Genomic DNA, 140961 nt, shown 5'->3' with positions numbered 1-140961 from the left:
GCACCGCGGCTCCGCCAGGCCGAGGCCCGGGCCGCCGCCGCCCTCCCGCCCGCCCGCCCCGCAACCTGGATAAGTGCATGCCCCGCCCCTCCGGGAGCGGCACTGCTGGGGAAAAGGAGGGGGGAAGGAAGCCCAGGAGCCCGACGCGGAGCGCGGGTTCCGGGGAGAGGGGGAGGGGGCGAGGACTACGGGGAGGATGGAGGCGGAGGGAGCCCGGCCGCCTGCAGCCTCGAGAGCCGAGAGGCCGATTACACACGTTCCCGGGATGCGCTGGGAATCGAACCGCCCGGGAGAGCGGCTTCCAGTGTAGCGCGGCTGCCGGGTCGGGGACGAGTGAGCCTTCTCTGCCTCGAGGCACGGATACAAGATGGGTTAGCCCTCATTTAACGCTTCTAGAATAAAAGGGCCCTTATTGTGCCATATGCAAAACGGAAGCGTTGCCCAGTTTACTATAAGCAAAATAGAAAGGCCCTCAATGAACGCGCTTTAAAAAAAGAGAGCCCCTCCCATTTTCATGCTGGAGCTCTCTCCAAAATGCACACACCAAGTGGCAGGTCTCCCGCCACCTCCTCGCCCTACTATGCACTCGGGGCTGAGGAACCTCTGGCTTTCATGCCCTTCTGCAGAGAGTTGGGTCGTGTTTCTCTAGTCCGGGCATTGGGGCCACGGCGTGCTCCGCTAACGAGGCGGTGTTACAACGAAGCTGAAGCTGGATGGCTAACGGGGCCTGGAGGGAAGAGGCGGGCAAAAGCGCCCCCGCCCCTTCTTCCTCAGTTCTCTGCCTGCCGCTGCATGCAAAGCAGACCCTAATGTATGCATGCAGAGGGAGGGGGGCTCGCGAGCACGTTTCTGATTGAGAGAGGGGGAGGAGAAGAGCGTTGGGCATTATGATACACTGGGTGGAAGGGGCCCGCCGGCGGCGAGCTCTGGGCGCGGGGTTAGTAGGCTGAGGGGGGAGGGGGAAGGAAGGAGGAGGGTGAGGGCGGGGGATGAATATCCACCCGGTTTACTTTATTGCGGGAAGAGGGGAGGACTCCTCAAGCTAGGCGTTAGAAGCCTACAAGGCTGGGAAAGCAGAGAGGGGAGGGAGGGGTTTGTACCGGGAGAACTTGTGTTGGCTGAGGCTGGGGGGATCGATACACAGCCTGCAGGCCCCAGGGCAGCCTCAATCCCCCCAGCCGAGGTGGAGTTCGCTGGAAGGTCACGCAGCCTTCCTGGACTCCCGCACGGGTACAGAGCACGCTGCTTGTAATATTACAGCCTGGGGCGGCGAATTTGGGAAGGAGGGGGAGGGTCGTGGTGAGCAGGTTGCAATCAGCTCTGGCCCTCTGGAGGGTGCACTGCACGCCTCCAGAGAAGGTCCACGGCCTCCTGGTGCTGAAAACCTACGTCCCTCCGCCAGCGAAACGTTAGGGCAGAGTGAAAGATGGGGTGGGGGCTAGAGGGGAGCAGAGAAAGGGAGGAGACACAGGCAAGCTCCAACTCCCCCAACTCGTCCGGGATCGATCGTCGTTCCAACCGCGCAGGATGGAGCCCAGATGGTTTGCAAAGCGCACACTCACAGCGCACACACAGAAGCAGATTCCGTTGTTACATCGCGTGGTTTACTGGGTGCAAAAGGGGTGGGAGTAGCGGCAGAGTCTCTTAAGCGGCAGCCCAAAGACTCTGCTAAGGATATAGACACCCCATTGTGGACGGTTTCTCCGTTGCAATATATTTGGCGGTAGGAGCTGGGGGGTTTGCTTCAGTGTAGCTGCTCTGATCAGTTACAGATTGGCGACCACGTGGATTCCCTCATGCATCCTGATTTGTTCACTCTCTCACTCTTTCTCGCTTATTTTTCTTTTGTATTTGCCGCCCCCCCTTCTTTAATATGCATAACGGTCTTCAGAGGTAATAGGCAGGAGACTGAGTGACAGCTTTACATAACGGTGTCAACAGGATTTCTTCCCGTCCTCCACCCCTGAGAAAACATAAACTGGCTGGATTCTGAGTAACCTCGATTCAAGCACACGTCATTTGGCACAGGTGGGAGGTCTGCAGGTCTGGTCGGGGCAGCAGGAAGGAAGAATGTCAGTGGAGAATGTATGAAGCCCCCCAGACTCAAGCCCCTAGGTAGAGAAACTCCTTAAGAAATCTAGTTTGTCACTTTGCCTCCACACTAGTCCAAAAGGAGCCAGAGCAAATCAGAATTTGGTTTATTGTTGGAGCTTTTAAGGCAGAAATAATAATTTACATTTGCTGGGTGCTTTCTGTGACCTGGGTGTTTTATGTGAATTCAACGCTCCCCAACCCTCTGAGATAAGTCTGATTTTACAAATGGGGAAACTGAGGCCTAGGACAATATCAAAGGTCACACAGCTAGTAAGTAGCAGCACTCAAAGTCATGGGGGTCTAACATCAGTATCCACTAACCATACTACTGATCCCCAAAGACATACTATGCCACTTCACACCCATTAGGATGGCTACTATAAACAAACAAAAACCAGAAGACAAGTGCTGGTGAGGATGTAGAGAAATTGGAACCCTTGTCGTTGGGAATATAAAATGGTACCGCTGCTATGGAAAATAGTAACAAAACATTATGATGGTTCCTCAAAAAATTAAAATAGAATTACCATGTGACCCACCAATTCTACTTCTGGATATATACCCAAAAAGATTGAAAGCAGCGTCTCAAAGGTTTGCAGACCCTTGTTCATCGCAGCACTCTTCACAAGAGCAAAAACATGGAAGCAACTCATGTGTCCATCAACTGATGAATGGGTTACCGAAACGTTTTATATTCATTTACTGGAATATTATTCAGCCTTAAAAAAGAAGGGGGAAAAAAAAACAAAGGAAATTCTGCAATGTGCTACAATACGGATGAATTGTGGGCACAGCACGCTAAGTAAAATCAGCAAGTCACAAAAAGACAAATACTGTATGAGTCCACTTGTGTCAGTTACTTAGGGTAATCAAAATCAGAGAGACAGTATGGTGGTTGCCAGGGGCTAGGGTGAGGGGAGAGGGGGAGTTACTGTTTAATGGGTATAAAGTTTCAGATTTACAAGAGTTAAAGAGTTATGGGGATGGATAGTGGTGAGGACTGTAAAATGTGAATGTCTTAAAAATGCATGTGCTTTTTTTTAATCAGTTCCTTTTTCTTGAATACCTAATATATTCGTATGGTTAAAAGTTTAAAGGAATTAGGGGCAACGGGGTGGCTCAGTCAGTTAAGTGATGGGTAAGTGTCCCACTCTTGATTTCGTCTCAGGTCATGATCTCAGGGTTGTGGGATGAGCCCCATGACGAGTTCCATGCTGAATGTGGAGTCTGCTTAAGAGTCTTTCTCTTCCTCTCTCTCTCTGCCCCTCCCCCAGCTCATGCTCACACTCTCTCTCACCATATTCTTTTTTTTATTTTTTTAAAGATTTTATTTATTTATTTGACAGAGAGAGACAGACAGCGAGAGAGGGAACACAAGCAGGGGGAGTGGGAGAGAAAGAAGCAGGCTCCCAGCGGAGGAGCCTGATGTGGGGCTCAATCCCAGGACCCCGGATCATGACCTGAGCCCAAGGCAGACGCTTAACAACTGAGCCACCCAGACGCCCCCCCTTTAGAAAAAAAGTTTTAAAGAATTAAAGTCTTCACTCTTGTTCTGAACTCCCCTCGCCTGTCATAGCATACCTTTTCTTAGGTATGAAACTGTTATCTAATGTTATCAGTGTCTCAAATAGTCTTCCAGGGATAGTTTGTGCCTAGACAAGCAAGTGAGTATAGAAGTTGTCTCATAAATGAGAGAGTATTGACCACGCTTCCTGGATCTTGCTTGGAAATCTATATCTTGGAAATAATTCCTATTAGTCCATGGCACTTCCTCATTCCTAGGGCTGCATGGAGTAGATGTGTATTCGCATAGTTTGTTTCACCAGTTCTCCAGAGGTGGCCACTTAAGTTATTTCCAAACTTTTGTGATTTCAAACAATTTTGCCGTGCATTACTTTGACCATTTGTAATTTTGCAAATGTGCAAGTATCTCTGTAGTATAAATTTCTAGAAGTGGAATCACTGAGCCAAAAGGTACGTACATTTCAGGGAGCCTGTGTGGCACAGTTGGTTAAGCATCTGACACTTGACTTTCGCTCAGGTCATGATCTTAAGGTCGTGAGATGGAGACTGACATTGGGCTCTGCACTCAGTGCAGAGATTCTCTCTCTCCCTCTTCTTCAGTCTCTCCCTCCCACTCATGGGCTCTCTCCCTCTAAAAATAAATAAGCAAATTTTTTAATTATTTTTTTAAAGATTTTATTTATTTATTTGACAGAGATAGAGATAGCCAGCGAGAGAGGGAACACAAGCAGGGGGAGTGGGAGAGGAAGAAGCAGGCTCACAGCAGAGGAGCCTGATGTGGGGCTCGATCCCATAACGCCGGGATCACGCCCTGAGCCGAAGGCAGACGCTTAACCGCTGTGCCACCCAGGCGCCCCAATAAACAATTTTTTTTAAAAAAATTACCACATATTTGTAATTTTGCTAGATGTTGCCGAGTTGTCCCCCATAAAGATTATACTAATTCATAACTCCTACCACCAATGTTTAAGAGTGCCTCTTTCCCCCAACACTTCCAGAAGGGATTTTTAGCTTCTTGATCTTTGCCAACCTAATGGAAATGCACCTATTTGACCTTTTTTCCAAATGACAAAAGGGAAAATTTAAGACAGGAACCCCAAATTGTGCCCCCTTTTTTGCAAGCTTATGAATTACTTCTGGTTTGAATGGACCTCTAGATCTTCACTCCCTTCCCCCTCTCTAGAAAGACTTTTCACTGCAAGCCAGTATTGTGGTGGAACTAACGTGGACTCCGAGTCACCAATCTGGGCTTGAATTGCAGGTGCAGTAATTGTAGCTATGTGCTCTTAAACCAGGTGCCTATACTTATTACACCTGTTTTCTAATTTGCAAAAATAAGGATATTGATAGTGATGTCACAAGAGTATAATGAAGACTGAATGACATATTCTAAGTAAAGTGTCTTCTCTCTCATTCAGATAGACACATTTTACCCCCAGGGATTTCCTTAGGCATTGGTAAAGATGCCCTCTCTCAAATCAGCAACGTCCTTTCTCCAAACAGGCTGCCAATGGAAAACATTGCATTAGTAGTCCTAAAAGTCATCGGACTAAGAAAGGAACAGTGCCTGAGTCATTTAAGCTTGCCCATTGGACGGCTTGATCGTTACTGAACAGAAAACAGTTCAGAATCTTAATACTTTTTAAAAAGATTTTACTTATTTATTTTGAGAGAGAGAAAGCAGGGGGTGGGGGAGGTAAGGGGCAGAGGGAGACAAGTAGACTCCCTGCTGAGCGCAGAGGCGATGGAGGGGGCTCAATCCGATAACTCTGAGATCAGAACCTGAGCAAAAATCAAGAGCCAGGCGCTCGTCTGACTGAGCCATCCAGGCACCCTGACAGTTCTGAATCTTTACATGCTCCTGTCTTCTGGAAGGAAGGGGCCAAGTCCATTACTCTTCTCTACACAGGCACTGTTTTATTATAAAGGAAGCGATGGTTACATTTTGCTACTGCCCTGAATCCATGAGTTTCCATTTCTGAGCTCCAAAAAATTAGGTATAGCAACACGTATGACTAAAAGGACTTCAAATACTGATTGCAGTGTGGACAGCTGGCTTTCCGTAAAGGATTAGGTATGGTCCTGGCAAGGACTAGCTGATTTGGAAGCCATGAACTCTTTGAGAACAGTAATCATGTATTACTTATGGTCGTATCCCCTGTGCTAAGCAGTGTCTGTACCAGCCCAATTAACGTTTGCAGAATCAATGACCCTTCCCAGCTGAACTCTCAGACCTTGGGATTTATACCCAAAGGGTCTTGTTTTATCAGAAGATTTTGGCAGTAGCATGTGCTGGGCTATTTGTTTGTTTAAAAAAAAAACATTTTATGTAAAATTAGTTTGATTGTCTCCTTTGAAATTGTACCGATGATGGGATGCCTGGGGTCTCAGTCAGTTAAGCCTCTAACTCTTGATTTCGACTCAGGTCACGCTGTCAGGGTTGTGTGATCTTTTTTTTTTTTTTTTNCCTTTGGGATAAACACCCAGTAGTGCAATGGCTGGGTCATAGGGTAGCTCAATTTTTAACTTTTTTTATTTTTTTAAGATTTTTTATTTATTTATTTATTCAACAGAGATAGAGACAGCCAGCGAGAGAGGGAACACAAGCAGGGGGAGTGGGAGAGGAAGAAGCAGGCTCATAGCGGAGGAGCCTGATGTGGGGCTCGATCCCACAACGCCGGGATCACGCCCTGAGCCAAAGGCAGACGCTTAACCGCTGTGCCACCCAGGCGCCCCAGGGTTGTCTAAACCCATACCGGGCTCCATGCTGGGCTCGGAGCCTGCTTAAGAGTCTCTCTCTCCCTCTCCCTCTGTCCCTCCCCACCCCCTGTGCATGTGCTCTTTCAAAAGTAAAAAAAGTTTGTACTATTGACCAAAGTTTGTGTGGCTCAGTCAGTTAAGTGTCTGCCTTCGGCTTAGGTCATGATCCCCGGGTCCTGGGATCGAGTCCCACATCGGGCTCCTGCTCCACAGGGAATCTGCTTTTCCCTCTGCCCCTCCTCCCACTTGTTCTTTCAAACTCTCTCTCTCTTAAATAAATAAAATCTTTGGGGCGCCTGGGTGGCACAGCGGTTAAGCGTCTGCCTTCGGCTCAGGGCGTGATCCCGGCGTTATGGGATCGAGCCCCACGTCAGGCTCCTCTGCTATGAGCCTGCTTCTTCCTCTCCCACTCCCCCTGCTTGTGTTCCCTCTCTCGTTGGCTGTCTCTATCTCTGTCAAATAAATAAATAAAATCTTAAAAATAAATAAATAAATAAAATCTTTAAAAAAAAAAGGATTTAAAAAATCTTTTTAAAATTTTCAAAAAAAGATTTCTACTTATATGTCACCTTTTCAAAAAAAGATTTTATTTATTTATTTGAGAGAGAGCACAGATGGGGTAAAGGCAGAGGGAGAGAAAGAGAGAGAGAGTCCCAAATAGACTCCCCACTGAGTGCGGAACCCAGCAGGGGGCTCCACTTGGGCCTGGATCCCACGACCCTGAGATCATGACCTGAGCCAAAATCAAGAGTCTGCCGCTTAGCTGACTGAGCCACCCAGGTGCCCCTAAGGTGTATGCTTATAGTCTTCTGATAGGTGTCCTTACCCTCAACTTTCTGTCCCTTTACTTACTCACAGAGCCGTTATTGAACATCCGCTTTGTACCAGGTACTAGTTTAGACCCAGAGAAATGACGATGCCATGTGACAAAACTTTCACAGAAACATGCAAAGGAAAGAGGCCTTTGAAAAACAAAGAATATTTCAGTGTTGCTTGAATGTAAGGTACGTGTGGCAAAGTGTCAAAAGAGGACTGGGCAGATCATACCAAGGATTTTGGATTTCGTTCCAGAAAGGTTCGGAAAAGGAAAGATTTCAAGGAGGGGCTGACGTGATGGGAGTTTGTTCCACGTCACTGTGACAGCTGAGTGTAAGAAAGCAGGCTGATGGTGAGACCTGAGGCAGAATATGCCTCAGAGGATATCTCTGAGCTCTTCCTGGGACTTGAGACTCACATATCCATATGCAATAGTCCGGACTATGAGTGCCCGCCATGGCGGTGGGGATGTAGGAATGAGGACAGATTCCGAAGATATTTAGCAGATAGAATGACTTTTGGTGTCCATTTAGATATGGAGGGTGGGGGCATATGGGTGGCTCAGTCGTTAAGCCTCTGCCTTCGGCTCAGGTCATGATCCCAGGCTCCAGGGATCAAGCCCCACACTGAGCTCCCAGCTCGGCGGGAAGCCTGCTTCTCCCTCTCCCACTCCTCCTGCTTGTGTTCCCTCTCTCACTGTCTCTCTCTCTCTGTGTCAAATAAATAAAATCTTAATAGATATGGAGGGTGAAGAAGAGGGGTTTTTCTCAGGTTGCAGCTAGGGTCAATCAAGCAGATGCTGATACCACCAACCACGGTAAGGACAACAGGAAGAAGATGATCTTGTTTGGCAATGATGAGCTGGGTTCTGGAACAGTCATGTTTGACATGCCTGTGAGATCTGCAGGTGGAGCTGTTTAATAGGCATCTGGATATATGGGTCTAGAGCTCAGGAACAGGCTGGACATCTAGATCTGGGACTTGGCAGCATAGAGAGGGTCTCTGAAAGCGCGGAGCACACGGAAAAAGTGTGTGTAGCACAAGAGGCAAAGGAGTGAAGGATAGAACCAGAAGAAACCCAGGTCTATTGGGTGGGCTGATAAAAAGTAGCCAATGAAAGCAATCAGAGGAAGAAGGTTCCATGGGGTCAAAGTGGGCAAGTGGGAAGCCAAAGGAGAAAGCATTTCAGACAGAAGAGCTGTAAGCAACGTCAAACGTAGCCGAGAGACTGAGAAGCAAAAGGACTGCAGAGTGTCCCTGGGAGTCCTGGGCAAGGCACAGGCGAAGTCTGTGGGAGCAGTAGCAGGGCAAAGGCGAAGTCCGAGGTCAGACTGGACTTGGTTGAGGAGGAAACGAAAAGGACAAAGGAGAAGCGAGTGGAGGTCACTTGCGGTTGCTTTTTAAGCTAATTTTTGATTATTATAAAAGTAATGTATGCAAGGTGAAATTTTTCAAGTAGTGTAGAACAGTATAATGTCTCTTCCCTCCCTCAAAAGGTAATCACTGTTAAGTTTGTTATCTAATATTTCAGAATATACAGAAGCATATATATATATATATAAATTCTCTCTATATATGGATACACACACATTCTTTTACTCAATGTGATTATAACATACAAGCTAATATGCCTGATCCCTTCATTTATTTCAGTTATGTGAAATATTTCACTTCTATGTCCTGGAAACCTTCCCATATCTTTCTGAATTTATTGCCTGCCTCTCTCTCCCTAGTTCATGGTCCTCCCCCTGCACTGACCTCCTTGCAGTTCCTGGAACACACCGGGCACACTCACACCTTAAGGCTTCTGCACCTGCCGTACCCTCTGCCTGGAATGTCCTTCCTCCAGATATCCTCTTGGCTCCCTCTATCACTTCCTTCAGATCTCTACTTACATGTCTCCTCCTCAGAGAGGCAACCACCTATCATTCACAAAACCATACCCCACTTCATTTGTCTTCACAGCACTTATCGTCTGTTTTTATTTTATTTTTTAGAAGTACGCTCCACACCCAATGTGGGGCTTGAACTCATGACCCTGAGATCAAGAGTCGCGTGCTCCACCAATGAGCCAGCCAGGCCCCCCCAAGGACTTGTTGTCTGTCATGCATCCGCTGACTTGTCCAGTGGCAGTCTCCCCCACAAGGACATGAGCTCCATGAGGAGAGGGACCTTGTCTGCCTTCCTACTCTAACTCTACATCCAGGGCCTAGAATGCCTGACCCTTAGTAGGTGCTCAATAAAATAGGAAAGAAATAGAGAGGATCAGCCTACATAGGATGACAGATAACAACACGGTGATTAAGACTGCTGGGATTCTGATCTTTATTTCTTAGTAGGTGTGTGCCCTTGGGTGGGTGAATCTGTTTTCTCTGTAGGATAAGGGTCATATGTGTGAACATATGAAACATGCTTAGAACAGTAGCTGACACACAGTGAATTGTGAGGAATATTAGCGATATTAAGGCTCTAGGAGGGCTGACGTCCGTGGCTCATTCTTCCAGCTCTTCCTCGCGTCTTTGATTACTATTATTCCTTCTTGGCCTCCTTTCTCTGACCTTCACCCCTTAAACACGGGTGTCTCCTGAGTGCTTTTCATTTCTTACATTCTCTTTGGGTGAACTCATGGTTTTAACTACTACCCAGGCTGAAGAGTGCCCCAAACCGCACTGCTCCTCGGGGCCCAGACTCTCGCATCCAACCGCTTTGAGCATTTCCATTCTAATTACTTGGTAGGTTATATGACTCACTGAAGTGTGGGTTCCTCAAGGGCAGGGATAGTTTTCTTGGTTATCTTTATCTCCGCTTCTCCGGAGGACGTGCTCTTGGAAGGCGTCCTTTGTAGGTGTTCACAGTCTAGTGAAGGGAAACAGACAATAAATAAGTGACTATAATAGGTCAGGTGGTGACAAGTACTATTGAGCAGGACAAAGAGAAGCGAGAGCTGGGAGAGGCCGAGGTGCAATCGTTCATAAAGGACGGCCGGGGGAAGACCTTTGGGTGTTTGGACAGAGTGCTGGAGGACTGATGATGTCTGAGGAAGGAGTGTTCTGAGCACAAACCAGAAAATGCAGAAGGCCTGAGGTGGAGTGCGTACAGGGCACAACAAGAGGGCCGGTGTGGCCAAGGGGAATAGTGGTTGGAGATGAGGTGAGCAGAGTAATGGGGGAAGCGTTTCAGATTATACGGGGACTGGAAATGAGAGGACAGATCATTGGAGGGTTCTAAAGAGAGGACTGACAAAGTATGACTTAGCATTTGGGAGGATGACTGTGGCTGCTGGTATAAGAATAGACAAGAGGATGGGGCGCCTGGGTGGCACAGCGGTTAAGCGTCTGCCTTCGGCTCAGGGCGTGATCCCGGCGTTATGGGATCGAGCCCCACATCAGGCTCCTCTGGTGTGAGCCTGCTTCTTCCTCTCCCACTCCCCCTGCTTGTGTTCCCTCTCTCGCTGGCTGTCTCTGTCAAATAAATAAATAAATAAAAAGTCTTTAAAAAAAAAAAAAGAATAGACAAGAGGGAGGAGCACCTGGCTGGCTCAGCCAGTGGAACATGTGACTCTTGTTGGGGTTGTGTGTTCGAACCCCATGTTGGGTGTAGAGATTACTCAAAAATAAAATCTTTAAAAAAAAGAAGAAGAATAGACGAGGGAGGAAAGGGTGAAAGCAGGGAAATCTGTGCAAGGTTACTACACTGGTCGAGGCGACGAGATGAGGGAGTCTTGACCTTGGTTGGCAGTGTGGAGGTGATGAGAAATGGTTAGGTTCAGGGTCTGTTATGAAGATGGAGTGAGAATTTGCTGGTGTATTAAGTGTAGGGCTTGAGAGAAAGAGAAGTGAGGATGAGCAGATAAGTAAATGAATAAGTGAATTGGATGGATATATATATACATATTCATTTATTATAGCATGATGGATTACAAGGGCTGCCTAGGTCGGAAAATAAGTAAATCGAAAATATTGCCTGATGATGATGCAGCCAAGTTTCTGAAAAGAATACCTACATTCACAGCCCCGGGTTCCTTACCATCACCCCCATATGCTTCAAACCACCGTCATCTGCCTGCCACCCCCATCGAAACTGCTGACACAAAAGAAACCCAGTGACTTTCAGGTGCTAAAACTAGTGGAGACTTTTATGTTGAACTTCTGGAAGTTCTCCCGCCTCGGTGTCTGTGACCCCACTCTTTCCTTCCTGCTTTTCCTCCTACCTCTCTCGACGTTCTATCTCAAACCCCTGCACTGGCTTCTTGTCACGTGTCCATCCCTCAATGTTGGTGTCTCTCAGAGTTATGTTCTTAGCCCTCTTTTCTTTTCAGTATTTCATTCATTTATTTAAATACTTACTGTATGCCGCTTGAAGCTAATGTCACACTGTATGTCAACTATACTTAAAAAAAAAAAAGAAAAGAAACTTACTGATTGTTTACTCAATTCCAGGTACAGTTCTAGGTGCTGGGGAATTAGGAATAAACAATGGAAAAATGCCTGCCTTTCTCCCATGGAGGTACCCACAAGCAGCCTCACCTCTACTCAAGTCCCCAACCACCCTCCATGTGCCTGTGACTCCCAAATGTCCATCTCCGGCAGGACCCACTTTTAATTTGTATTTATTTACTTATTTTTAAGTTTTTTTTTAAACTCCACTTAACATGCAGTGTAATATTAGTGTAATTTTTAAATTTCAGACACATCTTCATTTGTATTATCACTCAATCTTCACAATATCTCCTGAATCTAACCATTTCTCATCACCTCCACACTACCCACCTTATTTCTTAAATGTTCTTTTTTAAAGATTTTTATTTATTTATTTGACAGAGAGAGAGAGAGAGAGCACAAGCAGGAGGAGTGGCAGGCAGAGGGAGAGGGAGTAGCAGGCCCCCTGTGGAGCAGAGAGCTGACGTGGGGCTCGAACCCACACAACCCAACCGACTGAGCCACCCAGGCGCCCCGCACTTGTATGTCCTTAAACCGAATTCCTCTTTACAGTGAAGTTTGCCTCTTTCCCTATCAGATCTTCTAATGGCCCCACCATGCAGCCCCAATTGCTCATCTCTCTTCAGGATTCCTGTAATAGCTCCCAGTCTGATCAGCCTCTGCTGCAAGACTGAACTTCCTAAAATGCAAATTAGACCATACTTTAATAAATACGTAAAATACTTTAATAATTCCTTATCGTCTTCAACGTCCTTTATTATTTGGTCCGACTCTCCCTCACCTCTTACCTCCAAACACACCCTCTGATTCCTGTGTCCTTGCCTTACCGAACTTGAATTTTCTTGTATGGTCGTACTTTGGGGCATGTTATTCCCTCTGCTTAAAATGGCTTTCCTTCCCCGCTTGTCCGGTTGGCTAAGACCCACCTCATGTGTCCCGCCGTCCACCCCAGCCTTCTTCCACCTCTTCTGCGTGTACTGCTGTAGCACAGTAGGCGGACTTCCGTTGTGCGTATTTACGTGCTGTATCGTCATTGTGCGGTTTGTGATCGTTTATCCTGCTACCTCTTCCACTAGACTATGAGTCCTGCAAAGGTAGGAAAGATGTCTATATGACCTATAACAGAGTATGATAAATGTGTGTTGAACCAATAAATGAACACATGCAAATGGAGAATGGATAGGGAGAGATGACTGAAGAGTAGAAAGGAAGAGAATCAAGAGCGGATATAGAAGGACAGTTTGGGAAAGAATGTCCTAAATGTCTCTGTCTAGACAAGAGAAAGGAAGGAAAGAGATAGTTAGAAGCCGATCAGTTTGAGGTGAAGGGAAAGAAATTGAAGGAGTCCATGCTGGACAATTTCTACTTTCTCCTTAATGTAGTAGGTAAGGTGAAGCTAGCTCTTTTCTGGAAGACTTGCGCATGTGTGAAGCTTCGCAACAGCTTCTTTGAATCTCACCTTTCACACCTGCAAAGCACTTGATTCTATTCTGTATTCTGTAAACGTTCTCTCTTGCAAAGTTCTAAGAACCGAGGAGCTCATACAGGATTGGGCTTTGAGCTCTTTAGATCAGTAGCAATGGACCTACTGATGATCATTACTTTTTTTTTTTCTTTTTTTAAAAGATTTATTTATATATTTGACAGAGAGAGCACAAGCCGAGAGAACAGCAGGCAGAGGGAGAGCGAGGAGCCCGATGCAGGGCTTGATCCCAGGACCCTGGTAGCTGACTTGAGCTGAAGGCAGAGGCTTAACTGACTGAGCCACCCAGGCGCCCCTGATGATCACTACTTAAATATGACTTTAAATCCATGCGGGTGAAACCTGCTAAATTCCAAAGCCCCTCCCATTTTATCACCCCTTTTCATTCTTTCTATGTATTGTCAATGCTGCAGTTCCTAGAATTGGAGACATTGCTTGCCTTCAAATTACTCTGAAATAATTCACTAGACCTAACACACCAAGTGATTTCTTTTCCTTCCTTCCTTTCTTTCTTTTCCTTTCTTCTTTCTTTTCTTTCCCTCCCTCTCTCTCTCTTTCTTCCTTTCTCTCTTTCCTAAATGGAGAAAAAGGGTAATATTGTCCTCTCACTGAGATGTCTAGGAATTTTTTGAGCCATGCTTAAAGCCTAACTAAATGGTCTAAAATTGGTTTAGGATTCCTTTTAGCCACCAACACCAACTTATCTTAGGCTAACAGGACTAGAGTTCAGTTGATCTAATTTAGAACAAATTTTTATCCATAGACAGGATGGAAAATCTAGGTGAGGATTAAGGTCATGGCCAAGGTACAAAAAGAGGAGGAAGTCTGAGTTAATTATAACCTAGGTTCTGCAGTCTTAATTCCAGGAAGCTGTCCCTTAGCTAAGTGGACAACTTGTTGATTGAAGAATATTCTCAGAGGAACTAGATGCTACCCGCTCCTGCATTCTGAGATGAATTTCCACAAGTGAAGGTGTTAGTATTGAAAGACTAGAACTTCTTGTCAGTTGAAGAAGCCCTTTGAGCCATGAGTATTTGGTTATTTTCTCTACAGCAATCATGACTGGCCTGGAAGATTTCCCAAAGGTTATATTTTCCAAGGCCAGTTGGGTAAGGTTTCTTTGCCATGTTTTAGAATCTACATTACAATGCATGCATTGTGTTTACTTGTTTATTCCTAGACTCTTTTGGTAGATAACTAAAGTAAAACAACAAAATCCCCAAAACCCATGAGAATATGACCATCATTGCACAAGGCAAAGATCTTATAATCTCTGATGCAAAATGCAAGTCTAAATTAAAAGCTACATTTATTTATTTATTTAAAGATTTATTATTTTTTAAAGATTTTATTTATGGGGTGCCTGGGTGGCTCAGTCAGTTGGGCGTCTGCCTTCTGCTGGGGTCATGATCTCAGTGTCCTGGGATGGAGCCGGGCGTTGGGCTCCCTGCTCCATGGTGAGTCTGCTTCTCCCTTTCCCTCTGCTAACCCCGCCCCCAGCTGTGCTCGCTCTCTCTCACTCGCTTTCTCTCAAATAAATAAATAAAGTCTTAAAAAAAAAAAAGAGTGCGCTGAGCTTTCACACTATGAGGTGGGGGAGGGGCAGAGAGAGAGGGAGAGGAATCTCAAGCTGACCCCTCCCTGAAGGTGGAGGCTTACACGGGACTGGATCCCATGACCCAGCTGAAATCAAGAGTCAGATGCCCAACCGACTGAGCCACCCAGGCGCCCCTAAAAGCTATGTTTATTAAATCTCTTCTATGTGAAGTCATCTGAGCTTCTGATATCAAGTTTAAAAACTGAGAACTTATTTTGAAACATGGGTAGGGGTAGAGACTGGGTGATTAATTATGATCGCTGGTTAACTTAACTTTTAAGATGTTTAGGATTAGGTTTTAGGCTCTCCTCTTTGGTCTTATTCTCTTCTCTATTTTGAGCCTTATTCACACCTCACCAATTCTGTTGCTTAAGACCCAGGAAAAATGGTTGTGTCCGAGGCTCCGACGCAAATTATACATTAGGAATCATCACTGACTCCTGCTAGGGTTTAACTGGCGTGTCTTACATGTGGGTTAGAGGTCAGATGTCAGTAAATTTCTAAATAAAAACATAAAAATCAAACCATCCCCTTCCCTACCCCTGTCCCTCACAGTGCAAAAAGCAACTTAAATATCCCAGCGTAGGGAGGATGTGGTTAGGGTCAGGAAACCAGGAATCAAGTCCTGCATTCCAGTCTTCTGCTCCTGACTCACCCACCTCAGGCAAATAGTTCCACTTCATCTCATTTTTGCGGGTGGAAAGTGAGGAGAGTAACATTTTGTCTCCAATCTTCTAGGACGGGTGGCTTCTGTTGTTAACCTGCAAGAGGTCTTTGCTGTCATAGAGATGGACAAATAAGGAAAACATGCAGCATGCAGCGACAGATACCGTCTTAAGAGAGATAAGAGATGGGTTTTGTCACCTATTTGTGTTCTCTGCACTGATAACTTTGCGAGGTTATTACTGAGTCTTTATCGGCAGATTTCTTCTGGGATGAAGAGTCAGATGGTGATGGGAGAGCAAACCAAGTCAAGGGTCTGGAATCAAGGGCCGTTTGGCTTTGGTATTTAGCCTCAGTGCAGTGGGGGTAAGATCTGGAGCCTTGGGTGTAGTGGACGATAGTTTCCCCATGTCCTAGTAACGTGAGCATCACATAATAAGGCATACTTCTTTCCACCAGCAGAGTCAAGGCAGGTGAAACGCTCACAGGGTCCCAGGTCAAGCAGTGATGATCAAAACACCACTTCTGACTTAATTTTTATTTGGCTGATATCACTTGTTTGTTTGTTTAACCAATCCTGGGCTTACGTGGCTCTCATTCTACTCCACCTGAGGGTCACTAAAGTTGGTGACTAATTTCCTATCATCACCTTAGAATCCACTGTTACCTCAGAACTATATGTATTCATTAGTTCTAGTAAGTCCCATACCCCCTTGAGGCCCAGAGTGAGATGACATCAAGGTAGAAATGCAGGCTGTTTTAGGAGAAACAATAGCTATTTTAACAAGGAGGCTATGATTCAAAACCACACAACAGTGTTTTCATTGCTTTTGGATTTGACGACACTGGAATGCATTAAAACTCAGAGCCCCTGAAGATAACCTTTCCTACTTTGCGTAAGTATCCAACAGATGATTCTTATAAAAACCATCCATAGGTCGCATGTGTAAATCCAAGGAGGAAAAGCGTGGGTTATAAACCTGCCTATGATGTGCTTCCTTCAGTTCTACTAAGGATATAAATCCAGACATGCAGGCTTGGCAAGGAAAGGAGTTAAGATGGTCAGTTCTTAAGGAATTTCTGGGGTTTTCAGATTTCAAGCTAGGTCTTCTATAAAAGATCTTCTGCCGCCCACCGGCTCACTCTTCCCTCCCAGGCCTTACGCAACGGCAGTCCTGCACTCTCACCTTGCCCAGGAAGGGGCTGTTAATCAGGGCTCCCGATCTGTGTTTCCGAGTTAGAGGCTGAGATGCGGGAGTGACTCAGCTGCTATCAGCTCTAGAGCAGTCCCAGCCTGCAGGCCTCCAGGAAACGAGTCCCCCAGGCCTGCATCTCCCTCTGTGGCAAACTGCCACCAAACTCTGCTGTTTATCAACCCCGCACCAAACACAGTAAGGACAGTTTGCTGTTTCATTGTTTGAAAACCTACTATACACAAGCCAGATAGATAATGCGATAGGCTAGGATTACAAAGGTGAGTTAGATATTGTGCCTTCCTTAAAAAGCTTACAGTTTAGTAAGGGAAATAAATGAATGTAAATGTATCATTAGAGTACAATGACAGGTGTTAAAAGAGGGCCAACAGGAGGGCAAAAGAAAGCAATTTGGGAAAATCGGAAGAGACTTCTCCAAGTAGAACAGGGGTGTGCCAGGTAGATAGAGCCAGGATGAAGGCAGAGGGAGCAGCGGTTTATAAAGGGACGGAATCATTAAAGGGCAGGGTATTCAGCCCATCTGTACTGAGTGACTTCTATGGGCTTGGAGCTTGGAATAGATCAGTGAACAAAACAGATTTTTTAAAAAAGGATTTTATTTATTTGTCAGAGAGCGCGCACAAGCAGGGGGCACGGCAGGCAGAGGGAGAGGAAGAAGCAGACTCTTTGATGAGCAGGGAGCCCAATGTGGGACTCAATCCCAGGACCCTGGGATCATGACCTGAGCCGAAGGCAGACGCTTCACCGACTGAGCCACCCAGGCATCCCAAAAAACAGATTTTTAAAACATTTCTGCCTTTGGGGGCCTTGCATTTATTTTAGTAAGGTAAAACAATTAAACTATAAGCATAGTAAATTAGTAAATCATATAGAATGTTAGAAGTTGATTTTCGGAAATTTGGGGGGAAAAGCAGAAAAAGAAGTATTTGAAGAGAGGTTTCTCGAAATCGCAATTAGGGTGTTTGGGAAAGCCCACAATGAAAACCCTGAATGAAGGGCAGGACCATCCCTTGGGGATACGTCAGGGAGGAGCATTTCAGGCCTAGGGAGCAGCCAGTGCTGAGGAAGGCGGGTTTGAAGAGCATGGAGACCCGTGAAGCGTGAGGAGAAAGGGAGGGGAAGAGCGCGGGAAGGTGAGGTTAGACACAGATTAGAAAGCCAGATCTTGGCAGGCCTTGTAGTCTACTGTAAGGATTTTTAGCTTTGAATTTGAGTAAGGTGAGAGCCACTGAAGGGTTCTGAGCAGAGGACTGACATGGTCTGACTTAACATTTTGATGGGATCGCTCTGGCATGAAGAATAGACTGTAGACAGGCAAGCTTGGAAGCAGAAGGCCCTTTAAGAGATCATTCTAGCAATCCTGGTGAGAGATGGTAGTGCCTTGGTGTTAGCAGGGGAGGTGGTAAAAAAAAAAAAAAGGTCAGATTCTGGATATATTTTGAAGGTAGAACCAACAAGACTTCTTGATGGATTGATAGAGAATATGAGAACAGGAGTCAAGGATGACTCCAAAGGTTTTTAGCTTGAGCAACTGGAAGGATGGAGTTGCCAACAGCTGAGAGGGAGAAAACTGTGGAACGGGTTTCTGGTGGGAGTGGGGAAGAAAATCAACAGCTCGATTTTGGACATGTTGAGTCTGAGATGTCTATTAAAGAAGTGCGGGGGGGGTGCCCAGGGGGCTCAGTTGGTGAAGCGTCTGCCTTCGGCTCAGATCGCGCTCCCAGAGTCCTGGGATCCAGTCCCCATCGGGCTCCCTGCTCAGTGGGGAGTCTGCTTCTCCCTCTGCCCTTCCCCCCTGCTCATGCTCTCTCACTCTCAAATAAATCAATAACATCTTAAAAAGAAAAAAGAAGCAGCGCAGGTTGTGGAGATATCAAAGGGGCAGTTGCATATATGTTTAGAGTTCAGGGGAGAGGTAGGAACTAGAGATAAATAAACTGGAGTCACCAGCGCATAGATGTTATTTAAAACCACGAGGCTGGATGAGATCACCCGTAGAACGAATACAGATAGAGGAAGGACTGAGCCTTATCTCCGATATTCCAAAGATACGAAGCCAGAGAAAGGAGGAACCAGAACAGGCGTCTGAGAAGAGCAAAATGTAAGGAAGAAGGAAGGCCACAGGAAAACTCTGGAAGTCGAGTGTGTCATAGAGCGCATCCAGCAGGAAGAGATATTCAGGGGAGTCAAATACCGCTGAAAAGTTCACATGAAATGAGGATTGAGAATGGACTCCTGCATTCCATGTGTCAGGGGAGCGGGGCCAGTGAAGTGGTGGGAATAAGGACCTGACAGCAGGGGGTTCAAGAGAGAATGGGAATTGGAGACAGTGAGTGAGTATGGGTAACTTTTTAAATTTTATTTTATTTTTATTAGTTTTTAAAGAGATTTTATTTATTTATTTGAGAGAGAGAGAATCCCAAATAGACGGTGCTGAGTGAGGGGCCTGACTTGGGGCTCCATCTCACAACCCTGGGATCACAACCTGAGCCAAACGAGTTGGACACTTAACCAACCAGCAGCCAGGTACCCCGAGTCTTGGTAAATTTTGAGGTGTTTTGCTGCAAAAGGGAGCTGGTTTAATAAAAGATGGGCTAGATAATAGCATGTGTATACACATAGAAACGATAGAGTAGGGAAGAAAATTAATGATGTAGGAAAGGGGGAAATCATGGCACAAAGACATTGAGTGGAGGGAATGTCTTTAAAAAGGAGAATGAAGGGAGACTGGCTGGCTCAGTCCGTGGAGCATGCGACTCGTGATCTTGGAGTTGTGAGTTCAAGCCCCACATGGGGTGTAGAGATTACTTGAAAATAAAATCTTTAAATAAATAAATTAATTTTTTAAAAAGGAGCATGAACAACCCAGTATAGGCAAGATGGAGTATACGCATGAGTGCGGATAGTGGTGAGGAGATGATGTTGTGGGAGTCAACGGGAGTTCTCCAATTGCTTCAATTTTCTTAGTAAAGTAGGAGGAAAGGTCATCTGTTGACAGAAATAATTATGGCTCAAAGAAATAAAGTATGCTTGTCAGGTAGTATGAAATGCTTTCTTAAGGCTCTGAAAAGGAATTTATATTATTGCAGTGAGACTAGCCAACTTACTGTTCTCTAGCTACACAGGTGCAAGTGCAGAGCACGCACTTAGCCGATGTGTGGCTTTTGGCAAATGAGCACAACAAAGTGAGTGAGAGGCAAGGATGCCGAGGGTATATTCATGAGAGTGATCGTGACTGACCATGGAATATAGTAAGTTGGGTAAGGAAAGAAAGGAAGACATCAGGATGGTGAGGGAGATGGTAGCATCCATTTATTGATGGTCACAGTGACTCCAAACTATGTTAGAGCAAACGGGCTGGCAAGATATAGGCAGGCAGAGAGGGATGCATGAAATTCAAACTGTGGAGTGGTTGAAAAGACTGGTAATGACTTGGGAATGAGTGCCCAAGGAAGGTGAAAGATCTAATCAATGGACTTTAACGGGAACCGAGAGGCTAGTTTGTTGGATCATTTGTGTCAGTGGTTTTCAAATTTTAGCATGTGTCAGAATCACATGGAAAACCAGTTAAAACACAGATTGCTAGATCCTACCCCGGAGTTTCTAGGTCTGAGTCTGAGAATTTTCATTTCTAAGTTTCCTGGTGATATTGCTGCTGCTGTGGTCCAGGGACCACACTTTGAAAACTACTGATCCACGTGAATGTTGAAATTGCCAATTATTAAGATGTAAGTAGTTTTGTAGAGTGACAGTGAGCCAGGAGAAAAAAAATTGTCAAGAAATAAAGAATGAGGGCGCCTGGGTGGCTCAGTCAGTTAAGCGTCTGCCTTTGGCTCAGGCCATGGTCCCGGGTTCTAGGATCGCGTCCCACATCGGGCTCCCTGCTCAGTGTGGAGCCTGCTTCTCCCTCTGCCTACTGCTCCCCCTGCTTGTGCTCTCCCTCTCTCTCTGACAAATAAATAAAATCTTAAGAAAGGGAGGGAAGGAGGGAGGGAGGGAAGGAGGAAAGGAAGAATGGCTGGGGGCGCCTGGGTGGCTCAGTTGGTTTAGTGTCGAACACTTGGTTTTGGCTTAGGTCATGATCTCTTGGGTCATGGGATGGAGCCTCAAGTCAAGCTCCGTGCTCAGTGGGGAGTCTGCTAGAAGATTCTCTCCCTCTGCCACAACCCCTACCCACTGCTTATGCACGCTCTCTCAAATAAATAAATAAAATCTTAAAAAAAAAAAAAGAATGGTTTGGTGACTGATGAACTGCAACAATCAGGGATAGCGGGTATGTAATATGATCAGATATAAATAGCTGGCTTTTATGGGGACTGTTTGCAAATTGTGCGGCTGAAGCAAAGGCTGGTAGCAGCATGAGATTAAGGCAAGGCTGCAGGCAGATCGTCAAGGATCTTCCATGGGAATATTTTCGTAGTAGGAGGTAGGCAGGTCAGTGTGAGTTCCCTGCTAAGGGAACATCTGGAGGAACTACTACTGTAGTTATCTTGGGTGATCACAACTGGACCAATGCATTTCTGGTGGGAATAAAAACTACACTACTTGGGAAATAATTCTCACAAAGTTAGGTATCACTTAAGATTAGGTAGGATGACATTGGATGGGACACTAAAGCTGAAGTAGCTCGGTCGTAGGGCCAAACAGGCCTGAGAAGAGACGGAACATTAACATAGAAGGGGACTCTGAAAGTGCAACACAGGGTCCGCCAGGTGGTCAGGCCTAAAGTCAGGGGATAGACTACAACATGGGGTCATTCATCACCTGGGCCCAATTTGGGGTGCCACTTATTACTCTTGGGATCCTAGCCAAATCATTTAATGTTTCTGCTGCTTAATTCCTGTTAGATGGGTCTGTCATTTAAGCTACGTACCTCAGGGGAAAGTCAAGGGCGAAGTGAGATAATCAGTGCAAGTGCTTTGAAGATGTGAAGTGCTGTACAAATATGAAATATGGAGAAAGTAAATTGCTTTGAGCTATCCTGAGAAATCGGGGTAGAAGAAACTTAGGTATATAAGAAAGGAGTGGAAAAGAAAGGAGAAACTGTTATCCAAGGAGAGTGTGTAGCGTATAGAACAAAGAATTAAGTTGCAATATGGGACAGTTGCACATTCAATGTGATCTTAAAATGAAAGCCTCATCAAAGGCTCTAATATTTATTTATTTTTAAAAGATTTTATGGGGGCGCCTGGGTGGCACAGCGGTTAAGCGTCTGCCTTCGGCTCAGGGCGTGATCCCGGCGTTATGGGATCGAGCCCCACATCAGGCTCCTCCGCTATGAGCCTGCTTCTTCCTCTCCCACTCCCCCTGCTTGTGTTCCCGCTCTCGCTGGCTGTCTCTTATCTCTGTCAAATATATAAAAAATAAAATCTTAAAAAAAAAAAGATTTTATGTATTTGAGAGAGAAAGAGCCAGCTCAAGCAGGGGGATCGGCAGAGGGAGAAGCAGGCTCCCTGCTAAGCAGGGAGCCCTATGTGGGGCTCGATCCCAGGACCCTGGGATCGTGACCTGAAGGCTCTGATATTGACATGCGGAAAAATGTTTTTACAGAGTGGTTTCCTGAGAAATCCTACCTTCAGACCATAGTCACTGACGTACACGTGTAATTGGCTTGAACCTGAGCAGCTGTCATCTCCCCTCTTCTCTGATGCCTTGTGCTAAGAATGTCTGGGCTCCTACCTACTGAGCGAAGTGGATGGCCACCTGTGCTCTTACATACACCCCATGCAGGTTTCTGTCCTGGCTTCTGTTACCTGGAATTGATAACGCCTGCTGCTGTGAGACCGGACAAATGGAGTGCAGAAATTGTGCCTTGTCAAAATCCTTCGATGGTTTTCCATGCACTGGCCTTAAGATAGCCTGATCCTTGGTATGGCATAAAAGGCACTTCATGATCTGGTCCCCATTCTCTGATCTTACATCGCTACTTCTACCTGGAGATTCAGTCACGTGTACGTTTTTTCACAACCTCCAATGTGCGGGATTTTTTCTGACTTAACAGCTTTTTTTTTTTTTTTATTAAAGATTTTATTTATTTGAGAGCAAGAGAGCACAAGCAGGGCTGTATCGTGACCTGAGCCAAAGGCAGGCGCTTCACCGACTGAGCCACCCAGGCGCCCCTGACCTAATAGCCTCCACACAGGCTATTCTACCTGCCCAGTACACCATGTCCCATTCTTGGCTGCCTCTTACTCTTCTGGTTTACTTTTGATACTGGTTCCTCTGACAGCCTCCCTTGAACCCCCTTCTCAAGTCTGGGTTAGACTCTTTCAAGCATACCTTCCACGTCCCTCATTATAGCACTTCTCACGTTGTTGTAACTGCATGCTTAATTACGTGTCTCACCAGACCAGACACCGAAACAGGTAACACTGCGTCTTCACGAATGTCTCTACTATTAGCATAGTGCCTGGACTTAGGAGGCACGCAGTGAATATCTGAGGGATGCTCAAGTGGCCACTGGCAGACACCTGGCACCCACAAATTCAGTGAAAGCCAGCCTCAACAGTTCTTTACTAGGAGACAAGACATTTGGGGTTCAGGAGGGCAAAAGGTAGCCGGCTAGTGAGGTGAAGGTGCCACTTCAAGGAGCCCACTGCTATTTTAGCCTACGAAAATTCTGTATGTGCACTATTAGCCACCACACACGGGAGGTGTGCTGGATGGCAGAGGAGGAAGTTGTAGTGAAGTGAGCAGTAAATGTTTATTTTGAGGACCTTCTGGGGGTGACCAGATGGTTACAAAAAAAAATACGTGTTATGAATCAACGAGGCCTTGTAGGTCATTAGTGCTAGCTGATCTCATACCTTTAAATTTTTTTGTTAATTTTAATACTCACTGTATGAAATGGAAAAACTCCTAAAGATTACCATGACTGTAGCAGTTAGTAATTTTCTGTCTTTTGCTGTGCATACTTGACGTGACCAAATGCCTTTTGAAGGGGTAGTTTCAGTTTTGACCACCTGTGATTACTGCGAGCCGCAGTAAGCAAGCAGTAAGGCACGACTGCATCTCAGGAGAGCAGCAGCCTCTGTGGAGACTTTCCTGCTGATCACTCAGGAAAACTGCCCTGGACTAAGCTAGCGGTTTCCCAAGTGCAGTGGGTAAATTTGGGACTGACTGGATAAATGTTCAATACCGCTAAAGGATTAATACCGCACTGTGAGCCATGATGCTTTTCCAATATGCAGTTAGCTTTTGGCTCTCATTAGCTGGTAATCACGTTTTGCAATGGCTGCAGGAGTTACGATGGATTTAGAAACGTACCAATAAACCATTCAAAGATGGTAAAATCCCCAGAAAAGCCAATGAGTAAGTCTCTCCTATATCCTCAATAAAACAGCTCAAGAAGACTGACAGCAAGCATTTCTATTATTTCAGGACATAATGTACTATTTAGAACCATGGAGGATGCTAAATTTGTAACTATTTAAATATCCATAGGATATTTTATTTTTGTAAAGATAGGTTCTAAAAATCATAACTGAATAGATTAATGACATGACACACATCAAAATTATATTTAAAAAGGAGGTGGTGGCTCTCAGTAGCAGCTGTGTCCTTGTGTTAAAGATGGTATAAAGATACTTAGAATACCACCACCAAATATTCCGCACTTGTAAATGCAGGTGTTATCAAAAAGGTCTATCTCCGATTCTAGCAAAGAGAAACCATCCAAATTTTATTCTTTGTGTTACGGACATGACTTAACTATTGGACTTTGGCATGTGGTATTACTGTTTTTCCTACTGTACCAAGTCCTCGTTTTCCCAAGACCTTTCCCCCGACTATTCTGGAAATAAAAGAAATTTATCATATATTTCAAACCTTCAAATTAGAATGTTATCCTCATAAATGTATTTACCAGGTTGGTATATTCACATATATCCTTTCCAATTTTAGGCTAAGCAAAAGACATGCCCTTAGAGCAAGACAATCCATCTTATCATCAAAAGAAACTGTGATCCTTCCATGTTGTGTCTGATAGAGAAAACACTGATTTTGATACATAAGCTTCTTTTATTCAAATACCAGTCTGATCACACATGGTCCAAGAACACTCAAATAATAAGCCACATATAAACAGATGTTAAAGATTGGTCTTCAAACATTATAGCCAATGAGGCCACGCTTGCCTATGATCTCGCCGACATAAAACCACATCCACACCTCGGTGGCCACCAAACCATTCAGCAGAGCTTCCTGAAAAAAGCAGCACAAATTTTAATGTACATTTTTTTCCCCTTATGTATTTAAAAGTATTCTTCTCCAGGATTGAGTAACAGAGAATATAAGGATGCTATTCATTTAGAGAGCAGTGTTAGCCAAAGTCAAGATTTACTGATGTTAACTTTGTTCAACTGCTGAGAACACTTGAACTTTCAATCATGTAAGGTAAGTAGTCCAGAGCTTATAAATTCTTTCAAAGCATTCTTTAAAGACCTGAACTGACTTAACCCTTTCATTATTAGTTTATGAGACACTTTATGAGCCCTAAAACAACCCACATCCTGGAAATAGCTGACACATTTAGACAGGGCAATATGAAAGGGTGGCTATAGGAAGGTAAGTCTCTGAATAGACATTTCTGTCTGGCCAAAGAGAATTTGTTGAGAGATGAAGAGCTCTGTCTTCCCCTTTATTCATGTATTACTTGGTTTAACTCTTTCAGAGTATTCAGTAATGACTCAGCTTCACAGATCCATGTTTTATTGCCCTGAGAGAAAAAGCAACGTCGCATCCAAGTGCAGCTACAGATCTGGAAACTCTAGCTGAAAAGTACTCCCCCACAACAAAACTGGGCCTTTCCTTTTAGCACCTGGATGTGAATTTTAATTTTCCCCTTCAAACTAGACCAGAAATACTGGAAGTCCGAAAAATAACTATATTTTCCAGGATGTAGATTCTCAAGTCAGCAGTAATTTAGTTATTTAGGCTTTTTGTATCCTCTGTTTGGCTCAAGCAAGCAAACATAAAATCTAAATTCCAATTCTTACAATCTTTAGATTTTATCTTAATGCGATTCAATAACCCTTCATATTACATGATATGCTTGCTAGGTTTTGGTATTTTTATTTTCATGTAAGTGTTAGCCTCCTGATAGTCTAAGAGATCTTTTGGCTAAACTGGAAGTATTTCCAGCCTACAGATGAAAAAAAGTATAGAATCAGCAAAGTAAGCCATCCTATTTTGGTACACTTACCAAAATAGGAGGAAAAAAAAGTTGCCCAGTAAAAATGCTCCTTTCTTTAAGACTAATAGGAAATGAAGACACAAAATAGTTGAATTATGACAAAATTAGAAAGGTAAATATCTTTCTCAGCAGTCAAGACAAAATTAGAAAGGTAAATATCTTTCTCAGCAGTCGAGAAAGAGATTATCTCTCATTATGTAGATTTCAGCCTCACTGGAAAATACATATATTAATCAAAACAATCAGAAAAATCCCAAGGGAAGACATTTTCTGTTATGCACATACGTTTCCATTTAGCCCATAGTTACCTTAACTGTGAGCTGTTTGAAGCTACCAGTTTGAGCACTCTTGACTATTTTTTTCAAGCTCTGAATAGCTGTAGGGATCTCAGCAGGGGTTGGAGGAACCAGCTCAACCTTGGCATAGTGCCAAAATGTGGCCAATCGAGGCTTCGAGTAAGTCACAGCAGCTGGAAAACAAAACAAAACAAAACAAAAAACCAGGATGAACTCACTAGAGACCGAAAGAAGCAGATGTGTGGGCTGGACACAAATATTTATTCATGCATCACATTCATTCACTGCTTGTACCAAATGTGCACCCAGTGTGAAAAGTCAAAGCTGCTCCCTGGTAACAAGAGGCTTTTAAAGATGCAGAACACCTGTGTCACAGGGAAGTTCAATCAGGCAGGAAGCTATACGCACATTCAATTATGTCAGGACTTCACTAGTGGCCAGCTAGTACTGTTACTTCACTTATGAATGGCAAATCTAGTTAACTGTAAAGTTACAAGAAGTTGGATTCAGAAGCAAGAGAAAAGACTCAATGTAACCATATTTTCTTGGTAGAAAGGGCAGAAAATTTGGAGGGAAAAAGTGCATAAGGGGAGGGAAGGAGCTACACGGAACGGCATCCTTAAGAATAAGATTAAAACTTGTCACAATGTTGGCTACAAATCCAGATGGAATTACACCAATTAGGGCCCATTTCTGGTATCCTCATCAATATGGAATTAAATCTTTCTTTAACAAAAGCCCAGCTGCTGCTCCTTCAAAACAACACAAATAATAAAAATAAAACCTACATGTATTGTTCAGAGCAGCCAAACTCTATTACTATGAAATTCCTCAAGGTAGTTACTATTTCAGAGAAAAAAAACCTTAATAACCAGGGAAGATGTAAGATTATGGCAGTGATTTCAGCAAGAGAAAGGAATTTTATTATTATTATTTTTAATTTTTAAAGATATATTTATTTGACAGCAAGAGAGCACAAGCAGGGAGAGCAGCAGAGGGAGAAACAGGCTCCCTGCTGAGCAAGGAGCCAGATGTGGGACTTGATCCCAGGACTCATGACCTAAGCCAAAGGCAGATGCTTAACCGATTGAGCCACCCAGTATCCCAAGAAAGGCATTTTATAAAAAAAGTTACATGACAAACGTAATAAAAACAGCACACTTGCATGAACATCCATGAACTGTCTACTGTTCAAAGATGGGGAGGGCACCTGGGTGGCTTATGAGGCTAAGTGTCTGCCTTCAGCTCAGGTTATGATCCCAAGGTTCTGGGATCCCGCACTGGGCTCCCTGCTCAGTAGGCAGTCTGCTTCTCCCTCTGCACACTCCCCCCCCCCATGCTTGTGTGCGCACTCTCTCTCTCTGAAGTAAATAAATAAAATCTTACCCCCCCCCCAAAACACAACAAAGATGGATTATCCAAGGTTCTTGGTACTTTTCCTATTATTAGCTTCCTGGATTTGGGTATTTCACTACTCTTAGAATTACTATCTGCACCATCCTTTGTGCTTAAGGCCACGGTTAAATCCAAGCAGACACAAGGCTCTCACGGATAGTTATCTATATAGAACTGACAGTGCCTGTAAGCTGGGGCTATCAGAGAGTACAAAATCTTGTGTGATTGTCTGTAAAATTATCTTCAACACTTTCACCCTTTAAAAAAAAATCAGTAAACTGTACACAAACACTGTACTTTAGTTGGTAAATTTGTTTTTCAGGGAGTACATGTTAAAAAGTTTGAAACTGCTTTACATATATACAAGGGATGAATAAAACATAAGTAAATGAATGGTGGATGACGGGAGCCAGGTTTCTCACTGTAGGAGAGGAAAGTTACAAATAGGCAAGAAAAGAAGAAAGAATAAATCCCATGGTACTGGATTAGAGTTGGAGACATTCTATGAACTCATGTGTAGCTTAATATATCTACAGATGGACAGATACAGAAACAACCATGTATATGCATATATTACACATGGGTTACTATACACACGCACCCGTAAGAGGGCCTAGAAGCAATGATATTCTAGCAGTCTAGTAGCAAGAAAGACACTCAGTGCCTAGATCTTGGTTTCAAAGTACCATTGTCCAACAAAAGAAACTAGGGCTCCTTGGAGAAATGGCTGATTCTAAGGCTGGGGCAGGGAAAATGTAACATGAGTCTGAAGGATTTTGTAGTACAAGAAAGGGGGTAAGTCAATGGGACAGAGGTGCCAACCTCAAAGAGTTCTCAATGGTCAAGGCTGCAACAATTTGAAAAAAGTAACATGCTACTGGAGGTAAGAAGTAGGAAATAAATGTATGTGAGTCCATACAATACATGACTGAATAAACAAACAGGGAAGAACAAATCTTTCTCACAGAATTCCATTTAATTATATGTAAATACTCCTTCCTACAGGAGATGGAATCCCTGCTGTTGACAGCTGCTCCCTGCCCCCTCAACACATGTGAGGGACTAGACCTAGTTACTTGCTTCTGGAGAACAGATTATGCGAAGGGAAAAAAACAGTAACTTTACAGTGAGAAACCTAGCAACATTACCATAACCAAATGATGAAAGCTAATTTCACCAGTGATGTTATATGGGTGGGTATCACGTAATCCTGATATGTGATTATAGCACTTCACTTTTGTGGTATTCTTTCTCAAAACCCATAGCTCCAAACTAATTATAAGAAAAACACCAGACAAATCCGAATTGGAGAACATCTTTATAGGATACCTAGATAGGTATCTGCATAGATACCTTAAAAACTGTCAAGGTCGTGGAAAGTAAGAAAAACTGTCATTAGTGTTACACATCAGAGGAAACTAGGGAGATTAACAATACAATGTGGAACCTGGATAGGCTCTTGGAACAGAAGGAGGTAAATGGAAAGAAGACTGGTAAAATTCCAATAACGTCTCAAGTTTAGTAAACAGGAAAAAAAAATTAGACTCTATGACTTCTCTGGGGAAGTCTGATGATAAACTTCTTTCTGTTAGCTTCTTTGTGCCCCCAGGGGAATTAACAGATACAGTCAGTAATTTTTTTAAAAAGTAAACCCTCTCTCTCTGTATGTACAGAACAACAACAACAACAAAACTCTGCTGAACATGGGGCTCGAAATCATGATCCAGAGATCAAGAGTCATGCTCTACAGACTGAGCCAGCCAGGTGCTCCTATAGTCAGTAAATTTTTTTTTTTTTTTAAGATTTATTTGACAGTGATCGAGAGAGCATAAGCAGAGGGAGCAACAGGCAGAGGGAGAGGGAGAAGCAAGCTTCCCGCTGAGCAAGGAGACCAATGCAGGACTCCATCCCAGGACCCTGGGATCAGGACCCGACTGAGCCACCCAGGCGTCTGTTAGTAATTTTTTAAAAAAGAGTTTATTTTGGGGGCGCCTGGGTGGCACAGCGGTTGAGCGTCTGCCTTCGGCTCAGGGCGTGATCCCGGTGTTATGGGATCGAGCCCCACATCAGGCTCCTCCGCTATGAGCCTGCTTCTTCCTCTTCGCTCCCCCTGCTTGTGTTCCCTCTCTCGCTGGCTGTCTCTATCTCTGTCGAATAAATAAATAAATTTAAAAAATCTTAAAAAAAAAAAAGTTTATTTTTAAGTCATCTCTACACCCAACGTGGAGCTTGAACCCACAACCCAAGATCAAGAGTTGCAGTCTCCACTGACTGGGCTAGCCAGGTGTCCCAATTTTTTATTAGATACTTAATATTCACATTTAATACACTGAATTATGTTACAAGGCAAAATATATTTCACATTTAACAGTCTGGTCCTAGCTGAGTTCTCCATTCTGAGTACTTTTGGAAGAATAACAGTTATCTTTTAATTACAACAATGTAGGAAAGAAGTTGTTTTTTAATAAAATTTTCTTTTGGTATTGTCTTCTTTTTGGATTTTATTACTAAAATTAGTTTGCAATCCCACCATCTGAAAGACGTGAAAGCCATGCTCTGGAAAAAAAATCCACCTGAAACTTAATGTGTAAATTAGTCGACTGTGGGGTTGTGTAGGAGACTCAAGCATTATTGTATTTGAGACTGTGAGGCCTTCAATAACTCACTGGCTGCTGATGCGAGCAAAGGAAAGAGAAGATGAATAAGAAACCAATCAGTAAAACAGGTTCAAAAATATTACATGTATTTAGAAAATTCTTTTCCATTCCCATTTCAGAATCAAATTTGAGTGAAAGCTATGTAGAGATCTGTGCTTCAACCGCTCACCAGAATATAGCACATCCAGCGAACGCGCTTCCCTCAGTTCATTTCATGCCATTTTGGAAATAAAATGGAGTAGCTTGCTGCCCAGCAGCCGACTGCAATATTTCCTGACAGAAAAGGCTACGACTCAGGGCTGTGACTATTCAGGGTTATTCTGAAGTACAGCGGTCTGCCAGTTAAGACTTCGGTTTTTTTTTTTTTTTTTAAAGATTTTATTTATTTTTTTGACAGAAAGAGACAGCCAGTGAGAGAGGGAACACAAGCAGGGGGAGTGGGAGAGGAAGAAGCAGGCTCCCAGTGGAGGAGCCTGATGTGGGGCTCGATCCCAGGACTCCGGGATCACGCCCTGAGCTGAAGGCAGACGATTAACGACTGAGCCACCCAGGCACCCCAAGACTTCGGTTTTTTTTCAAGCTGAAAAGCTCCATGAATATTAAGCTAGAATGCTAAAGATTACTGTTTACACACCTCCCTCTCTATGTTTGTGGGGAGCAGGGATACTCGTCCACAAAGTCCAATTCCACCAAAAATTTCCATTATATTAAAGAACCATTTCATAATGTGGCCAGGACAGCAGGCAAAGTCAAAGTTCAAAAGCACACCTATCCCTAAAAACGTATGCAGACTTCCAGATACCCCATTTGAGAACCAGACAACCTAATGCGGCCGAATTTAAGGGACTTTCACTTGCCTCTCCCGTCCTTTCCCCTCGACTTGCCGCAGGGCCATACCCTCCATATTCCCATTCCTCGACATCGAAGGGGGCGTCTTGGCGGCAGTGGTGGGAGACTCCGGCCTTCCCGCACACCCCTTCCCTCCTTCCCTGTCGCGGTTAGAATTCCGAACTTCTAGGATGTACAGAGAACCCAAGCTGCAGGCCAGGCGGGAGGAAAGGCTAGAGAAGAGTCGCAGACCGGCCCCTGCTCCCTTCCCCCTCCAGCCCGGCCGTCCCACCCCGGCTCCTGCGGGGCCTCGAGGTACCACTGGCCGCATCTTCCTCTCAGGCCCCCCCGCCCCGGCAGTCCGCCGCCGGGCTCACCGTTCACCAGCGCCGGGGCCTTTTCCGCGAGGTTACGGACAAACTGGGCCATGGTTCCAAGCTGGAAGATCCGTCGCCCCCGACGGCCGCTGAATGTCACCCTCCGGAAGGACCCGCCGTAGGACCCCCGTTCCGCTTCCAAGGTCAGGCCTCCTCTTTCCGCGCCGGTCCAAGGTATTTAGGTGTCCTGTTATCTTTCCGGAATCTAGCTGGCCGAATTAGTCTCTTCAGTCGCCGAAGAGAAAGTGGAGATGAAAAGATGAGGTCAGAGAACACAGGGAGAGCGGTGGGATTCCGCGAAGGAGCAGGCATCTCTTGGGGCAGCCGCTCACGGAGGCCCGGAAGGCCGGCGAGCGGAGGACGGGCGCATGCGCTCTGGGCCTCCCGTGCTGGCCGCGGCGCGGACCCGCCCCGTTCTGCGTCAGGTGTTATCGGCGGTTTTCTGAGAGAACGTGGGAAGTTAGGACTGGAAAGCAGCTCTAAGTCTTCCTAGGCTAGGACGGTCGTCTTGTAAAGACAGACAGGGTCCTCGGCCAAACATGGAAAGTGATGGGCAGAGCAGGCGCCACATAACCTGTCATCTGATCGGGTCCTTTGCCTTTTCTTTAGCTGATCTTTCCTAATCCCGGCCTCCCCCGTATCGTGTATCGGGATCGGAGTCCGGGAACTGGTTCCCCTAATTCCCCAGTGAGTCCCAAGGAACTACTCAGATGGGAGTAACAAAACATTTACTGAGGGCCTCCAGCATGCCAGGCATTTTGGAAGTTAAAGTAAGCATGTGTGTTAGGCAGTGTCCCCATTTAAGACTGGGATTGATAAACGGCCACATAGCTAGTGAGCGGCAAAGTTGGGATCTGAAAAGGTTGCTGTGTAAACAGGGTTGGGGCGTATGGGATTAGGAGTGGTGGTGATCTGAAAGATTTCCAGAGAAGATTGATGTATAACAGAACAGCTCTGTACTACAGGGTTGAAACTTTAATATAACTGGAAGAGGAGATATATGTAGAGAAGTGGCATTTGATGTGAAGAACGTAATTGTAAGTAATGTACCCTGTGAGGCGCCTGGGTGGGTCAGTCCGTTAAGCGTTTGCCTTTGGCTCAGGTCATGATCCCAGGGTCCTGGGATGGAGCCCCACGTTGGCCTCTCTGCTTAGCAGGGAGACTGCTTCTCCCTTTCCCTCTGCCTGCCGCTCGCCCTGCTTGTTCTCTCTCTCCCTGCCAAATGGATAAAATCTTAAAAAAAAAAAAAGTACCCTGGAGAAGCCTGAGCAAATCTGACTGATGGGTGGAAAGGAAAATTAGAGGTGATACCAAGGAACCAAGAGCATCATTTCAATGGAATGATTCCACTGCCAAGCTGACTCCAATTTGACTACAGAAGTCAAATTAAGGCTGGGAAAGTTAATTTACCAATATGGAAATATTAGCTATAGCACTTTCAGAAAATTAGGGTAGAAGCCAGACTAAGTATGTCTATAAAGGAATGCCAGTCAGAAAACCAAGTAAGGGGGGCTCGTGTGGCTCAGTCCTTAAGTATCTGACTCAATTTCACCTCAGGTTAGGATCTCATGACAGGAGCCCAGCACTGGGCTCTGCACTGGGCTCGGCCTGCGGGTGGAGCCTGCTTAAGATTCTTTCCTTCTCCTTCTGCAGGCACCCTCCCCCGTAAGATAAAACCAAATAAGGCTATGGAAATTAAGGTAGACACTGAAGATAGAGAAGGGGGATTGATAAAATATCTGAACAGACAAAAAGATTGGGGGGATTAGCCTTGGAACTGTGGGGCTTTTTCACAGATGGGATGATGGGAGAGAAGTTTGAAAGTGGAAAATCTGAAATTCCTATCTTTCCAGTAAGGTGGAAGGCAAGATCTTCAGTGAAGGCTAAGTGGGAGGGTGGGAAAGATCGGTGAAAAAAGTGTTAAAGTTTGGATTGGTGTTGAATTTCTGGACACATAGAAGGGTTGTTGGGCACTGTTAGCAACCACTGATTTGTGGTCGCAGCACTCTGAAGATTGTGTCATTTTTCTCCAACAGTGGTCTGTAGCTTGGATACTGGGAGAGAGGGGAATGACTGGGTCAATTTAGACTGCGGTCTTACAGGGCAGGGGTAGAGAAACTAGGGGCAAGACAGGGAATGTGATAGTGAATGATTAAAATGAAGGACCTGGGGTTTAGGCCAGATAAATAAAAGTGAAGCCAGAAGTGAACTGATGAGGAAGAAACATGCCCTAAGACTCCTCTGGATAACTCCAAGGTCCAGAAGCCTGGTAAGGGAGGTTAGCTCAGCTGGGTGACCCACATCTGATACCACCCTGAAGAGAAGTGAAGGTCAGAGTCCTCTAAAATTTCAGAGGGATTTCTGAAACTGCCACTAGGTTTTCATACTGTAATGAAGGAAGTGATAACAAAGGTTGTAAGTCAGGTGTTCCTTTATTAAATACAAGCTTTGAACAAACCCCCAGGCAAGTCTGACAAGAAGTAACTTTCCTGGAATGTTTCAAAATACAGTTATGTTAATCAAATTTTATTTCAATCAACCTTTTTGTCATTTTATTTTTTATTTTATTTTTTTGTCTAGGTTTTCCTGTGTAGCAGTTAGAGCAAGTGCATTATTTCCTCACATGACATCAACAGTGCAGCATCAGCCTCTCTGGCTTGTAAAGGCACCCAGTAGACTTATGCTCTGGGCAATGGCTGCTTAGCAACCAGCATCAAATAAAGTAATGAAGCTTTTGTAGACTGTGATACCAAATACTGGCACCTTCACCTGCACCATTAAAAAACCTTTAATGTTTCTTTGTTTTTACATATCCATTACAAACTATATTAAAAAAAAAAACACAACAAACCAAGATTGCTTGATAAAACCTACTTAAATAATTTTCCAAGTTTAGTTATTACCCTCTTGGTAAGCAATACCAGAGCTGATAAAGAGGCTTCATTTTCCTATCATACTCTAGCAAAGCCAACACATAAAACTAGGTATATAAGAAAGTCTGCTCTAATAGATTGAGAGCGGTTTCTGAGTTCCAGATAACAAAACCTCTCTTTTAAGCTTCCAAGCGCATATACACACCATGGCATACACCAAGACGATTAATTTTTTAGTCTCATTTTTGGGATGTTCTTAAATTATTTCAAAGAAAGAAAGGCACAGAGGACACTTGGTTTCCTTACCAACAATGGCCTTAAGCTATACACTTGCCCTTGTAATGAGTTTAAAGATACTAAAAAAAAAAAAAAAAAAAAAAAAAAAAAAAAAAAAAAAGATACTCAGCAGCATTAATGGTGCCATAGCCATTCATAAAAAGTTTCAGGAAAAGAACTCAAAAAAAAAAAAAAAAAAAAAGCTTGCCAGAAAAGGCTTACAATCTGAAGACCACAGAAGTAGAATACAGACACAGATACAAGAGGCAGCATAGAGGTTGTTAGCTAGAAAGCTGCTGGGAACAGCTGCCTTCTGAGGTTTTGTGCCCATTTTTCCTCCAATTTTCTCCTATAAAACTCTGGTCTTTTCCCCACTTTCTTAAAAAATGCAAACATCCCATTAGATTGGGTTTGGAAGATAATTGCGAGTAGACAGAAGCTTATTTTATACACAGTTCATTCTCAGAGAAGTAAAGGATAATAAATATGAAATGAAGCTCATTTTAAGAAAATAAACAAATCCTGTTAACCCAAGCCTTAAAGGGCCAGGTTGCACACTGAATTAATATCTTACATTCTGCCATTTCCAAGAGTCCTAGACTCTTTTTCCCATTTAAAAGCATAGCAGTAGGCAACATCTACTTTATACCTAGTGTGGGATGCCCTCTGATGTGAGGTTTTCCAAGTGATGCCATCAAAAGCACATCGAGGACTGCTTATAGCAACTCGTGTTGGAATATCCTAAAACTACCATCTTACTTGAAAGAGGCCATGGTTAAAAATGAAACAGTGACCCCTGTTTCTAGATCAAATGACTTCTCTTGTCACTTATGATATCTTCAGGCTTACAGAGATAGTGACATAGTCCATAGGAGAATGTGCCTCACTTAGCATGTTAAGCTGTGCAACTGAGTAGGAAGCGTAAGCTCAACTTGCAGAAGTGGGGCCCATCCGCCTACTAACTACATGGGGCTATGTGGATATTTAAAACGGCTGTGGACAAGGTTGTGCTCAAATTCCTACTTTGCTAATTGATGACCTAAGGCTGAATTAGAAGCAGCTCTTGGAAGTTAGGTCACAAGCCCAAACAAACATGAACTATATACATGTTATAGTCTCAGAATTTTATCTAGAGTAAGTGTGTCAGTAAATATGGCCACCCACTGCATACATCTTACCGTGGAAAAGACAATATAAAGTGGTACTCAGTTTACACTAGACCAATATAAAAATGCACATGGTGTCTATATATACTGAAATACACGGTTGATAATAATGTCTTAAAATGACATCTTTCATGGTTACAATATTTGTTCCCTAACTTTTCCACTCAAGCCTACTCCTTGTAACAAGATTTCCAAAAGATAAAGAGGGCCTAACAGCCTCCTTTTTTCTTTCACCTCAGAATTTTCTAAATAAGGTATCAAAAATTCATGTTTGTCCTACCAATCCTCCTAAAAATATTATGGGGCTAAGTTTTTTGTGGTGATGACAGCCCCAGGGGAGAGTGTTTGTCCTCCACTGGATCTTTGAGGGATGAGTTAATGCAAAATTAAGAATTACCGACAGAAACTGTGTAAGATTCCTTTTTGAAAATCACATCTATTCTATTCAAAAGCCTACTCAAACATCAAGGTATCTGCATGTGTGTGAAAGGTTATTCTGTAATATAGCAGAACTGTAACAAGAAAAGGGCTGACATCCGGGTCATGAAGACGAGTAAATACCTCGATGACACAGGACTTTCTGATGGTGTCAGCTGTCACCGAAATATGTGACATATACTTAAAAGCTGGGCTCATCAAAGGTATTTGAGCAGTTCTTGACAGAGCAAAAGTAAGGTGGCAGGAAATTTTAGTAGCTGAAGTTAATGTAACTTAAGGTAGGAAAAGGATGAAGAGTAGGAAGAGAGAACAAAGGGTACAAATGAGTGATCATTTCTAAACTTGGTGCTGCTATAATAAGCATAATTTCCTGCAAGCCAGGAGAGCATTGTAAAATTCTTAGGAATAAATGTAAATTGTCATAATTTCAGCAAGAGCAGTTCTCTAATTTAGTTGGAAGGAAGGAAAGAAGGAAGGAAGGAAAGGAAGGGAAAGAAAGAAAAAGAAAGGAAGAAAGAAAGGAAGAAAAAGAAAAGAAGGAAAAAGAAGGAATAGAACCAAAATGAGAGAAGCCACAAACAACTGTTTATCTACATTCTGGGGTTGGTTGTTTTTGGTTTGTTTAGTTCACAGTATTTATTCAAGTTGCTCCTTTTGTTGTTGTTTCCTCTCTGCGAGCCACCGCTGGATTTTTTCTTTTAGTTCTGTGTTTGGCCGGATCTGGTCCATGGTGAGGGGACTACGGTTAAAGGGATCGGTTTGGTCACTGGGACAAAGAGAGAAAGGGAAAGGGGTTATTTCTGTAAGTTCTAACACCCAGAGCCCAAGCTAGAAAAGCGGGTGCTTCTCCTTCTGAAACTGAAGCCAGATGCACTGAGTCAGGCGCTGACTTGAGGTTAGAAAGGAGACGAGAGAAAGAGTGATTCAGGAGGTTTCTGGGTTTTCTGCAGATTATTTAGCTACTTGGTCTCTATGCTCCTTAACAAACTTTATCTCCACGCTGCTGTTCAGGTGATACGTGATTCGAGTTTCCTAAGGCAGAGAGCCTGTACACTCACATGAGCATACAGAGCTGCTGGTGGTTTCAGTGACAGGCTCTCGAAATAGTCTAAAGTGTGAAGGGATAAAGCCTTGTAGAGTGACACCTGATTCAATCAGCTGACTGCTACACAAATAAATGGAGATTATGGCTTCCTGACAGGTCAGAAGGTTTATAATATACTTGAAGGGCTGATATATCTTCTGTCTGTATCCTGAGGCCACAATAAAATACAAAGTTTCACTGACAGTTTGGAAAAGACAGATCACCGTATGACAGCATTACGCGTATAGTGAATGCTTAATACCAAATACCACGAAGTAGAAAATCCTTTTTTGCAATGTTTAAAAAACAGCATTTCCTTAAATTTGGGTCAACTTATAGAACCTGATTTTAAATAGGAAGAGTTTCTCAGTACCCATTTCTACATAATGCAGCAGGCCCTGCCTGCAGGTTCGGCGGGACTCATGGCCACCGTGGCTGAGTACGACAGCAGCGGCAGAAGCTGGCTTAACCTATATGCAATGGCTACAGCGTAAAACCGACTTAAACAAAACAAAGTTATCATTTCTATTTTTACAACTGAAATACAATTAAAACAAGTTCAAGTCAACTTATACTTCAGGTTGACATAATTTATAATTTATTTATATTCTACAGATAGAAATTATTTCCTCAAGGAAGGAACAGGTAAGGGGTATAGGGCCAGCATTTCTCAATGGTGTGTCTTGTTTTGGATGTTTAAATCCTCAACAATCAAGTGATACGGCTCTACCGAAATGCCTCCCCAACTCATTAATAATCAACAATACGGAGCACCTTGTGGGTGGATAGTACCGTATTAGGAAACTGGGGAAAAAGGACAGCTAACACACGTCTGTTGTCTTGAGGCTGCTCTTTGGGGCTAGCGTACCTGAGCAAATGCCTAGCAATGGTGGATCTATCCACAGTGACTCTGGAGGACGGCAGCACCACGGGGTCAGACATGAGCGTGCTCATGATGGGATCCAGGAACTCATCACAGGCATCTGCATAGGTCTCCTCCTCCTGTTGTTGGAGGTCTGCTAGGGACTAAGCACAAACACCTGGTCGCTAAGCTGAATTCACGGAGCAGCTGAATTCAAAAAACTCAGTGACTATAATCTTAAAAGGTCACTGAGGACCCTTTACAGCGACAATGACAATTCGCAGCTTTATTTTCTAAACAAGCCAAGAAGGGTATCATAAAAGCGAGTTTAGCGTTCAACCCCAACTCCCAAACCGAAGTTTGGCTCAGCTGCTGGCAGTCATGACTAGGGATGGGTTTAAGTGTTAACAAGAAAAGAAACGCATCACATACGAGATCCTCCTGGCAGCAGTCCTACTGTAAATGTCATCACTGAAAAGGGGACGGTGGTAGGAGAGGTATTTGCAGAGTCACTCATGCAGTCAGTGTATGAAAAGCAGCTTCTGGTTTTAGGTACAAACAGGTATAGGAGGAGTTTAAAAGTAGCTTCAACATTTTGATCCCTTCATGACTCTAGTTCCTCAGGCACCCTATCTGGCTAAGCTCTAGGAAAGATGGAGCCCAACTCAATAAAATAAGTAGTTCAATGAAGGGAACACGGATGTCAAAAAGGAAGGTTTTCTTTTTTTTAATAGGAAGGTTTTCTATTAGAATCTGTGCCATGATTTTTCCTTCTTTGTAACTAATGGAGTTTTGTCAAATTCCAACCAAAAGAATTAGCTGAATATAAGACAGTATTTTCATCTATAAAATGTATGACTATTCCCATATAAGCCACTACTAACTACAAATATAATGGAGGAAATCTATACAAGTCAAATGACTAAAAACAACTGATCTTGAATCCTATTTGAAAAAGTTCTGTGTTAACAACAAAGATTTTCAAGTCTATCGATAACACTGTGTAGAAAAGTTTACATAGAGTCTATAATAAAGTCTGCACATCCTTCTCTTCTAGTAGAAGCTTTTTAAGTCAATTTTCTGTTCTTCACTCTCATGTTGAAAAGAGATGAAGAACTTAGTGATAATATAATACGGTGGCATATGGAAATCTTTAACTACCGTATTGTATACCTGAACTAACACTGTATGTTAACTAACTGGAATAAAAATAAAAACTTAGAAAAAAGACCAAAAAAGGCAGTTCCAGTTATTCGCTGACCAGGAAGAATCATGTTTATATTTTCTCAAGGCAATACCCTTTTTACTCCTTGAAATAGGGTAACCAGCAGAACAGTTGAGTCAACACCGTGATTACTACTGAATATGTTAGTAAACAAATCCTCCTCCCCCTCACCTTGATTCTCTCTGCTAAGTTGCTGAAAGCCACAATCATATTCCCGGGCTTATTGATTTTCTTCAGGACTCGGACTGTCTGTGCAAAGAGAGTTGGGGAATAGGAACGTCCATCCTTGGGCACCGTGGCACAGAAGTTCTCCTCGTCCCTGGAAGGACACCAGCAGAGAGAAACAGCATCAGAGGGCAGGTCAGTGAGGGAGAGAACAGCTGGGATGAGGAACAAGGTTCCCCAACACTCACGTGCCATCAATGTTCTTTTGATATAAAAAGATTTCTTCTAATTTTTAGGAAGGAACCTTACCAAGTATCCTGTAACCTTAAAAGGAATACTGCTTTTCTAAAACACTGGTTACAATTAGTAAAGTTTATCTTTGCACAGATAAAGGCAGAATATTGAAAATCCTAAATAGTGTCCCAAAGGTCAGACAGAATTTCATGATTAAAACCACAGAAAATTCCTTCATCAACCAACTAGAAATGAACCATTTTTTTTCTATTTCCACATAATTACCAGTCATTCCATTACCAAAACCCCAAATTAAAACATTAGAATTCCCTCTGCCTTGCCCAATTAAATCTCAGGTACCCAAGATTTAAGTAGATCGTGCAGATATCTGATACGAGCTGCTGAGGTTTGAAGTCAAATTCACTGAAGTCTTTGACTTTTAAGGCCCCCATCTTGGGGCCAACCAGGTGCTGCAGGAAGTAGTTCAACATGGAGATGATGCGCTCAGCCAGGAAAGGATGCACAAAGAGTGATTTGATCTCTAGAAAAAAAGGCAGTCTGTGAAAACTCAATGTATAAGCCATCTTTTACTTATTATGTCTTAAGAGTTTCACTTGGAGACCTCTGGGGAATATTTTAAAAATTATGTAAGTAATACATTTTCATTGCAGGAGTATCAGAAAACATTGGTGAGCAAAAACAAAATATAAAACTACCACCCAGAAATAAACACTGTTAACATTTTCAAATATATCCTTCTAGCTTTTCTGTCCATATTTACAAACAAACACATTTTTAAAACAAAATGATGATCATGTGTACATATTCTGTAACTTACTTTTTCATTAACTGTATCATAAACATCTCACCCTTTTGGTAAATTTATGTCCCTGTGTTGTCCAACATGGTAGGCACTGGCTGGCCCGACGTGTCTGTTTATTTAAAAATCCAGTTCCTCAGTCACAGTGACCTCACATCTCAAGTGTTCAATAGCTACATGTGGCTAGCAACTACAGTATGAATCCAGATTTATAGAGCATTTCCATCAGAGAAAGTTCTGCAGGATAGCGATGATTTGCACTCTCTTTAGTGGCCACATAATTTTCCAGCGTGTGATTGCACCTGAAGTTATTTATCTTTATCGCTAATCATTATTTTTACTGCTAGACATTCTATTATAAACATTTCATATCTATCTATTTATTAAAAAAAAAAGATTTTATTTTTAAGTAATCTCCACACCCAGTGTGGGGCTCAAACTCACAACCCTGAGGCCAAGAATCGCATGGGTCACTGACTAAGCCAGCCAGGTGCCCCAGCATTTCACTTATTAACTTCATTGTGTATATATTTTGTAGGCTTATCACTTCCTTACAATGAATTTGTAAGGAATTGCTAGGGCAAAGGACATAGACTCCAAAAATTAAAAAAATACATTAACACATGCCAGATTTTAATAAGTTAGGTTTTAGTTTTAGTCTATTGACTCCACTAGTGATGAGAGTTTAGTTCTTATTTCCTGTCCTTCTCCAAATACAAATCCTAGTATCTAATCAAATCTTTGGTTAGATAATTTAGTTTATGTCCTAAAGACTGTAAAAATATCATTCACGGCAGAGCCACAGTGTCCTAATGATTACATATATAAAGTAATATATATACTAAAAAATAAAAAGATTTATCTATTTGAGAGAAAGACAGAGCCCACGTGCTCGAGTGGGGGGAGGGGCAGAGGAAGAAACTCTTCAAGCTGACTCCCCGCTGAGCACTGAACCCAACATGGGGTTAGATCCCGTGACCCTGAAATCATCTGAGGCCAAACCAAGAGTTGGACGCTCAACTGACTGAGCCACCCAGGCGCCTCAGTAACATATATACTTTTTAATATAACTTTGTAAAAATTTGTTTGCTTATTTTCAGAGTACCAATCACTAAATCTAGTTTCTAAACTCTCCAACAGAAATGTAAAACTCTCGATAGGATCATTTCTAGCAGTTCTATATTTTTTGGAAATGCTCCTTCTGGAAGCTCCCATCTGTCACTCCAATCTGGACTCCTTGCTCTATAAGCCTGCTGCGTGGTGGTCATACAAGCTCCTTTTACCACCATCCTGGACACTTCCTTTGTCTTTCTCTTATGGGATTCCACCTTCCTCCTCTGGATTTACTCTTTCACTCCGATGGAGTCTATCTTTTTCTAGCTTCTCAAACGGTATGCGGGAAGCAAATCTGATACCTTCACCCCTGAAAATGTCCTCATATTCACCCTCAAACAGAAATGACAGTGTGACTGGCTATAGCATTCTGGGCTTAAAAAACTATTTTCCACGAGGAGCTCCATGCTTCCAGTGTCACTGCTGTGAAAATCAAAACATTTTATACTTAAACCACTGTACATCACCTGACTTTTCTCTGGGACCTTTTAGGATCTTCTCTTTACCTTGATTTCCTGAAATGTCACAATGTCACCTTAGTGTGAGAATTTAAAAGATCCGTGTGCTGGGCACACTATGGCCCTTTCAAGTTAGACGTTTTTAGTTTTTGAGAATTTTTCGTATTATTTCTCTGATAATTTCCTCCATTCCATTTTTCTCTTTTGAGGCTTTCTGGATTGATCCTTTGTTTTATCCTTTCCATTCTAATTTCCATCTCTTTTTATTTCTGCTCTACTTTCATGGAAGAGCTCCTAAATTTGATCTTCTAACCCTTCTACTGACAGGTAAAAATTACTTAAGTTGTATTTTCAGTATCTAAGAGCTCTTTCTTGTTCTTTGAAAACACTTTTTATTGCCTCTTTGTTCTTGTCGTATGGATGCTATATCTTCTCTTATTCCTCTGAGATCATAAAGATTTTTTAAAAAGTTTTCATCCAGTATGTTTCACGTTGGAGTATTTCCTCAAATGTCTGGTGATCCTTGGTTATCATTTCATATATAATCAATATAAAATCATTGAGATATTTTACATTTTTAAAAAGTACTAAGTCTCGAGATATTTTATACTTCTAGCACACCTCAACAATTCAGACTTGTCACATTTAAAATGCCTGATAGCCACATGTGGCAAGGGGCTACTGAACTGGATACCAATTGAATTGGTATAGCCAATACTGAATTGGATAGCCAATATATTTATATGGCTAACTTGTTCTCAGTAAAATATACCAACTTATGCTTTCTGGCAGCTGTGTGAGGGTGAACGTTTCCCATGTCAACAATGGGCATCTTCTTTTTTTAAAGTAGGTTCCATGCCCAGTGTGGAGCCCAACTCGGAGCCTAACTCGGGCCTTGAACTCACGACCCTGAGATCAAAACCTGAACTGTGTGATCAAGAGTTGGACGCCTAACTGATTGAGCCACCTCAGTAAGCACCCTGGGCATCATCCTTCTTGAAGCTTCTCTAGAGATTCATTTCCCTCTCAAACCGTGCAGGATACTATCGCCAGAGTCTGAATTCTTTTTAGATTTTATTTATCTGACAGAGAGAGAGAGAGCCAGCGAGAGAGGGAACACAAGCAGGGGGAGTGGGAGAGGAAGAAGCAGGCTCCCAGCGGAGGAGCCTGATGTGGAGCTCGATCCCAGAATGCCAGGATTACGCCCTGAGCCGAAGGCAGACGCCCAACGACTGAGCCACCCAGACACCCCCAGAGTCTTGAATTCTTAATTTCAGCTGGGCTGATCCCTCAAATGAAGCAGATTTTGGCCACTGGATTTTTTTGGGAACACAGTGCTTTGTGTCCTTACCTGATGTCAGAAAGGCAAGGGTACCAATTGTTTCATTGGACATGATGTTATGGAAACGTGCCAGCTGTCCGAACATCTGTAGGCCAGCCTCCTTCTCTCGGCGGGCTTCTGGAGTCAGACTATCCCATTCACCTCGGTCTTTCTCAATCTGTTGAATCTTTATCTTGCTCAAATACTACAGAAACCAGAGGTAAAATATATCAGAGAAGAAAGTACAGTTGAAGGGAAGAGGATATTTAAGCAGTTTTATTTTTTTATTTTTAACAGGTAGATAGAGGGGCAGAGGGAGAGAGAATCTCAAGCAGACTCTGTGCTCACCGCAGAGCCTGATGGGGGGCTCGATCCCACCACCCTAAGATCACGACCTGAGATGAAATCAAGAATCGGATGCTCAACCAACTGAGCTATCCAGGCGCCCCTTAAGTGGTTCTATTTAAAATCTAGTGTTTTTTTAAAATTTTTTAAGAAAAGATTTTATTTGTCCGGGAGAGAGAGTGCGCACGCCCGCGAGCACACGCACAAGTGGGGGGAGTGGCAGGCAGAGGAAGAGGCTGGTTCCCTGCTGAGCAAGGAGCCTGATGTGGGACTCAATCCAGGACCCTGGGATCATGACCTGAGCCAAAGGCAGACAGACAGTTAATGGACTGAGCCACCCAGGCGTCCCTAAAATTTAGTTTAGTAACCCAGGAAAACCAAGGACTATGTAAGAAACATGAGACTTTATTTCTCAGCATAGGGCTGAAGCTCCATATAGATTTGTTTCAGCCTGGGTGCACTTTGCGTAGTTCCCACATGAGTATTATAGTCTCTGAAACAGAAAGGAGGATAAATAGCATCATGTCTGAAACCCAGGCAAAAATAAACAGGCTGAAGTGAAAAAAAAAAAAAAAAAGAAGGACAAATCCTTCTTTAAAAAAAAACAAAAAAACCCCCCAAAACAAAACAAAACAAAAAAACCAGACAACAACAAAAACCACCCGACAAAAAACAACAAAAAAAAACCCACAAAAAAACAACCAAACCAAACCCCAAACTGCCTATGAAAAAACAAAGCTCTATTAAATATGCAAGATGTCTGGAAGGAGAAGCATAAATATTAAAAACCGTCTACTTCTCATCATTCTTGCAGTCCTGTGACAATGCCATCTGGTGTCATTCTCTGTATCACAGAGCTCTTGCTTAGAAGGGTCTGTTTATTACAGGACTTGTTCTTGTTTTCTACAAAAACCTATCTAAAATCTAAAAGTACTGGATTACGAAAAAAGCAGGAACTCTCCTCACAGATTAAATACAAGTTCCTGGGGGACTGCTGATCAATGAGGAGCTTGTGGTGCCCCAACAGGCCACCTTCACGACTTACCTGCTCATCTCCCTTTGGGCCACTGCCTTAGCTTTCTTACACCCGTCACAGGTGAGGGAAGCTTTTAATAGGAGCAAGAAGCAGCTCCATGAGGGGTGCGTAAGGCTATGAAGCACTGAAGCTGCTGACAGGCACCCAGGGGTAGACTTTGGGAAACTCATGTTTCACATGTAAAGATTTGGGAGGCTGCGGATAGGTGAAGAGTACTGGTGACCTGGCAATGTTTATATGAAAAAATAACCCAAACCAGAGATTATTTTTTCAAGTAGTGGTGCAAAAATCAGAATCTTCCAGGAAGGGGATAAGAATCATTGCCTTACACTGGAGCAGATAATGCTAAGTGAAATAAGTCAAGCAGAGAAAGACAATTATCATATGATTTCTCTCATCTATGGACATAAGAACTAGATGATCGGTAGGGGAAGAAAGGGATAAAGAAAGGGGGGGTAATCAGAAGGGGGAATGAAACATGAGAGACTATGGACTATGAGAAACAAACTGAGGACTTCAGAGGGGAGGGGGGTGGGGGAATGGGATAGACCGGTGATGGGTAGTAAGGAGGGCACGTATTGCATGGTGCACTGGGTGTTATACGCAACTAATGGAGCATCGAACTTTACATCGGAATCCGGGGATGTACTGTACGGTGACTAACATAATAAAAAATCATTTAAATTAAAAAAAAAAAAGAATATACTAATAAATGATAGTGCACTGAAAAAAAAAAAAAGAATCATTGCCTTAGTGAGTCACTGTTACTGATGGGTTGGGATGGAAAATGGTTTAAAGTCACTGACCAAACGTGAGGTCCTTGGATTTCTTTCTGTGCTGCCAGCCTGATTAATCCTGCCAGTGTACCTTAGTTTAGCTTCATCACCTTTTCTTTTCCACTCTCTGCCAAAATATCATCCTAGTTTATGAGGCTTCAATGACCCTTGATCCTGGTCTCTATAAAGGAATAATACCTATCAAGCTCTGTGATGGCAAGGTTCATGGTATACTACTACCCATAAATTTTTGGTGTCCAAACTGGTACTATGGGGATAAAGATTGCTCTATTATAATTTGAAGATAAAAAGTAGGTACTTTTTGATAAGGGCATTTTTTGATAAGGGCAGTTAAATCTGTTCTAAAAAATTTTTATTTAAAGATTATTTGTCAGAGAGACAGCAAAAGAGAGTGAGCACAAGGCAGGCAGAGGGAAGGAGCCCGATGCAGGACTCAATCCCAGGACCCTGGGATCATGACCTGAGCTGTAGGCAGATGCTTAACCGACTGAATCACCCAGGCATCCCTAAAAAATTTTTATTTACTTATTCTTACCTGTATGGCTTCATCCAGGAGGAAGATGGCATCATTCATTAGCAGGTTAAGAAAGCGGAGGAAAAGCGGGGGATTCATGGCTTCTAAATTCTTAGAGGCATAGTCAGCCAAATCCTGTAAGTCCCAGCCCAAGACAAAACCATTTTAGTACTGAACCCACGACTCGCTGGGGCTTATCTGAAGTAAAACTCAGAGAACTCAGCTTCAGCTTCACCAAAAACTCTCTCACCTTAATGCTCTCTCGATAGGTATCTGTTCCCCACATGTACCTCAGGATAGGATACATGGGGCGTCGGTAATTAAACTTCTGTTCAAATTGATGGGGGTCTCCTGGAATAGGTGAAGAGCAAAAACACAGCAAAGGTGGGGCTACTAGAGAAACAATAAGAGCTTATGCCTGTGGCGCCATTTTCTTTTATTCTGAATGTGTCAAGACTACTGGCAAGACCTGCCCTGGGAGTTTATGAAGGCCCAAAGTGACAGCCCGGTGTTTACTTATTTCCTTACCGACAGAACAAGAGAGATAGACACATAAAAGATACCTCATGCAGAAAAGGACAAAGACCAAGTTGTACACTAAAGGCCAGGGGAAACAAATGCTTCCATACCCAATCGCAGAGTATTTATCAGACTGGCCATTGTGGCAGTGACAGCCGTACGCTGAATGGGATATTAAGTAACCTCGCATTTCTTCAGAGGTAACATCCCAGCTGTGAAACGAACTGGTTCTTAATTTAAAACTCTGAAAAATCAGGTCAGGGGCTAAAAACCTGAGGCTTATACTGTTTTGACCTATCAAAGGAACTGCTCGATCTCTGTAGCCTGGGTCATATAATGAAAGAAGAGCAAGGGATTTGGAGTCAGAAGATCTAGGTTTTCCTTTTGGCTCCACTTAATTCAAGTCTCTCAACATTTTTTTAAACTTCTTCCTCAGAAATAAAACAGGAATTATAATACATCCTCTACCACTACAAGTAAAGGGTTGAAATGGTCAGATAATGAGATAAGTGCAGTGATTTACTGTGTGACTATCTATATATTATGAAGATTTACATGCACTATCTCATTAGTTGTCACTTCAACCCATTTTATTGATGTGGACACTAAGGCTCAGGACACTAAGGCTTTGAGCAAGTGACAAAACACAAATCCAAATAGGAAAGGCACTCAGTACAATGTTAAATGTCTCTTTAAATGTTATTTGTATATATCACCGATGTAGGATAGCTTTTATTTTACTTATTTAGAACATCTCTTTCAAAAGGGTCTTAAATAACTGCCTAACATATATTGTTTACTGGTTGAGATGTGGTACAGTTTACTCTTGATCTCAGGGTGGTAAGTTTGAGCCCCACGTTGGGGATAGAGTTTACTTAAAAAAAAGAAAAGAACTGTCCCACTATTCTGCAATTCTGAGGAAGATAAAAATAAATACCTGGGGTTGGGGTGGCTGGGTGACTCAGTAGGTTAAGTGTCTGACTCTGGATTTTGGCTCAGGTCACAATCTCAGGGCTGTGAGATTACGGTCTGCATCAGGCTCCATACTGGTGTGGAGCCTGCTTAAGATTCACTCTCTACCTCTTCCTCTGCCCCTCTCCCCACTAAAAAAAAAAAAAAGACCTAGGTTGTAATTGAACAGGCTACTTTGCTGGAGCATAATTAAATCAAACATAATAAAGTTGCTAACAGTATGTGTTGTTGTTGTTTTTTAAAGATTTTGAGAGAGAGAGAGAGCACAAGTGGGGGAAGGGGCAAAAGGAGAGGGAGAAGCTGATTCCCTGCTGAGTGTGGAGGCTGACACAACCCTCCATCCCAGGACCCTGAGATCATGACCTGAGCCAAAGTCAGACGCTTACCAACTGAGCCACCTAGGCAAAACTCTTGTTTTTCTCTTTGAGGTGAGACAGAATCAACCTGATTCTACCACTTAGTTGTAGGACACAAATGATCTTTTCGAGCATTCATGTCCTTCTATGTACAATAGGGATAATACAGTAAAACTTGCCAGATGGTGACCAAGTGATGAATCATGTAAGAAAAGCAGTTAGCATCAAGGCTGGCACATAGATATTCAATCAATGATGGCTGCTAATATTTTTCTGACATTAAATACCGATCAAGCTAGGAGACTCCACTAGTATCTGCTTCTCAGCTCTGGATTGCTTTACCTGTAAACTCAATGTCCACAAAGACCTTGATTAGAGCTTCTGCAAGGTGGGGTGCATAAGGAAAGTTGCAGAACACACGCTTCCGATGGAACACACTGGATACCAAGGGATTTGGGGTCTGGTCCAGGTGGGGCATCACTGCTTCCAACACCTCAGCCAGTTTGGCCCTTAGGTGGGGATTCTTCATCCTGCAAAAAGGGCAGAAAGCAAGCTGAGCAGGTAGAAAACTTAACTCTCAAATTCACAACATTTTCTGCACAGGAAGGGCCAAAACAGCCTATGCCACTGTTGGAGGAAGAAACGGGATTCCGTAGTTTCAAGGCTGTCAATCTGTGGGGGATAATGCAGGGAACATCACTCAACTTTTGCGAGCACAGCCTACCAAGTATGAGCATGAGGATTCAAGTTTCTATTTAATGCTTAGCTGTTCTTTATACTTCTCTGTAATAATCCACTGTTTACACTCCCCGACCATTTCACTGAGGATACACTTGCCTTTCTAAGCTTTCTGAGGGCCAGGGTCAGGATGCAACATTACTACAACATTACTTACGACGCACACTGTGTGTGCCTAAGAAATACTTGTTGACTCATGCTTTCTCACTGGGTCTGCTCAGCTCAGTGAAGGATTGGTTTCTACCTACTTCTCACCAACGTGGCTCAGGGGATCATGCATCACTCTGTTTGCGCAGCAAAGCTTCACTCATGCACACATGGTTTCCTTTGGCCTAGACACCAAAAATACCAGAGAAGCAACTCTACAGGTCAGTGGGCATCTTTCTAGAAAGGGGAGTAGAAGCTATGAATGAGAAGGTGAGATTAGAAAGCATTTACCTGTGTTTACTGTTCATGGAACTCAGAACGTTAATGGTAAACTTTGTGACCATGCAAGTGTTAGATCATCAGAGCCTGGCTGCCACTGGTAAGGTTTCTGGCATTAAGGTAACTATTTTAACCAGCCACCAGCAATGGAATTCCCACTGGGTCTCTTACAAGCAGGTTCAGATTCTCTATGGCAAAGTCCTTGGCTTATTATGCCTCTCAAGAGGGGGACTTCTGGCTACCCATAAGGGCGGTCAAGTGATTCATTAGTGTTAACACAACTTCTGAAGGCAAGCCCTTATGATTCAGGCTTGTGTTGCTTGGTTTAGAAGTCTTCTGGGGCATCTGGGGGGCTCAGTTGGTTAAGTGTCTGTCTGCCTTCAGCTTGGGTCATGATCTCAGGGTCCTGGGATCCACTCCTGCACTGGGCTCCCTGCTCAGCAGGGAGTCTGCTTCTCTCTCTCCCCATGCCCCTCCTCCCTGCTCATGCTCTCATTTGTTCATTCTCTCTCAAATAAATAAAGCCTTAAAAAAAAAAAAAGTCTTCTGAATGCTCTGCACCTCTAAATGGTGTCACAGCCAAGCTTTCAACACTTCACCTTTCTATGCTTCCAGTGAAAATCGTGATAAAGTGGAGAACATGTTCTAGGGAGTCTGCTGACGTCTCCAAGATGTCATCAGCAAAACGGCGGAGAAAAATGAGGAAATCACCCAAGTTATCTGCAAAAAATTCTGAAAAAGAAAACATTCACTGCAATTAGTGAAACATCTTACTTTCTGTACTAAGCAATATTTAAATTCCTTCCTTTTGTTCTACTTAATAAAGGTTAAAAAATCCCAAATGTCTTGTAGGTACTAGGAATAGTGACAAGTTCATAGATGTAGACTCTCCTTTAAAGATAAGTCGATTTTTATTTCTATCCAAGTCAATATGAAAATGGCAGAGACACAAAATACTGTTCACACACCAGGGCAACTTAAGAAGGTACACTGATATACATTCTTTTCATGCTCAAGGTTAACTGTGCATTAAGTAACCCTTTAGATGGGTAAAGAATCTTTCAACAAAGATGAATGCATTAGATGACTCTGGTCATCAGTCTCCAGGATGGTCCCCCAATTGTCTTTGCTTCCTGGTATTCATGCCCTTGTGTGTCCCTCCCTCCACTCTTCCAGGGTAGAGGCATGCAGAAGCAATGGTGTATCATTTCCATGGTTAGGTTATAAAAGCCTATAGCTCCCATTTTGGTCACTTGCTCTCAAGGAAGCCAGCTGCCACATCATGAACAGTACTAAGGAGAGATCTGTGTGACCTGGAAGAGAGGCCAGTAAGCAATTGAGGTCTGCCAACAACCACATGACCTGGCTTGTAAGCAGATCCTCCAGTTCTGGTCAAGTCCTCAGATTCCTGTGGCCCTGACTGACAGCTCGCTGCAACCACAAGAAAGACCCAGAGGCGGAACCATGTAGCCAAGCCACTCCTGGACTCCTGACCTACAGAAACCGTGTGAAATGTTTGTCTTAAGGTGCTGTGTTTGGGGATGCTCTGTTACTTAGCAACAGACGACCAGTACAGTGATCAAGAACACACAACTTGATTTTGATGGACAGTCTCTGCCAACTCCTCACCGACATACCTACACCATCTCCTCAACCAGCGGGATGATAAATTTTTTCTCCCTGAAGAACAGCACAGGGAGAGTAGGACGGATACATTTAGAAGTGGAACGATAAAACAACTCTAAGGCTAAAACTAACAGCTCTGAAAAACCTGGCTGCACTTAATCCTTTGAAGATTATTTTCTGATACAGAAGTGGGGACACAAGGCTGAGGAAAAGCTGCTGGTTCCCCCATACTCTGACCAGCAGATATTATCTATAAATTTGAGTTGTTTCTCCAAAAATGGTTGAATGATAACTAAGGAAGGGTACTTTGAGGATTAAACTTCCAAAGTGACCCAGTTAAACTTAGAGAGCTATAAATAGGCAGTTCCCGAGGAAGAGCCTGCTTACCTGGCACGTAAGCCAAAGAGCTGTAGCCATCTGGCAAAGGGAAAGTGAGCTCGACTGGCTGGGAGCCCTCATTGCCTATGGCCAGCTGAACGAGGAGAACAGCCATGGACACCTGCAAGTTGAGACAGTTCTGTAGCATCTGGGGCTCCGTCATGGCAGTCTTGGTAGAAAGGTAGATGGTCATCAGTCGTTCAAACTGCTCACGAAGGCTGTCAGCAGCAGGGCTAGAACTCTGCTGAGCATCCCGCCAGGCAACCTGCAGCCGATGCAGATTTTGGTTGATTTTTACCATCTGATCATGCAACCTGCCCCCAAGAAAGCAGAAGACACTGGGTCAGGAGGCTCAGAGAGGACAGCTGAGTACAGATCGTTCCAGAAAAACAAATCCTCATTTATTTATCCTAGTATTCTCTTTTAGGATATAGGAGGCTGCAACTGTGATGACACAGAAGGCACTTGCACAACCTACTGACAGGAGATGGGCAGGGGTCACAGCTCCAGGAAAATGTTACCAAGTATTCGACATAAATGACGCTAACTACAAACAGCAGCCTTCAGCTGAAACACACCACCGAAAGAACAGTAGCTTGCTTGAGCAGGGTGTAGACTGGGCTGTTACCACATAAAAGAAATAACGATTAGACAAAGTACACAAGGAGCCCAGCAGGAGAGTTTGATGCTGCACAGCTGCAATGACTGTACTTGGATGTGGTCATATGGACAGTCTTTCTACGGTTAGCTGAGAACAAAAGCTGGAGAAAAAGGACTCTAGATTAGTAATGACCGCATAGAAACTGGTAGCCACCTGGGACGCAACCTAAGAAACAGCTTCCAGTCCTCTGTTGTTCAATATAAAATTATATTATTCTTCACAAAGGGTCAGCCAAATGTTCTCTGATGAAAGGCAACCCCGTAATTCAATGTTATGGATAGCTGTCTCTATGGGTACGGTCCAAAGTCTTCTTTGGCCCAGTAGACAATGTCTAGGGTTAGCTAGCCAATATGGGGAGACTAGATGACATTCATATTTCCATGTCTGAATGTTAGTGGTTGAACAGGTTAAACATATGCTGCATTATCCATTGTCTCATTTAAAATGTCAATGACCAGGACAGAAAAACTCTCTAATAAAGATGTAATTTCATTTTTCTAGAAACTTGCTGAGTTTTAAAAAAAATGCTCTGTGCCAATGTAAGTATTTTGAGAAGACATTAAAAACTGCTATGCTCAGTACCTCTTCCTAAGGACTGTAAGGACTTTATCTAATTTTTTAAAAAAGATTTTATTTATTTGACAGAGAGAGAGGACAAGCAGGGGGAGCTGCAGGCAGAGGGAGAGGGAGAAGCAGGCTCCCTACAGAGCAAGGAGCCCGATGTGGGGCCTGACCTCAGGACCATGACCCGAGCCAAAGGCAGACGCTCAACCAACTGAGCCACTCAGGTGCCCCAAGTAACGACTTTATTTATACTTTAGTCACAATTAACTAAACCAGAGGAAGGAAAAATCACAGAACGGCATGTGGTCAGCCAGAAACAGAACCATTTTTGCAAGTCACATACCCTAGTTCTTAAATTTTCACACTTCTAGAATCCTTTTGATCTTTGATACATAAATCTTTTGTGGTCCTACTGTTTTTTTTTTTTTTTTAAAGATTTATTTATTTATTTGACAGAGATAGAGACAGCCAGCGAGAGAGGACACAAGCAGGGGGAGAGAGAGGGAACACAAGCAGGGGGAGTGGGAGAGGAAGAAGCAGGCTCATAGCGGAGGAGCCTGATGTGGGGCTCGAATCCCATAACGCCGGGATCACGCCCTGAGCCGAAGGCAGACGCTTAACCGCTGTGCCACCCAGGCGCCCCGGTCCTACTGATCTTATCGGAATCCCTGATAAATTATTTCTTCTTCTTTTTTTTAATATATTTTTTATTTTAGAGAGAGAGCGAGAGGGAAGTGCGTGTGCGTGTGCTCGAGCTCCAAACACTTCAACTTTGTCAGTTCTGTCTCTATACTATAGAGTAGAGATTGGTCTTTTTCATCAGGAGGGTTAAGTAATGAAAATTCAAGAGCAGAAAGTGAAAAGTTAAAACAATTCCACTTTCACAGATCACAATAGGAAGACAGTGATTTAAAAACTTGCCAGTTTAGGGGTGCTTGAGTGGCTCAGATGGTTAAGCGTCTGCCTTCGGCTCAGGTCATGCATGATCCCAGGGTCTTGTGATCGAGACCCGCACTGGGCTCCCTGCTCAGTGGGGAGCCTGCTTCTCCCTTTCCCTCTGCTTGCTACTCCCCCTGTTTAGGCTCTGTCAAATAAATAAATAAAATCTTAAAAAAAAATTTTGCAAGTTTGGGGACGCCTGGTTGGCTCAGTTGATTGAGTCTGACTCTTGATTTCAGCTCTAGTCATGATCTCAGGGTTGTGGGATTGAGCCCCAAGTCAGGCTCTGTGCTTAGCGGGGAGTCTATTTGAGGATTCTCTCTCTCTCTCTCTCTCTCCCCCCGCCCCGGCCCCTTCCCCTGCTCTCTAAAATAAAGAAATAAATCTTTAAAAAAAATTTGTGTGTTTACAGAATAATACTAATATCTTTAATTTTAAGAAGTGTAGCAGGTCAAAAATGAAAAGTAAATTCAAGTTATTTGGACAAAGGCAATTCATGTAAACATGAGTAAGTGCATACAAAACCCTGTTCCTGGGGCGCCTGGGTGGCACAGCCGTTAAGCGTTTGCCTTCGGCTCAGGGAGTGATCCCGGCGTTCTGGGATCGAGCCCCACATCAGGCTCTTCCGCTGTGAGCCTGCTTCTTCCTCTCCCACTCCCCCTGCTTGTGTTCCCTCTCTCGCTGGCTGTCTCTATCTCTGTCGAATAAATAAATAAAATCTTTAAAAAACAAAACAAAACCCTGTTCCTATTAGGAACCCTATATCCAATGGGAGCCTTCAGAATAAAATGAGACTCACTTTCAAGCCTCTGGTTCTTAACCCCACAAAACAGTTCTTTTTGAATGACATCAGAGCAGTTACCTGTGAAATCCCAAGTACAAGGTGTACTCGGTCAGGACAAGGTTCTCTGTCACAAGGTTGTAGTTCTGGGGGAACTTTGGCTCCTGCACAGCTGGGATCAAACAAGTCTCTTTGTCCAAACCTCAAAGAAGGTAAAAGGAACAGTAAATGACTCACCACAGACTTCTGTATGGGTCTCCAGTGTCCCTTTACTCTAGCTTAGCTTCCATACTGCTACCAGTGAGAGCTTTTTTTTTTTTTTAAAGTAATTTCTTTTTAAAAACAAATGTAGAAAATACTGTGGATGTTGCCAAGTGACAGACAGTGGGTCATCTCTATTTACTGTGCTTTTCCAGATTTATTTCCTTGCCCATGTATTGTTTTCAGGATTAGAAGAGTCGTAAAAACTGAGAGGAAATACACTAAAATTAAGAGGTTTTTTTTTTTTTTTTAAGAGTGATTCACTTTGAGTAATTCATTTTCTTCTTTTCACTTCTGTGTACTGTTTGAGTTTCTTCCAAACTGGCCCCAATATTCTTCCTCCCTTAGACTCATTTCCTTCCAATTCCCATACCCCTTTCCCACCTAGCTCTCCCACTGAACTTCTCACTATTCCCCAATCAAGCCTTCCACAGCTTTGTACTTTTATACTTTAAACCCAACTCATCTTTCAAGAGTCGGCCACAAAGACTTCCAACTTCTGTAGAATTTATTATTCACTCCCTCCTCTGTGCTCCCATAGTTTAGCCTTATACCGTATTATGATTATCTGTTAATATATCTGCTTTCTTCTGGAGGCGTTGAGTTAAAAGACAAAACAGGGATTGTGCTTTATTTATTTTTAGAAAGAATGAATCAATCAATACCTAAAGGCTGCTAAATTCATAAAGATCATCTCATGAAAGCACAACATCTAAAAGCTACCAGTTTTTTTAAACGTCTTTTTAAAATTTATACCGGCTTTTCTTTCTGCCTCGTCTTGAGAAAGAGGCAATTTTGTGAAAAAGTATAAAAGCGGATCCCTTAGATGTTACACGCATATGTGCACGCGCGCGCACACACACACACACACACACACATACACACACACCATCTTGAGAAGCCCAGTTCCCCCCTACCTCTCATGTGCACATTTTTAATTTTTCGTTCTTCATCATTCAACTCCTTCAGGGCACAGTAAGTGGGATTAAAGGTGAGGAGCCGAGAGGATCTGGGTTTGCAAAATGGCTGGCATAGCTTCAGGAGAGCAGCACCCAGATTCAGAAAGAAGGCATCCGAGGCATACATTTGGAAGAAGATTTCTGGCATCTGATTGGCCCAAATCTTGGTGCGGCCTGCGTTTGCATGCAAACAGTTTCCAAGCCAGGACAAGATACAGTGTTTGGTTTCTGGAGAGAGCTGGAGTAAGTTCTTCAGCATCTGGTAGATCTTTTCATGGAACTGAGCCATGAACTGTTTAACCAGAAAACACAACCACAGAACATTCCAGTTTCACAATCCTCATATTTGTTACTCCCAAACCTTAGCCACTGGCAATTTCCAAAAGTATCCTAATCCTAATCTTTTCCCTCATTCTCCCTGTGCTTTATACCCCAGTTCTGATTAAAAAAAAAAAAAAAAATCTGGGCACTTATGAGAGATTCGCTGATGAGCTGCCAAACTGCAGAGAGCATTTACATAGCTTTAGAGCAGGGGTCAGTAAACTTTGTCTGCAAAGGGCCAGATGATAAATATTTTCGGCTTTGCAAGCTATACGCTGACTGTGGCAACTATTCAACTCTATCACCATGGCATGAAATCCAGCCATAAACAACATGTGTATGAATGGGCATGGCTGTGCTCCAATACAACTTTTACCAAAACAGGTGGCAGGCCGGACCTGAGCACTGCAGTAATTTGCCAATCCCTGTCCTAGAGTTGTGATGATGGGAGATTTAGACCACCTCCAATTCAACCACTTACTGCTTCATGTTGGCCAGACCTCTGCTAGAATTTACACTAAGAAGCCCAAATGGCGAGGACGTGAGCGGAAGGAAGGAAAGGAAAAAGAATTCGGTTTATAAGTTGGAGTTCAGTTGGAAGATTTTAGGAGCCCAGGTTACAAGAAACGGCTTGGTGACAACAGTGAGGTCTGAGAGGCAGTGCCTGGGCCACAGCATAGGGCACGGAGGAGCAGCAGCTTACTCTTAAACTGTGCACCGGCTTCCTCTGCCCTGAGCCCGTGCTGAAAAGAGGACAATTTCTTTATGGGATTATGGTAGAAAGCCAAGCAGGTCAATCTGCTTCCCCAAAGAGGCTCAAGCAGCCTTATCTGCATCTGCTTCCCAAGGAAACGCAACTTCACCTAAGATTAGGGGGCCAGGAGACAGTGGTAAACAGTTCCACCTGATGGATGTTGGCCTCTTGCACTTTGATCTCCTGGGGACTGGAACGAGATGGGTTCAGGAAGTAGCCATGATTTTCTACTACACCTGGAGTCTTTAATAAGCAGGAGATATTCAGGATTACTCCCAGCAAGGTCTTCTGGTACATCTGCCCATTGCTAGGGTCCTTGGGCTGAATGTACTCTACAAAAACCTACAGGAGAAAACGAGTTCTACTTATTCGTCTGTATGAGGAGATAAAGGTGGTGGGGTGAAAGGGTCTCAAAGAGCTAAGTCTATACAACAACCAGTGTAGCTTTCTTTTATTCAATAGGTAACATTAGAGCGCCGTCAGGATAGGGACCCATAAAGTATTAGATCTCCAGCTCAAATTAATTCGTACCATCTTTCAGACCTACCTTTGCCATATCCTTCTGCCTAGTGAAATAGAGGAGAATATCCAGATACGCATACAACAGGATCTGACAGAGTTCTAGATCTTTTATTCGGCCCAATAAAATATCGAACACTGGAATCATGACTTCTGGAAATGTGCGAACTTCCTCATCCAATATCAAGGCTTCAATAACCTCTTCCAGAAACTCAGTTACATCTTCAAAATCTAACAGATGACAAATGAGAGAAAAAGAAGCCCACAGCGACTTTTGTATGCTTTTATACACAGGCTCTCTACTCTTCCCACACTTCGATAATTCTACTGGTATTCAACCCCAAAGGCCAAGATATGAGCTCTCTTCCTTAATTTATACTTCTGGAACTGTAGTAGCTGAGGCTTTCTGATGCATTTAAAGGAATTTTAAATTTGGAAATCAAAACGGAGAAACTCAGAGATTTTATTTATGTACTCACGGGCTCCTTGGATGGCTTCCAACATCAAATCTACCAGTTGCTCGTGGATGTTCTGGTCAACGTAGATCTCTGGGGTGAGGAGTACTGTTCGGGTATTGGACACAGTGAGGTTCCTGCACTGCACCGCAAAGGGGAGCAGGTTCTCTGGAACTTTGGTAATCTGGAAATAGAATGAAGAAGAGAGGGGACAGTCTAGCTCTATGACCTCAACAAGGGTGGACACAGCAAACAAAATGAAAAAGACAATGTACCCCAAAATAGTACTGCTGTCCTGTGGATGCTTGAAAATTTGTAAGAGTTCATTCTTTGGTGTAAGGAATCATCTACCTGCTAGTATTCTAATCCTGGAAGTGACCAAGCTTAGCTCACTTTGTTACTTACACCTCAGTGGAAATGAATTTATATCTTTTTTTTTTTTTCCCCTCCCCAGATCTTTAAGAGTATGACTTTTTAAGGTTTGTAGAGTAAAAGGCCCTGGTTAACTAGGGAAAGGAGTAGACTCCAAGCCACAGAAACGAAAGACTAGAATTTTTGGCAACTCATAGTGCCTCTCATATCTAGTTCCCGATATATTATGATGTATAGAAACAGATATACAAGACACTCATCCAACTCTCTGGCTTACATGTTAAAGTCAAACCCAAGCGTACCACACAGTTCTCAATGGGGATTATTTCTTTACCTCTTCCTTAGCTCTTTGGAAGCAGGAATAAAGGTAACAAAAAATGTGCCTCTCCCCTGCATCTCGATCAGCAGAGAGATTCAACGTTGTAGAAGAAGTCATGTTAATCAAGTGGTTGCCCGGGTCCTGAAGCAGCAAGCGAGCGAAGACGGCCTTTAAGAAAAGCAAACAAACAAAACACTAAACCACTGCAAAGTTAACCTTAGGATATCAAGATGTAGAAGGTCATTTGGACACAGGTTACTGCAAAAGTCATAGGATGTAGAGTGAAGGGGGAACATAGGATCCCCCCCTTACTACTTTAGAAAATATTAGGTATAGAAACATAACTGTATAGACAGTTGACCCTTGAATAATATGGGTTTGACATGGATTATTTTCAATAAATACAGAACAGCACTGTAAATGTATTTTCTCTTGCTTATGATTCGTTTTATAACATTTTCTTTTCCCTAGCTGACTTTATTGTTTGTTATCCGTAAGGCTTCCCATTAACAGTAGGCTATTAGTTAAGTTTCTGGAGAGTCACAAGTTAGGTGCAGATTTTCGACTGCCCCAAACCCCCACACTGTTCAAGGGTCTCCTGTACAGTTACCCCAATTAGAGCTCAAGAGTCTAGTATAACCCTAGCATAGACTAAGCACTAAAACAGTATTTGTTCAATGGTGTGGAGAACCAGCGATTGAACTTACATATGAAATCTACTTCTCTGTGTGACTGCTGGCCTCATTCAGACTTCTACAGAGATAATGTAAACACTATAAAGTTAAACTACAAGTTGTCAAGTGTCTGCCCTACCGAAGTTTTATTCCTTTAATGTTAATTAGGCACTTAGAAGGTAAAACAACTGTTTTGATTCTGGGAAAGATATAAAGACACAGGCCTTGCCCTTGAGAACTTAAGGGTCTAATAGGGGAGATAAGACAGGTGCATAAAAAAGCCACTACATGTGACAGAAGGTGACAACTGCCCTCTGAGAGGCACAGATAGGTCACTCCAGGAACTCAGATATGTGGCCATGGTAAATAGAAGATCCCCAAAGAGGAACACCACGATGTTAAGAGATGGAGATAAGCAAAGTCATGGTTGGAGAAACGTGAGCAGAGTTCAGCTGCATGGCTAGTTTGTGCTGAAGGCACTCGAAAGGAACATCAGAAATGGTACCTGCTCAACATTGTTCATATCAAGCCAGTCTTGATCTTCCAGGTCTACTGCCATTTCTTCCAAATACACACAACGGCTGGGGATGCCATTCCCACTTTTCAAGCTGGGGTCACCTGGGAAATGATTTTAATTAACGCTTCTTATACAGACAACCAATCTTGACAGCACTTCTCTTGAACTCCAAGTCTGACTCAGGTAGTATCAGGATTATCTTGACACACAAGGCAGTATCTAAAGACTTAAATGTCAGGTTCTGTTGTAAACCTAACATCATGACCTTTAAAGAGTGAATCCTGGACATCAGCACCTACTTTGGGGTTTAACTACAGACAGGACACAGAGGGAAATTACTATCTGACACCTCGTGGGGCTTCTGTCTAAATGTTTTGGTCACCTCTGGGAAGAAAAAGGATTTGGCTACCATTCGCATTTCCCTTTTAAGGTGGTAAAGGCAAGGAGCTATATGGCCCAGTCCATACCAAAATGGTAATGAAAGCTGTACCTGTCTCTAAATATTATTTTTAGGTCACATCAGAAGCTTCACTGAAATATCAAACCTGTGTTCAAGGGAGTACAGTGGGTTTGTTTAACCATTAGATACAATAAGTTTCTAAGAACAAGTTCCTAGCCCAAGCAGGAAGGGAAGAGTACCAAAAAGACTGGCTCCAAGTCTGTAACTCACTGTTGTCCAGAGTAATGAGGAAGATCCTTTGGATCATGTGATTGATGTTGAGTTGTTCACATATTTCCTGCTGTGAACGGAAGGAGCGGCTAATCTCAGCCACAGAGTAATCAAATTCATCCAGGCTTTCTGACACACTATTATCCGAGTCATCTGGGCTAGCTGGGAGTTCATCTGCCAGAAAATGTAAGTCATTAACAGTTAAACTTCTCTCTTTAAGAGAGAACCAAGTATACTATCAAAAATGATACATGTTATTAAGAGAAAGATAATTTTGGATGGGAAACAAGTTAATCATCTAATTAGTGAACATCTCATGTCAGACAACATCTTTTTTTTAAAAACTGAGTTATAACATTTAAAAAATGACGTATAACATCATATTAGTTTCACATATACAACATAATGATTTGATATCCGTATATATTCCAAAATGGTCAACACAGTCATTCTAGTTAACATCTGTCACTATACAGTTACAAATATCGTTTTCTCTTGTGAAGATAACTTTTAAGATCTACTCTTTCAGTAACTTTCAAATATGCAATACAGTACTATTAACTATAATCACCATGCTATTCATTATATCCCTACGGCTTATTTATTTTTTAACTCAAGTTTGTACCTTTTGATCCCCTGTACCCACCCCACCCCGGGCAATCACCAATCTGTTCTATTTATGAACTTTCTTTCTTTCTCTTTTCTTTAGATATCACCTATAACTTAGAACATTTATTTGTTTGTATTTGCCTTTTTTCTGTCTGACTTATTTCATTTCACACAGGTCCGTCTGTGTTTTTGCAAATAGCAATAATATTCCATTGTGTGTGTGTGTGTATGGGTGTATCATATTTTCTTTATCCATTCATCCATCAACGGACACAGGTTGTTCCCATGTCCTGGCTATTATAAACAATGCTGCAGCGAACACAGGGTGCATGGATATTTCCAAGTTAGTGTTTTTGTTTTCTTTAGGTAAATACCTAGAAGTGGAATCGCTGGATTATATGGTAGTTCTACTTTTAATTTTTTGAAGAACTTTTATGATGTTTTCCATAGTGCTGCACTAACTTATAATCCCACCAACAGTGCACCAGGGTTCCCTTTTCTACACGTCCTCGCCAACACTTGTTTTTTCTTGTCTTTTTGGTAGTAGCCATTCTAACAGGTATGAGGTGATAATCTCATTGTGGTTTTGATTTGCATTTCTTTGATGATGAGAGACGCTGAGCACCTTTTCCTGTACCTGTTGGCCATCTGTATGTCTTCTTTGGAAAAGTGTCTATACAGATCCTTTGCCCATTTTTAAATTGGATTATTTGTGTTTTTTTGCTATTGAGTTGTATCAGACAACATCTTAAGTACAGGATTCTGAAATCCCTGGCTGTATATTCTACCACATTTTACAAATCAGAAGTTTTATTCTTTCTACTCATAATTAATTGCACTCCATATTACCAAAAACAGCAACACTACGTTCCCTACAGAATCTTTGTGAACAGAGAATTGCCTAATAGATCAATACACCTAGTGAACAGAGAATTACCTAATTGATCAATATGCCTTTAATTATTTTGAATACATGGCTTCTTCCTGATTTTAAAGAACACACATATTTGAATAATCCCAAACTGCACAGGAAAACATGATGTAAAAAGTCTCCTCTGAACCAATTCCCTATGGACAACCACTTAAGTAATTCAAGTGTTCCAGATTTTCTTATTCTGGTGCTAATGTTCACCACTAGGATTTTCAGTTAAAAAGAAAGAAAAAAAAAAGGGGGGGGGAACATACTATATATACTCCTTTTTTTTTTTTTTTAAAGATTTTATTTATTTGTTCGACAGAGATAGAGACAGCCAGTGAGAGAGGGAACACAAGCAGAGGGAGTGGGAGAGGGAGAAGCAGGCTTCCAGTGGAGGAGCCTGATGTGGGGCTCGATCCCGGAACGCCGGGATCATGCCCTGAGCCGAAGGCAGACGCTTAACCGCTGTGCCACCCAGGCGCCCCTATATATACTCCTTTTCACCTTGCTTTTTACACTTAATCAGCACCAACATCCTTCTCTGTTAGGTCATGGATAGGCCTACCTCATTCTCTGTAATAGCTGCGCTGTACTGCATTGTATGCACACACTCTCACTTGTGTAGCTACTTCTCAATTGATGAACATTTGGATGAACATGATTTCAAACACTACTGCACCGAATAGTACTCTTTTTGTACACCTGTATGAGTATTTCTGTAAGGTAAATCTGTAGAAGCAGATTTGCTGAGTTAAAGAGCTTGCACATTTAAAAGTTAACACATATTACCAAATCATCATCAGAAAGACTGCTCCCATTTACAAGCCCCTCAACATTCTATGCGAGAGTACCTATTCAAATCCTCGCAAATTTCGTAAGTAAAAAACAGTGCTCCAATTATTAGTGAGACTGGATTTTTAAAATCATTTGATCATTGCATATAAATTGCTCATTTGAATCTTTCTCCTTCTGATTTGTTACTATTTTCTTATTGATTGGATTCCTTTACTTTTTAAAAAGGCAACCTTGCATAAGGAGATTGGAGGAGGAAAAGGGGAGTGAGGAATAGGAATGATCAGAAAATGGGAAAATACAATTTATGAGTATGTAGTTGAGGGAAATTCTGCTACATAGGTTCTTAGCTCCTATTCTCTCGGGGTTAACTTAACCATACAGGAGCAGAGTGACAGAATGTGCTCGTCCTTCTGGCTGTCAGCAGCCAGAGCTGCCCCTCTGAAGCCGCGTGAGTCTGTCTGTATCTGCTTCTCTCTATTTAGAGTGATTATTCGGAAGGGCCAGACAAAACTCTCAGAAGTTAAGAGTTGCTTTAGTGTGGTGAGTTCAGTCAATGTGAAGCTCAACATAGGAGGCCAAAGGTTTTGGCAGAGTTCTCACTGCTGCTGGAAAACAGGTTAGACCTGGTGGCATGCTAAACTCAGTGTAAACAAACTAAAATGAGGAGAAGCCAAAATAGTAACAGGAGCGCATGTACCTGATTTGTCCCACGGCTTGGTGCCTGCAACGCTCCCAACTCTAGCCAGCCTGAAGTCTGCTGACAGCCAGAAGGACAAGCACTCTGTTCCTCTAATCCTATAAGGTTAAGTTCTCTGCTGAACCCTGAGAGCGATAGGAACTAAGAACCTATGTAGCAAAACTTCCCTCAATCATATACTCATAAATCATGTTTCCCCATTTTCTTATATTCCTATTCCTCTCTCCCCTTTCCCCCCTACAATCTCCTAATGCAAGAATCTGGAGGAGATTTCAGAGACTGAGACCCAGAGCCATCTCCTTCTATCATGGTAGAAAGTCAGCGTTACATATACTCCCCACTTGCTTCATCGTCACCCTGTCCACTACTCATCTGTCTTGCCCTTACCTCCTTTTTATTCAGTCCTGAACAGAGAGCAAGACTACATGTCAGCTATGTATACCGACACTTTTGAAATAAACAAAATAAAGGGAAAATATAAACATATCTCCTTTCTAAAAAATACTATTATTCTCTCTGGAGGGAAAAGGGGAGCGATTTCTGGCTTGAAAGATTGTGACTACCCTCCGAAGACTAATAAATTTGAGAAACATCATCCTAATTCTTCTAAGCTATATGTCTTCTTACAGGAGGAAGTTAGACCCGATCTTAATTTTGGTCCTAGTTGAGGAAAACCATTTTTCTGATTTGTGAGGTGGTATTCTGATTTTTTTTTCACATTAAGGCAAAGGATCAGATTTTCTTAGAAGTCTGTTCTAACAGCATTATGCTGTGAAAGAGGCCACTCCAAGGAATGGAAGAGGTATTCTGCCTGGGATCGACTCTGAAGCACTGGGCGTAAGAACAAATTTCATTTATTTGTCTACCAAAAAGCCAAAAAGCTTTTATAATTCTTCCTTTTACACATCTGCTTTCTACAGCTGCACGTAACCTGCTTTCTACACCTACGCCTACAACTTCAGCTTCCTTAAAAAGATTTATTTAAATATCTTTTGCTAGGTGATTTTTAAAATAAAGAGCTTGACAGCATTGGGATCACAACTGACATCTGTTACTACAGAACCACCTGTTATCTGGTCTCTTTATGCAGCGGGGAGGAGAGAACCGAAAACAGAACAAAGAAGGAAAATGAACAAAAAACCCCAATTTATGCCCTAAACGACCAAAAAAACGACCTGTGTCCCCAGGTCGATTCCAATTGCAATTACGGACCCTAAGAAGACTCCACTCGGGAAGACCCCATTCTAGGTCATCTCCTCCGCTGCTCCTGGCTCCCCTACTTACCAGATTGCTGCTTCAGCTGCTCTTTTTGGATTGCTGCAAACTGCTTGGCATCAGCCAGGGAGCCAAAAAGAGCAGCAAAGGGGTTACTTGAGATGTTGTTGTTATTCTCCTGGTCTGTCATTTCACTTTAAAGTATCCTCCATCCAGACCTAGGGGGAGGGGCTGCAGAGAGGACAGGTATCAGACACAGAGGGGCAGATAACACAACACCTGGGATTATACCCACAGTCGGTTCCTTCCCCATTTCTCCAACACGATACATGTAAAAAGGCTTTGGGTAAGACCTTCCAATTCCTGTTCCAAGATTCAAGGCATTTTTGGCAAAATGGTTACGAACCCACCAACTGGATAAGCTGGCTTGATTTGGGGGCGGCTAAAACCAAAAAGGTTTAACAATGTTCGAGCTGGAATGCATTTATCTGTTGACAAGTTTCTATTTGCCATACCTTTAAAAAAATAGGTTAAGCAGAAAGAATTACTGAGGTCAATGAGGGAACTCATCTACTCACTGTAACAACAATGTGGCACTGACTGAAAAATAATATGACAACAGCTACACGTTTCCCATAAGTCTCCAGGCCGGCCGGCGAGTTCTCATTCACCATGAACGTAAGATGGCGCTTGCTCAGGCTTCTAGGACTTAAAGCTGCAGCCGGGAATTCCTCAGCTACATATAAACTAACTGTAAGCCTACATCGGACATGGAATGGCAAATCAGGACAGGAACCTGATCACCAGCATGTTGTGGGTTTTAAATATGGATTAGGCAATTTATCTCTACTCCGAGGCTTAACACAATTGAAATTTCTTCCACTAAAAACTAAATGGCATTTGCTTAATTCTATATTTAATTTCCACTACTTATCTGATTTTTTATAATACTGCCAACACACAAATTCCTAATGTCGAACATGAAATAGATATATACCTCAAAGGTATTAGTGGAGCTGACTGAGCCTGCATTTGCACTCTTCTGATTACATTTCCTCATTCAAGCACCAAGGGCTCTCAGAGGCACAACGGGATGAACGGAGCACCCTGAAAGGCTTTCTTCCCTTCCTGAAATTTTAAGGCCACAGCATAGAAATCCAACCCTGAAAAGGGTGGGAAGAGACAAAGGGTATGAATATTCAGCTCATGAGAATATTAAACTGCCAAAAGGACAGAGGCCTTATAAAGTGTGGGGATGGGGCATGAGGGAAGGAGAAAACAATTTTGGGGGGTCTACTTTTAATCTCCTGAGGTAAGACTCCTTACAGAATCACAATAACAAAAGCTAACGCAAGTCAGCAAAGTTACCCTTATTTTTTGGAGAAAGAGAGACGTTAGACCTTCTTGACAATTCTGAGACACCTCCACCAGTTGCTTCCCGCTCCTCTGTCGTGTTTTCTGCATAAGAGCTAATGGCTAATTATCTGTAATGACTTCGGTATGCAGTCTAGTCTCCTCTGAGCATTGTTCTGGACTTTACTGCTCAAGGAAATGAACTGTTAGATGTTGCTCTATGTATTTTAATTTTTGCAATGTATAGTTAAGCTTAATAATCCAAAAATAAAAATAGCACATTTAGTGCTGGAATTCACAACAATCCTTGAGAGGACTTCCCCCTCATTTAACCACTGCATAAACCTAATTGTTACCCCTAATTTATGTAGAGACATTAACAACTGTCTCACTGTTAGCTGATCCACCCTACCTCTATCCTAAGGTACCCTGAAGTCCAGAGGCATGCAACAAGTATAGTGAGCTCTTGTCATTTTTTGTCTTCAAAACACCATCCTCTTTTTTCAACATGACACCCTACATTTTTCCTTTGGGGATCATCCCATTCTCAGTCCATGTGTTGAGAAGAGGATGGCCTCTAGCTCCAGGAAGAGCACATGAATCTGGCCTGGCCAAAAAGAATGCAGCATACTCTGGCCAAAATGACTGATAGAGGAGTGGGCACAAGATCCTAACAAGGCCTATCAGAATTAATGAACACCCAGCTTCAGGCCTTTGGCTGAATCTACAGAAAAGGGAGCTCTTTTTTCCTGCTTGGGTTGTTAGTGGGGTCAGAAATAAATCTGGAATTGCCATCTTTCCATCATCTAGAAGAGGCCTAACCCCAAACTAAGTCAAGATGTAAGAAAAGAGTTGAGAGATGGAAAAAGTCTTTCAGTTATAAAAAAGCCAACAGATTTCCCTATAGTGTGTAAGCCAGTTCGAGTGGGCTTTTAAAAACACAACTGAGGGGTGCCCAGCTGGCTCAGTCAGTAGAGCATGCAACTCTTGATGTGAGGGTTCTCAGTCTGAGCCCACGTTAAGTGTAGAGATTACTTAAAATCTTAGGGACACTGGGTGGCCCAGTCGGTTAAGCGACTGCCTTCGCCTCAGGTCATGATCCCAGAGTCCTAAGATGGAGTCCTGTGTTCAGCTCCTTGCTCAGCGGGAAGCCTGCTTACCCCTGTGCCTGCACACACTCTCTCTCGCTGACAAATAAATAAATAATCTTTAAAAAAAATCTTAAGAAAAAACTGGAAAGGGTTTAGATAAATATAAAGGAGATGGGGAAACCTGGGTGGCTCAGTCAGTTAAGCTTCTGCCTTCGGCTCACGGGTCCTGGGATTGAGCCCCACATCGGGCTCCCTGCTGAGTGGAGAGCCTGCTTCTCCCTCTGCCTGCTGCTTCCCCTGCTTATGCTCTCTCTCTCTCTCTCTCTGACAAATGAATAAAATCTTAAAAAAAAAAAAATACAAAGGAGATGCATCACCTGCACCTCTACAAGAGGTAGAAAGGAAGCAAGGTGAAAATGAGGAATACAGAACATATGAAAAGATAGGCTCCTAAGACTACCGAGACAAATAAACAGGATTTATGATAATAAATGGCATTATTTCCTCCTTTCTCAATATTATACTATCACATTATAAAAAGAAGCTAGGGGTGCCGGGGTGGCACAGTCAGTTAAGTGTCCGATGCTTGGTTTCAGCCCAGGTCATGGTCTCAGAGTCGTGTGACTGAACTCCATGTCACACTCTACACTCAACCGTAGTCTGCCTAAGACTCTCTCTCCCTCCCTCTCCCCCTTTCTGCTGCGTGCTCATGCACACTAAGATAAATAAATCTTAAAAAAAAAAAAAAAAGAAGTTAGCTTCCCATTACATTTTATCTATATTAATAGGATTTATAACTTTCTACGTTGTATTCTTAATGCAGACCTTCTACCTTGCTAGACAGTAAGCAATCTGAATACAATTTCACATCTGATTAGTTTTTCTTCTGTGTCTGGCACTGAACATCACAGTCACAGAATCCCAAATAAATATTTATTGAATGATTCAATCTTACATGTAATTACTCCTGACCTTGTAAGCACCATGATCGGACTTCAAGGTAAGGGCTTTACTATGTGTCTTGGATTGCAGTAACAGGTCAGGCTTCTGGGCCAGACACTTGGGGCTCTTCGGTATCTCAGGATATGCAGAATAGAGAATGGAAATAAATCTCTTGTCATCTCTGCTATACAACTTTTTGAAAAACAAAAAAGTTTCTGCCTACCCAACTAAGTTCATCTTTCTCATATGAACTTCAAATCTGTGCACAAACCACTTTCATAGTCCAATACTGTATAACCACTTACAGAAAAGTTTCACAGGAAAAAGGAAGAATGATCACTTGATGGTAACCTTTGTGGAGATGTCAGTCCAGATATGTTCAATGGTGTCACAAATGTTACAGTACCTAGATATCACCCACTCCAACAGGTCTGATAGAATGGAACACTGATATTTTGTTTGTTTTAATATTCAATATCACCGATTATTTATAATCTCCTATTTTCAACTGCCATAAAGAGATGCAGCACCATCCTGTTTTCAGCCTTTGGAATGGTGCCACCATCAATCCTCAAGGGCTTTTTTTTTTTTTTCCCCCCAAAGATTTTATTTATTTATTTGACAGAGATCGAGACAGCCAGAGAGAGAGGGAACACAAGCAGGGGGTGGGAGAGGAAGAAGCAGGCTCATAGCGGAAGAGCCTGATGTGGGGCTCGATCCCATAAGGCCGGGATCACGCCCTGAGCCGAAGGCAGATGCTTAACTGCTGTGCCACTCAGGCGCCCCAAGAGCTTTTGTTTTTGATTACCTTTTTAAAAAAAGATTTTATTTATTTATTTATTTGAGAGAGAGAGAGATTGCACACGAGCACGAGTTGGGGGTGGGGCATAGAGAGAGGGAGAAGCGACTCCCCTGAGCAGGGAGCCTGAATTGGGACTTGACTCCAGGACCCAGAGATCATGACCTGAGCCAAAGTTTGACGCTTAACCAACTGAGCCCCCCCAGGCGGCCCGGACTGGATTCCTTTTTAATCCGTCCTACTTAAAAAACACTTTTCACTCTGATATACACGCTGCAAGAGTCTACATCTACAATAGCTATTTACTTCCTGTCCTACAAATCCTCTCACCCTCCCCACCCCCATTCAATCTTTTGTTATGATCAGTACTGCTAATCCCTAAGGACCACTGTAAGCTCTTAAAGAGGTGAGCACACAAATGTTTTAACATCAGACTTGGTATTGCTTAAAGGGACATATGAAGAATACTTTGTAAGATTGGACTGGCAAAATCAAGCTCTATTAAATCATACTTTTTAAGGTCTCTCTCCTGGTGAGACATTAAACCAAAAAGGAATTAAAATGTTTTCACTGTTACATGTTCCACCCCAAAATTCTTTCACATCCCGCTAAAGTGGCAACAGATCCTAACAACACAACAAGCTAGAAGGATCTCAAGTCAAAAAGCCAACAGCATTCTTTCCTGGGTCCCATTTTATCTCAGGAGGGTTCCCACAGGAGACCAAAACAGTGAGACTAAACGAGTCCTTGCTCTGGGAGCCAAAAACCTCTCCCAAAGAGAAGACCCATGAAATATAACCTGCAGAGCTGCGGTTACTCATCTTATTAATGTCTTCTATGCCCTGTGGGTGAGGGAGTACGAAGCAGAGTGCCAGAAGTTTTAAGTAGTGAACTGATCCCCTGCCGTATGAAATGTCAGTATCTTGCCATATGTATTCAACTGGTTTGATTGCTGCAACTCGTGCTTAATTTCCCCTCCTTTCGCATCTGGCTATTTGTCGTCTACGCTTTGCATTTCAACTCTCCAGGCTCCATAAGGGATTCGCGGCAAGGAGAGAGACCCACCCACTCGGCGTTCTTTCCAGAGAAAGAAGTCAAAGATAACGCAAGGCCAGTATTCTGGCCTTTACCTGGTGGAGAATGGCAAAAAGGGGGAGAAGTGCCAGAAGCTGGGGCACCGTAAAGGGGTCTCAAATTAGACACGGTCGAAGTTCACGAAGGATAGGGTCAAGGGTCAGGAAAGCACAGGAGAAGGAATTTGGAGGCAAGAGTGCAGAGACCTGGAGTGGCATTCAACTAGGAGAAGAAAATCCCATCGCAGACGCAACGGTTCCCTCCCGTGTCAAGCTATTTCCTCTCTTACCAGAGCCTGAAGGGCCAGCAGCGACGACACGACAAGAGTCTCAGGGGCCGAAGGGTTCCCACTTCCGACTCAGCACGGCAACCGGAACTTACCTCATGACCAGGCGCCGGGCCTTGTGGAATCTCATCTAGGCGCCGGAAACAGGGTGTGCCGCTTTGCGCGGGGAACTGGCGCGCAAACACCTCCACGGCGCACGCGCTAGCTAGCTGGGCGGGGCGGAAGTGGCCGCAAGGGGCCTAGGGTACCGGCCCGAAAGGGCCAGGGGCGGGCCGGGGCCGGATCGGGGGCGGGCCGGGGTAGCTTGGTGAAATACGAGGAGGTTTTGAAATCTGGTGTATCGCCGGAGGCTAAGACTTGGTGATTTTGGCGCTGCTGGCAACCTCTGTGGGCTTTTGCTTTCTATTTTTCCCAGCGGGGTCACGCCTTTTTGAAGCAGCTTCTGTTACTCTTCATAGATTATTATCATCTATGAGGTAACAACAACAGCAATAACAATAACAAAGTTTTGAGCTCTTAATAGGTGTCAGGCGGTGTGCTAAGATATGCTAGCGTTGGATTTCAGTTTTATCTGTACATTGGTGACAACATGCATGCTAAAAGGTTACTTCGAGGTATACAAAGGCAGTGAAAGCAGCATACTTTTCAAGAGTGCAAGTGAAAAGACAATTCATAGAACGTGACAAAATATTTGTAAATCATATGTCTGATAAAGGATTAATGTCCAAAATATATAAAGAACTTATACAACTCAATAACAAAAAACGACACAGTGTGATTCAAAAATGGGCGATAGACTTGAATAGACATTCCTCCAAGGAAGATACACAAATGGCCAATAAGCACACGAAAAGATGTTCAATGTCACTAATCATTACGAAAATGCAAATTGAAAGTGCAATGAAATAATACCTCACCTCCTTTAGGAAGTCTATTATCAAAAAAATGGAAAATAAGTTTGGTGTGGAGAAGGAGAGATAGGAACCCTTGAGCATTGCTGATAGGAATGTAAAATAGTGCATCACTTTGGGAAAATTTTGGTGGTTCCTTATAGAGTTAAACATAGAATTACTTACTATATGATACAGCGCTTCTGGGTATGCACCACAAAGAATTGACGGCAGGGACTTGAACAGATACTTGTACACCAACGTTCCTAACAATGTTATTTATAATAGCCAAAGGGGGAAAACAACCCAAAATGTGCATTGACAAATGAATGGATAAACAAAATGTGGTATATATATATACAATTGACTATTATTTAGCCTTAAAAAGGCTGAAATTCTAATACATGCTGCAACACAGATAAACCTTGAAAACATTATGTTGTGTGAAAAAAGCCAGACACAAAAGGACAAATATTGTATGATTCCACTCATATGTGGTACCCAGAATAGGCAAATTCATAGGGATAGAAAAGTAGAATAGAGGTTACCAGGGTCTGGGGGAAGGGAACAATGGGGAATTATTGTTTAAGATGATGAAAAAAGTTCTTAAAATAGTTGGTGGTGACGGTTGCACAACACTGTGAATGTGCTTAATGCCACTGACTAGTACACTTAAAATGTTTAAAATGGTAAGTTTCATGTTATGTGTATTTCACCACACACACATACACAAACACAGAGTGCGTGCAATCTTTGAATGCCTGTCTTGTTCCAGCATTATACTAGTTTCTGAAGATACATTGTAAAAAATACACAAATCCTTTCCTTCCTGGAGTTTACAATCTGGTGAGAGTGGAGTGATAACACCATTTAAAATCAATGGCCAAAAGATGGTTCATTTGAAAAATAGTTCTGGAGTGACTGGGTAGCTATCCGGTATGAAAGTCAATATGTTAGGCCTTTACATTGAAATTAATTCAAGACAGATCATTCATTTAAATGTATAAAATGAAACCATAAAAATGTCAGAGGAATTCATAGGAAAACTTTTTTAAAAGAATAATCATTTTTTAAATGAGTTTATTTCTTTGACCGACAGACTGAGCAGTTGGGAGCGGCAGAGGCAGAGGGAGAAGCAGACTCCCCACTGAGCAGGGAGCCTGACTCAGAGCTTGATCCCAGGACCCTGTGATCATGACCTGAGCCGAAGGTAGACGTTTAACTGACTGAGCCACCCAGTTGCCCCTGAAAGAATAATCTTAAAACGCGGAAGATGTTTCTAAATAGGAAACAACCGAGAAGCCATAAAAGACCAGTGAATTCTACCATATGCAGATAAGTAAAACGTGCATAGAAAACCAATCATCATCAAGTCAAAGAACAAATACCAAACCTGAAAAAATATCTGCAACTAATATCACAAACAAAAGATCTAGTTTCCCACATATGTAAAGGGCTGTTGCAAATCAGTAAGAAAAAGATAAAAGGATTTGAGCCTGTATATCATGAGAAGGAAAAACACATGATTCACTTGCATTTTTAATAAGGAAAATGCAAAATAAAACTACACTGAGATGCTATTTTTAACTTACCAGATTGGCAAAGTTCAAAAAGTGTGGAGTAAAAGGCACTCTCAATTATTGTTATTGGGAGTAAGCACTGGCCCAACTTCCATGAAGTGCACTTTGGCAATATTTAATAAAATTACAAGTGCAAATACATTATGGCTTCCAAATCTCATTTATTTGTATATGTTATGAATTGTTCTAAGTATGTTCAAAATGACATTTGTCAGAACTAAAACTATGGAACTTTAAAAACTATAAAAAGAAGACATAGGAGAAATCTTTGTGACCTTGGGTTTGGCAAAGATTTCTTAGGCATGATACCAAAAGCACAATGCACAATAAAAATGGGTAAAATGGACTTCATCAAAATTAAAAATGTTTGTGCTTTAAAAGTCACCATGAAGAGAATGAAAAGAGAAGCCACAGACTGGTAGATGTATTTGCAAATCATATATATAATAAAGGACTCGTATTCAAAATATAGAAGAACTCTTTCAATTCAACAGTAAGACAACGCAAATTTAAAAAAAAGATTAAAAATAGACATTTCACTAAAGATATAAGAATGGCAGACAAACACATGAAAAGATGTTCAACAACATTAGTCATTAGGGAAATGCAAATTAAAAGTACAGTAAGATACCATTTTATACCTAGAAGAATGGCTATATTAGAAAAAATAAAGTAACAAATATTGGTGAGGATATGGAGAAACAGAAACCCTCATCCATTGCTAGTGGGAATGTAAAATGGTACAGGGAATTTCTTAAAAAGTTAAACATAAATTTGCCATACAGCCCAGCAATTCTTCACTCCTAGGTATCAACCCCAGAGAAATGAAGACATGGGGGCCACACAAAGATTAGCATGAGAATGTCCAGCACATTGTAAGATTAACAGCATATTGTATAATTCCATTTATATGAAATGTGCGGCAAAGGCAAATCTGACAGAAAAGAGATCAGTGGTTTCCTGGAGCTGAGGGTGGGAACAGGGAATGACTGCAAACAGCAGAGGAAATATTAAGAGGGTTATGGAAATGTTCTAATGATTAAGGTGATTGCATAGCTGGGTAAATTTTGTTAAATTTACTGAGAACAGGAGAAATTGCTTAAGATGGGTGAAATTTCTAGCATGTAAATTACACCTCAAAACAATTATTTTTATTTATTTATTTATTTTAAAGATTTTATTTATTTATTTGACAGAGATAGAGACAGCCAGCGAGAGAGGGAACACAAGCAGGGGGAGTGGGAGAGGAAGAAGCAGGCTCATAGCAGAGGAGCCTGATGTGGGGCTCGATCCCATAACGCCGGGATCACGCCCTGAGCCAAAGGCAGACGCTTAACTGCTGTGCCACCCAGGCGCCCCAAAACAATTATTTTTTAACTGACATTTATACAGTGTTAGTCCTTGCAGCATTGTAAGAGTAAAATATTGGCAGCAATATTTTGTCCATCAATAGAGGACTGATTAAACAAATCATAGCGAGTCTATGCAATGTGGTTGCATTAAAAAAAAAAAAGCTGCTCCTTTACTTACTGGTATGAAATAATTTTAAGGTTTATTAGGTGAAAGTGCAAGATGTATAGTATGATACCATTTTTGTGAAAAATAGGGAAGGGAAGAATAATGTGTACTTAAGAGTTTGCTTATGTATGCCTAGAATACCTCTGATTTATAATACCTTATATACCTTATAAAGATACGTTAGAAACTAGTATATTGTTTGTCTCTGGAGAGGACAACTGAATGGCTGGGGATGCAAGTGGAGGGAGACCTTTCATTGCATACTTTAACCATGTAAATTATGACTTATACAGAACGTAAATAAAAAATTAGAACTTTAAAAAGTAATATTCAAATGGAGCGGGTTATTTGACCTTTTCAATTTTCTTTTACAGAAAAAATTACCTCCCAACAGGTGGCGCTCCGGCAACACCATACATATTTTTACTTTCCTTTTCGTTTATTTTATTTTGAGAAAAATCCAAATTTGCTCTGATGGGCTTTCTTCTCCGATTGTCACCTCTGAGAAACTTGAATCTAGATTTAGGGCTGAAAGTCTCTCTGCTAGGATTGCCATGTTTCTGAGAACTGTCCAGAAGGGAGAACACCTGGATTGAAAAAAGAAAAACTGGGATTGGTTCAGAAAACCAAATAATGCTTGGGTCCTGTTTTCCTGATTGAAACTTGATTGATTGAATCAGAACTTCTGATTGATTGATTGATTGATTGATCGAAAGGTTGATATAGGTCAGTGGTTCATCATGAATGCTGGTTTTGCCCTGACACTTGAAATATCAGGAAATATTTTTGATTGTTACAACTGGGGGTACTCCTGGCATCTGGTGGATAGAGGCCAGGGATACTGCTAAAAACCCTACAGTGTGCAGGACTATGTCCGTCACCCACCCTCCCCTAAGCTTAGAACTGCTTGGAAAAAGGAGATAGACTTGGCAAGAGATGGGAGGGCAGGTAAAGGAAAGGTTTAGAGAGCGAGCAAGCGAGCACTGGGGGTAGGGCAGAGGGAGAGGGTGAGAGAGAATCTTAAGCAGGCTCTGTGCTGAACACAGACCCCTGTGTGGGGCCCCATCTCGCGACTCTAAGATCATGACCTGAGCCAAAATCAAGAATCAGACGCTTAACTGACTGAGCCACCCAGGCGCCCGGGAAAGTTAATTTCTTAGGATCGGTATAGAAGGGCACACCTACTTGGAGTCCTGAGTTCAATTTTTCCTCAGTCGCTTTCCTTGAAGGTGGCCGTATTGGTCATTTTCCCGATCCCTGAGGGGCTTAAAAAGGACAGCACAATCAAACTCATTTTCCCTCCTCCTCTATGAATTAATTTGATGCATATTTATTGAATGCTTTTCGTGTGCAAGGCTTTGGAGTGGGTGCTTCACTGTCCCAGGGGTGGAAAGAGGACAAGGAGGATGGAAGTTTTGTATATAGTTTCTTCGTGTGTCCCTCTCACTGTGTTCTTCAACTTTTTCTCACTGGATCCTGACCTTAGTCTCTCTCAGCCTTTCTCTTCATTTCATCCATTCTACCCAAAGCATAACTGTGTAATCATCCGCTATGCCCTAACCAGTTCCTTATCTGTATAGTACCCTCTGAATAACTTGTCGCCATCCCCCAATTTTACTACTAATGGCAACGTCACTTTCATTCCCCCTTCCCTTACCTGGTAAAGCTGGTCATTGGACAACAGAGTCTGTTTGTCTGAAGCTACAAAAAAACAAACAAACAAACAAAATACGCAAGGTAGAATGGTGAAGAAATTGGGTTGCATTCACACACTGGAGCACTAAATAGCAATAAGGCTTGGTGCAATCCATCTACATACAACAAGGTGGGAAGATCTCACAAGCACGTTTTTCAAATAACAGGAGCACACACACAAGAGTACTTCTGTATGAGTCCACTGACATAAGGAATGAAAACAGGCAAAATTAATCAATGTCATTAGAAGTCAGGAGAGTACTCCCTTTGGGGGACAGGTAGAGGCCGAAATTGACCAGAAGGGGGACTTCTAGGGTGTTGGTAATATTCTCTTTCTTAAACTGGGTGTTGGATTCATGGGTGGGTTTGCTTCTTTAGCGGTACGCTTGTCATCCATGAGTGTTTCTCTCAATTAAAGAGGTTTTTAAAAAAATCAGAGGAATTGGAGGAAAATCAGAGGGAGGTGGCTCTTGAGACAGGTAAATATGCTGTGAGTGTCCTTTTCACCCAATTGGGCTAGATGGCAATACATGCCCACCTTATCTCTTCTATTGGGTCTATTTTGGTAGGAAGGAAACTGAGGGTCCCAGGTCGTCTCATCTCTTATTGAGGAACATTCTTTTACCTCTTGACTGGCGAACTCCATCCTGTCCAGCAACGAAGTAAACCCCGACAGCAAGGAAGAAGATGCTGATGATTTCAGCGAGGACAAAGCCGGATACAGTGCCCGCATTCAGGTCGATGCAGTTCTGACACACTGTGGGGAAAGGGAGGGACAAGGCTCCTTCAGGCTGTGCAAGTGGTTCTTTGGCATCTTTTTCTCTTGCCTACACATGCTAATGCCTCCATTTAGGGTAGCAGACTCCTCTCTCTGTGCAAGGCATGGCAAGGGGATTGCCTGGGAAGATCCCTGGACTAAGAATGCAATACCTCTTGATAGCCCTCCGTTCCCCAGGCATCCTGGGGGAGCTTATATAGTCTGACCACTGGAAACTATGTGAAATAGAAGGACGATCAGATCCCCTTCTCCATGGTCAGCTGCCTTCTACATTTCATGGCTGCTCACCTTGTAATCCCCCCTGTCACCCTGAGCTACCCCAACTCAGTTTATATAAATAGCTGACTGCTCCAATCCATGAGGGTCTATCCCAAATTAAACCAGGCTTTACAGGACTGGTTACCCTTTTCCAAGGAGATGGGGGAACTGCCTTGTTATATTCAAAAAAAGGCAAGCAGAGATTAAGAGAACAAGAACTATTTAGTGTCTATTAAGCAAATACCGCTTAATTGGACAACAAGCAAACCGAAGGGGATTACATACTCCTGTAATATACTTGGAGTGGTTTTGAGATGTTACTTGATCCTTGACACTGGTATATCCCTTGAGGGTCCTTGATACTGCTTCCCAGATTCAACTTCTTCTTATTTTTATGGAAGGAAGTTATTTGCTTCCCATCTTTAAACCATCTGACATCTTTGTCTTGTGACTCGCAAGTCAGAAGTACTGAACCGTCTTCTTGATCGCCATCTACTTTTACCACAGGAACTTCTGAAATGGGAAAAGCCGTTGTCTGTTAAGGATCTTTCCTCTGAAATTTCCCCTGCCCCAGGCTATCAGGACAAGACCTTTGTAGTGGTGCTTCTCAAACTTTAATGTGCACATGGATCACATGGGTAATCTAGTGAGAATTTCAGATTCTATTTAGTAGTTCTGGGAAGGGGCTGAAATGGGGCATTTCTAACATGATGCCAATAGTGTTGGTTCATGGGTCCCACTTTGAATAGTGCCTAGCTGCTGGGGTCCCGTTTCTACTCCGAGAACTAGAGAATTAATTGCTTGGTTACAGGAAAGCTGTCCAGAAAGGTCTTGACTCATTTCGTTGACAATGACCTCTCATTGCTACTATTACTCATCATCCCATCCCTTCTGTCACTCAGCCCTATAGGACTACTAGTGTAGGAACCATATTTCATGAGCTTCCTCAGAGTCTGAGGATGGAACGAAGCCATTCACCCTACCTTGCTTCTTCTGGGCCATAGTACCTGCAGAGACGGAAGAGAGACAGAGGATTAGCTGGGCATAAAGTTGTCCAGATGCCCTGAAGGATCATTTCCTTGGTCATTCGAGGCCAAGATAGAGAGATATTCTAATCTAGGAGAGTGGACAGTATCTATACTTATTTCCCTGGGTTGTAGCCTAAATCACCAAATTGAATTCAGGTTGTTGTATAATAAAGAATTTGTCCAGTCTTTGTCATGGATTCCTGGGAGGGAATCCCACAGCCCTGAGATCACGATCTGAGATGAAATCAAGAGTTGGACGCTCAACCGACTGAGCCACCCAGAGACCCCTTAGTGGGCTTTTGGACCATACATGAATTTGTTACGAGATGACTCAGGATGGGGCTGGTCAAGACCCATGTAATCTGGGAATTTGAGCCCTGGGAGGGGAAGGGAACTGAAGATCGAGTTCAGTCACGTGGCCAACAATTCAATCAAGTATACCTATGTCATGAAACCCCAATAAAAACTCAGTGGAGGGGGGCGCCTGGGTGGCACAGCGGTTAAGCGTCTGCCTTCGGCTCAGGGCGTGATCCCAGCGTTATGGGATCGAGCCCCACGTCAGGCTCCTCTGCTATGAGCCTGCTTCTTCCTCTCCCACTCCCCCTGCTTGTGTTCCCTCTCTCGCTGGCTGTCTCTATCTCTGTTGAATAAATAATAAAATCTTAAAAAAAAAAAAAAACTCAGTGGAGGGGCCCCTGGGTGGCTGAGTCAGTGAAGTGCCTGCCTTGGGCTCAGGTCATGATCCCAGAGTGCTGGGATGGAGTCCCGCAGCTGGCTCAGTGCTCAGCGGGGAGCCTGCTTCTCCCTCTGCCTCCTGCTCCCTCTGCCTGTGCTCTCTCTCTTTCTCTGTCAAATAAATAAAATCTTAAAAAAACAAACAAACAAAACAACTCAGTGGAGGGGCCCCTGGGTGGCTCAGTTGGTTGAACATCTGACTCTTGGTTTCAGCTCAGGTCATGATCTCTGGGTGGTGAGATCAAGCCCCCCAGAGCCTGCTTGAGATTCTCTCCCTCTCCTTCTCCCCACCCCCACTCCCCCATTCTCTTAAAAAAAAAAAAGCAAGGAAAAAAAAAAACCTCAGTGGAGCTTCCTGGCTGGTAAATGCATCAATATACTAGGAGGGTTGTGCATGTCCACAGGGAGAGGGCGCAGAAGATCTGTGTTCAGGGCCTTCTCAGATCTCACCTTATGTATCTCTTCATTTGGAAAATCCTGATTTTATTTTTTATAATTAAGCTATAATAGTAAAGGGGCGCCTGGGTGGCTCAGTCATTAAGCGTCTGCCTTCAGCTCAGGTCTTGGTCCTGGAGTTCTGGGATGGAGCCCCGCGTGAGGCTCCCTGCTCAGCCAGGAGTCGGCTTCTGCCTCTCCCTCTGCCCCTCCCCCTGCTCATGTTCTCTCTCTCTCTCTCTCTCAAATAAATAAATAAATCTTTAAAAAAATCTAAACTGTAATAGTAAATATGGCACTTTCCTGAGTCTTGTGAGTTGTTCTAACAAATTATCCAATCTGGGAACCCTCCAGACTTGTACACAGTTTGTCAGAAGGGTAGGTGCCCGGAACTTGTGCCTGGAACTTAAAGTGATGGCAGTCTTGTTGGGCACAGTGCCCTTAACCTGTGGGGTCTGATGTTAACTCTGGACGGCTAGCTTCAGAACGATACTGCAATATACATAAAGATATTGCCTGCACAGCCCGGAATGCTCTGCTTTTTTAGCAGCTAAAGCTCTGGCAACAAGTGGGTTTACGCTAACTAAAGACTTTTTAGAGTATTCTAAAGTCCTCAGCCTTGGTGATCCATTTCTTGTAGGAACCCTGAACGTCCTAGGGGAGGCAGCTATTCGACAGCCCTCAAATCTGTCTCAAAACTCAGCGTAGTAGGGTTGCATTGGTAGATGTACTACAGAGGACTAGTTCTGGAATTCAGGTCAGTTGGATCGAATGCAAACATTTACCACACACTATGAGGAATCTGACATGATTAAGCAGTGTGAAAGACAAGAGTGGTGATATAAAGAACTAACTTGCTGCTTTAAAGAGTTTACAATGAAGTAGGAAAAATAAACACACATGTAATTAATATAATAGAATTTATAAATTACCTTTAGTAGTCGTGTGAATGCGTTTGAAAGGGGCTAGAAGTTATTGATTTTGCCCAAGAGTCGGGGACAGGGAAAACTTCACAGAGAAGGTAACATTTGGTTGGGCCTTGAATAATTAGGAATTCACCAGACAGAGAAAGGCATTCGGGGAAAAAGAATTGCTGAGCAAAGACACAGGTTGGAAAAGGATGGAGAGGTAGTGTGTCTGGAGGTGGAGTGTGTGATGCGGACGGATGAAGCATGAATCAAAGTCCAAAGGGGGGAAAAAAAGTATGATGGAAATAGTTGGAAGGAGTCAGTTGTTTTAGAACTTCTTGCAGGACTGAACCGATTGTTAATAGTACCTAGCATAGTGTTGGGAACATAGTAGGTGCTTTACATTTGCTGCATGAGTGCATGAATGAATGAATGAGTCAATTAAAAAAAAAAGCAAGGCAAACAGTTAAGCAGATTTCTCAGCAGCGGTTCTCCCTGACCACCTGACCACCTGACCACCATGGGAGGGACAAAGAGGCCCCTTGTTCTAACTCCAGTTCTATAGGAGGGAGGGTGCAACTGATGGTAAACATCCTTTAATTTTGCTTCTCTAGGTCTTCTTTCTTTTTAGGATTTGAGAGCTCATGCAGCCAAATTTCCTAGGTTGACTGGTAAGAGGTCAGAGCCCATAGGAAGGAGGCATCATCCAATCTCACACAGATCATTGGTGGCAGAGCTTGGACCCAGAGCTCAGGGTTCTGATGCTCTTTCTGCTGTATCTAGCCACCTTGCACAAGCTTTCAGCCCTGCCCCTCCACCTGTGTGGTCTTTAGTGGCTCTTCTTCCATTTCTTGCTGAAATCATCCTAAACTCTCACTGTTCTCCTCAAGCCCCCCATGGAACCATCACCCAGCTCAGTTTCAGCAAGTGGCATTGTCCTGACACTTAGGTGGTTGAGAAAATAGATGCTGTAATGATCTTCTCCAGCTTTCTTTCCCTCTACATGCCTACCTGTGGCCAAAGCCATCCGTACTTCCTTTCTCCTCATCTCAGAGGGTATGGTTGCCTTCTCCTCTGCATCCTTGATCCCACGCTTGACTCCATCCTTTCAACATCAACTCCAGGAACTTGCTCTACTCGCTGTGTTTTCCTTTAGCCTAGATATGTGCTCACATTTCTCTCACACTAAAAAATATTTTGTCTTAGACCCTATTTCCTTTTCTACTTACCACTCAAACTCAAACTCTCTTCTTTTCTTATCCAAAATTCTTTAAAGAATAGTCTATACTTGGTGCACTTTATCACCCGCCCTCACCTTCTACACATTTCCATTCAGTTTCCACTCATACTACCCCACTGAAAATGTTACAAATCATCCATAGCCTTTATTTTGCCAAATCCCACAAACTTAAACTCTTAAATATATTCTTCTATCAGCAGGACGTCTCTATAATATTTCACTATTGGTGGTTCTTTCCTTCTGGAAGCTCTCTACTCCCTTGGTTTCTGTGGTATTGCACTCATCTGATTATTCTAGCTCTTTGATCATCCTCTTATCTCTTTTCTGAGATATTTTTCTCTGACTACCCTTTAGAGGTTAATATCCTCTCAGTTCCTTCCTCAGCCCCTCTTCCCCACATCTCACATAGTACTTGTATGCATGCAACAACTTTCATGGTTTTAGCTTCCCCGTGTGTGGAGAACCATCTCTAGTCGAGATTCTAGGCATAAACCCAGTCCATCCACTTCCTATTGTTTCTTTCCAACAGAATATTTGTACGTTGCACCTTACACCCAGTCTGGTGACACTGAAGCTTCTCTCTCCAATTAGACTATAAGCTCACTAGGGAAGAAGGTTTTTATTCATCCTTACATCCTCCTAGCCTATCATGTAATAGGATCTCTCTCATATTTGTTGATCAGTTGACCCACTGACCAACTGAGTGAGTGAATGCCTTACAGTTCTCCTCCTAACTCCAGCTCTGAGTTAAGGAACACATACTTTTCTTTTCAGGTTTCTGGCCTGTGCCCTTTTGGGCTACAGGCAACCTAAGATGGCGGCATCCGGGTCCTCTCTCTTGCCAGTAGAGTCCTCTGTTTTCATTTCTTAAGAAACAAGGACTTCATCTCTCCCACGGGACACTGCTTCTCTCTAGCAGAGAACAGTAAGAGGCTTCATTTTTGCCCTTCCTTCTCAGAATTCTAGTGTGACAACTGAGGTAGGCTTGAGGTTAGAGATCCCAATATCCTTTCTCTCCCAGTAATGATCTCTTCCCCTGAGCCTTTCTCCGGACCGCCAGAACCCCGTACCTTGAAGAAGAGTGACAGCCAAGATGAGGCCAGCCAGATGCTTCCCCAGCTCCATGTCAGTCTCTGCCTTTCCCCCCGAAGCACTAAGCAACTTCCAGCAGCCAGCGGGCCTGCAGAGCAGCTAGTCTGGCTCCGCCCAGCATCATTCAGGCTGGGGCCACTGAGAGGAGGCACGAATCCAGAGCCACCACTCTCTGCTTCAAATGTGGGCAGAGAGGGGCCTCAGTGAGGCTGCAGGTGCATATGTATCTTGGTTTCTGTGAAGAAGTAGAGAATGGGAGGTGGAGGGAGGGAAAGGGAGAGAGTGCTGGATCTCCATCTCAGAGATAGCTGGCACAGAGAAACCCCTTGGGTTCGGGTAGGAGATGGCTTGGGCCGCTTTCTTCATGAGAGGGGTAAACACCTCTGCCACTGCTTGTTGCTAGAACGTCAGCCAGTTGTTGCTTGTTGCTACAACTAATGAATTTCAGTGAGAACACTCATGTGCGTAGGGCTGGAGCTCTGAACCCAGCACCACCTCAGTCCAGGCCCTTGCTCAGGAATTTTTCACCGCTCTTCTGAGACAAGGTCATCAGAAAGGTGCCTGCCTGGAAGAGAATAGGTAGGATAATTGCAACGAGACAAGCCATACGTTTCCAGGACCAGATCCTGAGCTGAGTTTCCAGGATCTTAGGCGTCTGTCTCCCTCAGCCGGTCAGTCAGTGAGTCAACAAAAATCTACAGACCTCTCGTTATGTGCCAGGCATAAGCCAGGTGGTGGAGACACAGAAAGGAGAAAGATATATGCTATCTCTGCCCTCAGGTAAATTACACTCCAACTCTGGCCGTGTAGACAGTTTGGGTACCCATAGGCCACAGGGGAGAAAAGTCCACTTATCTGCTGGGGAGGCTCAACTCTGCCTGTGAGTCAATCATATTGTTATTAATAATTATCTCTTATTGAGCAAATGTGATGTCTCACATACCATGCAAACTTCTTATCTGAATCCTTATTGGATACTGAGGGATAGTCTCTGAAAAATTCCATGACTGGCCCAGGACCAGTGGGTAGGCAGTATTGGAGCTGGGATTCAAATGTCTGCTTTGGGGGGGGCTCCAAAGCCTGACCTCCCACTGGTAAGAAACTACTTAGTCTGGTGTCCCAGGCTGCCCAGGGAGGATCTCTGACAGGGTCCCAAGAAAGACCAGAAATGGGGAGAACTTTGCTGGTATGGCTTATGGTACAGGGCTCACAGTCTCTCTCAAGGGTTTTGAGAGCTGGCAGTTTTCAGGGGGTGACTAAATGTAGTTACCCTGTTGACAGAAACTCTGATATTACTGCTTTTCATCAGTGACGAGGGAAAGAACATCCTAAATATTCTTTGACTTCTTAGAGGTCTAGGCAACTTTTCCCACATTCTCTGCTCTCTCTTCCTCCTCACCCCCAAGCTCAGGGCTTGGAGAAAGAGCAATTTGCACCTGCTTCCTTCCTACCCCACCCCCAGTCCACCCCTACCCTGACAGTCTCCCGTGATCAACGGCAGAGAGCAGAGAAATAGGCGTCTTCTAGTTCCTCCCCCACCCCTTTGCTTTTTCCGGGTACCCATGAGTCAGTTGGGGGAGGGCATCTCTCACCCTGGCTGATAGTTCTGTGATCTGGGTCTACCTACTGAAGGAATTCTGCTGGAAAATGGAACACTGTAGGTTTCTGGCTGGCTTGATACTGGCTGTCCTTCTCTCCCGAGGTAAGGCTTCTCCAGGTGGTGGGGGCATCTCGGAGAAGGGACCTGAGAAGGACATTAGCACCTGGACTGAGCTCCACTTGGAAGTCCTTCTTAATGCTAGCTTCACTTCACCAGGCAGAGTTGTCAAGGAGGGCAGGGTTGGGATGTAGCACAGCGTTTGGGTTTGGGAAACAGGCTCTTGGCTTTGACTGACTCCAGCTAGGTGAGCGTGGTGGCCTTGAATGTCTCTCTAAAGGCCTTAGGCGAGAGATTGGCAGGAAATGTGCAGTCTGCGGGGCCTGAGCCTAAGGCTGGTAAGGGAGCACTAGTCCTTCTAGGATAGAGAGTCTCTGATATCTAGGACTCTTAGTCATTTGGCCATAATTTTTCACCACCAGGAACCATGCCCCAGTTCTCAGGGGGATGCTTTAAGAGAAAGCTAACTTTAGGTTGAGAAGGAAGGAGGGCAGATCTGGGGTGGTAAGATGATCAACTCATCTTGGTTTGCCTGGTCTTAAAACTGATAGTGCCTTGTCCCAGACACCCTCTCAATTGCAGGCAAACGGGGACAAATGCTTTGGGACATCCGGGGTTTCCAATGAAAACAGATCCCCACGGAGGACATGCTTGTAGGATGTGAAGCATCTGATGTACATGTATCTTCTGGAGATGCGCCCATGCAGCCTCGGCCTGCTCGAGATGCCTTAGAAACGGCTCTTTTGGGGGTTTCCCAGACGATGCTCTTGTATTCAGATTGGTAACTGAATATGAATTCAGGGAAAATCTGGATTCCACTTTTCCCTGGGATTGGAGATACAGATTCTCGTGCCTCCGTGGGCTGTGAAGATGCTCTCAGTCAAAGCAATTCGGTGGATCTAGAAAGGTGCTGTGCATACCTCCAGCCCTTAAATTCCCTGCAAAACTTGACTTGTGTGGAGCCCCAAGAGTGATTTTGATAAATTTTTTTTTCTACCTCCCTCCCCTAAATCAAGGGTAGAACAACTAAAAATCTTTACATGGGATTTGCCCTGGGTCTCCTTCTGGAGTAATTCATACCAGCTTCTCTCCTACCCCAACCATCACTGGGGTTGGGTAAAGACTGGTCCCGGAAAGACTTTAGTGGTGAGAGTCCCGTTCTCTTGGTAGTTGTTGGGGCAGGGGCAAAGAGGGAGGGAAGGGGCTGAGAAGTTGAAGTGGGAGGATTGTAGATGGTTGGGAAGTAGAATTAGAAGTTTTGTTGGAGGGGCACCTGGGTGGCTCAATCAGTTAAGCGTCTGCCTTTGGCTCAGGTCATGATCTCAGGGTCAAGGGATCAAGCTGCTCATCGAGCCCCTTGTCAAGCCCCTCCTTGGGCTTCCTGCTGAGCAGGGAGGCTGCTTCTCCTTCTGCCCCTCCCTTCCCTTCCCCCACTGCTCCTGCTCTCTCTGTCTCTAGTAAATAAATAAAATCTTAAAAAAAAGTTTTGTTGGAGAACAAGCGTGGTCATTTCCAGCCAAGGAACATTCTTCTGCCTTTCCATATCTCCTGGGTGCTTCAGCAGTCTACACTCCCCTTCGACTTCTAATCAGTGGTCTGAACTCATTTCCAGGAAGGTTCCTGGATCCACCCGGGTCCACGGTTTCCTCTTTCGCTCCATGTCATCAGGATCTGTGCTCTGCTTGGACTGAATCCTTGCATCCTTCCTGGCCCCTGCAGTTCGTGGAAAGTCCCCCAAAGCCTTTTTCTTGTGACTTCTGTCTCTCTCACTAGAAACCATAAGTTGTCCTAGACTTAGAAAGTGGTCCTTTTTAAAGTATAAACCTCAGCAGAATAAGGCATCTGCTGCAGACCAAACAGCTGGCTGCAATCATGGTTGGATTTTTTTTGTTGTTGTTTTCCTTGTAGTGAGCCCCTCCAAGGTAGATGTGGAGGAATTTGAGGACAAGGTGTTCCTGCATTGCAATACCAGCATCATACTGGTAGAGGGAACAATGGGAACACCACTCTCACAGAATAAAAGCTGGAACTTGGGAAAACGCATCCTGGACCCACGAGGAATGTACAGGTGCAAGGGGACAGACGAACAAGATGACAAAACAACTTACACGCAAGTATACTATCGAAGTACGTGCCTTTTGGATCCTTTGGGTTGGAATGAATGGGACCTCTGGATGGGAGAACCTTGTATCCAGAGGGGACTATGCTGGACCAAAGTGTTCTCTAAACAAAGTGGGGTCACTCTTGTAATGATACGAGCCAGATGTTGGAGCTTAACTAATGGAAAGAAACAGCAGGGGCCTTGTGACTCAAGCAGCAGAGGCTTGGTTGGGAGAGTGGTGTGGCCCTGCTGCCTTGGTTACATTCTTACAAAGCTAATCCTGCTTCTTGGCTCTTTTCAGGGATTCCTTGGGATTAAGGGCAGAGGTGCGTGTAGCAAGGGCATCAGCAGGCCTTTCTCCAGGGATCTTACTGAAGTTTGGGTCTTGGTGTGAGGTCCTGGGGTTACCCTAGGAGGCAGAGACGGTTCCCTGGTCTTGAAGGCTCTCCAGCTCCCCTCTTGTTCCCCTTCCCCGCCAGTGTGTCAGAACTGTGTGGAGCTGGACTCAGCCAGCCTGGCTGGCATCATCATCACTGACATAATTGCCACTCTGCTCCTTGCTTTGGGAGTCTATTGCTTTGCTGGACACGAGACTGGAAGGCTCTCCAAGGGTAAGTAGAAGGGACAGAGTGTGCGTGCACGCACGTGTATGTTGTGGGTGTGAGTGTGCACCTGCTAAGAATGGGGCTGGCAGTGGGTTGTATCTCATCTGGGAGTCGCTCTCACAATATCCCAAGGACTCCTAACACTGGTTATTGGAAGACTTGTGCCCATACTGCCCATGCAGACTTCTGAGGGTATGACCAGCTGCAGTCCTCCTGCAATGTTCATGGGCTCTCATTGTCCCATCCTCCTAGGTCGTTAATGACTCTCTCCCCTTGTTTCTTCTAGCTGCAAACACTCAAGTTCTGTTGGAAAATGACCAGCTCTATCAGGTGAGCCCTGAGGGGAAGGAGACATGAATGGGAGGGGCAAGGGAGGGAATGAAGAGGCTGATGCTAGGTGTTACGGGTACGGATGAAGGGTCCTAGTGGGGAACTCATCACTGGTAGGGTTGGAAAACTCAGGCAAGGGCTGTCATCTTTGAGGCCTACTGCGGTCTTCTCTGGGAGAACCCGACCCTGCCTTACGGTTCCCCCCCTCTCACCTCCTAGCCCCTTCGAGATCGGAATGATGCTCAGTACAGTCATCTTGGTGAAAACTGGCCTCGGAAGAAGTGAACCTGACACCGGTGGCTTATGGGAGTATCGACTATAACTTCATCCCTTGCTCAGCCAATAAAAACGTCTTCTTTCACTCAGCAGGTGTCTGGACTTTTCAAGGCTCTCTGGCAAGGCATGGGAGTTGTCCTGACTTGGCCGGACCCTTGCTTGCCCTCCCTGCCCACCTGTGTCCTTCCTGCATTATTGCCATTCCTCTGCCCCAGATGGACAGTGTGATGGGCAGTCTCCCACCCCTTTCTGGCCCACTGGTGTTTCTGGCCCGGTGGGCTCCCTCTGCTGCTTGTTGCCTCCAGCCCCCATTACAACCCCTTAAGGGCTTTGGTTTTCTCACCACAGTTGAGAACAGGCTGCTATGTTTACAGACCCAGCCACACAGAAGTTTCCATGACATCATGAGCAGAGGTGGTGGAAACATCAAGGGCCCAGGAGATCACTTCTTATCAAGACTTGGAGAGCGCGTGTGACAAAGTCCCACTTCTGCTAAGGGGCTGGCCTTGGCTTTATGACCCCCCGGGAGTGGTAGCCTCTAGTTGCGAGGATGTTTTGACGTAGGCCTGTTCAGTACCCTTTACTCCTGTACAGAATGTACCATTCACCTTCCTTTCCTCAGAATCTGTCCCTGTCCCACCCCAGCCTTCTAATTAATATCGAAAACTCTTCATTACCCCTCTTCGCCCACTCGGAAAGCTGGATTTGGAGAGTGGACAGGGGCATGGGATATTTTCAGTGGATGTCTTTTTCAGCTAGTGGGTTGGTGGTGGGTCTGAAACCTTGGGAGCCTGAAGGATTTACTAAAAATAGAGACACGTGGGGCCCACTCTGGTCTCCTAGCCCCCAGGTGATTCTGAAGCAGCCCCAATTCAGAGTCTCTGGTTTAGAAGATCTGCGGCCACTGACTCTTTCGTGTCCTTTATGCTCATTCCTGTCTACCACAGGGGCAACCCCTCCTTTTGTTCTCTGAGTTATGGTAACTGAAACAACTTCGGGACAGTTTAATAAGAGTGGGAATTTCCAAGATCAGTGTTCCCAAAGTGGGAAAGAATGAACAACCACACAGCCAGAGATCTGGATGATTCTACCCGCCATCTTCCTGAGCTGCGCGTAGAGGCTGATTTTGTTAGAGACAATGAACTTCCAATGCACACCTGATTCATTCATGGTTATAGCTTATTTCTGCCCTTTACGTCCCTAGGACTGTAGTCCTCTGCAGCTGGCCTGTGGCTTTCACATTGGATCCCTCCACCTTGGGCAACCTTCTGGTGCCTTCTACTGCACCCAGTACTTGTCTGCTTCCCACACCCTGCACACTTCCCTTCACCTGGTAGTCCTTGTAGGCTCTTATATCCCCGCATACCTCTCACCAGTTCTCAACATTGCATGCACTTGGGAATCTCGAGAGCTTCTGATTATCTTGGGCGAAGGCATCAGGACTTTCAAATGGCTTAAGGTGATTTCATTGTGAAGCCAAGGTTGAGAAAACTGCTCTCCACCTGAGCCCTTCTGGAAACTTGTGTCCCTTTGGTTCTCTCTCTTTTTGTGTGTGTGCCTTTCTTTTTTTTAGTTTTTTTTTTTCTTAATTCATTTATTTGTCAGAGAGAGAGACAGACAGCACAAGCAGGGGGAGCAGCAGGCAAAGGGAGAAGCAGGCTCCCCTCTGAGCAAGGAGCCCCATGTGGGACTTGATCCCAGGACCCTGGGATCATGACCTGAGCCGAAGGCAGATGCTTAACCGACTGAGCCAGCCAGGCATCCCTTTTTTTGTGTGTGTGGTTTTAATAAACAGCTTCACTGGGGCACCTGGGTGGCTTGGACAGTTGAGCATATGACTCTTGATTTTGGCTCAGGTCATGATCTCAGGGTCATGAGATCAAGACCTGTGCTGCGCTCCACACTCAGTGGGGAGTCTGCTTGAGATTCTCTCTCTCCCTTTCCTCCCAACACACTCTCTCTTTCTCTCAGATAAATAAATAAATCTTTGTTTTAAAAAGATTTTATTTATTTGACAGAGAGACACAGCAAGAGAGGGAACACAAGCAGGGGGAGTGGGAGAGGAAGAAGTAGGCTTCCCGCTGAGCAGGGAGCCTGATGCGGGGATCGATCCCAGGACCCTGGGATCATGACCTGAGCTGAAGGCAGCCACCTAACGACTGAGCCCCCACCCAGGCGCCCCGATAAATAAATAAATCTTAAAAAAAAAAAAAAAGCTTTACTGAGGTAAACCAACATGAACAAACTACATATATTTAAAGTATAAACTGTGATGTTTTGTCACATGTATACACTCATGAAACATCACCACAATAAAGGTAATGAATATATCCAACACCTTGAACAGTTTCCTTGGGCCCCTTTGCATGCAATCCCTCCCTCCTTCCTCTCCTTATCCCTCTACCCTCCAGGCAACCGCTGATCTGCTTTCTGTCATTATAGGTTAGTTTTTGTTTTTCTAGATTTTTATATATTTGTAATAATGTAACATGTACCCTTTTTTGGTCTGGCTTCTTACACTTCAGCATAATTATTTTGAGATTCATACACCTTGGTGCATCTACCAATATTTTATTCCTTTTTACTATCCAGTAGTATTCCATTGTATAGATACACCACCGGCTGTTTTAACCATTCACCTGCTGATAGTCTTTGGGTTATTTCCTGGTTTGGGCTATTACCAATAAAGCTGCCATGAACATTGTCATATACATTATTGTGTGGACACATGTTGGATAAATACTCAGGAGTGGATAGACTGAGATGCAACTTTTGAAGAAAGTAGTCTGGCTATTCTAGGTCCTTTGTAGTCCCACGTGAATTGGCGTCTCAGTTACTACAAAATGCCTGCTGGGATTTTGATCAGGATTGTGTTGAATTTATAGATCAACTTGGGGAGAATCGACATCTTAATGATATTGACTCTGCCAATCCATGAACACATCTTTTGTTAGGTTTATCCCCTAAGGATTTTATATTTTTTGATGATCTTTTATATGGTATTTTTAAACTTTCAATTTCCAATTGCTCATTGATGGTATCTAGAAATACAGTTGTTTTGTATATTGATCCTACACCCGAAAACTTCCTAAATTCACATATTAATTATAGTACCATTTTTTTTAAAGCCCGTTCAGAATTTCTTTTTTTTTTTTTTAAGTTTTTCTTGTTCTTTTTTTTTTTTTTTAAGATTTTTATTTATTTATTTGACAGAGAGACACAGCAAGCGAGGGAACACAAGCAGGGGGAGTGGGAGAGGGAGAAGCAGGCTTCCCTCTGAGCAGGGAGCCTGAGGTGGGGCTCAATCCCAGGACCTTGGGACCATGACCTGAGCTGAAGGCAGACACCTAACGACTGAGCCACCCAGGCACCCCTACAGCCCGTCAGAATTTCTACATCGATGACCATGTTGCTTGTGAATAAAGACAGTTTAACTTTCCTATTTCTAATCTGGACGTAGTTTACTTCTGTTCCTTAGCTTATCGCAGTGGCTAGAACCTCCGGTACAATGCTGAATAGAAGGAAAGTGAGGATATTCTTGCCTTATTTGTGATTTTAGGGGAAAACATTGTCTTTCGTCATTAAATATGATATTGGCCATAGGTTTTTCTTAGATGCTCTTTAACAGATTGAGGATATTTCGTTCTCTTTCTAGCTTGCAGGGAATTTTTAGTAAAAATCGTTGTTGAGTATTGTCAAATGGTTTTCCTGCATCTGTTGAGAGGATTATAAGGTTTTACTTCTTTTGTCTGTTAATATGATAAATTATACTGGGGGCATGATCTGTTGCTCCAATCCTGCTTTCCTGAAATAAACTGTACTTGGTCATCATGGATTATTCTTTATTCTATCTATCTATGTATCTATCTATATTCTTTAAGTAAATTCTACCCCCAACGTGGGGCTTGAACTCATGACTCCAAGATCAGGAGTTGCATACTCCACTGACTGAGCCAGCCAGGTGGCCCTATTTTTTTTTTTTTGTATATTATTAGATTAAATTTGTTAAAATTTAGTGAAGAATTTTTGCATCTATTCATAAGGGATATTGGTCTGTAGTTGTTTTTTTTTTTCCTTGTAATGTTTTTGCCTGGTTTTGATACCAGGGTTTGTCATTAGCGTTCTCCAGAGAAACAGAACCAACAGGTTGTGTATGTAGGAGACGGAAGAGAGAGAAGGAAGGGAGGGAAGAGAGGAGTGAGAGAGAGAGATTTATTTTAAGGAACTGCTCATGCGATTGTGAACGTTGGCAAGTCCAAAACTGGCAGGGTGAACTGGCAGATTGGGGACCCAGAGCAGAGTTGATGTTACAGCTTGTGTCCAAAGGCAGTCTAGAGACAGAGTTCCCTCCTCCTCAGAGGGCCTCACACTGTTTTTTTTTCTGTAAGGCCTTCAACTGATTGGGTGAGGCTCACCTACCCACACAATGGAGGATAACCTGCTTTACTCACAGTCTGCGGATTTAAACGTTAATCTCAACTACAAAAATTACGTTCCCGACAACATCCAGATGTGTTTGGCCAAATATCTGGGCACTGTGCCTCAGCCAAGTTGATACATAATTTAATTAACCATTATGCAGGATGAGTTTGGCCTCCATAGAATGAGCTGGAAGTACTCTCTCTTCAATTTTCTGGAAGAATTGATATTATTTCTTCCTTAAATGTTTGGAAGATTTCACTAATGAACACTTCTTGGTCTGGAGTTTTCTTTGTGGAAAGGTTTTAAACTATAAATTCTAATTTATTTAATAGCTAGCAGCCTAGATAGGTTACCTGTTTTGTCTTTGGTGAGTGGAATGCCTTCTCCTCTGTCTTCGAGTTCTATCCATCCTTCCCTTCAAGGCCCAGGTGCAGTCACTCCTGCTCCGTTCAAGTAAACTTTCCCCACCCCCTCAGCTCTCTCATTTCTTTCTTGGGACACAGTCTGCAGCACTCATGGGGGCATTTTTTTTTTTAAAAGATTTTATTTATTTATTTGACACAGAGAGAGAGACGGCCAGCAAGAGAGGGAACACAAGCAGGGGAGTGGGAGAGGAAGAAGCAGGCTCCCAGCAGAGGGGCCTGATGCGGGGCTCGATCCCAGAACGCTGGGATAATGCCCTGAGCTGAAGGCAGATGCTTAACGACTGAGCCACCCAGGTGCCCCTCATGGGGGCTTAATCACATTTGTTTTTCTGTTGTTGTCCAACCTTCTGCACACTTGACCACTCCGCTACAATTGCAAGCATCTCAAAGGCAAAAACCATTTTTTGTTTTTTGTTTTTATCTCCCCTTAGTGCTTAGCACCATACTGGTCTGCGATGTGAGTGATAAGAAAAGCACTCTCCAAAGGAGTGTGTAAGTGATGAGATATGAGGTTATAAACCAGGGAAATGCCCAGCATTCTTTATGCTCACTGTCGGCACCGGGTAGCTCTTCAGAGGGTTGGAGCTGGATGGTCCTGGCTGCTCATTCCTGCTCCCTCCCTCACGAGCCGTGCAACCTGGGCAAATAACTTCTCTGAGTCTGCATAGCCTCCTGTGGAAAATGAGGACAACAACATTTATCTTGTCTACTTTGTTGAGCTGTCATAAGGATTAAACGAGATAACACATGGAAAGTGCTGAGGGTGATTTCTACCATGCTCACTAGACATTACCTGTTCTTCTCACCCCAAGCCGTACTCCCCTTCCTGGAACAACGTCAGGTGCTCCTGGGACAAGAGGCGCGCCCTGCTGGTCAGCAGCTAGTGATGGTCAACATCCCTGTCTCCTTGGGAGCCTATGGTGTTGAGGGCCCAAGGGCAACAAGCACCCTTCAACAGGGTCCAACAAACCTGTAGCCACAAGCCTGAGGCTGAGTGTGCACGGCACGTGGCAGGCTGCGAACCACGAATGGCCTTTTCGTGGTGGCCACATGCATAAATAGCCCTGTGGTCAGCCGGGGAGGTTTCTGGGTGCAGACAGGGAGAAGGGGGCCCGCTGGGGCTTCTCACAGCTCTGGGCTCTGCTCTGTGCTGGTGGAGCACAGGGTGCCGGGTGAGGGCCAGGCCCTCCTGCCCGGCCCCCGCAGCCCACATCCGGGCCTGCCAAACCACAGCCAGCTTCTGGCTGCAAGCTGCTACCTGGGGCTCAGGCCTGGCTTCCTCTCGAAGCAACTTTCGGCAATGTGGGCCCCGCCCCGCAGCCTCTGAGCTCCCCATCTGCCTCCCACACCTGCCTTTGATGGCTTCTGCTTCTGTCCCTCTGTTTTCTGAACTGACCACTCCATCGGGGACCCATCGGTCACTCTCTGCCATCCTGGGTGTTTTTCTCCAAAAGAAGTTAGTCAGAGGACTTTTTTTTTTCCTTCTTTCTCCCTCTTTTTTATTTATTTCCTAACACCCTCTCCAAAGATAGCAGAAGCTAATGCCCCCACCAGCTGTGAAAACAGGTAGCACTTACTTTGGGGATCCTAGTGGGGGAATTGAGTCAAAGGTAGGGAGGACGTGAGGAAACAAGACAGCCTCTGAGGGGCTCCCAGAAAAGAAGGATAGCAACTCTTTCTGCCAAATACATTTATTTCTTTTCTCTCTCAGTTGACAGGGAGCTTAACCTATTCATGAAGACGCAAATGATCACCCAGGGGTGCAGGGAAGACCTGGGGTAGGGAGCAGTGGGCTGGCTCTGGGCCAGGGTCTGTGAATGGGGCAGGACCCCCGCCAGAGTTACCCAGTCCATCCCCACAAAGGGTCGTCAAAGAGAGAGCTGGAAAAACGGAAAGGTAGACGGAATCGTTAGGGCCGGGAGCAATTCTGCCCAGGAAAAGGGGAAGGAAAGGAAGCAGGGACATCTGCAGGGTGGGAAGGAACTGGTGGTGGTGGGGGGTGAATAATAGAAATAAATACCCTGACAAAAGGGCAGTCCGGGTGTGAGGGCATGAGGAGCCATGATGTTTCACAAGGATGAGGAGGCAGTGATAGCCTAGGACTGGGTGCCAGCAGAGAATGCAGGATGGAGGGAGCTGTGGACAAGGCTGCAGGGTGTGAGTTCTCCAGAAGGCAGAGGAACAATTCTCTTCTGGCGTCCAGGATTTACCCAGGGTGCAGGGAGTAGCAGGCCCCGGAGAAGCCAGACCTGGGCCCATAGGAGGCGGTGTCCTCAGCAGCCATCAGATGCCTCTCTGATTCAGACCAGAATACAGGTCCTGCTGGCCTTTCCGGATGGGCTGGGGTGGAATAGAGGGGTTGTGATCAGCAGGATGGGAGCAAGTAGTTCCTGAGAAAGAAGAGCCCCTGAAGACCTAGCTTTAGTGCCACGGAAAGAACCTTGCACTAGGAGTCAAGAGGCAGGCTCGAATTCTAACCTGGCACCCACTGGTACCAGATTTGAACCTGTCACCTTCGGGGAGCCTCAGCCTCCCCATCTTAAAAATGGGAATCTAAAGACCCACCTCTCAGGGCATTTGTCAGGATTAAATGAAGCCACTTACATGAAAGTGACTATCACATGCTTGGCTCGTGCTCAATAAATATTGGTGGAGTTTGTTCAGGTGTGATATTCCCAATACTTAACCACTGGCAGGGCGCACACACCGACCAGACCAATCGAAACAATCCCGGGGTTCTCTGCTGGGCCAGGCATTAACTCCTTAGTTGTCAAATCGAGAGTTGGTCTGGTGGGGGAGAGGCTGCGATGTCTGGCAGGGTGTGTGTTGGGAGAGGGGGCAGGATGCTGGGGGCTATCTAACAATGAAGTACTTGAATATTTCAGCAACCTGTGTGGCTGCACCAGTGCAGGTGGGTGGAACCCCAGTCCTGAATTTTTCACATTTGAGCGTGTGGATATGGTATTCCCCATACTGTCTCCCAGCTAGTGAACAAGCCACAGAAAGAGGGCTGTCACTCCCCACCCCATGCCCACGCCATGGTGGTGGAAGCCACACAGCCTTGGAAACGGCCCCGTTCTGCTCGGAAGGAGGCAGAGGCGGGCACAGGCGGGTTGTCCGGGAGCCCTGAGTGAGGGGCTTCGAGGTGTCCGGCAGGCTGGATGGGCAGTCCCACCTGTCCCCTTCTCCCCTAGAAAGATCCCCTCCCCCACTCCATCCCTTGTTACCTCATAGTCTGGATTGGGAACAGGTGGTGGCTTCTCCTTGTTTTGTCCTGCAGAGGAGGGAGGGGTAAGGATTAGTTCCCACAAGGGAACACCCATGTGGTGGCCATGAAACCCAGAACCTGGGAGGGACGGCAGACCACTTTGTTCCCTCCACTAGGCCTCCCTTTTTCCATCTTGGCCACTCTGTCTCCTTTTTTCTTTAATCCCCTCTCTAACGACCTCCGTACTCTTCTTAACATTTTATGACTTTTCTCAGCTCAAAGGCTTTCCATGTTTCCTTTTCTATGGGTAAGGGCAGGGAAAAGGCAGCCACTAAGATCCCAAAGTCTCTCCCCACAGACTGGAAGGGGGAGGTGTGGAACCTGGTCACTCCAGAGCACTCACAGCCATCCTGTTAATAGACTTTTTGTATTTTTCTAGAGCAGGAAAGAGAGAAGCAATCCAAGATGTGATACCCTCTGTCTGGATGTTGGCCACGCAGTGAACGTTCTATAGAAGCTGTCTTGAGCTGGCTGTGGACTTGCCGCCCAGGCTGGACATCCCTCTTGGTGGGACTCTCTTCCAACTTAACACAATGGTCTTACCTCTAGTCCTGCCACCAGCACCCGTTGCTCTCGTCACAGGCTTGGCACTGGCCTTTCTGTTCTTGCTCCAGTAATACACCAGCAGCAGCAAGCCCAGGGTGATGCAGAGGTCCGCTGTGATGATTGCAACCACTGCCATCGGATCCACCTCCATGCAGTTCGTACACACTGTGGGGGACAGAGACATGGGCAGGGGAAGAGAGATTACCGAGAAAGGAAGACACAAGGACACTAGAGACCAGCAAGGAACAAATAAAGGTGAGTCTCCCTTTGCTACTCATGTGTTTGCCGTGGCCAGAGCCGGACCTTTCAATGTTTGTAACACCAAGCAAAGCGTGGAGGTTACAGGTAGAGGCTCTGGAGTCAGACAGTCCTGGGTTCAAGGCCCAGCTCCTTTACTCACTAGCTGTGAGAATTGAGAGAAGTGTTTTCAACGCACAAAGTGTCTGTTTCCCCTTGTATAAAATGGGAATAAAATAGGGGCAGCTGGGTGGGTAAGCATCTGCCTTCAGCTCAGGTCATGATCCCGGGGTCCTGGGATCGAGCCTGCTTCCCCGTCTCCCTGCTCCCTGCTTGTGCTCTCTCTTGTTATCTTTCTCTCTCAAATAAATAAATAAATAAAATCTTTTTAAAAAATGGGAATAAAATAGTACTTAACTCATGGTTGTTGAGAGGATTATATGAAAAAAGTCCCTGGCAAGTATTTGGTAGAGTGCTTGAAACTAATGTTAGCTATCATTATTATGCCTCAGTTCATGACACTTTATTAAAGCAGCTTTGCAAATCCTTCTGAAGAATTGATCTCTGGTTAAAGCACCAGATAAACCCGTATCTATGTGCCACAATCCTGGATTTGATAGAATGCAAATGACGCCATCTTGTCTCTTGGAAAGTTGTTATTTTAGATCTAGTGCTGACTGAGTTTTCCCAGATGACCCCACATTGGTGTTTAATCCATATTTCAGAAAACACTGATGCCGTGTGGCCCCCGAGAGTCTCAGGATTGAGTATAAGAGAAGCACAAAAATACTAGGGGACTGTGAGGTGCATTAGGGGAAATGATTGAGAATGCCCTCTTGAAATGGCCCTTTCTAAAGTATCCCGTGGTGGGGCACCTGGGTGGCACAGCGGTTAAGCGTCTTCCTTCGGCTCAGGGCGTGATCCTGGCGTTATGGGATCGAGCCCCACATCAGGCTCTTCCGCTGTGAGCCTGCTTCTTCCTCTCCCACTCCCCCTGCTTGTGTTCCCTTTCTCGCTGGCTGTCTCTATCTCTGTCGAATGAATAAATAAATAAAATCTTTAAAAAAAAATAAAGTATCCCGTGGTGTTTGCTCTGGACACCTATATTACCTCTTGCTTTCAGGTAGAGATAGTTCTTCTCTGAGTGGTCTGCATAGCAGGTATAAAAACCACTGTCCTCCATTTCTGAAAAATGCTCCACAGAGAGCTGTTTTCCATGAAAATCAGTTAAAAGTACATTATCTTTTTCCCATTTTAGATTTTCAGCTTCAGCTTCCTCAGGGCACGTCAGCACTACCCTGGTTCCAGAGATGGAGACTTTATACCCTGGAAAAAGGGAGAGAAGAGAAATTGGAGGGAGAAACCAGTAAGATTTTGGCAAAAACAAATTAGGAACAGAAGAACCAACAAGACACAGAAGGTCATCTGTCATCCAGCTCTCGGATTTTCTGGTCAAAGGGGTGCTCTACTGGCTGGAGGGCATGAAAGAGGGGATTTGAAGGAGAAGGGGAACTGAAGAACCTTTTGAGGGTGACTTCAGTGTTTAGGCATGGACATGGGGGTTTGGGAAGGGGAGGAGGGAAGTAAAGGAAAGCCTAGAAAAGTCCCTTTGGGAATATTTCCAAAATAGGATGGAAGGACCTCAGTTCTTGGGGATAATCTCTCCCAACCAATTCCTTCTCCTCTATCCACCCACCTGCACCCTCGGGGCGTATGTGAAAGACAGAACCTTACCTTCTCTCAGAAGTGGAGCTGTCGATTCGCCTGAACATGAGAAAAGGAAAGCACTGTAAGAAAATAACCTTGGCTTAAGTTTAAATTGTAGATAAAAATTTTCAAGTGGGACTAGACATTATCCCCAAGAACCTCCAAAGAAGGCCCATCCTTTAGGGAGCCCCAAGCCTTGACGCTGAGGCATGCTCGTTGATGCAGCTCGGAAGCACTACCCTGAGACTACGCCAGCCTGTGCCCCTAGGTCCAGATCCACTAAGGCTCAGAAAGTCTTAAAACCCTGAGGCTGAAGAATTCTAGAAGTTCTTCAAGCTCAACCTCCTACATTAGCAAGACTGTATTCTAGATAGCCATGAAAGGGTCTTCTCAGAGATAAAGACCTTCACTCATCTTCCCAAGATCTTTGAGCCACTGATTCTTGGCCTTACCTATTTTTCACCGTTCAGAAATTCTCTCTTACAGTGAACAGAATCCCTCACAGTGGAGATCAAACATCCTTCTCCTTATTTTATGTCACTTTTCTTTTATTGCCCTTAAATTATGTAAAGGACTGTACTCATTTTAAGGGAATGGTTCTTCCAATAAAAAGTGGCTTTATGTTGGGGCGCCTGGGTGGCTCAGTCGTTAAGCATCTGCCTTCGGCTCAGGGCGTGATCCCAGAGTCCTGGGACTGAGCCCCACATCAGGCTCCTCTGCTGGGAGCCTGCTTCTTCCACTCCCACTCCCCCTGCTTGTGTTCCCTCTCTTGCTGGCTGTCTCTCTCTCTCTCTGTCAAATAAATAAATAAATAAAATCTTAAAAAAAAAAGTGGCTTTATGTTGAACCATCTTCTAAGTATAATCAACTCTCAGTTATTTTTGTTAGAGGGAGGCATTATTGGTGTGGACAACTGAAATCCGCTAAGATAATTTAGGGCCCCGGGCACATTCCCCACAGCAGGCAACGCTGTCCTGGGAGGTGCGGCTGGGGTGCGTCCTTGTTTTCTGGAGGACTTGTGGCCGGGACACAGGGTGGCACTAGGATATGCTCAAGCCTGGATGGGGCGGTTGGAAGACGGAAGAGGTGGTGATGCTCAGGGACAGCCCTCTCTCTGCTGGGGCCTTTTTGCTATGGTATGCTGTTGGGGACAGAGCATTCTGACCGAACCCGAAGCCCTGTGTTTGAATCCCAGATCTGCCTTAAGCTGTGTGTCTGAGGACAAGTCATTGAATTTCTCTGAGCCTCAGTTTATTCATCTGGGAAATGGAAATGAAATACCCACCTCACAGGGTATTTGGGAGTATTAAATGCATTATGCTGGTAAAAATGAATGGTACATAGCAGATGTTTAAAGAAAAATGTCAGTTACTTTCTTCCTTTCCTACTTGGAGTCCCACTATGATGGAGAACAGAACTGAGCTCTGACCCAATTTCTCAGGCAACTTTCTGGCTGAGATCGTACGGGATGGTAAACAAGTCATTCTCCAGATTTCTCTATCTGCTAATAATTGGGGGTTGAGTATAACGACGTACATAGTTGATATTATTTTGACTTAGAAATAATTTTTCAATCCTATTTCTTAGCAATGAGCTAGAAATCCTAAATAAAACCGTTTAAAAGCAAATAGACATTTCACTCTGCTTGGAGCATTTGTTTGAAAAAGGAATGTAAAGAATGTAAAGAAAATTGCTCAGGAGTTTTATCAGCAAAGATCTGGTCGCAGAGCTTAGACATACAGGCTCGTGCAGGGGCCTGGATGTCTGTGCCTAGATATAGTTCGAATGCTCACAAAGATTTGATACCCCTCCAGAGACAGCGTCTCATGATGATTAAGAAAATGAGCGTCAGTATCAACTAAATCTGCATTTATAATTATCTCAGTGTTTGGACTATTTATTTTCTAAACCTTGGTTTCCTCGTCTGTAGCATAGGGACATTAGGAGATTTAAATGAGAAATTCAGGTAAAATATTTAAGGCAATACTAGAATACACATGCTCAATAAACTTTAATGATTATTATCTGGTCTGCTTGCTTCCCATATAATAATAACATAAAATTCACCCATTGCTTCCATACATCAGATAATGTTCTAAGTGAATCCCTTACTCAACCCTTAAAACAACCTTACAAGCTAGGTATCATTATTATTTCCATTTTATACACGACGATGCTATAGCACAGAAGAGTGCAGTAAATTATTTAAGCACTCAATAAATTAGAAGTTGATCCAGGATTTAAATAGGGCAGTCTAGCTTCTTAACCTCACGCTACACAGCCTTAGCTCCTCTGCCTAAAATATTCTTCTCTAAAATACAAGCTTATCCTTTATTTATTTATCATTATTTTTCTTTTAGAGAGAGTCTAAAATATTTTTCTTCCTAAAATACAAGTTCATCCTTTATTATATTATTATTATTTTAGAGGAAGAGAGGGTGTGCAAGCAGGGATGGGCGGAGGGAGAAGGAGACAGAGAATCTTGAGCAGGCTTCATGCTCAGCATGGACCCTGATACGGGGCTCGTTCTCATGGCCCCGAAATCATGACCTGAGCCAAAATCGAGAGTCAGTCCCAAAGCTCATCCTTTAAAACTCAGCTTAAGAATCACTTCTGGGGAAGCTTCCCCAACTATCCTCTGTGGAGTTGGCCACTACTGTTTTTATAGTTTATTTTAGCCTGTACTTACCCGTGTCACAGCACGCAACACACTGTATTATCAGTTATTTGTCTCTCACACAAGACCATCAGCTTCTTGAAGAAAGGGAATCAGTGATCATTTACTCATTCAAAAAATATTTGCTGGGCACCTACTATGTGCCAGGGCACTGGGCTGGGTACATGAGACGCCATCTGTGCCTTCAGTGAACTCATGGTTTACATAAAAATGCAGGGGAGGCTCCCACCCACCCCCACAAGTGTAGTCTTGTCTGAATGCACGCTCAGGGATACATGACAGCAACAGACATCGGCCCGTTTGACACAGATCCTACCGACAGACAATCGTATTTTTCCTCTGGTAGTTCTGGTTCTCAGTGTTCATTACTGTGATTGTCCTCAATACCATTTTGTTCCACATTTTGAAAAGAAGTGGTGTAGAGTGAAAATCCTCTTACCCAGAGGTTCCTCAGGCTCTGAAAAGGAAATGATAAGCAACTATTAGCTACACTTGTATCAGCTACTAAGAACAGACCCTGCTCCCCTGGGTTAGGACCTTCTGAAACTAATGTAACATTGGATATCGACTCTATTCAAATAAGAAAAGAAAGAGGGAAAGAAGAAAGACTGCATCATGGAACGGCACCAGCCTGTCCGCAATGCTCATGACTGGTGAAATGATTACAGACAAGTTTGTATTTATCTTCCAAATTCTCAGCAGTATTAAAATGTGATTTCCTGGGGCGCCTGGCTGGTTCGGTTGATAGAATGTGGGACTCTTGATCTTGGGGTTGTAAGTTTGAGCCCCACATTGGGTGTGGAGATTTCTTAAAAAAAAAATCTTCAAAAAATAAAAAAATAAAATGTAATTTTCTAAATTAAAAAAAAAGAAGAAAACAATGGATCTTCAAATTCCTCATGGCTGTATAGGAAAAGCTGTTTGGGGCCCTACATCCTACATTAAACAACTGATGGCAACTTACAAAAATGGATTCTAAATAGTAATTTTGCAATATCAATTATTACATCATACACCTTAAACTTACATTGTGTTATACGTCAGTTATATCTCAATAAAGCTGGGGAAAAAAGAAGATAGGTATTGCGCATAAATCAACAATGGAGAAAAATCAACTCTAAGAGGAAGTAGCATGCAGAAGAGACTCGTTATCCTGAAGCATGTCAGTGCTTTCGACATATTCCATCTGTCAGTAAGGTAACATTAAAGCACGCTGCATGGTAAAAAAGAAAAAGAAAAAGAGAAAGGTTCTAAAAACATCACAGACGGGGCAGTGTCACAGAACGTAGACGGGCCCTGTGGCCGCCTTTAAACACAAAATTGGTTCATTCAGCTCAGAGGAGCTGAGTGAACAGAAAGGCTTCCAATATTGGGACACTCCTGACTCTACCACTGTGATTGGGAAGTAAGTCCAGGCCATGCGTACTCACGTTCGTGAGCACACATGAATGCACATGCACACACATTCGGAATATTTGGACATGTGACTCTAAACATGCACCCAAATGATGCCCCAGAGGCTTATTCACCACATCCCCGTGCATACATTCATACCTTCTACAAAATCCCACATCAAATATGAAATGCAAACAAACGAAAACTTTTGGCACATTCAACTCAACAGTCTCGATTTTTTTTCTTTGAATGGTTAAGACTCGTATTTCCTATGATCTCCTTTGCTTTCCTCTTCTGGGCTGGACTATCTCTAGACTGACCAGGAAAACGCAAAGGAGAAGGTGCTAGAAACCCCTTTTACGGGTCTCTGGGGAAGCTTTGTGTGTGTGTGTGTGTGTGTGTGGGGGGTGTCTAGAGAAAGCTCCATTCATAAAAACAAAGAATGCCATGTTGATTTCATAACAAGGAAATAAAGCATATCTTACCTTCCTGCCCCCAAGCGCCAACTAGAAAATAAATATTAAAAAAAAAAAAAAAAGAGTTAGTAAATGTTGTGGGTCTCTGAAATTCCAAGCCGAGAAAGTGATGAGGTCTGGTCTGACCATTTCTAAACATCTAAAGTCTTTCCCAACCACCCCCGGGTCATACTCATTCCTGTACCCCAGGTAAGTGACACGTCCTGCTGGACCGGGGGTTGCTGATCAATATGGACGAAACAAAGCAAAGAAACATCTAGCATTAAACACGAGCACTCAACATTTGACAAACAGGAGTTAGAAGAAGTTGAGGCTACTTTCTGGGCCACTGGAGAAATAGCAAAAGAATTTTGCAGCCAAGCCTCCATGTTGAAAATCAGACTGGAAGAAAAACAAACTCTGTGTTAGGTACAAATGCTGAGATTCTTCTCCTGTCTCTGGCTCCAGCTGGTTTGATTGTTCAGTTTTTCCATTTGTTTTCTGCTTGACACAGAGATGGAGATATTTGCCACTCCCCTTACTCCTCAATAGAGCCTGTGTGTTGAAGAGCCTGGTCACAGTTCCACAGGGTTCCTCATTTAGCAGTAACTTGGATTCGTGATGATGACCAGTTTCCCTGATGTTGCCTGAAAGTGTTCCGTATACCTGGACCTCTCTTTTACCAACAGCCTCTACATGGAGTGAGACCTCTCCACCCGCCCAGCGCCCATCCATTTCCAGAGCAGACGGGGCATGGTCTCATGATGCCAAATCTTGAGGGGTGCTTGGGATTTTGATATCCAGTCTCTCTTTCCATCTCCCCCACCCCCTCTGCCCTGGGAAAGCATAGTTGATATTATAAGCCTCTAAGAAAATGCCTCACCACTCCTTGCAGAAGTCACACTCTGCCCCTTGACACTCAAAATGTTTTCCTTGGACCAGTCTCAGACTTACAAGCCCAAGAGCCGATGAGCAATGCAGAATTGCAATCCCCACTCCAGTCCCACTGCAGAATGCCCAGTGATTTCTGTGAGCATTTGAACCTGAGAGACTCACAGCGAAGCAGGAAGTGCAGACATCATGGCTGTGGCTCTGAGAGAGGAGCCCCAGCTACGATAGCATTTTCTAGGCCGCGGAAATAAAACCATCGTGAGCCGTTTTACACCATGGAGCCCTGAAGTACACGGGCCTTGGAGACAGACTCCTGTTCCCCAGGTCGGCTTCAGCACTTACTAGCCGTGTGGCTTTAAAGAAGTTATATAATATCTTTGCGTATCAGTTTCTTTGTCTGTAAAAAAGGGGATATAGCGTTTACCTTCCAAGATGGAGGTAAGAATTAAAGGAGTTGACACGTGTAAAGAATTTTTTCTTTAAACAGTCTCTGGCACTTAATAAATGGCAACCTTTTTCTTTTTTTTTTAAATCTTATCTCCTATGGGATGTGGAATTGCTTTTAGTTATTTATCAACTTATATCCTCCCTTGCTTCAAAAAGGACTAAATTAATTGAAAGCTCTTGGTCATCAGAAAGGGGCTGAAAGTTACAAGGTGTGTATTGTCTGAGAGATCAACCTTGAGATTCCCTGCACAGTTTGGGTTCAACTATCTGCTCTCCTCAGACGAGGGGTGGAGATTAGCTCTTCTAATCTCTTTTGTGTTAGTTCTTAAAGGCCTGGTAGTTTACTGCTGAATGAGCTTGTTCTTGGAGGGAGAGAGACTTCTCTGCTTTCAAAAGCTATGATCCCAAATGCTTTTCTTTGGCTGTTCCCTGAACGGTCTCCCATGCATCTGGAGCGCATTCTTTCTCATTAGCCTGCAGTCTTAGATTCCTGCCCTAATGTAGCACAAAACATTCCTCACATCTTCCGGTAAATGAGGCTCTTTGGTACCACGGGGCAGCACCAAGGGAGGCTAGGAGCCTTCCCATAGTCTGGAGAAATACCACCCTTTCTCATCTCATCCTACTTACCTGATAAGAGACAGAGTCCCAGAATTCTCCAGAGTTTCCCGGACTGCATCCTTCTCTCACTGGATGGATCCTTATTCTACCTAAGATGGCGGAGGCCGGTGGCTTATTACTTCTGAAAAAGAAACCAGAGGACTTCCTCAAAACCCTTGCCGAAGGTGAGGACCCTGAGGTCATTGTTCTCAATGCCGGGATGAAAAAGGGGACCCGTTAGAGGGAGACTCACCATTTTCCGAAGCAGGCACCTAGGGCTGGGAGGGGAGGCGAGATTCTGAACCCCACACAGGAAGTGTAGAGGGGCCTCTGGGCCTGTAGGGCTCTACGTCACTTGGAAACGTTCGAGGCAGAGGCAGCCACCTGGGTTGGCTGGGGAGAGATGGGCCCCATATCTTCCCATAGCACAAGCAATGGGGCTGTGGCAAAACCCGAAGGGGAGATGAGAAATACCTGCAATTTAACTGTGTGGGGCCTTGCACGGTAATAATGCCATGTTGGGACTCCCTTCTCTAATACCCTGTCCCCCCAAATAAGCTGTGACAAGAAGGGGAGCACTGAATTTTTTTTTAATATTTAATTTAATTTATTTATTTTTAAAGATTTTATTTATTTATTTGGGAGAGTGAGAGAGCATGGGAGGAAAAGCATGAGCAGGGGAGAGGGAGAAGCAGACTCCCCGCTGAGCAGGGAGCCCACCTCTGGGCTCTAAACCAGAATGCCAGATCATGACCTGAGCTGAAGGCAGACGCTTAACTGACTGAGCCACCCAGGTGCCCCTAAAGATCTAATTTTTACGTAATCTCTATACCCAATGTGGGGCTCAAACATACAACCCCGATGTCAAGATTTGCATGCTCCATGGACTGAGCCAGCTGGGCGCCCCGTTGCTTTCTTTATGGTGTGCCCGTCATGGAATAGCAAGGTGCAGACATCTCATTAACAAAGCTTCTTTTTTTTTTAAAAAAAAGATTTTATTTATTTATTCATTCGACAGAGATAGAGACAGCTAGCGAGAGAGGGAACACAAGCAGGGGGAGTGGGAGAGGAAGAAGCAGGCTCATAGCAGAGGAGCCTGATGTGGGGCTCGATCCATAATGCCGGGATCACGCCCTGAGCCGAAGGCAGACACTTAACCGCTGTGCCACCCAGGCGCCCCTCATTAACAAAGCCTCTTGACTTGAAAATACACGTTGGCTTAAAACCATGAGATCCCCCTTTTTTTTTTTGCCTATAATATTTACAAAAAATATATACGTATTTTTACAAAAATATTTTAAAACACTACATTCAGTGTTGGAAAGGGTAAAAGGTGACAGTCTCAAAATCCGCTGATATGAGTGTATGTGGATACATTTTCTTCATTGTTAAACTTACATTAATCAAATGCTTACTATATGCCAAGCACTGCACTCAGGGCTTTGCCAACACATCTCATTTAATCGTCAAAACAGCCTTCCAAGGTAGGTGTTATTTTTATCTCCTTCTTGAGCAAACTGCAGCTCGGACAGCTTACCTAACTTCTTGTTAGGTACAGGGCTGAGACTCTAGAAAACATTTTGGCAAAACTCAATAAAGATGTAATATCTACTATGCTGTAATTATGTGCCGGGTGGTAGTGATGACAGGTGTAGTAATGACAGGTTTAACGTTGTGGATGTTAAACGGATGATTTGAGGAGACTGATATTATTATTATTATTTTTTGAACCTTTCTCATTTGAGTGTATTAACAAATATTCCCAGTGCTATTAGCCAATTCCTCATTATTTTAAGTATCCTCCGACTTTGCAAAATATTTTAAGTAGTGACAGGTGCATTCCTACAGGTGCTGTGGGAATGATAAAGGAGTGACTAATACAGTTTGAGGGGCAGTGAAGGTCTCCCTGAGAAAGCGACATCTAAGCAGAAATCTGGTGGACGGAATAGGAGTGAACCAGGTGGAGGGGAGGAAGGCTAGAGTATTCCAGACAGAGCAGGCATGTTTGAAGCCTGGGTTAGAAAGAGAGGCCCATTTGAGAAACTACGAGTCCAGAAGGCAGCTAACGGAGAGAGTGAGGTGGGAAACTCAGCAGGGACCAGTCGGGGAGGGATCTGTAAGTCATGTTAACAATTCTCAAGGATTATTCTAAATGCAATGGGAAGCAATGGAAAGGTTTAAAACAGGAGAGCGACAGTATCGAATTCTGTAAAGTTTAAGTGAACAAAGGTTTTAATGACGGGATGAATACACGCGTGTTAAAAAGAAGGAAGGTCAGAGAAGGGGGTGGAACAATAGTCTTCTACCCCTCCTCACCTCAGCCCCGCTCCTCTCCCTAGAGAAAACCACCTTTAACTTTGTGAACTGGTTTCTTCTGGTGGTTGCCGCCTTATCTCTGAACGTGCTCTGTCATCATTTCGGGTTCTTTGGGAAACGAACTTTGAGATTCGTGTGCAGGAGGCCCCCTAAGGGGGCGCGGGAACAGCACCTGGAAGGGAAGGAAGCAGGATTGGCGGCTGCGGGGTGGGGGGAGGTGAACGAAGTCAGGTTAGCAACAGAGAGCTCAGCCAATCGGACGGGGAGTTCTCAGGCTGGGACCACCTCCCAGGACGGTCGGGGCTTGAGGCAAGCGGCACATCATCTAGTCTTGGATGTGAACTGTTCCCAGAAAGAGGGTAAGGACTTGGGCAAGGCAGCTGCTTCTGCGAGAGCAATGCCTGTAAAAGAGCTCGGCTGAGAGCCCCCAGGGGACACAACTCCCCAGCAGCAGTGAGCAGCCCTCAAGGGGGAGCCTGGGCAGCACCACGTGACGCCCACGCAGTTCCCTCCGTGCCCTGCTCGGGTCCACTTGCTGTAGAATCATTTCACCCCATCCTTAAACGGCCTTTTCAGGAGCCTGCTGAATCTCTACCCAGAGAAGCTTGTAAGTGGGAAGTTAGTGGGTCTCGTTAGGGCAGCACTATGTATCGGTTCTGGAGCCCCATTGATAGGCCTCTCCTTCCTTTGCTGCCCATTCTAGATTGCTCCCAGCCTCAGCGAGCGCTTCTGCTAACCTAGGGGAAGACATAGTTTGAGGAGTCGGAGCCCCAAGAGGCTGGTCGCATGGCCTTTTCAGGCTGTGAACGCTTGGGTTTTATTGATATTCTCTTTGCTCCATGCAGCCCTGACTCCTCCCGATGATAAGGAAAGATTCCTTCAGTGGGGAGAGTGAATCTATTTTTTTAAAATTTATTATTTATTTATGTATTTATTTGACAGAGCAAGAGGGTACAAGCAGGGGGAGCAGTAGAGGGAGGGGGAGAAGCAGGCTCTCCGCTGAGCAGGGGAGCCCGATGTGGGGCTTGATCCAGAACCCTGGGATCATGACCTGAGCCGAAGGCAGATGCTTAACCATCTGAACCACCCAGGTGTCCCCCCCCCTTTTTTAAAGTAAGCTCTACGTCCAACGTGGGGCTTGGACTCTCAACCACAACCCCGAGATCAAGAGTCACGTGCTCTACTGACTGAGCCAGTCAGGTGCCCTGAAGTGAATCATTTTTTTCTTTTGTCTCCAGGTCTCTTGGCCATGGTGGGGAGCAGGTGGAGCTTAGTGTAATAGAACTCTCGCTGTGTACTGTGGTGGAAGCATTCTACTTCTGGAAACCATGACCCCTAGAAGCTCAGAGTCTAGAGTTACGGGGACAGGAAGCATGAATTTCCTGAAGGGTTCACTGGGAGTAATGGTAAGCATGGACACTCCTACTTCCAGCCCCTAGTTCCTGGATGCGTGTGTTCTACTTCTTGGGGACACAGAACCATATTCTAGTGATTGACTTAAGTTGTATAAGCATTTCTCCAAATGCCCTCATTTCTAGAGGACAAGAATCAAAAGTTTGGTCATTGTTCTTCATTGTCTCTTCCAGCCCATTGTATTTCCACTCTCCTATACAAACACATAACCCTTGTGGAGATGATGTTGGTGCCTTATGCCAAATCCCCTTAGCCCATCTATGACTTCAGCTGCAGCTCTGTGGTTACTTCTGATGCACACTAATGTCCCATCCTGAAAGCCTGTGCAGGCAGGCACAATTCTGAATGTGCAGGAGAGGGTAGGGACTTACTGCCTTTTATTGTTGTTATTTCAAATAATGCTGCAAAAAAATTCATGTACTCCTATCTCTCAGCAAGTATAACCGTAGGATAGGCTCCAAGAAGAGCGATCGCTGGACCAAAGGATATGTGCAGCTAAATTTTGACAGATATTTCCAAATTGCCTTCCCAAAAAGTGTGTGAATCTTATTTTCATTATATCTTTGTTAATGCTTAGACTTTTTCTCTCTTAAAAATTTTATTTATATTTTAAAAATGAATCTATATTTTTATCTAAATAACACAACAGTCAAATTAGTATTGCAAGGCTTATAATGAAAACCAACAATCTCCTGCCTGCCTCTTCCACCCCTTAAACCATTGAAGTTGATTTTTGTATATGGTGTAAACTAGAAATTCAATTTCATTTTTTTTCCATATAGTATTTTCCAACCTTCATATTTTCATTTTTCCTTTCCCCACTCTTCTGACAGGCCACCTGTATTATTATTATTATTGTTATTTTGCCATCGGTATTATATACCAAAGTTTTATATATATAAAGGACTAACTAATGGACTATGCATTATTTTATCAGTTATTTTTTCCATCCCTACATCAGTACCATACCATCTTAATTTTTATAACTTTATAGTAAATTCTGGTATCTAATAGAGTAAGTTCCCTGCCCTGATCTTTTTGGAAGTGTCCTGGCTATTCTTGGCTTTTTACTTCTCCATATACATTTTAGAACCATCTGAACATTTTCATTAAAAACTCTGCTGAGAGGTGCCTGGCTCAGTCAGTTGAACGTCTGACTCTTGATTTCTGCTCAGGTAATGATTTCAGGGTCATGAGATTGAACCCTGGGTCTGGTTGTGTGCTGAATGTGGAGACTGCTTGAGATTCTAAGATTCTCTCTCTCTCCCTCTGCCTTTTCCCTGTGTTGGCTCGCATGTGAGAGTGAACTCTCTCTCTCAAAATAAAACAAAACAAACAAAAAACCAAAATACCTCATTTTTGCTGGCATTTTGATAGAAAATGGAATAATCTTATAGATCAATTTGGGGAGAGTTGATATCTTTATGATGTTAAGTCTTTGACTACATGAACATGGTATAGCTCTTCATTTACTTAGGTAATTAAAAATGGCTCTTACAAATGTTTTATTATTTCCTCTATCTAGGTCACATATATTTTTTGTTAGAGTTTTGTTGGATATACTTTCATACTATAGTAGGTGGTGTATATTTTTTAACTATGCTTTTAGTTGGCTGGTTTTTGGTATAGATATGTTTATTAATCTTATATGTATTAATTTTATATACAGTTTCATTGTTAAATTCTATTCTTAATTTTTTGTTTGGTAATGTAAAAAATCATGTTATCTGCAATTACAGCTTTATTTCCTCTTTTTTGTTCTGTAAGCCTCTAATTTATTATTCTTGTTATACAGCTCTATATAGGGTCTCCGACACAACACCAGGTAAAAGTGAGAACATCAGACATTCTTCTTAATTTGGGAATGTATCTGCTATTTCCCATTTAGAATAACATTTGCTGTAAGATTTTAATAGTTACTGTTTATCAGGTTAAGGAACACCCTCTAGTTCCAATTTACAGAGTTTTTTTTATCCTGAATGGGCATGGGACTTTATCCAATGCTTTTTTTCTGCTTCTATTGAGATGTTGCTATGGTTTTTCTCTTAATCTGTTTATGTGGTCAATTACATTTATACATTTTCTAATATTAAACATTATTGCATAACTGGATAAATCTTACTTTGTAGTGGTGGGTTTTTTTTTTTTCTCTCTTTCTTCCTTTCACCTGCTTGGATTCAATTTGCTAATATTTTGTGTAGGATTTTTGCCTGTGTAGGATGTTTTCATGAGTGAAATAAGCTTGATATTTCTGTGTTATAGTGTCTTCATCTGATATATCAGTGAATGAGTTGAATAGTATTTTATTTCTTCAATATTCTAGGAGAATTTAGCTTTTTCTAGCATGTTAGTTCGTTTATCACTCATTCACTTGTTTTTCAGCTTCTAAAGTTTTGTTCCATTTACTATCTGCTGGTATCTTCTCATTCTCCTTGTCTTTTATGGGTATCTGCCATTTTAGTAGGGCTTTAGAAGCTGGAGATAAATGTTTGTTCAGTTTGTCACGTTTAACCTCAAGTCTGGTATCGCTATTTCCTTTCTCATTTATGCATTTATCTGTAAAGTCTGACTAACTGAGGGTTGATTATATTAAGGAGTAGGTTCAGGTGTGAACCTGTATATTTAACATTATTTATTTATTTATTTAGAGAGGGAGGGGGGATGGGGAGGGGCAGAGGAAGAGGGAAAGAGAGAGAATCTCAAGCAGATGCCCCTCCCTGGAGCCCAACACTGGCCTCCATCTCCTGACCCTGAGATCATGACCTGAGCTGAAATCAAGAGTCTGGATCCTTAACTGACTGAGCCCCCCAGGCACCCCTTGCATATTTAACTTTTAATTATTCATTTTAATGCAAGACCTAAAAAGCCCATGTAACCTAAAACAGTATATAGCTCAAAATATACTTTACCGGGACACCTTCGGCTCAGGTCCTGATCCCATAGCCCTGGGATCAAGTCCCGCCTTGGGCTCCCGGCTCAGCGGGGAGCCTGCTTCTCCCTCTGCCTTCTGCTCTCCCTGCTTGTGCTTGGGATTTTATTTATTTAAATAAATAAAATCTTTAAAAAAAAAAAGATACTTTACCAACCCAGGAGCAGTGAGCACCCCCAGTATCCAGAATGTAGCCTCAGATACTATTTCCCACTAAAAGTAATCTGGAATCCTCGAAGAATTGTGGACGATTTCAGGTCTAGGGCACGGAGTGTACAAGATGAGCCTGGACCATCCTGTCGTGTGTCAAAAGGATTGTCGTGTGAGAAATTACCTTGATGCTGTGAGAGCCTCTTAATATACTATGGAACAAGCAATCCCAGAGATCACAGAACAGAATGGCTCACAGGCAAAATTAAGATCTGTGAATTATTTGCTTTATTAAACCAATGAAAAACATGTAAGCGAAAAGCAGTGGAAAAGAGAATGGGAAGGTGAAGCCCCTTAGGATAGGCTGCCGATCAGTAGAAGAACCGCCCCGGGTGAGCCTGTGTTACGTGATGTTCGTAAATCCCGTCTCTCTGCCGCACCAGCCTGTTACAAGGACTGGAGTTGTGGGTGAGCAAGGGGACTCCGTTGATAGAGGCTGGGCCCCAAACGCTCTTGCTCTCGATGGGCTTCAGGACACACTACCTCAACTATGACACCTTGGCGGATCGAATACTTGAAGCTGAAGGAGTCTGAGAAAATGGCAAAAGCAAGACGGTCACTCTGATCTCTCCCTGCCCTTCTCCCCTGAAACGGGTTATGAAATCCTCATGTAGGGGCTGCCCTCCCTATGCCCGGAGGAAAGGAGCACCCTTATCTCAGCGCCAAGAGGAGTGAACCACAGTCCTTGCTGAGATTCCCTCAGTTTACTACAATTACCTCAGACTCCTCAACTTACATTCCTCACAGCTGTCCACTCTTCAGCAAATGTTGCATAAAATACTCAGGTCTGTTTCTTTGAGTTTTCGTTTCCTTGGGAAGGCTCCTGTGTCACATAAAACTTATATTAAATAAATCTGTCGGATTTTCTCCTTTTTGTCAGTTTAATTTTCGGACTCAGCCAGGGACCCTTAGAGGGTCAGGGAAAGCTTTCCGTCACCTACACTCTGTCGTAGGAGCACAAGGGCGAGAATTCCAGGCTATAGCTGGAGCTTGCAGATTACCACGATGGGCAGTGATGGGTTTTAGCTGAAAATCTCAGGCAGAGGACACAGAGTACCAGCATAGGAGCACAGAGGGATAGCTGATTGAAGATCTTGTAAATATTGAGTGTCTCGTAAATATTTGGGGTTTCGTGTGCCTCGTGACTCTTCAGTGCTGACTTAGTTTGTCCATCTCTTCCCCTATCAGCAGACACCTGTTCTCCTCATCAAGGTCTAACTCATTTCACAAGCGATCCACTCCTCCACTTGATGTCATCTATCCTCCTTATTTGTTTCATTCTCTTATTTTCTACAGCAGACTTGACTATTTTTAATATTCTTAAGTAATACGGCAAACACATACTACAAGTGATGTAGTTTTTGAATGTTGGTGAGGTCTGGGGCTGACAGCCAAGAAAGAACTCTTAGACGTCTTTGGTACAAAAAGGTGATTTTATTAAAGCACAAGGACAGGAGCCATGGGCAGAAAGAGCAGCTGCCCCGGGACTGTGAGGTGTGACTGATTTATACTTGGGAGTTGGGGGAGATAAGGAAAAAGGGAGCTTTTCAAAAGAATTTTCCTTTCCCAAAGAGGACCTATAATCGGAGGCGTTGCCATTGTCAGGTTAAGGTGGTTTTGCTCTCTAGCATTAACTTTAAGACAGTTGGGAGTTTCCTTCTGGAAGTTAGGTTATTCCTAAAAATGCTTTTTTCTTGTAAATCACTAAGATATTTGTAAACTGAGGGAGACTCCCGTCCTGCAGGACTGTGATCTTTGTAAGTGAACCATTTGTTTTTCCTTCCCTTAGCTTTAGGGCATCTGGGAGTGCCTGAGGAATGTCACCCATATCCCCCCTGGTGGGTGGGGGTTTGCAGGATGTCAGCTTGTGCTTTGCCCTCAGCTTGCCGCTTTCTTCTTTTTTTTTTTGAAGATTTTATTTATTTATTTTTGGGGGAGAGAGAGAGAGCATGCGAGCGTGCACACACACACACACACACACACATTGGGGGAGGGGCAGAGGGAGAAGCAGGCTCCCCGTTGATCAAGGAGCCCCATGTAGCACTCGATCCCAGGACCCTGGGATTATGACCTGAGCTGAAGGCAGACGCTTAACTGACTGAACCACCCAGGTGCCCCTCAGCTTTCCTTCTGCTCCTTCATCACAAGGATTCAGAAGCCAGTTTGAAGAGGGTCCCGCTGGTCAAAGATGCGATAATTTGAGAATCAATAAGGACAATAGTTATAATGTTCGAAATGTCTCAAACACTTCTAGTGACATGAGTTTATATGACACTACAAATAAACACAAAAACGAATCTTTAGCTGGTAACAATTGGATGATGCTAGGGCACCAACTCATTATGCTCGAAATGGGTCTTAACTATACGAACTATCCCACTGGGTAACTATTTGGTAGATAAGGAAGTTTCTCTTCCTAGAAGTAGCCTAGCTAGTAAATGAAGCAGGAATGATTGAATATCACCATTGTGCAATACCAAATGAACGCACAGATCCCGCGCTGAGCATCAAAGGCTGTTAATATCAGAAAAAGACAACCACACATTACGTACCTCTTTTTTAAAATTAAAATTCAATTAATTAACATATAATGTATTATTAGTTTCAGAGGTAGAGGGCAGTGATTCGTCAGTTGTCTGTAACACCCAGGGCCTTCTGTACCTCCGGATGGAAGCACACAGTACCAGGTGAGGTAGTCTCGCAAACAAAAAGTCACCTCTGCATCTGAATGACCCCAGTGCCATTTACATCATCGGTTCTTGGGTGTGGTCAGCACCACCTGAAATGCAAATTTTCAGGACTGCCTCAGACCAGAATTGGAATCTCTGAAGGTGGGGCCCAGCAATCTGTTTTAACAAGCCATTCAGATGACTCGGATATTGTTGGGAAGGATTGAGAATCACGGCTTTAAATACAATACTGATTTATAGGAAATACAAAGGAACATATTACACAACATCATGCGGATAGGGGCAAAAAAATCCAGACCGTGGAAAACTCTATCAGACAAATGACCCAGTTTCTTTACATTTAAATTGTATGGAAATAAAAAGAGATGAAGGGGAACCAATTTTTTTTTTAAAGATTTTATTTATTTATTTGACAGACAGCCAGTGAGAGATGGAACACAAGCAGGGGGAGTGGGAGAGGAAGAAGGGCTCCTAGCGGAGGAGCCTGATGTGGGGCTCGATCCCAGAACGCCGGGATCATGCCCTGAGCTGCAGGCAGAAGCTTAACGACCAAGCCACCCAGGCGCCCCAAGGGGAACCTATTTTTAAGAGAGACTTGGGGAACATGCGAACCAATGGCAAATTTTGGACCTGATTTGGACCCTAATTCAAATAAACTAAATTTTAAAAAATATTTTATTTATTTATCTGACAGAGAGAGCGGCAGGCAGAAGGAGAGGGAGAAGCAGGGGGCTGAGGGGCTTGATCACGGGATCCTGGGATCATAACCTGAGCTGAAGGCAGATGCTTAACTGAGTGAGCCCCCCAGGCGCCTCCAAACTGTAAATTTTTAAATAGCATTTAGGAGATAATTGGAAATTTTAACACTGGATATTTGATATTTAGGAAATGTTAATTCTTTTTAGCCATGATGTTGGTATTGAAGTTATATTTATGGGTGAAATGATGTGTTCAATTTATTCAAAATAATATTGGATGGGTGGGTGAGGGTATAAATGGAAAAAGGTTGACCATGGGTTGATGATAAGTGGGCCCAGGTAATAGGGACCTACGGTTCATGATACTATTTTATCTATAATTTTGTATATGTTTGAAAATTTCCATAGTAAAACCTTAAGGAAATAATTGCCTTTGAGTTTGTGGGTCTTTGTGTGAACCCATGGGAAGAACTTTGGATTTAGATACAGAATCCCCAGAATGAGCCCTAGTTCTACCATTTATTTTGTAGCAGGAGTGGACTGGGCAGTTGGGTGAATCCCTTCATGTCTGTTATCCTCATTTTCTTTATCTGTAAAGTAGAGTAGTGAGAATTACATGATACCCTGTGTTCAACTGCTTTGCAAAGAGCTTTGGGAAGGTTCTAGTAGTCACTGACTGAGTTCTTCGAAGCCAGATATGGCATCTTCTAAAATTTTTTTTTCAGCAGTGTTGATTATATAAAACAGGTGCTAAGTGTTTAGCTTCAGTACTCTTACTCAATTAAATCTTTATTTATTTATTTATTTTTATTTTTATTATTTTTTTTTAAAGATTTTATTATTTATTCGACAGAGATAGAGACAGCCAGCGAGAGAGGGAACACAAGCAGGGGGAGTGGGAGAGGAAGAAGCAGGCTCATAGCAGAGGAGCCTGACGTGGGGCTCGATCCCATAACGCCGGGATCACGCCCTGAGCCGAAGGCAGACGCTTAACCGCTGTGCCACCCAGGTGCCCCTTAAATCTTTATTTATTAAATAAATGAATATATAGGTCCATTCCAAATTCTAAGTTTCAGACCCCTAGATCATTTATTTAATAATTTTTGATTATTCATTCAATAATTAAGACTTTTAATGGATGAATGAAAGAAGGAGACACCATCTGACAATTATTATTTGATGTTACCTTGCACATGTTCAAATAGAATCTGTTATACATATTATAGATTATATTTGCTTCTCCTATTTCATGATGGATCCTAGGCTGAAAACAGTGGAAGATGGGAAGCTCTTGTGCAGGGTAGATTTTTCTCTCGGCGATGATCTTCGTAAAAATAAGCAAAGTTTAAGCCGGACTCATTTCAGTCTTTACTCTTGAGCTTCCTTGGGTTCCACCAGAGGGCGCTCCACACTGCTTCACTCCAGAGGACACTATTTGGTCGCGTCTACTACGGGCCTAGCAGTTTCAGGTGCTGGGATTGCCCAGATGAGTAAGATCTGGACTCTGCCCTCGAGGGAGTGGAGACAGGGGACACCTGGGCGGCTCAGTCTGTTAAGCGTCCGACTCTTGATTTTTGGCTCAGGTCATGATTTCAGGGTCCTGGGGCGGAGCCCCACCTCGGGCTCCATGCTCAGTGAGGAGTCTGCTGGAAGATTCTCCCTCTCTCTCTGCTCCTCCCCCAACTGGTGCTCTTTCTTTCTCAAATAAATCTTTAAAAAAAAAAAAGTGGGAGGAGACGTGTAAACAAATAATGATGGCATAGTGTAGCAAGGGCTATAATAAAATTGTCACAAAGTGTTAAGGGAGCTATTAACTCTGACTGCAGGGGGCAGGGAAGTCTTCATTGAATGTGAGCTGAATTTTGAAAGGCAAATCAGGGTTCATCAGGTGGACACAGCATGGCTGGATACACATGCGGAGGTGAACACAAGCATGGGATTAGTTTGGCGTGGCTAAGAATAGGGTTCAAGGAGACTGGAAAAAGGGGAAGTGGGGCTGGATAGTTGGTGGGGGTCAGATCATCAAAGGCCTTAATCCGAGAACAGAGGAGAGACACTTAATGTGCACATTAACTCAGTAACTGTATGAGAGATCTTAAGCTCTATGAGAGATTATACCCTTATCATACTTACGCACAAAATAGTTGTTTATTTTATATAAGAAAAAAAAGTTTTTTTTTTTTAAAGATTTTATTTATTTATTTGACAGAGATAGAGAGAGCCAGCGAGAGAGGGAACACAAACGGGGAGTGGGAGAGGAAGAAGCAGGCTCATAGCAGAGGAGCCTGGTGTGGGGCTCGATCCCAGAACGTCGGGATCACGCCCTGAGCGGAAGGCAGACGCTTAACCGCTGTGCCACCCAGGTGCCCCGAAAAAAAAGTTTTTTTAAAGTAATCTCTACACCCAATATGGGGCTCAAATTTATGACTCCGGGATCAAGATTGCATGCTCTGGGGCGCCTGGGTGACTGTCAGTTAGGCGTCTGTGTTTGGCTCTGGTCGTGATCCCAGGGTTCTGGAATCGAGTCCCACATGGGGCTCCTTGCACAGCAGTGAGCCTGCTTCTCCCTCTCACTCTGCCCCCCCCTGCTCATGTTCTCTCTCTCTCTCAAATAAATAAATAAAACCTTAAAAAAAAAAGAGTCCCATGCTCCTCCCACTGAGCCAGCCAGGCACCCCTAGATTTTTGTTTCTTAAAGGGTCCTCAGGGACCATTTACACACTTCACAAGATCATCATTCTCATGATTTTATAATCAATGCCCCATTTTGTCATTCACTTTTCCCCACTTTCTTAAGATTTGATCTGTGTGACTTAAATGTGTCCAAACATCAGACTCACTCTCAAAAGCATGAAGATTTGCCATGATTAAGGAACTCAAAAAAATTGTGGTTCAACCTTCTAAGACAATTCCAGAAGAGTCATTCTAGAAATGTTTGGGATGATGTCAGCATCATTAGAATAAAAGCTTGCACTGAAGGTGACAGCTTTAATGAATGCATGAATTTTATTTTGAAAATTGAAGTATAGTCGATATACCATGTTACATTTGTTCCAAATGTTGTATTTATTTAGTTTTTTTAATTGAAATATAGTTGATACCCAATGTCAAGGTGACGGCTTTAAATGATAATTTGTGTTCTTTCTTTATAAGAAAGACCCTTCCTCTGCTTACTTACTAGCTGATACTGGCGTCTAGCGCCCTGGAACAGACTTTTCCCTGAGCCTTTCCCGTTCTGAAGCTGGGGGTGGGCCCCCACTGAGAGGGGCAGGAGGGCTTTTCCTCCTTTGCTCTTACTCACCTGAGAAGACTCACATCCTGTTTGCCTGGGCAAGTGGCTGGCTGCCCTTTCCACCCAGAAACCCTCCTGAGCCGACAAGTCCAACCTGCTTGTTCTCTTCAACGCATCAGGGGGAAGTAAAGGGGAGGGCAGAGGCTAAAATGCCTTAGCTATCTCAGCACCTTTGCTGCTTTTCTGCAGTCAACAGATCTGTGATCAAAAACAGTGGTCCTGAGGCCTGCGGCAGCTTATTACAAAAGAACAACGTGATTTTAATTTTGTTTCTGAGTACGACTGAGCTCGAAGGACAAAGCACTTTAAATCAGAACAGTAGACTTGGAATGGAAAGGGCTGGAAGGGTTCTTGGAAGTCCCCTGGTCCACTCCCCTCATCTTATAAATGTGGAGACTGTGGACCCAAGGGTTTAAAATAGGGTGACCCTACCTCCCAGTGTCCCTGGGACTGTCCTGCTGTCTGCCTGTTTTTCCCGTGTAAGTAGCAGTAATGCCACTTTCACTCTCAGAAGTGTCCTAGTTCGGATGATAAATTATACGGCCACCCATATAATTTTCAGTGATTCTGTTGCTAAATTACATTTTCTTTCATGAGATTTTGCTTCAGGTAAAAGAGATAATAATAAGTATAAGGGCACCTGGTGGTTCAGCTGGTTAAGGTCATGATCTCAGGGTCCTGGGATCGAGCCCCACCTAGGGCTCCCTGCTCAGTGGAGAGTCTGCTTCTCCCTCTGCCCCTTCCCCTCTATTCCTCCCCCTGCTCTCTCTCTCTTTTATCTTTCTCTAAAATAAATAATATCTTTAAAAAATAATAAATATAAATTTTAAAATGTTAACTAATTTGGGGTGCCTGGGTGGCTCAGTCGGTTAAAGCATCCGATTTCAGCTCAGGTCATGACCCCAGGGTCCTGGGATCAAGCCCTGCATCCGAGGCTCCTTGGTCAGCAGGGAGCCTGCTTCTCCCTCTCCCCCTGCCTGCCTCATTCTGTGACGATGGAAATGTGCTTCATTTTGACAGAATCAATGTCAAGATCCTGGCTGTGATACTGTGCTGGAGTTTTGCAGTATGTTACCATTAGAGGAAACTGAGTCACACCATCTTTGTTATTTCTTACAGCTGATGTGAGTCTATGAGCATCTCAGCATAAAAAGTTTAATTAAAAAACATATTAAGAATAATTTTAAAAGAACGCTGTGACCGTGCTAGGCCTGCCCTTCTCATGGCAGCAACCGGCTGGAGCTGGGGAGCAGCGGGGTCCGTGGGTGGGCACGTGGTCTTTCTGGTTTGCCACAGTCCCCGCTCACTTCTGATGGTCTCATCCTTGGCCAGCTTCACTCATTTGTTACCTGCCCAGGCCTAGGTTTGGGTCAACGCTAGACGGAGGGAAGTGCTACAAGCAGTTTTCCCCCTTTCTTCAGGCATGTGCGATTTCAAGATTGAATTTCCTCATTCTAGTTCATTATGGAGATTGTGGCATTAGCGTGGTCTGTTGGGCTTCGCTTTCATTGCCCATCTTCGTAGCGTTGTTGGGAGGGCTTGTGTGATGATTTGCTAGCTGGATGCCATTGACCATCAGAATCACCGTCATGTAATCGTTTGCAGTGACATTCTCCTATTTTTAATTTTTCTAGTTCCTTAGCGGGCTCTTCTTCCATCTGGCTCCCCCAGTTGGCAACCCATAGGCTCACCCCTGTGCGGGAGTGTTTCCTAAACCAGCGCTCAGCCAACTCTGGAGTACGACCAATATTGGTTCTACCACACGTGCTTAGTACAAGGCTCGCACCATATGCTTCCTGCCGTGCCATTTGTGACACCCACACTGTTCTTTACCCTATAGGATGGTAAGTCGTCTGATCATGGCCTCAGATGTGGTGTCCATGTCAAGTTACTTATAATAGCTTTAGACAGAGTCTCAGGTTTTGTATTTTTCTCCTTGAGGACCTATAGTTTCCAGGTGGTCTGCAGATACCACTTGGAGAAGCACTGTCCTCAATTTTTTCCACGAGCAGAAAGTTTTGGAAAGATGAATAGGTAACGTGTAACAAAAATTTTTTTTTGTTCTATGTTAATGTATTAAAACCTCTGAGAAGTACTATAGCTATATACAAAGCAAACAAACCCAAAATCTGTTTAAGTTTGTTTAGCCTGGCATTTTCCCTGAGTCTAGAATCTTCTCATTCAACACCTACTAACACCTGGAGGAGTGGTGTTTGAATGATCATTTAGGGCATGTTCGTAGCAGTGACATATGGCCACGATTTCTTGCAGTTCTAAGAGCTGGACCCCTGACCCTCCTCTCTTCCGGTGTCCTTTCTCCCTGGAACAGACACCATCTTTCCTATTGCTTGAGTTATACGTGCCATGCTTCTCTGGCCTGTGACGTCATCTTAAACCCAGTGTGTCAGCAACTTCCTTTTCCTCCTGAGACGATGGCTGAAAATAGTAAAGAATGAGAGGTGGGGTTATGAAGGACCCAGGGCAGAACAGTGCTGAGGCTGAGGCCAGGGGAGAACAGAATTGCTGATTCGGATTTCAAGTCAAGACTTGCCGAAAGCTTGTTGGGGAAGTCTTCACTCGCTTATTCTGTAAGCAGGCTAATTGCAAGTTCAGCTTTCTTCCGAGAAGATTAGGTCTGTTTTCAAAGGTAAAGCATGCGGTCTCTGATGTTTATGGAGCAAAATATTTGGAGCAAAATATTTGGAAAAGGTGAAGTTTTATCCCACTCTGCCTGGCATGGTGCGGCTCGCGTGGAGACTCCGTCTTTTAATTAACCAACAGATTATTTTCCACCCTCTTACTGTTATAATTCAGTGGGTGCTTGATGCAACCACTTTTGATTATCTATCCTTAAATCTTTAAGTGGGTGTAAAACCCGTTAATAATGTCTGTTACCTTTAGGAAAAGTAAAGCCTCCTCAGCATTACTGATGAGTCCTTACTGCCTTTCTCTTTTACTCGTATTTAAAATTTCCATTACTGGGGTGCCGGGCTGGCTCAGTCGGTGGAGCGTGTGACTCTTGATCTCCGGGATGTTAAGTTCGAGCCCCACGTTGGGTGTAGGGATTGCTTTAAAAATAAAATCTTAAAAAAAAACAAATGAAATTTCCATGACTTATTAGGATTTCCCCTACATTTTTAGAATTTAACTGAGAACCCTTGTAATACAATGGAGACAAAAGACTCTCACCTTCCATAGCTCCTTTCCTGCTGTTCTGCTTTTCTATCCTAAGCTTGCTTTGTAGAAGGACCACAGGGTTTGGAATTAAAACCCAGCTACACCTGGGGTGCCTGGGTGGCTTAGCTGGTCACGTGTCTGACTTTTGGTTTTTGACTCAGGTCGTGATCTCTGGGCTCTGAGCTCAGTGCGGAGTCTGCTCAGGATTCTCTCTCTCCCCCTCCCTCTACCCCTCCCCACACTTGGGTGTGTGAGCTCTCTCTCTCTCTCTCTCAAATAAATGAATAACTCTTGAAAGGAAAAAAAAATACCCAACTACACTATCTCCCAGCTACGTGGAGTTACTAAATCTTCCAGGCTCATTTCCTCAGTTGTGAAATGGGGAAATTAGGGGCACCTGGGTGGCTCAGTTAGTCAAGCGTCTGACTCTTGATCTCAGCTCAGGTCTTGATCTCAGGGTTGTGAGTTCAAGCCCTGCATTGGGCTTCACACTGGGCATGGATCCTAGTTTTTCAAAAAAAAAAGAAAGAAAAGAAAAGAAATAAGAATACTAATAAAGTACTTTCTAAGGTTGTTGCGAGACGTAAAGATACAAAAGGTGAGCCATGTGACAAGTGATGGTTCTTACTATTACCACACTCCAGCCTCCTACTTGAAGTTCCTACACAAGCCATGCTGTTTCAGTCCTTTTTTTTTTAAATTTAAATTCAATTAGCCAACTTATGGTACATCATCAGTTTCTGATGTAGAGTTCTGTGCTGTTTCAGTCCTAATGCCAGGACGTTGGCCCAGAGGGCCCTGCCTTTTTGTCAAGTGGATGTCAGGTATTGTTTAACCTTTTCAGAGCAGGCTTCCCTAGCTCTGCCAGGCGGAGTCTGTCCTCATTCTTGTGCTGTCACTTGCACCTGGCCTGTACTTTATCATTGCAAAGCACCCCATACTGTGACTACTTGTTAAAAGCCGATCAGTCCTTGAGGGCTAACTAAGATCGTATCTTTTCTTTAATCTTTGAATTCCTAAGAAGAGCACCTGATCTGAGTGGTTTTGCTCTGGCGATGGTCTGGAAGTTAGGCAGGGCTGGTTCTGGGTTCTGGTCCTGTCAGGAGGTAGGTAACTGTGGGTGTGTACCTGACCTCTGAGTCTCAGACTTGGGCACATTTCCTCTCTCATTCCTGTCACCACCTATGGCAGACCTCCTCCTTTCTCTTTCAGAGGTCTGCTCCCCTATCTCCTGTCTCACGCTGGGACAGTGACCTTTCTTTCCTGCGAAACACATAAAGGAGGAGCCATTAGGGGAGAACTCCCTCAGGAGGAGAGAGAACTTTACACACACACACACACACACACACACACACACACAGAGGAAAACTCCTTCAGTTTTTGTTCCTGACCCTTTTACCTTCAAAGTTAGCCTATTTGCGCCAGTCGTGGGGTTCCCCTTATCTAGGCTGACCATATAAATTATCTTCCAAACCATAACACCAGAGTGTAAAAGGGGTGCTATTAATCATTACAGCAGGATAGCAGGTATAAACCACGACACTCCTGAACAACTGGAACATTGTTTTTTAAAAATTTTTTAAATTTTAAAAAAGATTTTATTTATTTGAGAGAGAGAGAGAGAGAAGGGGAGCAGGGCAAGAGGGGCAGAAGGAGAGGGAGAGTCTCAGGCAGACTCCCTGCTCAAGAAATCAAGTCTGATGCTTAATCAACTGAGCCACCCAGGTGCCCCTTGAGTGATATTTTTATTTTTTAAAGATTTTATTTATTTATTTGTCAGAGACAGAGAGCGCAAGCAGGGGGTGTGGCAGGCAGAGGGAGAAGCAGGTTCCCTGCTGAGAAAGGACCCTTTCTCCATTCCAGATCACAACCTGAGCTAAGGGCCGCCACTTAACCCTTGACCAACTGAGCCTGCCAGGCGCCCCACTGAGCGATCTTTTAAATTCACAAATTGGATCAGGTCACTTTTTGCTGAAAAGTTTCCAGTCTTCCCACTGTCTTCAAGATAAAGTCCAAACACCTTAACCCTTATCAAGAGCTGTTAGGGTCTGGCCTCTGAATAGATTTTCAACCTCACCTCTGGTTAATCATTCTTTTACCCTACAATAGGGCTTAATATGTACTAGAATGAGCAAATCTCTCGGAGCCTCAATTTCCTCATCTATAAAATGGAGATGTCTGCTTATCCCTCCGTTTCAGAGATAAGAAATAATATATGTAATGTTCCTACCACAGTGCTGGTTACATAGTAGGTACTTTTCTAAAAAAGTTTTTATTTTTAAAAGATTTTATTTATGTATTCCTGAGAGGCAGTGAGGCAGAGGCAAAGGGAGAAGCAGGCTCCCTCCACAGGGAGCCGGATGGGGGACTTGATCCCAGGACCCTGGGACCATGACCTGAGCTGAAGGCAGATGCTCAACTGACTGAGCCACCCAGGCCCCCTGAAAGTTTTTATTTTTAAGTAACCTCTAAACCCAACATGGGGCTTGAACTTGCAACCCCGAGATCAAGAGACACACACTCCACTGACTGAGCCAGCCAGACGCCCCAGGTAGACATTTGATAAATGGAAATATTCTTTTTAAAGATTCTATTTATTTATTAGAGAGAGTGAGAGAACACGATGGGGGGGGGCTGGGGGGAGTGAGGGGGAGGGGCAGATGGAGAGGGAGAAGCAGACTCCCCACTGAGCACGGAGCCCCACATGGGGCCCCATCCCAGGACCATGGCTGGGATCATGACCTGAGCAGAAGGCAGCCGTTTAACCAACTGAGCCACCCAGGCGCCCCATCGATGGTGATTTTTCCTTGTTAAAAACTACCAGTATTCTAAGGAATGATGTCTAAACTAGCATAATGTAAAATAATGAATCTTAAGCACTTTATAAACATTTACTTAATGCTAAGGAGACTTGGTGAAACAGGGAGTAGATTTTGCCAACATCTTATTATGAAAATTTCCAAACACGCAGAGAAGTGGGAAGAATTTTACACTGAACACCTGTATACCCCACCTAGCTTCTTCAAGTACCGTTTAATTATACATGTTTTGTCATGCATCTGCTCATTCCTTATCCATTGCTTTATCCACCCATCTCTCAATGCATCTTATTTTTCTGATGCATTTTAAAATTAAATTGCAGGGGCACCTGGGTGGTTCAGTCAGTTGGGCGTCTGACTTCAGCTCAGGTTATGATCTCGGAGTCCTGGGATCAAACCCCACGTCAGGCTCCCTGCTCGGCGGGGAGTCTGCTTGTCCCTCTCCCTCTGCCCCTCTTCACGCTTGTGTTCGCTCTCTCAAAATAAATAATGTCTTAAAAAATATTAAATTGCAGACATCAGGGCACATTTCACTACATACTTCAGCATTAATGAGTCCAATATTTGTTTATAATTCCTTTTTAAAAATATTGAAATAAAATTTTCATCCGATGAAACACACAAAATGTTACATGTATACCATTCAAAAAGTTTTTTCAGGTGTACAAGTCTGTGTAACCCAAACCTCTATCAAGATGCAGAACATTAATATCACTCTAGAAATTTCCCTCATGCCCCACCTGTCAACCCCTGTCCCACTTTCCCAAGGGCAAACACTGTTACGATTTTTTCCACCAAAGATTAGTTTTGCCTGTCCTAGAACTTCATGTAAATGGAACCAAAGAGTATGTACTACTCTGTATCTGACTAATCTTGTTCAACATCGTATTTTTGAGATGTAGCCACGTGGTTGAATGTATCAGAAGTTTGCTCCTTTTTACTGCTGGGTAGTATCCCGTCATATGAGTATTCTGCAGAACTACCCATTTTCCTGTTGATGGACCCCTGCGCTGTTTCCAGTTTGGGACTATTATGAATAAAACTTGTACAAATATTCTCACACAGTCTTTTTGTGGATTTATAACTTTATTTCTCTTGGATAAATACCTGGGGGTGGAATTGCTAGGCCGGCTAGGTTTATATGAAACTTGGCTTGATGAGAAACTCCCAGACCTCCTCCCAAAGTGGTCATGGGAGCAGTTTTCAATATCTTAACTAAGTATAATCACAAACAAGCAAATTTACTGAGTGTTTTCGATGGGCACCGAGCATAGCGCTGTATTTCATCTGATTCTTAAACCCAGCCTACGGGACAGATATTACTATTCTCATTTTACTTAGGACATAATCGAGGCACAGAGAACGAAATCTCTGCCCCAGGCCTCACAGCTAGTCAGTGGCCAAGGGTGCATTTGGATCTAAGCAGGTGGGATTCCAGCTCCTGCCTCCCAGTATGTAGTAATAAAAAAATAAGTGGCTGGGCCTTTTCTCGGGAAATGAATTAATTTCCTAAGAATGAAACTTGGTCATGGTAACCAGATGATGCTATGTTCATCAATAAACATGATATAAATATAAATTCTCACCCATTATTCGATGTGGTACCTATGGTGAACAGGAAGGTCCTTGGGTTATCTTCAGAGTTATCTCCAGCCCTGTGCAAATCCATCTAGCTGCTCTTTAGAGTAAGGGAAGGGTTAAACTTCAGAGTCGCTTCTGTGGGCCGGTTAATAAGAGCATGTTGCCCATCCTCTATAATTAAGAAAGGAGCCCAGGGCTTTACTGGGGAGGTATCCAAGCTGTGGTGAGGTGGGGAGGTAGGAAGGCACTCCCTCACATGGTTTTTCTAAGCTATTAGAGCTCAGTCTCAGATCCAGACTTGGCTTTGGAATATCTCTAGGGAATGCAAGGCAAGGAGGAGGACCAAGGGGAACACACCACGTCTTTTGGGCTGAGAGCCCACCTCTCATCTAGGACTCTGACATCCTAGCCCCCCTCTCTCATCTTTGAGAAGCTCACCAGAATTAAAAAAAAAAAAAAAAAGGAAAGGAAGAAAGGATGGCACTGGGCTTGGTAGGGGTGGTTGGGAGTCCCTGAGTCTTCTGAAAATGGGTATTAAGTTTGGACTTTTCATTCTGGCTCCAGGCCAGGGGGAGTATGAGAAAGTCAGTAGAGTATGTGGTGGTCGAGGTCCCAAGGCTTTTCCTCATTATTTTTAATCGTCTGATAAATACCAAAGTAACTCCACTCTTTTCGGGTCGTGTCTTAGCTACTTCCAAATGGTGTATTTGTCAGGATCAAGTCCATACTCCTTAGGATGGAGAGTGAGGACCCTGGACATCTGGGCCCAGCCTCTTTCTCCAGCTTCCTGACCTGCCACTCCTCCCTAAGCCCTGGGATGAAAATCATTTGCAGGTCCTATAGAGATCACATTTCCTGCCCACCCCCTCCTACTTGTTTCAACAACAGTGCCTCTGTTTTATCCTCTCTCCAGAATTCCCATTTATCCTTCAAGGACCCATTTCACGGGCGCCTGGGTGGCTCAGTCAGTTAATGTCTGACTCTTGATTTCGGCTCAGGTCATGATCTCAGGGTCATGAGATTGAGCCCCACATTGGGCTCGGTGCTGGGCGTGGAGCCTGCTTGGGATTCTCTCTGCCCCTCCCTCCTGACTCTCTCTCTTTCTCTCTAGTCACAAATATGGTAATTATTTGTTAACATACACACTGTACCTCCCAATCTTCTTTGGACTCCGATTTTTGTCCCTGGGGCAGAAATGTCTTATCCTACTTTATGTGTCTTGCCTAGCATAGAACAAAAATTAAATATAATCTTTCCTAATAAGAAAACATACGGACAGAGTTTTGAGTAAACAAATGCTTTATTTGAACCACCCCCAGAGATAAATCATTTGTTTCCCTTGCTTTGTACAAGGCTGATTTCATCTTGTGAAAAAACCCCACATTTTTGCTTTGGATGTTAACGTGACAGTTTTTACAAATATCGATACAGACTAGTTTTTCTGTCTTTCGAGCCCTCGGTGAGTTTTCTCCTGTCCAGTGGGTTTCTAAGTATACCCCAGTAGAAATATTTTTGGGAAACGTGTAGGCAGTTGGGATAGATGAGGTGCTTTCAAAACTATTGGTACACCATCCATTTTAACGATAATCAGGATTTTTCTCTGGAGAAGCTTAGAAAAAAAAGTGATGGTTCTGAAAACTTCTCTCTTCTTCCTTTTCTCCCATTTGCCTAGGCACTAACTTTAGATCTTACCTAGAAGCCTCCAGTTTTGCTCACAGTGGGACTGACGGGCCCCCTGCGGACTCAGGCGCAAATGTCCTGTTTACTCAGTGTTTTCTCAGCTTAAGGAGTCCAGCCCTTGGTCTCCTCCCTCCCCTCCCAGGGAGGGGAGCTGGGTGACTCTGGAGCCGCTCCTGTTAACTGGAAGAAGGAATTGGGCGTTGCTGGGCACAGAGCCAGGAACTTGAACTCTGCTGAAGAGTGGGCTCTGGGCAGCTGCTGACCCTCGGAGCAGGGCCGGCGGCCAGCTCACAGGGCATCTGGCTACCTGGGGAAGAGATTCTTCTGCGGCCGACAACAGGCAGTTTGTTCGGGCCGCCTGCCCTGATTCCTCTCCTGCTGCTTCTCTCTGTGTCCTTGAGCTCTTTGGTAACTCTGCCTCTCACCAAATTTTGCAATTTGCTCTAGACTTCAAAACCTCGGGCTCTACGTCCCCCTCCTTTAGAGCTGCATTTCTTTGCAAGTTGAAAACCAACAAAGAGGATCAAGTTTCCTTCTTCACTCCTTTTCTTTCAGGCTCCTGGAGCTGAACTCTGCAGACCTACATACCAGAGAGCCTCTATTTTATCCCATCACCATTTTGAAGATTTTCCCCAGCATTCATCTTAGGTTGATCTCTGACCTAGACGCTGACGAAGGAGCCACTCTATTTTCAGGAACACTCACCTTAATGAAACATTTGTGTTAGGACAGCACTGGTCTTCATTTGGGGTAGCCTCTAGGTTTCTCTGTTCTAACAACTGTTTTTTGTTGTTTACTGTTTTTCTTTCTCTCTCTCTTTCTTCCCTTCCTTCTTTCTTTCTTCCCCTCATCTCTTCCTCTTTCCTTCTTTCCTTTTTTCTTTCTTTTCTCCCTTCCTTCCCCCACGATCATGACATCTTTCTCCTGCTGCTTTTCTTTTCTTTTTGGCTTTTCTTTTCCACTTTTGTAATCTGCCTCTCCCTTGGTGGAATTTTCTTCCTTCTGTATGAAGTTTTATCCTTTCCAGTCAGCCTGCCCCTTCCTCCCTTTTCTAGCTACTTTTCCGCTCCAGGGTTTGATGAGATGTCAGGAGTCACTAGAGTTTCTGGGTTGCTAATCCGGGGATTAGGGCAATTCGTTTCTGTTCAGGGTTAGACTCCTGCTCAAACCTACTTCTTAACTTCAGGTGTAATCTCCCGTTTGTCTTGGGCTGCTGTTTCTTGGTGCTGCTTTGTTATTGTGTCACAATTAGCCACCCTCTTTCCAGACAAGGAGGCACCTTTTCTCATTTAAATTCCTCAGCTCTTCGGATTTTTCAGACAGATGGCTGCCCTAAAAATGGCAGATGAAATCTGAGGCACAGAAAAGTTATTATGAAAACCTTTTCCTTGAGACTCCTGTGGGTCCATGGATCACATTGGGTGTCATTTTGTGGCAAGAGCATTAGACATCAGGGTCAGAAAAGTTCCGGTTTTGCGACCTATCAGCTGTGCAGCTGTGCAACCTTGGGCAAATCACTTACCTTCTCTGGGCTCTTTGTAGTCTCTCTGGAAAAATGGGAACACTTCATGGGAATATTGGGGAGGTGAACTGGATTGAGATAGTCGACTAAATGAGCAGGGATGATGTCCTGCTTTATCTTGAAGTTCTTCAAAGTGAAGGGGTCATTAAACATTGAGATTTGTTTGGGTCAGTTTATTTTAGGTGGGTGTCAGGAGATAACTACAAGCTAGAAAAGGCGCCGAGATCCTTGTGTAACATTTGACTAAAACCAGAGGGTATAAGCTGTATGACTTTTTGTCTGGAGAAGGTCTTAAGGCGTTCGGATTGTTTTGGAAATCCGGTCGGGGCTCCTGTGGCCCCGGGGAGGTGCTCTGGGAAGTGTGATCTCTGCAAGGTGGTTTCAACATTCACTTCCCAGGCAAGCGGGAAGCCTGCTTAGAAAAAAACAGTGTGCGTGTGGGCCAAACCCAAAGCAGCCTGGGACTTTTCGGGCTGGCACCACCTCCTCTGGCTGTTTCTGAGGCCATCCAGAGGCCAGGGCCCCGTCAGATGAACCGGAAAGTAGAGAGCGGACTGCAGAGTTTGGACTCCTTGTAGCATAGAGAGCGGGAGGGAGGAGAGGGAGGAGAGGGAGGAGGGCCGCAGGGAGCAGAGGCCCCACCTTTCCATTCCGGCAAAGTGCACCAGCGAGCCCGGGTGAGTCACAGACCCTGGCGCTCAGTTTCCCAATAGGTGAGGGGCTAGCTCTTCTCTTGGGGAAAACGCATTGCGTTCTTACTGGAGTGGCCTTGGCAGGGTGCTGGAGCCCTCGGTCTGCCCGGTCTGGTCTCCGGGGCCAGGGCTGGGTTCCCTCATGTATGGCAAAAGCCCTTCGTGTGCTGGGCTGCTTCTCCTTGGCGTACAGCTCACAGGTAAGGGCTGGTGGGCTTCTTTCAGCCTTTCCTCCTTCTCTGCCTACCCTACAGAGTTAGCCAAGTGTTTCTGAAGTCACAGGAGTTTTGTGAGGGAGCCTGGGCCACAGTGGCAGTCTGTCTGGTTTTGACTTTACTGAAACTGAAGTTGGTGGGTTGCTTTTGGAGAACTGATTTCGGACAAACAGGTTTAGGTGTGTTTCGGCCGCTAGTGATTTGGGCACAGAGAGGGCTTTCTAATCTCAGGTTACAAACTTTTTTTTTTCTTTTTTTTTTTCTTTTTTTTCGTGTGGCTACTCTCAGCCTCCCACTGCAGGCAGGACTTGGCGCTAGGATTTCTGTGTGTGGGTCTTGTCCGGGACTCGCAGCAGCCCTGGAAAAGCTGAGAATTGATGGAGAGAGGACCCTGCCTCCCCCACCCCCGTGTCATTTTGAAACTGCCCCAACATGCAAGTTCTCAATGTCAATATCACGGTAGAAAAAAGGCCACGTGGTAGAGAGGTTCCAGGCGTGCAAGCAGAAGCTGGGCGGGGGTTGATGAATTCAGTTTCTGCAGAAGACTAGAAATAGTATGAAATCATAAGCTAACAAGGGCGCTTTCTGGAAAACTTCCAGGGGACCGTGATACCACAATACATAATGCTTAATCTGAATACATCTCTAATTCATGTTATGATTAGTTTTGATTTGCTTTGTTTGTTTCTGCTTTCAATTTTATTTGCTGACGTCTGTGTTTGATAGAACAGCTGGCAGTGGGTACCATGAGGCTGGGTTCTGGTGCTGTGGAGAAAGTGAGAGCACTAAGGAGGCTCGCTGTGTGGTATTTTTGGTTGTTCTGTGGCATGGGAGGGTCACAGGTGCATACAAGCCTGAGTATGCAGGCTCAGGATGAAGTACGTTTTAGAGCTGGGGCATCTCAGTTCAGTTTTGTGCCTCACTCAGACCTTTATTTTGGCAGTGTCCACAGAAATTCTGTTAATTACATATCTTCCCTTTTCCTTGTCTTTGCGCAGCCCTTTGGCCGATAGCCGCGGTGGAAATTTACACGTCCCAAGTGCTAGAGGCTGTCAACGGGACAGATGTTCGGTTAAAATGCACTTTCTCCAGCTTTGCCCCTGTGGGTGATGCTCTGACAGTGACCTGGAACTTCCGGCCTCGAGATGGGGGGCCTGAGCAGTTTGTAAGTAGATTATTGTCATTGGCCAGGGGACCCTTGGTTGGGAAAATAAGCCAGTCCATTTCTCCTTGCCCTTCTGTGCTTAGCTACAAGCGCAGGGCACAGCTGAGAAACAATTCTTGGGACAGAGACCAATAGAACTGAGGGGTCTGTCAACGGGAAAGCAAGAGGTTCTTGGGGGAGAGCTGCAGGTGGGGCAGTGAGCCTGGCTCCCTCCATCTCGGCCTCCTTGCCTCCATACTGAAGAAGACCTTTGGCCACTTCTCCCTTCCAGGTATTCTACTACCATGTGGATCCCTTCAAACCCATGAGTGGGCGTTTCAAGGATCGGGTGGTCTGGGATGGGAACCCTGAGCGGTACGATGTCTCCATCATCCTGTGGAAGCTGCAGTTCGATGACAATGGGACATACACCTGCCAGGTGAAGAACCCACCTGACGTGGATGGGCTGATAGGGGAGATCCGGCTAAGCGTTGTGCACACTGGTAGGTCGTGCAGGGGAAAACGGTTTGGGGAAGTGTGAGAGCGTGTAGAAAAGAGAGGGGTAATCTTTTGTGATGGCTGAAAGGGTAAGACCGAAGAGTCTCAGGGTAAAAAGGAAAGGCTTTGTCTGGCTGTGGAAAGAAACAGAAGGTTAAGCAAATGGACCAAGGAGTCTGTTACAGAAATGGCATTGAGTTTGTAAAAGGGAGAGGAAGCAATTCTCTGATAAAAGGCTAACAATAGATCCGTTCATTCACTCATTTATTCACCAGATACTTTTGAGGGCCTACTCTGTGTCAGGCATTGTCCCGCACTTGACCCATGCTAGCTCATTCAACTCCCACCACCACCCTAGGCGCCAGGTATGGGTAAGGACTGCTTTCCCTTATTAAGTGCTGCCACATGCCCGGGGCTTTGCATGTGTTAATCTCTACATATCACATCAGTTTATTGTGCTTTTAGTGCTCCACATTTTACTGAGGAGGAAACTGAGGCTCACAGAGATTAAGTTACTCGTCCAAATTCATGGAGCTGATACATGGAATCATTTAGACCTTAAACCCAGGCATCTTTGACTCCAAAGCTGTACTCTAAACGAATGTACCGTATTGCTCGCAATCCTGTAAAGGGAAACCTGGAAACTGTCCAGAGGACAAAAAGCAAATACCATAAAACTTCAGAGTTGTAAATCTGGGTTTGAGCCACTGTTATCATTTACCAACCGTCAATAAATCCTTTTTTTTTTTTTTCCTTACAGTGAGAATAATATAGCAAGGATTATGGTGAGGATAAAATGAGATAATAGATGTAAAAATTCCCCAAACTCTGACTTGCACTGAAAAAAAAATTTGTTTGCATTGAAAATTGTAACAGCTACCCCATACTGAGTACTTATGATGTGCAGACATAGCATGGGACAATATACATGAATTTTTTTTTTTTAGTTTATTTATTTTAGTGATCTCTACACCCAAAGTGGGGCTCGAACTCACAAGTTCGAGATCAAGAGTAGTGTCTCTTCTGACTGAGCCACCCAGGCACCCCAGGAATAGATTTTTTTAAATAAGAACTCAAGAAATGGATATTGTTACCCCTATTTAATACCTTGAAGAAACTGAGGCTCAAATAAGTTAATACTCCAAATCACACAGCTAGTAAATGGTGGAGCTGATATTTTAACCTGACTCTCTGGTGCTTGCTCTTTTTTTTTTTTTTTTAAAGATTTTATTTATTTATTTGACAGAGATAGAGACAGCCAGCGAGAGAGGGAACACAAGCAGGGGGAGTGGGAGAGGAAGAAGCAGGCTTATAGCAGTGGAGCCTGATGTGGGGCTCGATCCCATAACGCTGGGATCACGCCCTGAGCCGAAGGCAGACGCTTAACCGCTGTGCCACCCAGGCACCCCTGGTGCTTGCTCTTAACCAACATGTAATATTACTACCCAAAATGTATAAGCCTGTAAAGGGGTAGGATTTCCTCCTTTCATTCCTAATATCATCCTTTGGGGCCCCCATCAGTAGGGCTGTGTGACTTGGAGAAGTCATTTGAGTACTGAAAGAAGTAATGGAATGTCCTGGGACCTCAGTTTCTGAATTCCTCGGCAGCTAACCTGCATGAACAGGTTAGACAAGAACACGTGGTTCTTAAACGTACTGTGATCGGTCCTCCGACAATCTAGTGAAAGCCACAGCTCCGTTTCCCACAAAAATGTACACATAACACACAATATGATATGGAGTTTGTGGGCTTGTGGCCCCCCTCTCTCCCCGTCCTCCTTCACAGACTCCAGGCTGGAAACCCCTGGGCTAGACATTTTCTTTTTCTTTTCTTTTTTTTTTTAAAGATTTATTTATTTATTTATTCGACAGAGATAGAGACAGCCAATGAGAGAGGGAACACAAGCAAGGGGAGTGGGAGAGGAAGAAGCAGGCTCATAGCAGAGGAGCCTGATGTGGGGCTCGATCCTCTAACTCTGGGATCACGCCCTGAGCCAAAGGCAGATGCTTAACCGCTGTGCCACCCAGGCGCCCCTAGACATTTTCTAATGCCTTTTCTGGTTCTGAGGGTTTACTGAAGTTTATTTATTTAATTTTTTAAAAAAGATTTTATTTATTTGTTTGAGAGAGAGAGCACAGAAGGAGAGGGAGAAGCAGACTCCCCGCTGAGCAGGGACTCGGGGCTCCATCCCAGGACCCCGAGATCATGACCTGAGCTGAAGGCAAACGCTTAACCGAATGAACCACCCAGACGCCCTGGGATTACTGAAGTTTAAATCAGAAATCAGACTAAAAGACAGGAGACCCCGGCTTCACAGATTCTGCCAGGTCTACGGACCTCTCCCTCTGGGTTCCCTCTTGCATCACTATCGTTACTGATTTACTTGCCTATCTTCCGGGTGGGCAGGAGTTCCTTGAAGGTACTGTCTTTTTTGGCTTTGTATTTCCTTCGCAATGTCTGAACATAGTAGGCCCTTAATAAATTGGAATAAATGACTGACTGAATGCCAGAGGTGAGAGGGAATCGAGGAGGGGCGCCGGGTTTGATGAGATCAGCAATAACCTTACCCCACTAGGTGGGTCAACTGGCTCAGTGGTTCTCGAAGTTTCCGCCTGCACCAGAATCACCTGGAGGACTTGTTAAAACAGATTGCTGGGCCCCACCTGCAATTCAGGAGACACCTGTTAATTTGCATTTCAGAGTTCTTACGGGTACTGCTGCTCCTCCCAGGACTGTAGTTTGAGAACCACTAAAGGGGTCTGTGTGGTTTTCTAACTGCTCCTAGAGCTCACAAGGTAATACGGTGCGAGAAAGGAAGATTCCATTTAATGATGAAAATACATCCTTCTTATCACTTTAGATTTCATCATGTCCCTTCTCTTTTTAGAAACATGAGATCCGCTTTTTCTCCTTACAGTCCGCTTCTCTGAGATCTACTTCCTGGCCCTGGCCATTGGCTCAGCCTGTGCACTGATGGTCATAATAGTAATCGTGGTGGTCCTCGTCCAGCATTTCCGGAAGAAGCGATGGGCTGAGAGAGCTCATAAAGTGGTGGAGATAAAACCGTAAGGCTAGGCAGTTCTGGGAAGGCTTCTCTAACCTCTGTTATCGTGACTCTTGATACTTTACACTTGGGCTCAATGACTGTTCAACAGACGTTCTTCCCTCTGAGTAAGTCCTGTAGAAAAATTCAAATTGACAGGATGGATAAATCAGGGTGTGATTTAGTAACTTTACAAAAGCTTTCTTCATTTTATAGAAGACTTCATTATAGGCTTTATTATGGAGGATTTGATATTATCAGAATCTGCTTACGTAAAGCTTTTCTAGGATATTCCTTCCTTTTAATGTAAACTGTACATTTGTAAGGACCACTGGGCAGTCAGCAGGGGCACCACGAATCAGTGCCTAGCAAAGTCAGCCATGCGGATAGAAGGTGGTCAGAATATGTATATTTTTTGAGATTAAATTTATCCACCATAAACATTCACCTTTTTTTTTTTTAAGATTTTATTTATTTATTCGACAGAGATAGAGACAGCCAGCGAGAGAGGGAACACAAGCAGGGGGAGTGGGAGAGAAAGAAGCAGGCTCATAGCGGAGGAGCCTGATGTGGGGCTCGATCCCATAACGCCGGGATCACGCCCTGAGCCGAAGGCAGACGCTTAACTGCTGTGCCACCCAGGCGCCCCAACATTCACCTTTTTAATGTTCACAAAGTTGTGTTACCATCATCACGAATTCTAGAATTTTCATCACTCCCAAAAGAAACTCCATACCCTTTAGCCATCACCATTGTGCCCTGCCACCTGCCCCTGACAACCACTAATCTTTCTGTCTCTGTGGATTTGCCTATTGTTCAAAGGTGAGGAGAATGTAAAGTGCCCCCCAAACTGAGAAGGCACTTTGAAACAAAAATGAAGTAGGCAATTCCATATGGAATACACAGAGTTTTATGTTGAGTGACTTACTGATAGGAAGGATCACGAGGACCGGAAACGGGACAGCTGTGCAGCTAGTCTCCTCCGAAGTCCCATGTTTTAGTTTGCTGGTTTAGTTTGTTTGTTTGTTTATTTAAAAGATTTTATTTATTTGACAGACAGCACAAGTAGGCAGGGTGGTAGGCAGAGGGAAAGGGGGAAGCAGGCTCCCCGCTGAGCAGGGAGCCTGACGCCAGGCTCCATCCCAGGACCCTGGGATCATGACCAGAGCTAAAGGCAGACAGTAAACTGACTGAGCCATCCAGGCACCTCTAGTTTGCTGGTTTTAAAGGAGTGGGATGTGTTTCCCAACATGTAGCTGGTAGGCAAGCTCCGTCATGTTTTCTATGTTATAACTGCACTCAGCATAATGCCGCACACAGTGAAATGCCACCTTTGACTCACTGACAGCTTGTCACTGCATCTAGGATGCAGCGTTTGCATACACGTGATTGATCGCTAACGTTTAACAGACCTTCTGGCACCATCTGTGCCTCTGCAGAAAACTACATTATCTGCACCATTACCTTAATGGGTCCGTTGAAATCCAGAATAGGCTCCCTGGACATTCCAGTTTTGGAATGTGAGTGTGGAGTTTGCATTTTACATTACATCTTACACATTACTCTAGAACATGTAGCCCTGAAGAGGTCATTAAGCAGACTACAATAAGATGGTGGGTCAAAGATGGAGTCAGTGTGGCCAGCATTCCTACACCTATTCTAGACATTTCATATAAATCGATAATCATACAGTGTGGCCTTTTATGTTTGTGTCTTTGACTTAGTATATTTTCAAGTTCATCCATGTAAAGCATGTACTAGTAGTACTTCATGCCTTTTTATGGCTGTATAATATTCCTTTGCATGTACATACCACATTTTGTTTATCCATTCAATTGATGGACGTTTAAATTTTCTTTACTTTTTGGCCAATATGAATAATGTGGCTATGAACATTTATTTATAAATTTTTGTGTAGGCATATGTTTTCAACTGACTAACGTGGCTATGAACATTTATTTATAAATTTTTGTGTAGGCATATGTTTTCCACTCTCCTGAGTATATATCTAGGAGTGGAATTGTTGGAACATATGGTTACTCTATGTGTACCTTTTTGAGGAATTGCCAGACTGTTTGACAAAACAGCTATACCATTGTATACTCCCACCAGCAACATATGAGCTTCCAATTTGTCCGTATCCTTGACGACACTGGTTGTCTGACCTTCTGATTATAGCCACCTAGTGGGTGTGGAGTGGTATCTCACTGAGGTTTTGATTTGCATTTTCCTAATGACTAATGATGTTGAGCATCCTTCCATGTGTTTATTGGCCATTTGCATATCTTATTTGGAGATCTATCTATTCAAATATTTTGCCCATTAACAAGTTGGGTTCTCTTTTGTGTGTTGCCTTTTCACTTTCTTCTTCACGTCCTTTGAAGTACAGGACTTTTTGAATGTGATGAAGTCCAGTTCATCGATTTTTTTCTTTTGTTGCTTCTGCTGTTGGTGTCGTGTCGAAGAAACCATTGCCTACCCCAAGGGCGTGAAGATTTATACTTGTTTTCTTCTAAGAGCTTTACAGTTTTAACTCTTACAGTAGGTCTTTGATTCATTTGAGTTAAGTTTTGTATAGGGCGTGAAGTCAGAGTCCAGATTCGTTCTTTTGCAATTGTAGTTTTTCAGTTGTCCCAGCACCATGTGTTTCTTTTCCTCAAGAAATATTTACTGAAGTAAATAGAATTGATTTTTAAGAAGCCCAATGAACCCAACTCTGATATTAGGGATTGACTACAGAGCAATAAAGATGACTTCTAGGTCAACACAAAACCTTTTCTTTTTTCTTTTCTGAATAAGGAATGGAATTAGAGGCCGGATACTAATGGTAAACGAAGGTGTCTGCTTTAACTCCTTCAGGTTCCCAGATTGTATTCCCATCTGAAAGTATTCTGAAGTGTGTAGAAGTTCAGACACCCAGGGTCATGTGGAAGCATGTATGTTATTAGAAAGATGGCACTGGTGGTGTAGCTTTCTGTAAGCTTGGATCTATTCCCAGATGCATGTCATGCTTCCCAAAATATGGGAGAAAATACATCGCCCGGAGCTTGCTTTCTAAGATTTGTCTCTCTTGCTTCTTGTCATTTTCACCTGACATTGGTTTCTACTTCTTTGTTACAGAAAAGAAGAGGAAAGGCTCAACCAAGAAAAAAAGGTCTCTGTTTATTTAGAAGACACAGACTAACATTCTTAGATGGTGAGGCTCATAAATGAGTTGGTTTCTTTCCTTAGCTTTCTTGTCTGGCCCATCTCTAATGTGGATCTCCCAGATCTTGGGACTGTTAGGTTTTTTTCTATATGAAATTAGAGGAACTGGGTCAGGGAGATGAAAGTCTTCTATTAGTGTTATGGACAGCTTCCTCTTTCAGTGTGTTTTGTGCAAAGGATGAGGCAGTCAGACCCTACTGCCATTGAAGATGGGAGAATTCTAAGATTATTAGAGGCTTTGTGGTTATGTTTACCACAACCAAGAATAATAAATTAACTTTCAACATGTAAATAAATCTTTATTTTTTAAATGAAAGAAGTAATATCTGCTTGTTTTATTTTGTTGTAAACCAATCATGGTATCAAGAGAATGACTCAATAGATAGTCTGACATTTTGACAAAACTTTTATACTACTTGGAATTGATTTCAACTCCTTTCATCTAGTTATTGGAACTATGAATCCAATTTTAGTAGTATATAGTTTTATTTTTCCAGTTTTCAGGTTTATTGTGCTTAAAGGGTAGGATGATTTATTTTTCATATGATCAGAATTTTTTCTATTCTCTGAAGTAGGTCCACTATTATTATTTGCAAAAAGAGTCACATTTTTGTGGCCTAAAGCTTCAGGGAGAGACCTCAAGGACTTAAAAAATAGAATATGGAGAGAAATGATTCTATTGTAAACCCAGAAGAATTTGGTATCAGAGAGAGATTCTACCAAGGGCTATTGTCTTTTTTTTTTTTTTAAAGATTTTTTATTTTATTTATTTGACAGAGAGAGGCAGTGAGAGAGGGAACATCAGCAGGGGGGAGTGGGAGAGGGAAAAGCAGGCTCCCTGCTGAGCAGGGAGCCCAATGCGGGCTCAATCCAAGACCCTGGGATCATGACCTGAGCCGAAGGCAGAGGCTTAACGACTGAGCCACCCAGGTGCCCCAAGGGCTATTGTCTTTTTATTTTTATAATTTTTTATTATGTTATGGTAGTCACCATACAGTACATCCTTAGTTTTTGATGTAGTGTTCCATGATTCATTTTTTGTGTATAACACCCAGTGCTCCATGCAATATGTGCCCTCCTTAATACCCATCACCAGCCTATCCCAATCCCCCGCCCCCCTCCCCTCTGAAGCCCTCAGTTTGTTTCCCAGAGACCATAGTGTCTCGTGGTTTTTAAAACCAAGCAAATTCTCTAACAAGTCAGGGTCATGGAAAATGAAGATGGAAATGAAAAGAAATTTAAGGAACTAACACAATCAAGCGCAATGGGACTGGATGTCCTCACTGGATGGATACTAGTTTGAACAAACTATTTGTAAGAAGATTTGGGGGGGAGGCAATTGGGAGTCTTGAATATGAAAATTTTGAATATGGATAATATTAGGGAATTACTGTTAATTTTTATTAGGTATAATAAAGGTAATGTGGTTACAGAGGAAAATGTCCCTATCTTAAATATATATTTATATATAATATACATTTATTACATATAAATTTATATATGTATTTATATCTAACAAAAACCAAATAGATACATGGCAAATACTGCAAAAAATGCTTTAAAATTAGGTGATGGGTGAATTCTATACACTGTCCTTTCTACTTTTCTGTGTGCTTGATCTTGTTTGTAATAAAAGGGGAGAGAGGAGAGAGAGAGAGAAAGAGAGAGAAGGCATGCATGTGTGTGAGTGAGGTATGGATCAAGTGTCCATGCAAGGCAGAGGCTATGAATTAAGGACACTGACACTGAGAAGTATGTAATAAGGATCAGGAAACATCTTTTAAAAGTTGAATTAGGGGGCGCCTGGGTGGCACAGCGGTTGAGCGTCTGCCTTTGGCTCAGGGCGTGATCCCGGCGTTGTGGGATCGAGCCCCACATCAGGCTCTTCTGCTATGAGCCTGCTTCTTCCTCTCCCACTCCCCCTGCTTGTGTTCCCTCTCTCGCTGGCTGTCTCTATCTCTGTCGAATAAATAAATAAAATCTTTAAAAAAAATAAATAAAAGTTGAATTAGGAGGAGAACAAGTACATTAAGAGTAGTTTCCTTCACAGTGGAGAACACATCTAATAATATATATGTAATTTGTAATTCCAGGTACCTCTATGCACTCTTCCCAAATGCATTATCCATTTAAACTTTTGTATTTCAGAAAGCTGAAGATTCCCAAGAACAAGAATCTTAGGATAAGCTGAAGTTAATGGAAGCTTTTCTTTGGCTTTTCCAGCTGTGACCTGCCTTCCAACCAGCTCTGCAGTCCATAACCAGCTAGATGAGCAACATCTCCCTGGAGCTGGCACAGGCCCCTCTCGAGCAGATGCCAACAAACTCCCACACAGCCTATTTCTAAGGATTTATTTAATTTCAAAGTGCAGATATTTTTCATGTGCTCATTATTAGCCTTTTATACTAAGAAGCTACATTTTTGCCCTTAAACACTCCTTGTGGATTATTAATTGTCCACACATACAGTGGTATCAAATGAGATGAAAGCCAACTTGTCTGTCATGACATTTCCTTTAACATACTAGTTCTTCAGAGTAGCACTCTTGCTACTAAAGTTAATGTGTTTACTCTTTCCTTTGAACTCTTATTTAAAAGTGAGCTAATTCTCCCAGCTGGAAATCTTAAATTCAATGGGAAATTTAACAGGAAATCTTAAATTCAAACTGTTAAAGAACAGTTTGATTTTTCATGGCTGTCCTTAAGTATGGGACACATCTTGTTTTATTGAATTTCTTTCAGTATCCTAAATGATGTTTTTTGTTTTGTTGACCCAAGTTTTATAATAGCACAAATCTATCACAGAGTAGCTAGAAAAGTTTATAAATGCTTATTGATTGACAAATGCAACCCCAGGACAAATCACTTGTCACCTTTTTTTTCTGTGTTGTGAAAAACAACCAAAACTGCAGGTTTTCATGAGCAGTGGATACCGTTTCTCTTACTATTCAGTTATCTATAACAACAGAGCAAAATCTATGCTCACTTGCAGACTGGGATCATTAAGCAGTTACATGGAAGGATTCTGAAACAGTACATTACAACTGTAAAAATTTAGGGCTGGTGAAAAAAATCAACCCAAAATGATGATAATTTTGTACAGTTAAAGCTCTGAGAACTGGATGAGATTATTTATTTTTTTCCTTATCTTATTTCCTTTTTGCTTTGATTTACTTGCTTACTTTGTGGGAGGGAGGATTTGGTATGGGGCAAAACAAAACAAAACAAAAAAACCCCCAAAACTAACAACATGAAACCAGCTTTATTCATTTTTTCCCTCATAGTAGTACAGAAAGCAAACTTTATAAGTGGGCTACGGAAAGAAGAGTGCTTTTTAAAGTGTTTAGTCTCCCAGTGTCTTTCCAAACTTAAGCTATAGCAGCATTTATTCAAAATGTACAAAACATCTGAAAGTTTGGTTGCCCCCTCTCCCCCATCTTTACAGTCTAATATTTTCAGTTTTCACTGACTGGGCCAAAGATGGTCTTTCTTTTAACAAACAGGAATTTTCAAATAGGTTACCTGTATTTAAAGATGCTGAACTTTGATATTTTTTTGAGTATTTTTTAAAATAATTGGTAAAATTTACATATGAACCTTGATTCTGAATTCATTCCATACCTGTCTCATTTTGTCTTTTACACTAAAAAAGTAGTTTTAATACTCAGTTTTGAAACTAAAAGTTAGATTTAAGGTCTATATTACCTTTAACTCACATTTTCTATTTTTCTCCATAATTCAACCTTTGAAAATAACAATATTTTTTTCAAACAGATGGCCTGGATGATGTTCCATAAGTGTAATGAAGAAGTGGTTAAAAACTCACAGAAAGGCTTTTCCAGTAAAACTTGTAGCTTGTATCTTGGCTAAATATTCAGGGGTTAATATGACCCTGTCGTTTAGTGTCTTTTTCCAAAAGATAACCCTTGTACTGTAATTTATTTTTTATTGTGCCTGAAACACGCATGTATATAACCTTTAGTAATAAAGAATTTTCAGTTATATAATTTGCTTATAT

The 140961-nt window shown here is 43.6% G+C and overlaps 6 protein-coding genes and 2 long non-coding RNA genes across 13 annotated transcripts; 3 read left to right on the top strand and 5 right to left on the bottom strand.

Moving 5' to 3' along the window:
- Window positions 1-9504: 9504 nt before the first annotated feature.
- Window positions 9505-17193, bottom strand: LOC117803321. Its single transcript, XR_004627027.1, has 3 exons — window positions 15373-17193; window positions 12560-12719; window positions 9505-10050 (listed from the first exon to the last, which is right to left on the bottom strand). It is a non-coding gene; the product is annotated as an uncharacterized LOC117803321 (long non-coding RNA).
- Window positions 17194-24589: 7396 nt separating this feature from the next.
- ATP5MG (ATP synthase membrane subunit g) lies at window positions 24590-31640 on the bottom strand. Its single transcript, XM_034665875.1, has 3 exons — window positions 31337-31640; window positions 26092-26252; window positions 24590-24792 (listed from the first exon to the last, which is right to left on the bottom strand). The coding sequence occupies exons 1-3, from the start codon at window positions 31386-31388 to the stop codon at window positions 24694-24696; spliced, it is 312 nt and encodes a 103-aa protein (XP_034521766.1). The 5' UTR covers window positions 31389-31640; the 3' UTR covers window positions 24590-24693.
- A 2109-nt stretch (window positions 31641-33749) lies between these two features.
- Window positions 33750-69772, bottom strand: UBE4A (ubiquitination factor E4A). 3 transcript variants are annotated; one of them, XM_034665874.1, is made up of 21 exons: window positions 69625-69701; window positions 65074-65239; window positions 64146-64307; window positions 59845-60018; window positions 59163-59275; window positions 57999-58151; window positions 57317-57476; window positions 56866-57068; window positions 56469-56660; window positions 55202-55535; window positions 54105-54225; window positions 51088-51392; window positions 49674-49806; window positions 48253-48440; window positions 46314-46414; window positions 46085-46198; window positions 43402-43576; window positions 40020-40200; window positions 39432-39579; window positions 38042-38199; window positions 33750-36855 (listed from the first exon to the last, which is right to left on the bottom strand). In XM_034665874.1, exons 3-21 carry the CDS (start codon window positions 64264-64266, stop codon window positions 36726-36728), a joined length of 3204 nt encoding a protein of 1067 aa, XP_034521765.1. In that variant the 5' UTR covers window positions 64267-64307; window positions 65074-65239; window positions 69625-69701; the 3' UTR covers window positions 33750-36725. The 3 variants fall into 3 exon arrangements, 2 of the variants coding, with proteins under 2 accessions (XP_034521765.1, XP_002927921.1); XM_002927875.4 differs by lacking the exon at window positions 65074-65239 and having other exon boundaries at window positions 69625-69772; XR_860463.3 differs by lacking the exons at window positions 33750-36855; window positions 65074-65239 and adding an exon at window positions 38468-38577 and having other exon boundaries at window positions 38058-38199; window positions 69625-69772.
- Window positions 69773-73617: 3845 nt separating this feature from the next.
- CD3G (CD3g molecule) lies at window positions 73618-81924 on the bottom strand. 2 transcript variants are annotated; one of them, XM_034665873.1, is made up of 7 exons: window positions 81757-81924; window positions 77324-77347; window positions 76626-76868; window positions 75930-76061; window positions 75267-75310; window positions 74795-74874; window positions 73618-74196 (listed from the first exon to the last, which is right to left on the bottom strand). In XM_034665873.1, the coding sequence occupies exons 1-6, from the start codon at window positions 81809-81811 to the stop codon at window positions 74809-74811; spliced, it is 564 nt and encodes a 187-aa protein (XP_034521764.1). In that variant the 5' UTR covers window positions 81812-81924; the 3' UTR covers window positions 73618-74196; window positions 74795-74808. The 2 variants fall into 2 exon arrangements, with proteins under 2 accessions (XP_034521764.1, XP_019664169.1); XM_019808610.2 differs by having other exon boundaries at window positions 76626-76853; window positions 81757-81908.
- Window positions 81925-83320: 1396 nt separating this feature from the next.
- Window positions 83321-86836, top strand: CD3D (CD3d molecule). Its single transcript, XM_002927885.4, has 5 exons — window positions 83321-83480; window positions 85344-85562; window positions 86016-86147; window positions 86428-86471; window positions 86691-86836. Exons 1-5 carry the CDS (start codon window positions 83426-83428, stop codon window positions 86754-86756), a joined length of 516 nt encoding a protein of 171 aa, XP_002927931.1. The 5' UTR covers window positions 83321-83425; the 3' UTR covers window positions 86757-86836.
- A 6431-nt stretch (window positions 86837-93267) lies between these two features.
- On the bottom strand, window positions 93268-104223 carry CD3E (CD3e molecule). 2 transcript variants are annotated; one of them, XM_011235576.3, is made up of 9 exons: window positions 104071-104223; window positions 103848-103959; window positions 101910-101930; window positions 100469-100486; window positions 97380-97409; window positions 96756-96971; window positions 95406-95573; window positions 94822-94868; window positions 93268-93934 (listed from the first exon to the last, which is right to left on the bottom strand). In XM_011235576.3, exons 2-9 carry the CDS (start codon window positions 103894-103896, stop codon window positions 93878-93880), a joined length of 606 nt encoding a protein of 201 aa, XP_011233878.1. In that variant the 5' UTR covers window positions 103897-103959; window positions 104071-104223; the 3' UTR covers window positions 93268-93877. The 2 variants fall into 2 exon arrangements, with proteins under 2 accessions (XP_011233878.1, XP_034521763.1); XM_034665872.1 differs by lacking the exons at window positions 100469-100486; window positions 101910-101930; window positions 103848-103959; window positions 104071-104223 and adding an exon at window positions 100346-100410 and having other exon boundaries at window positions 97380-97432.
- A 2018-nt stretch (window positions 104224-106241) lies between these two features.
- LOC117803320 lies at window positions 106242-119202 on the top strand. The gene is made up of 3 exons (XR_004627026.1): window positions 106242-106492; window positions 107372-107539; window positions 119000-119202. It is a non-coding gene; the product is annotated as an uncharacterized LOC117803320 (long non-coding RNA).
- Window positions 119203-128646: 9444 nt separating this feature from the next.
- MPZL2 (myelin protein zero like 2) lies at window positions 128647-140945 on the top strand. Of its 2 annotated transcripts, none has more exons than XM_011235580.3 (6): window positions 128647-129036; window positions 130050-130216; window positions 130488-130698; window positions 133612-133759; window positions 136858-136933; window positions 139168-140945. In XM_011235580.3, exons 1-5 carry the CDS (start codon window positions 128979-128981, stop codon window positions 136919-136921), a joined length of 648 nt encoding a protein of 215 aa, XP_011233882.1. In that variant the 5' UTR covers window positions 128647-128978; the 3' UTR covers window positions 136922-136933; window positions 139168-140945. The 2 variants fall into 2 exon arrangements, with proteins under 2 accessions (XP_011233882.1, XP_002927923.1); XM_002927877.4 differs by having other exon boundaries at window positions 128648-129036; window positions 139093-140945.
- The last annotated feature ends 16 nt before the right edge of the window (window positions 140946-140961 follow it).

Source organism: Ailuropoda melanoleuca, chromosome 8 (assembly GCF_002007445.2).
Source record: "Ailuropoda melanoleuca isolate Jingjing chromosome 8, ASM200744v2, whole genome shotgun sequence".
In the NCBI taxonomy this organism is placed as follows: domain Eukaryota; kingdom Metazoa; phylum Chordata; class Mammalia; order Carnivora; family Ursidae; genus Ailuropoda; species Ailuropoda melanoleuca.
The sequence above is the reverse complement of the archived record's forward strand: the minus strand, read 5'-3'. Positions and strand labels throughout refer to the sequence as shown.

Coding starts and splice junctions, on each gene's coding strand:
- UBE4A (XM_002927875.4), bottom strand. CDS start 64,266: ATGACAGACCAGGAGAATAACAACAACATCTCAAGTAACCCCTTTGCT. Junction 46,415..48,252: donor TGTGGACATTGAGTTTACAG/GTAAAGCAATCC, acceptor CACCTATTCCAG/GAGACCCCCATCAATTTGAA. Junction 40,201..43,401: donor CCTTGCCTTTCTGACATCAG/GTAAGGACACAA, acceptor CTTTTTTTCTAG/AGATCAAATCACTCTTTGTG.
- ATP5MG (XM_034665875.1), bottom strand. CDS start 31,388: ATGGCCCAGTTTGTCCGTAACCTCGCGGAAAAGGCCCCGGCGCTGGTG. Junction 26,253..31,336: donor GGCCCCGGCGCTGGTGAACG/GTGAGCCCGGCG, acceptor TTTGTTTTCCAG/CTGCTGTGACTTACTCGAAG. Junction 24,793..26,091: donor TCAAACAGCTCACAGTTAAG/GTAACTATGGGC, acceptor TGCTTTTTTCAG/GAAGCTCTGCTGAATGGTTT.
- MPZL2 (XM_011235580.3), top strand. CDS start 128,979: ATGTATGGCAAAAGCCCTTCGTGTGCTGGGCTGCTTCTCCTTGGCGTA. Junction 129,037..130,049: donor CCTTGGCGTACAGCTCACAG/GTAAGGGCTGGT, acceptor GTCTTTGCGCAG/CCCTTTGGCCGATAGCCGCG. Junction 130,217..130,487: donor ATGGGGGGCCTGAGCAGTTT/GTAAGTAGATTA, acceptor TCTCCCTTCCAG/GTATTCTACTACCATGTGGA.
- CD3D (XM_002927885.4), top strand. CDS start 83,426: ATGGAACACTGTAGGTTTCTGGCTGGCTTGATACTGGCTGTCCTTCTC. Junction 83,481..85,343: donor GGCTGTCCTTCTCTCCCGAG/GTAAGGCTTCTC, acceptor TTTTCCTTGTAG/TGAGCCCCTCCAAGGTAGAT. Junction 86,148..86,427: donor GACTGGAAGGCTCTCCAAGG/GTAAGTAGAAGG, acceptor TGTTTCTTCTAG/CTGCAAACACTCAAGTTCTG.
- CD3E (XM_011235576.3), bottom strand. CDS start 103,896: ATGCAGTCCGGGAAACTCTGGAGAATTCTGGGACTCTGTCTCTTATCA. Junction 94,869..95,405: donor TGCTGGTGGCAGGACTAGAG/GTAAGACCATTG, acceptor CCTCCTCTGCAG/GACAAAACAAGGAGAAGCCA. Junction 93,935..94,821: donor TTCCCAATCCAGACTATGAG/GTAACAAGGGAT, acceptor ATTCCACCCCAG/CCCATCCGGAAAGGCCAGCA.
- CD3G (XM_034665873.1), bottom strand. CDS start 81,811: ATGGAGCTGGGGAAGCATCTGGCTGGCCTCATCTTGGCTGTCACTCTT. Junction 76,869..77,323: donor TATGGCCCAGAAGAAGCAAG/GTAGGGTGAATG, acceptor AACAGACAACGG/CTTTTCCCATTTCAGAAGTT. Junction 74,875..75,266: donor CCAATGACCAGCTTTACCAG/GTAAGGGAAGGG, acceptor GTCCTTTTTAAG/CCCCTCAGGGATCGGGAAAA.